The sequence below is a fragment of the Ostrea edulis genome, chromosome 3 (assembly GCF_947568905.1).
Source record: "Ostrea edulis chromosome 3, xbOstEdul1.1, whole genome shotgun sequence".
NCBI lineage: Eukaryota > Metazoa > Mollusca > Bivalvia > Ostreida > Ostreidae > Ostrea > Ostrea edulis.
Genome location: NC_079166.1, coordinates 59,710,543 through 59,854,721, shown reverse-complemented (window position 1 = coordinate 59,854,721; position 144,179 = coordinate 59,710,543). Strand labels below are relative to the sequence as shown.

General features: G+C 34.5%; 5 protein-coding genes and 1 long non-coding RNA gene across 13 annotated transcripts in view; all 6 read right to left on the bottom strand.

Annotated features, from left to right (window-relative positions):
* LOC125676360 (uncharacterized) overlaps positions 1-20,314 on the bottom strand; it is an 83,275-nt gene extending 62,961 nt beyond the window's left edge. For both annotated transcript variants that reach the window (XM_056158372.1, XM_056158373.1), the window contains exons 1-5: positions 20,184-20,314; positions 12,667-12,797; positions 2,377-2,619; positions 1,213-1,452; positions 422-559 (exon numbers count right to left, since the gene is read on the bottom strand). In XM_056158372.1, the coding sequence (XP_056014347.1) occupies positions 422-559; positions 1,213-1,452; positions 2,377-2,619; positions 12,667-12,797; positions 20,184-20,254 (823 nt within the window). In that variant the 5' untranslated portion in view covers positions 20,255-20,314. The remainder of the gene's footprint in view (positions 1-421; positions 560-1,212; positions 1,453-2,376; positions 2,620-12,666; positions 12,798-20,183) is intronic.
* On the bottom strand, positions 4,594-5,872 carry LOC130052681 (uncharacterized). The gene is made up of 3 exons (XR_008801060.1): positions 5,636-5,872; positions 5,423-5,527; positions 4,594-4,674 (listed from the first exon to the last, which is right to left on the bottom strand). It is a non-coding gene; the product is annotated as an uncharacterized LOC130052681 (long non-coding RNA).
* A 9,136-nt stretch (positions 20,315-29,450) lies between the features above and the next one.
* On the bottom strand, positions 29,451-45,779 carry LOC125673258 (multiple epidermal growth factor-like domains protein 11). Of its 2 annotated transcripts, XM_056158375.1 has the most exons (11): positions 45,674-45,779; positions 42,253-42,483; positions 41,088-41,327; positions 33,821-33,958; positions 33,556-33,696; positions 32,493-32,630; positions 32,019-32,153; positions 31,799-31,936; positions 30,588-30,731; positions 30,011-30,131; positions 29,451-29,903 (listed from the first exon to the last, which is right to left on the bottom strand). In XM_056158375.1, exons 1-11 carry the CDS (start codon positions 45,729-45,731, stop codon positions 29,744-29,746), a joined length of 1,644 nt encoding a protein of 547 aa, XP_056014350.1. In that variant the 5' UTR covers positions 45,732-45,779; the 3' UTR covers positions 29,451-29,743. The 2 variants fall into 2 exon arrangements, with proteins under 2 accessions (XP_056014350.1, XP_056014351.1); XM_056158376.1 differs by lacking the exon at positions 32,493-32,630.
* On the bottom strand, positions 33,978-41,025 carry LOC130046332 (piggyBac transposable element-derived protein 4-like). Its single transcript, XM_056158377.1, has 4 exons — positions 38,408-41,025; positions 37,452-37,634; positions 36,994-37,166; positions 33,978-36,530 (listed from the first exon to the last, which is right to left on the bottom strand). The coding sequence occupies exons 1-4, from the start codon at positions 38,635-38,637 to the stop codon at positions 35,872-35,874; spliced, it is 1,245 nt and encodes a 414-aa protein (XP_056014352.1). The 5' UTR covers positions 38,638-41,025; the 3' UTR covers positions 33,978-35,871.
* Positions 45,780-73,596: 27,817 nt separating the features above from the next.
* Positions 73,597-135,093, bottom strand: LOC125673257 (multiple epidermal growth factor-like domains protein 10). Of its 5 annotated transcripts, XM_048909748.2 has the most exons (13): positions 134,994-135,093; positions 126,843-126,980; positions 113,525-113,767; positions 112,347-112,586; positions 111,041-111,178; positions 81,939-82,079; positions 79,339-79,476; positions 78,969-79,106; positions 78,503-78,640; positions 78,112-78,249; positions 77,840-77,977; positions 74,934-75,054; positions 73,597-74,427 (listed from the first exon to the last, which is right to left on the bottom strand). In XM_048909748.2, exons 2-13 carry the CDS (start codon positions 126,898-126,900, stop codon positions 74,268-74,270), a joined length of 1,791 nt encoding a protein of 596 aa, XP_048765705.1. In that variant the 5' UTR covers positions 126,901-126,980; positions 134,994-135,093; the 3' UTR covers positions 73,597-74,267. The 5 variants fall into 5 exon arrangements, 3 of the variants coding, with proteins under 3 accessions (XP_048765705.1, XP_048765706.1, XP_048765708.1); XM_048909749.2 differs by lacking the exon at positions 134,994-135,093 and having other exon boundaries at positions 74,934-75,039; positions 126,843-127,338; XR_007369372.2 differs by lacking the exon at positions 134,994-135,093 and having other exon boundaries at positions 74,398-74,427; positions 74,934-75,039; positions 77,410-77,977; positions 126,843-127,338.
* On the bottom strand, positions 87,054-90,523 carry LOC130052680 (uncharacterized). Of its 2 annotated transcripts, XR_008801059.1 has the most exons (4): positions 90,404-90,523; positions 88,628-89,357; positions 88,204-88,304; positions 87,054-87,830 (listed from the first exon to the last, which is right to left on the bottom strand). XR_008801059.1 is itself a non-coding variant. In XM_056158378.1 (2 exons), exons 1-2 carry the CDS (start codon positions 88,327-88,329, stop codon positions 87,444-87,446), a joined length of 513 nt encoding a protein of 170 aa, XP_056014353.1. In that variant the 5' UTR covers positions 88,330-88,393; the 3' UTR covers positions 87,054-87,443. The 2 variants fall into 2 exon arrangements, 1 of the variants encoding a protein (XP_056014353.1); XM_056158378.1 differs by lacking the exons at positions 88,628-89,357; positions 90,404-90,523 and having other exon boundaries at positions 88,204-88,393.
* Positions 135,094-144,179: the final 9,086 nt, after the last annotated feature.

The window sequence follows — 144,179 nt, the reverse complement described above, 5'->3', positions numbered from 1 at the left end:
GGAATTTCTTACTGCATATGTATTACTGTTTGCATAAAGTCGACTTCATCAATGACGTCTGCATATTAATTCAAGTTAACATTTGCAGTCCTACCCTTGAACTTTTTGCTTAAAATTGACCTTCTGCATTTGTACAAAACACAATACTCACGTGATTCTATCCAATCATGTGACGAACAAAATAACAACATGGTAAACAGTTGACTATGTGTCATAGTAAACCATCACAACTGACATACATGTTATATACCATAATTATAATTATAGATAATTGTATAATCACATGCCTTGCAACGTGTCTGAGAATCATAAATTGTCTTAATTGTACTAATTTGTACTGCGTATCAGAGAAGCAAAGAGAATAAGAGAACACAACTATCTATCTACATGTATCTATCTATATTTATATATATAACGTTACTTTTGTTACAGAAATTCCCTATCCATCCGGCAATACAACCAAGGCAGGTTCCATCAACAATATGGCATCTTTGTTTCTGACAGTTAGATGGACAGATCAGGTCACATTTTTGTCCATAGCGTCCAGTTGTCATGCAGCCTTGTAAAATATAGGAGGAGAAAAATATTAAAGAGATGTAAAGCAACTACCCTTAATTTATGACAAAACCATATAAATAAATAAAACGTCAGAACAATACATAAATACCATTATACGCTTTTGGCTTCAGAAAGTTTGAACCAAAATCAACTTAAAACGTTGTATATGTACACTTCATAATTCAATACTGCAATGATTACGCCCATGAGTTTAAGACAAATGTAGAGTTTCATCAATTGACAATCTAGACAGTTTTCGTCACCTATTTTTGTGACGTCATATTAAAAATCATAAATTCATACTGGGGACTACGAGTTTTGTTGTTGAATCAACATGGCAAATGCTGAATTTTACATTAATTGAGGATTGTTCGAATGCTAGGATCGGTAATGTCTATTGTTGACAGTAATCAGTATATAAGCAATGTACGATTTCAAGGAATGTAAAGCATCAGAGAACAAGCATTTATTTGATTTATTCCTTGAAGTACATTCGTGACTCAAACTTTGGAAATGTAAAATTAGTCATATCTAGAAATGTCAGTTTATGTTGTATTTTATGAGTATTTTTTTTTTAAAATAGACACTTCAATTATTTCAAATGAGAGATATCGGATTTACGTTGATGCACATGTATGATTGTACAGTTATTACCCAGAACAGTCACTTCACATAATTCTGTAACAGACGTCAATTCGTAACCAGCGGGATACTGCACTCCTGGTTGTCTTTCGTTGTAAAATATAACATAACGGCCGTGACTGACACAGGTAGTGCTAAAGTCCAAGGGAGGTAAATCTGGTTCGTCCTTGTAACACAGATAGCCGTTCTCAATGTTAGACGTGTTTGATACATACAAAGAAAATCCCGCCATTCTTCCTCTTTGTCGCATTTCTAAAATAATATTTTGACAATGAATCGGGTTGTGTCTAAAGTTAAAGAGAATATTGTTTGATACACTGTACATATAAATATGTGTCTGCTGTGCAATACACCAAATACATGTAATATCCCTTTTTTTACCAATGACTTTCCTGTAATATTTAGTGGTTATCTAATGTCATATTGACAACTTCAATTACTATCAAATACCTTTTAAGTTCTCTAATACACAATTGAGATTGTTGTTACAATGTAGTTAGAATAATCTTGATAAAGTATAGGGTCAACAATTCCATCTTTAAACTGTTAATGCATCGAATACAAAATTTAATTTCTACCTGCAACCTTGTTCTAGTTGAGGACAGACATACGAGGGACCTTGATCCAACCGTTATAAGCACTTTAATAAACACCGAAATTTTACTGTGCACAATTTATGCATTCCTTGATTTTCAAACATGTTTTCCCACTGCACTCGCGTCAAGATTCTGATTAAATAAACTCCCAGCTTCATTTAATGCAAGTTTGAGAGTCAAGACATTTGAGAGAAAAAATACTACCCCCCCCCCCCCTTAATACAAGAAACCAACAAACGAACGAAACCCGAATCGTGCATAGAAAAACGTTTCACCGTGGATTGAATCCTGTATATAGCTCTGTTCAGAGTGTTACATTCCTGCAGCTATATTTACAACGAACATATGTACGTAAGGTCAATGTCCAAACAATATTGATACTAGCGAGAGAAAAAGCCACATAACGTAATTCATTTTGCTGCACATAAAGCGTTCACGAGTAGAATATTGATTATTACCATAATGCTGACAGTTGCCCTTGAATGAAAGTTATAATTTATAGAGCTACGTAGGATAATAATCTGTTCTGCTGCATATATTATTATAAGAAAGCTGTTCTAAGTAAATGTAAACTCCATACCATACTGCTGCTCGTAGGTCCTGAACTGTATCCTGATGTTGTATACACTCTTAATGTTCCCGAGGTTTACATACCACCATACCGTCTTGTACTGAGACATAGAACCAATCCACTCAGTCCGCATACATGTACTGATGTCTCCGTCTACTGCATTGCTTGGTAAGTAAGTTGTACAAGTTGGATCCTTAGCTGGACAGCTCCACGTTGTACTCTGTACAGCTGTAAGATCCTTTGAAAGGTTTTCTATGTAGAGAAAATATACAACAATGTATTACGAAGTAAAAGGTGATACTTTATTACAAATGGGATGACTTCAGTTCTCCATCGTCAACTTCTCGTATCTAAGTAGCAATATTCCATTATCACCAGTAGATGGTGTTCATGTTTCTCAACTGGTTCGATACATGTAGCAAAATCTTGTTCTGTTTATGATTAGTTTTTAAATCAAGACAGGCTATTGACAAACAAGTTAGTGTTACAAGGTTTTCAACAGTCTCGTTTAAAGTCAGCAATTCGCAAATTTCATGGTCGTTCTAACGATCTACAATATAACCTGTCATTGGGTCGAATGTTCCGTTCTTTACACACTGCTTTTGACTACGAATTACTCCGTTTACCTGATTAAGGTATAGGGGTCATGACAGGTGTGATAGGTCGACACTTGATGCTTATTCCTCCTCGTCACATGATTCCACCTCTCAAATGTCTAGGGGTTTACCAAACTCTTACTTTTGCATTCCTTATAGGAATTATGAGATTGATCATTTAAGAAATGATATATCATTTTTGAATGGTATTGGGATATGACGTGAAGTTGGTCACGTGATCAAATCCTAGAATTTGATTTGATCACGTATCAACTTCATGTCATATCCCAATAACGCTCAAAAATGATATTTTATTTCTTATATTTATATTTTATATTTTGATTTGTGTTCTTACCGAACTTCCATGATTATGTAGCAGATGACCGAAATGAGAATTGTACATCACAAAATATAGTTCGTTAGAGTTTTATCGAATAAATGATTAGTAACAATATCTAAGAGAACATAAGAAATAGATAGGTTAAAAAAGACGAAACATGTGTAAAATAAAGGTAATTTAGAACGTAAGTCAACTGAATTGAAAATAAGAAGAGCGGAGTAAACTACATCCGTGATGTGATTTGGTCGCGATCAGCGATGGAGAAACTGGCGTTGGCCTTGCCTACTATGTTGAAAACGCAATTCTTGAACACGGATTTCGACAAAATGTCAGAGAGAATTCATGGAGGATATGATGGGTCAAGTTAACGTTAAGCTCTTAGTCAGGTTTTTTGGAAGGAAACAACAGCATGCTCATCGTTAAGACTCGCGATTGTAACCATGTAGAAGACGCTCCGGGACATTAGGACATATTTAGACGAAGTGCAGTGACACGACACGGTATGTAACAACGTGACGGTATGTAATATTTTTTTATATACCGTAACACGAATGGCGACTCTATGCAACAACTTTATTTTTTGTTACATAGCGTCGCCATTCGTCCTATGCTTTGTAACAAATTGTTACATACCGTGCTACGGATGGCAACACTACATACCATGCGGGGATTGCAACTTTTTTGAGTGATTCCGGGGAAAACCCCCGTCTTGTAAATTGCTTTGAATCATTGTGTTTGTGAGTAGTTCTGTGTTTCGTTCATGTAAATCCACACTCAACATGTTCAGGTCGATTCTAAAACCACAGAAACACTTAGATACCTCTTGGATGTGGAGATTTTGAGGTTTATGCTTAAAACCACTAGGGTGGTGCATAACGGGCATCTCACCTATTGCACAATAATCATCGGGCTTCTCTCTTTTGCGATATCTCCAGAAATATCTCTCTTCCTTCGTTATTTTCATCTATATCACTTGGTTGCCCCGCGCTCTCTGCAGACTACACAGGCAAATGTGCCTCACGTGAATTTCACGTGAAATTCACATGAATTTCACGTGAAAATTTCTATGTGAAATTCACGTTAAAAGAGCATCAAATGTGAATTCACACGAAAAAAAATCACGTGAAATTCACATGAATTTCACGTGAATTTCACGTGAAATTTTTAACATGAATTTCACATAAAATTCACGTGAATTTCACATAAACTTTATAACGTTAAATCATACATGGATATTTTGATACTCTGAATCTCGGGTTCAGATGAACACAAAAAGGAGTACAAATCTGCTTTCAATCTGCTGATAATTTAATTGATTGAATTTGTTTTTACATGGTTGTGTTCATTGTCTTTTTTTCTTTCTTTTAATCTCTGAAAAAGAAATATTTATGCATTAGAAGGACTGTTCAATATACAAAAGGAGTCATATTAAGCCTTATGTACACATACTATACTATGAATGAAATTGCATGTAGATGTAGCAGAAACGAAGGGAAAAAAAGTTGCAAAATTATCAATAATTTGTGTTTGAAAGAAACATAACCTTTTATATATCATCATACAGAATAGAATAGAATTATTATTATACAAGATACAGAAGGAAGTCATGGGATATGTTTTCAAATTGTCATGTTCTAATCCAGAGGCGATTTGAAAATGACTTTGCATTCCTCATTATCTAGATTAAATCTATATAAATGCATTGCTTAAAATGATAGCTGCAGAACTGTAGCTCTCTGAAAAAATATTTTGACATATCTCTGTTATGTCAAAATATTTTTTCAGAGAGCTACAGTTCTGCAGCTATTAAAATGAAACGATTGACATTGATAGAGCTTTCAATCTTACGTTCTTCTCATTTAAAACTATAGTTAAAGGGGGGAGCAACCAATATATATATACATTTTATTGGCATTACGATATATATAACAATCGATGGACATTGTTACACATCACCCCCCTCCCCTTCAACGTGCCTGATCTCGATGATGCCTCTATGAAGGTAATATAGAACGTTACTTAGCACCCCTAATCAATATATAGATCAATTAAATTATAAAAATTATGTTCTGAATTACGATTACCATGTTCTCTGATGAATAAGGAAAAATTAACAAACCGTGTAGAGTTATGCGATTCTGCGACACGTCCCCGAAGTGACTTCCGTATTTTCGCTGTCGTGCCTATTCGTTGACGTACCCCGTCTAAAGTAATTCTCATCAGTCTGAAATAAGCGGTTGCATTAGGAACTTTAGATCACATAAATGTAATAAGCCTAATGACTTGAATTTACACTGAACATTTATAATTACAATGCTCAATCTCATCTTACCTGTAGAGTTTCTATGTACTTTCACATTCGCTGTCTTGCATACGTCAGACGCGTCAGACGGCTTACGCGAGTGTGACGTCACAGTCTTGTAAATATTACCGGAATCTGACTGTAGTGTAAAGCTTTATAGATATTTTTTAAAAGTTATCTAAATATACATGGACAGTAATGTTAAGGATTGTTTATGTTTTTCGCTTTCTTCCGAGTGCTAGAAATCTGTGTTTTCCTTTTGATTGACGATCTATAAATTCGGGATAGTGAATACGGCTATACGGCTGATAGAAAATTTTCATTTCTACATGCGTGTATCAGCAATTTCCAGTAGGTCTAACTTTATGCATACACCAGCTTCCAAGGTATCACACCGGTAATTATTCTCGATGTATCTAATAAGGAGGGGGGGGGGTAATTAAAATTGATGCCAAACTACCGACAGCGGAAAACAATACCATGGCATTTTTTCCCACCTGCACAATACTACCCTCAAATCACATGTATGTAAACAGCCCAAGTGCACCCCGACAAGTAGCCTGTTACTAACAACATAAAGCAGCGAGATAAAAAATTTAACTCATCTTCAGTAGTTTTACAAAACTGACCAAAACAACAATCTTTTGGAATGCATGGTTTTGAATATTCACCAGTTTCAATTTCTAAAGGCTGGGCAAATATTCTTAGCTATTTAAAACGTACTACACTCACAAATGGAAATTTCAAATGGTCTTATTAGTTTTAATTCATAGTTCTTTCTGATTTTACTGTAAAATAGTAATTTTCCATGTTTAGAAAATTTCGTGGTTTTGAAGTTGCATATTCTAACTCTATCAATATAGTGATTCTTCAAGTAGTTGGAAAATATGCTTTCATTAATATCTATGATGATGGGAGATTTAATTTATATTTTAATTCTTAAGAGAAAAAATAATGGGAAATGAGAGAAATCAGGTGTCGAAAGTACATGTAATCATACTGCGTACAGAACTACAATGCAAGTTAATAATTTCGCAAATAAACGAGGAGAGGGAGGCGCGAGCAGGATCTACTTTATTGGTCGTTTGCCTACATTTTATAAATGTACTCTAACTTTTGAATTGCCTAATCTCCATATCGTTTTATATTTTACCTTAATTTTATTTATTTTTTCGCTTGAATATATTAAGAAGTGTGAATATTTCACTTTAATCGCTTTTCTTGTGAAATTTTTAACGTGAATAGCTTTTCACGTGAAATTCGTGTGAAATTGTTCGTGTGAATTTCACATGAAGAAATTTCACGTGAAATTCACGTGAATCAACGTTCACATTATTTCCTTGCAAAAATCAAATCACATTAAAATTTTCGCGAGGAACTAATGTGAAAAGTGATATAATGCTTTTTACGTGAAATTCATGTGAAAAATTAATATGATTTATGGATTTGATGGATCAAGCTAAACAAAAACGATCAAAATGACGTATCGATTTTGAACCTTATTGGAATACATCCTGACAAAGCAACGTGTGGAATATCAAGGCTCTAGCAAAATATCTTCATTATGCCCTTGCATCACGTAAATGCTGAATTGTCGCCATAATACATGTATATATATGTGCGTGCAGGATTATTTGTATTATTGTTCAATCCATTTTGTTTGATATTACTTTCCAATCATGTATTGTGCATTGAACTATGCATAGTATCATATATATATATATATATATATATATATATATATATATATATGAGTGGCCGGTTTGTATAAATTGGCAAGTACCGCATCGTGGATCCTCGCATTTGAAGACTGCTGGTTTTTCGGGGTTTGATGTAAATTTGGCTTTAGTGAGAATTTTTTTTCAAATTTGGTGGTTGACGTCTGCTGTGGAGTATATCCGTGGGCTGAATGAGGTCATTTAATGTTTCTGATTGTTGAAGAATAGGGAATAACTGCTTGGCTGTTTTGAATATGTTGTGATTTCTCGGGTTGTGTGTAAGAACGAAAGGAATTTTGTTGTTGGCTTCTTCATGTTGTTTAATAGTTCGCAATTCTGTGATGGAAGTTTCTTTAGCCTTTTGTATAGCTGTTTCAATTAATTTTGGTGGATATTTCTGTCTGCATAAAAATATTTTAAGTTCAGATAATCTTGTATTTCTGCGATCCTCATCTATTACTATTGTGCAAATTCTCCGGGCCATGTTAAAAGGGATGTTTCGTTTGGTGTGAGATGGATGACATGAGTTAAACATCAAATATTGGTGGGAATCTGTATTCTTGTAGTAGAGATCTGTTATGATTTTCACCCCCTCCTTTACAATCAGGATGTCTAAAAAAGGTAATTCATTTTCGTTAATTTCCATTGTAAATCGTATGTTATCGTGTAGGTGATTTAGCATGTTGTGGAAGTGTTGTAGATCTTGTAAAGATTTGGTCCAAAAAATAAAGCAATGATCCAAATAGCGTTTCCAGTTATTCTCAATAAAAATCGAAGGCAGGATAGGGCAAATGAAGTCCATTTTGTGTTAGAATATAAGTTTTTAAGTGCTATTCCACGTAAAAATAATGCAAAATTGAATTTCCGCGGCACATCCAATGTTACGAAATTGGGCCAAACTTTTAGAAGAAAAAAAAATAGTTGGGTGTATAATATATGACAATCTGTTTATTTTTATTTTTTGTCGCCCGGTATAATTTTTATTTAAAAAAAACGAAAAGTTGTTACCGTGTACTGATTCATACAAAATGTCGGGAATATCAAACGGAAATACTCAAAACAGCAACACTGAAATAAAGAGCCATTTACACATATCTCAGGATGAAATCTTCAATCACCATTTTAAATCTTCAAAAGTGTGAACAATTTCCATTCCGGTTTTATCAATAATAAAATAATCGCTGAATAATTGAGAGTTCTAATTATCGTTCGTGGATGTTTCATAACCACCGCTAGATGGCACACCGTAACTATGAAAGCTGGTGCGTGAAAATGGCGGCGATCCAAAAATAAATAGAGCCTTGCAATGGAGAAGGGTAGTGTCGGTCACTACGCTGGCAGTTTATGCGCGCCATATGGTGCATACCCCAAAGAAAAGGGATTGACTTTACTTGGAGAGTGTACCAGAGATAAACACCACCTGAAGTCGCTGAAACTTGGCACTGGACACCAGACGAACGTCAAAGCAGCAGCCGACATCGAGGGGCATCTCATTGCGGGACGTATTTGGGTTATTTCGGTAAATTGATATAAAAATATATTAGAATGGAAGTCATATCATTGTTTTCTTAAAGACGGGTGAAATGTATGAAGCAATCTTGATATTTATATTTTGAACACATTGAAACACGCACACATGACATGCATACACTGATCAATGCAGTACTAGTACCCCAAGAAATAGAAACAAATGAGTACATGTACAGTATAACAGCGGATCTAAATACGGCGAGATCACATGAGTCGCCGGTTTTATCTGTAAAGATCTGCAATGTAAACAACAACCACTGAGGTTAGCGAGAATAGCAAAAGCTCAGTGATTGTTGTTTACATTGTAAAGCTTTACAGTAAAAATTGCCCACTCCTATAGCTGAATTGTAAGTAGAATTCAATTTGATTTAGATGTATTTTAAAGACTAAATAAATGTGAAATAAATGTTATTCAATTGTGCAACACACGCAGGCACTTCGCCACGTTGAATTAAGTTTTGTGTTATAAAATTGTAACTTTCCGAAGGTTTTAACAAAAACAAATTAATTTTTTAATCAAATAATTGATGAATGCATACTCATTTAGGTGCGAATGTTTAAAAATATCATATATAAAAACTCAATAGCTAATTTTATATAAATATATGCACTAGGAAGGAAAGGCAACTCAAGCTGCAAGTCAACATAAAAAGGAAAGATAACTCACGCTACAGAGAAGTTTGAAAAAAAACCTGTCTACCTCATCAAAATATGTTGTTTTTTTTATTATTAAAATTTATTTACTTTTTCTTCTTTGCTCGCTCTCTCTCTTTTTGTGTAAGAAACTATCATTTTTTCAGATTTTATTTTTGCCCATATATTAGAGTATTGCCACTATACAGGTGTGAACATTTAGAACGAAAGATTACCCATAGAATATTATACAAAATACACATAATTAAGTGACAGCTTTAAATTGGTTTATGATAATGACAGTGATAAAATAAAATCGGACAATTTTACATACAGGTCACAACTGTACAACTGCTATAAGCATACATGTATGACACCCTGTGTTTAAAATGTGTACTGTCAATTTACAAACCATTTTTTTTTATACATTCCGTAACTAAATATGGAAATCATTATATATGAATAAAATGTTTAATTTCAATCCTTTAAAAAAACCAGTGAACTGCATGAATGTTTGTTTCAAAATTACGTACACTTATCATTAAAACAATGCATTTATTACTTTAGGTTTGATCCTTCCCTCACTGTTTGCCTATACCATCGATACAGTCTAGGAATACATTGGAAACCATCACGTAGTTGTGCATTCCCATCCCATATAGGCTCCTTTTCAAACTTATTTCATTTCATATAGAACTTATTATATAAATGGTCAATGCTGAGTAATCCGTGTGATTCTTACTATCCTCTACATTAACATCAACCTAATTACCGATAACCAAAACCAGCCTTTCCGATAACAAACAAAACAATCAACCGAATTTCGGAATTAAAATCAAAACTTTTGCATGTAGATTGACACAACCTGTGTCAACGGACACTGACCATATGCTATATTGTTGACAGTAAGTAATGGTTGATAACTTGCAGAAAATGTCGGGTTGCATTTACATACAATAAAAATTGGGACCAATATGCCTAATAATTGGTAAATTTTACACTTATAAACGTCCTATTCTTGTACATCAATACTATATAGTACATCAGCGCATTTTTGTTGACTTTTGATATTTACGGTCCAACGCAAACCGGTTGTCATACCCTAATAGAACGTCAATCACAATGAACTTACCAGTCAGAACCCACTTTTAACCGAATGTCCGATAACAACCGAATAGCTGATAACGCGTTTACCCGTGTGTCAGTACTTTGATAAAACAAACTGGTGGATCCAACCAATCAATCGGCATTTCCAGGTACAATTACCGTCTTTGAATGTAAAGATAACCTAAAATGTCAAAGGTGTGGGTAGAGGAGGCCATGCCCACAGTTGCTACATTCCTGTGTGTTATGATAAATCTCTTATAACTATGCAAGCACGACCAGTTTATATTTATGTACTCTGCATTTAGTTTGAATGTAATATAGCTAATTTTTAAATGGCAGCTACAATTAATCACGGTGTCTCGGTGGTAGAATATTCGCTTCATCACCGGGAGGTCATGAGTTCGAGCCCCGTTTGTGTCATGGCGGCGTCAAACCTTGGACGGAAGTAGAGGTAGTAATTGTTCCTCAAAACGTTCAGCATTTAGAAGTCAGAACGTACATTACCTTATAATCGGGGATTGCATGTCACACCAGGAGTTGAAATCTTTATAATAGTCACTCTCCATGAAGTCATGACGTTATCACTAAGTTATCACACATACAATCAATTGACAAGGAGGATGAGAAGCAGAATAACCACATTCCAAGAGTTTGTTAATGTTATTAGTATTTCTGAAATAAACGTGTGTGTTTCAAGAGATATTTTAACTAATTGCAATTATTGATAATTTTTATTATTGCTAATGTATTATACCACCCCGGAAAAGAAGGTTTCTTTGATAAAAAGTCATAACAATTCCTATGTCTTACTGCATTTCCAGACTGTGCATATCTTTGCTTAAAGAAACGTCGAAAACTATGGCATCCGAATAGGGTCACGTAGTTCACTATCGCACCATCGCACCATTGAGGTTTGGGTCGATGGTGCGATAATGCGATGACGATGACGCGATGGTGCGATGACAGTGACGCGATGGTGCGATAGCGCGATAACGATGGTGCGATAGTGCGATGGATCGATACTACGATGACGATGATGCGATGACGCGATGCCGATGGCGCGATGACACAATAACGTATCGCGTAATCGCATCATCGCCATCGTACCATCGCGTTATCACAGTATCGCTCTATTGCACTATCGCATCATCGTTATTGCAACATTGCGCCATCGTACCATCGTCATCGCGCTATTGCACCATCACATCATCGTCATTGCACCATCACCATCGCATTATCGCGATATCGCATCATCGACCCAAATCTCGATGGTGCGATAGTGAACTATGTGGCCCTATCCGTATTTCATACAATTCTTTGCATTCTGACAATTCATTTTCACAGACGTATTCTTTCGATCAATTCAAAACACATTTCCATGTAACATAGCGAATGTATGGAATCCAGATAGGGCCACGTAGTTCACTATCGCACTATCGATGTTTGGGTCGATGGTACGATGACGCGATGACGATGGCGCGATGGTGCGGTAATGCGATAGCAATGACGATGGTACGATAATGCGACAACGAAGGTGCGATAGTGCGATGGAGCGATACTGAGATGACGCGATGGTACGATGACGATGATGCCATAACGTTACATCGTCATCCTGCCATCGCGCCAGCAGCATCGTGTTATTGCATTATCGCTACCGTGCCATCGCTTTATCGCAGTATTGCTCCATCGCACCATTGCACCATCGTCATCGCATTGTCACGTCACCGTACCGTCGTCATTGCGCTATCGCACAATTGTGTCATCGTCATCGCACCATCGCGTCATCGTCATCGCACCATCGCGCTATCGTCATCGCATTATTGCGTCATCTCACCATCGACCCAAACCTTGATGGTGTGATGGTGGGATAGTGAACTACGTGGCCCTATCCGGATTCCATACTATCCGGATTCCATACGCATGCATGTTTCTTAGAAAGAGACTAAATTCAACCTGCAGGTTTTTGCATCGCTTGCTACAAAATACCGTTGTTACATAGTGCATTTTAGAAATAATAGCGTATCAGTAGTGCGTGACTTAATTGTTTACACGTATACTTGAATAATTACTCACCATATCCACAACATAGAACAATTGGTAGAAGTAATAAAACAGTTCTCCGGAGTTCCATATTTATAGTATTGTCTTCTTTACAATGGCCAGAGAACGAGAAATAGTCGAGCTTTCTCGATGTTTGTTCGTACCTAATAAAAAGTAGAGATGTATAAATTATGATCTGTCTTCATTCCTACATACACAAATAATAATAATAATAATAATAATAATTCGAGGCCCATAGAAAGGTTCTTCGATGTGGTGGGAGGGAAAGTAGAAGAAGAAGATGACTTTACAATAGTCTAAACTTCTTACCAACTAAGAGGAATCAATAACCTACAATAAGTTATTTTTTCCTCAAGCTTGGAATGTTTTCTGTTGATGCTAGTACATGTTGAAGTACACTTAAATTGCTTGGAAAATCCAAACTATTTAAAAAAAACAAAAAACAAAAAAAAACTCGGATATACATTCTCATCAATGTGCGGCTGTCACACTTTAATGCCATTGGAGTTATTCTTTTATTTGAGTAGAAGGTACAGAAGTATTACTTCATATGGTTATACATGCATTATCGATGTGTAGTCAAGTTAGGAAAGAGACAGGGGCAACAACCAACCATATAAGCCCTACATTTATTTCATGGCTAAAACAAAAGCTAAATGTTGGTAATGTGTTTAGCATTTAAATTTGCTTTTGCGTTTTATTAATCATATTTATTAATCATATTTCTTAGCACATTGATTTTGACTACGGATAACTCCATTTACCTGAGCAGGATATAGGACTCACGGCAGGTGTGACCGGTCGACAGAGAATGCTTACTCCTCCTAAGCTCCTGACCCCACTTCTGGTGTGTCCAGGGGTCCGTGTTTGCCCAACTATCTATTTTGTATGGAACTTATGAGGTTGATCACTGTTCGTTATCTTCACCTTTCATTTATACATTTTTAACAAAATAATCAAAATCGACTTCGTTGTATTTTCCGTTTTTCTATCGTGGTATCGTAAGTCTAATCTCTCACGGTGCACCGAGTGACGAATGATATCGTTGTGAACGGATTGCATTCACATTGGGGTTTAAACATTTCCTTGAAAGTTAAGAAAACGAACGGAAGTAAACAAAAGGAATGTTTGAGTCTCTCTTGTTACACTCAGGGAAGCAATATCATTACATAAGTAGTTTGAGAAGCAAATATTGACATCAGATAAAGTTAAAATACCGTGGTCATGGCGATTGTTAGTGGTCTGCACGCATGCAATCGATAGGGTTTGAGCAGAAGGAAATGGATATCGCTTGAAAATGAAAATGTGTTTTTGTTGTTTTAATGCGAACACTGATAAATCTTTTTTTTAATGTGTACATTCCCAGGTTCAAATGTTATTCTATAAAACGAAATAATGACGTCAATGAAAAAATAAAAAAGGAAGATAACGAAACTTATACATCTCATATTTCCCATAAAGAATACAAATTTTCGAGCAGGGCAATGATATTTACAAGATAAACACCAGTGTGTTAATATTGGACCAATTAAATTTGATATCCGTCAGTTACATTTTGGTGCTCCTCAGGGATGTTTTGGGACACAAATTATACTATATTTTTGCAAGACCCATACGAACAATTTGTCATTGCTATGGTATGAAGTATAATTACTATGCTGACAATACACACGTTTACATGGTAATCAGATCAGAAGAAAACTGGGTAAACTGAGAAGAATAAACAATAGAATCAAAACGTATGACCCTTAAACACTTTGCACGACCTTTTCTCACAATAAACAAGAAATTGCAAATGATAATGTAATATCGCTAAAAAGCTATGGTAAATGGACGATTAAGGCTAATGTAATTCCCCTTGTCATAACGTTAAGGTATTAGTCTGAAATTAAGGTCTAACTTCAATAAAATATCCAGATATGAAATATAAATGGAGAACTGTTTAGTGTCTTTTTTTGGAGTTTGTGTGGTGGGATACATCAAGTTAAGATTGAAATGAAAATGAACATTGCTAATACATGTATACATCATGCTTTCGATATATCTAAATGTATAACTGAAGGCTAAATGATTGTTTTCTTTTCTTGTATGGGGATAAATTCTGTCTCCTAAGAATACAAGAACGATATGAGCTAAAACAAAGGAGCATATTTCCTGTCCCATGGGAATTCCGAAAGATTGATGGAGGACCTCACCACCAAAGATTACATATATATCAATAAAGAGGAACTCAAGCTTTGTGTTATGAACGTCAGAGTGCCAGTACGTAGAATCAGAACTGTGTTTGACAAAATAATTTTTGGAATGTTGGGTGATTTGTCAGAAGATATGAATAATTCTGTGTTCCATTTTAGGTCGCTTTAGTTGAATCATCGAGTGCACTTTACCGATCGTTTGCCTATGTTTTGTTTTTCCGTCCGTTCATCTGTTTTTATCTCCGTAAAATTTTCATTTTCGTCATCTTCGGTCCATTTCAATCAAACAATTAGCAATTCATCCCTGTACGAAGTGAATATATTGTTCAAATGAAGATCAATCCCCCTTTGGGATAATCAAGAAAAGGCAAAATAAGGTTGGGCCATCTAAAGGTCTTAATTTCAAGAACTACTGTGATATAAAAGTTGAAATGTACATGAAAACTTCCCGAGACAGCGCAGATTCAAGTTTGTACAAATCATGGTTCCTGTGTTGGACCACATTTTGAGATCAGAATTGTCTATATGATCTATAAGGATCATGTTTAAAAATCTGTTTTCTTTTCTCAAGGATCATTTTCCTAGAAAAGTGGAAAGTTATATGAAGTTTTTATGATATAGATTAAATGCAAGTTTTCGTCACATCATCGTCCCCAGGGTATGGATTGGTTACAATGAGAAATCACACATTACCATGCAGATACAAGGGGAAATTGTTTTTAGAATCTTCTCAAGAACAACAAGTTCATGATTAGTAATGTTTAATGAACAGGTGATAAATTTCATGAATATGCAACTATACGAAGGTAGTGGCTTTATTTTAGTTTGTTCACACTGTGGCCCTTGAAATAGGGTAGGGTCACAAAGGGCATAACAGTTTTACATGAGAGTGTATAGGGAAACATTTCCATCTAGGAAAAAACAGCACGACCTTGATTAGTTAAATTGATGTGAAAAAAATTCAAATAATGCAAAGTCAAGATTGCACAGGGTTATACTAGATCATACCTAAATTCAAATGTTTCCAATTTGCGTGCATTAAAATTTTGTGAGGTTTTTTTTTTCGCCCCTCGACTAACATGTGAGAGGAAGCATTGTTTTGTCTGTTTATTTGTCCACCCTTTTAACCTTTCACATACCCTTTGAATGGTGAGCGATAGGGTTATCATATTTTATACACATTTATTCTGACCTTTTATTCATGACAGGGTTTTTTCCTTTGTGACATTGATTTTTGAACTAGACCTATTTTAAGAAAAAAAATAATCTATTCAATATCGCAGTTCATATTCGCAAGCCAATGGGACTGTTCAGATTTTCAATAATATGTCATTCTATGAATGCAAGGTGAAAATAACGAACTGTGATCAATCTCATAACTCCTATAAGCAATACAAAATAGATAGTTGGGCAAACAAGGACCCCTGGACACGCCAGAGGTGGAATCAGGTGCCTATGAGGAGTAGGCATCCCCTGTTGACCGGTCACACCCGCCGTGAGCCCTATATCCTGATCAGGTAAACGGAGTTATCCGTAGTCAAAATCAGTGTGCCAAGAACGGCTTAACAATCGGTATGAAACACGTCAGACAGCATTTGACCCAATGATAGGTTGTATTGACGAACTAGATCGTTATGACGACCATAGAATTTGCGAAATGCTGACTTCAATCAAGACTGTTGAAACCCCTGTACCACCATCTTGTTTGTCAAGATTACCTTGATTTAAAAACTGACTATACGCAGAACAAGCTCTTGCATATCGAATCAGTTGAGATATATAAAAAACAAATGCATGTGATAATGGAATATTGCTACATAAATATGGGACGTTGACGATGAATAAGGTTTCATTTCTAAAAAAAAAAAAAAAAATAACCGTGTGTATAGTGTATTGATCTATAAAGAGATTCATTTTATGTTTTGATGAACATCGTTTAAAAAGTACCATATAGATAAACGAACAATAAAATAAGACCTACATCGAAGAGAAATTAAAGTCTACAAAGTATGATTAGTTGAAAAAAGGGCATAACGTTGATTCCACCTTTCAATACGAAATTGAATGATACGTGCTAACGTTTTACGTATATACCGAAAATCATTAACACATTATACGGCCTGTGTCAAAGATCTGGAACATTACAATTGGCCGAAAATTACGTTTGCACTCACACACAATGTTATTTATCAAAATCATGATCAGCTATACATTGCTACCGTGATTTGAGTTGATAGAATAATTAAAATGATGGATTTTGATATATAATTGAGCGTAATTAATTTATGATATAGAAGAGTAGTAAATTCCAGCGAGTGATAAAGAAAAACCTAATGACATGTTGTATTTTCATTTGAAAGATTTTAACGATTGAGAAATGCTGACTTGAAACAGGACTGTTCAAACCCCTGTAACATCAACATATTTTTCATTAGCCTACTTGGATTTCAAATCTTATTCAGAATATACCCTTGCCTATCGAATCAGTTGATAGTGGTTTATTGCCGCATAAATATACAGGTAGGAAGGAAATGGTGGACCTCAAGTCTTACTGTTCCTCATAAATTTCGTGTATTAGTTTGCCCTTAAAACTCATGCTCAATACCATATCCAAATACAAAACATATATGGGGAAACTCTGTGGTATATTTTATTTCGAGTTCACTTGAATATATCAAATTAACATATGAATGAAGACGAGTATTTCTTATAGACAAAACGGCGTTGATATATTGAGCTATTGAGATGAGGGCCTCGACAAGCTATTTTTACTTCTCATATAGAGGGTTTTGAATGAAAGGCAAATATAACGAAGAACAATCAATCTCATAACCTCTATCAGAAATATAAAATAGAAAGTTGGGCAAACATGGATTCCTGGATATACCAATGGTTGGACCAAGTGCCTAGGAGGAGTAAGCATCCCCTGTCGACCGTTCGCACTCGCTATGAGCCCTATAACTTGATCTTGCCTCGTAAGAATATAAACCCAGGTCAGCTAATAAAGATGCACAATTGGTACCCATGGGAATTCCAACAGACTGCTGGAAGATCCGATCACCAAAGACTAGGAATATATTGTCATCCAGGAACTCTGGTATGTTTTTGATATCGATTTCAAAGTATATGTGTATAAAATCAGTGTGGTGTTTAAGAAAATATTTTTTGTAGGACTAATGGCTAAATTTGAATATTTTCTTTGCATTTTTATTGACGAAGCCACTGAATAAGAGGCCAAAAAGCCTAGTCTTTCATTAATATTATTCATCAATACCTACATCCATCAACAACATATTTTATTTATACAAAAATGAAGACTAAAGCAATTTTTGAGAGCAAGGTTTGGTATTTCCTCTGTGTTTATAACAATTCGTATTCAGACTTTAAAAACACAAGGTCATCCTTAATAAATGCTTTTTGTCAGTAATGCGACTCATCATTTTAGATGTGAGTAGGTAGGTAGGTAATTTAATTTTGGTCCGACAAATGTGAATTTTATGAAATAAAGGTAATTATATACTATATGCATGTGATATCTCAGTTTGCACCTGGTTATTATATCCAAACACTACAATTGAAGTATCTTCAATGAATAAAAGATTTATTGATCATACGTAGATCAGACAAAGAAAATAATCCAAATTATAATCAAAACAAAGATGATAGATCAGTTCGTTTTTGGAAGTCTACAAACGTAGTTTTTGTCGTTGATTTTACACTTAATATGTATAGACAGAGTGACCCCGTGTTTCCTTTCAAGTTCATCATCTCTCTGGATGGTGTTGGTTAATGCACAGGAACAGCACTAGTCCTTTCTCGCAACATCATTTATAAAATAACTTGCCACTTCAACTGGAGTGGTACATGTACAAGTCAGCTGGAGGCAGACAAACACACTGCCTTGCAGACTATATCTTGTAAATGAAAGACAAAAACTCAAAACTAGCACAGAAAGCACTATTTCAATTAAGAACTAATCTACAAGATTAATTGTTTGCATTGTTTACATCTTTGGAATATATACTTTTAAGTACTTCATACCACCAGGTGTAAATACTTCGCCATATGCAAAGAAGTACCGCTCCAGAAGTTCCTCTCTTCTTGGGAACATGACCGATCTTTATCCTATCGTAGGGAGAAGGTAAATATTTTTCGGTACTACTTGCCTTAGAAACTTTCACTTTCGCAACTTTTTCAAATATTTCATCGATCCCCCGTGGGATTTCAGATACATATACCACAGTTTCTGTGATATTTTCATAAACATCGTTACCAAGTATCTGTTGGCTGAAATTGACGCACGTTATTTCAGACGAGATTTTATTTATCATTTTCCCTTTACGATGTACAGTTTACTGTAAAAAAAAAAATTACAGTGTTGAACCACCGTACTTGTTGTTAGACGCCATTTTACAACTGATTTGACTCGTGATAATATAGACGCTTTTATTACTTTATAGAAAGATAGTAAGCGTCTATATAGTGGAAACGTACAAAAATATCGATCGGATCAAAACGGAAAATGGATTTAAAAAATTGTTCCATAAAATCGGTAAAAGAAAATTGAGTCGGTATAATTTGGGCGGGTAAGTCGCGCTACTGCAAACAACCTCCCATTTTTTAAAGGATGACCCAAGTGGGATCGTGCGTAACTTCCGTATATTATTTCGCCCTTGCGCTGAAGGTTAAACATGATCTTTTGAAAGATCTATCGACACAGGAACACAAGGGATAAAGATAATTAATCATGTCACGAATTTCAAGTCAGTCTTTGTTTCTTATCAAGGGAAATGGATTAGCTACAAGGACTTGATTTAAAAAACATAGAATACCTAAATTTCATGAAAATTATGAAATAAAAACATCTCGATAGATATACTCCACGACGATATCTAAATAGCTAATACATAACATATCTACTGCGGCATTGACAAATATAAAATTTATAACAAACAAGAAGTTAAAAAAATGTATAAATCAATTGATATGAAAGTGGTGTTAGCAGTTCTTTGAAATGGATTGTAGAAATATGTGACCATATTTAGAAATAGTTGAAGGACATTCGGATTAATTTCTTGACTACAAATAATATATCAAATATAAAAACCAACAACTTCCGGGAACTATACAGCAAGTAAAGGACATGAAAGCAAGGTCCTATAATGTGGGATGTGATTAAAGTAGAATTGCCCGAGTTTCATTTGGAATCGACAATACCCCTTTTCTTTAAGCTATTTTTTTTCATGTACCAAGAATATGGTAATTATATGAAACATCACCGGGGTTTCAGATCAGAAGAATTCTCGTATTAGATAATATCAAAAATGCACTTACTGTGATCCGTAAAATGTATTGATCTCTACTAGTAATTTCAAATGCAGAATTCCATATTTACATTGACACATTTGAAATGCTAATAAATCAATCAGGAAGTTACCTGCAATTTTTCAAGGCCCAGATTGCACATCGAGATATGCATTCGTATTGGTCATTTAATAACAAAAAGGCGTTGCTTTATAAAGTTATTTTTAGTTTATTTTAATATTCTAGCTCTATATATAGACAAGTCAGTGTTTTTGAAGTGCATTAAACCGAGTCCTGAACATGGTACCCTAGCATGTTCTCTATCACGACACAAGCTATGTGACACATTACTTCGCCTTCTTAAGGTATTATTCAACTAATGAACAAACATGACTTGAACACCATACTTCCCCGTCTCAAGGAGAACGAAGTATGTTAAGGCAGGTCATTAGCCATTTCTGCAGGTGCATGTAAATTGCACAATCTTTAAAATATGTGCAACATAGAATGATGGAGTTACTGACTTTTTAAAACTATTTTGGGTTTTCACATGAGAACATTTTGTGTCATAACAACATGACAAAAATGCGCTTCAATATGTCGTCATTATATGGCTGTTATAACCTTAACAGCAAAAGGAAAAGTAACATGAAAGGTGAAAATAACGAACAGTGATCAATCTCATAAATCCTACAAGCAATACAAAATAGATAGTTGGGCAAACACGGATCCCTGGACATACCAGAGGTGGGACACACAAGAGGTGGGATTAGGTGTCTAGGAGGAGTAAGCATCCCCTGTCGACCGGTCACACCCGCCGTGAGCCCTATAACATAATATCCCATGATTTAAACATTGATCTAGCTGGCGATAATGACGTTGAAACAATGTTTATCAAAAGTGCTGATGAAATTCTACTGTTTTCGGTATGATATGATTATTGATCATCTAAACACAAATTAGTCTAGCTTATGTTTCAGATTTTACTCTGATTTTATACGGTTCTCTTTAAACGTTTTCATACCAGACGATTCCAGCAGTAATTACCGTTTACGCTAACTTGTTACCTTCCACGCGGTGTCTAAAAGGGTCTAGAAGTATGCGGCGAAGTGTGTTATTTCCGCAATTTTATTTGAGTTTCGGATTGACATGCTAAATGAAATGTTTCACAGTGAAACAACCGTTTTAATGAATGAAATGAACATCCCTTCATCATACCAATAGATTCTGGGTGTTTCACATCTACATTCCATACATCACAAGGCAGGTGTTTTAAATATTCGACATTTTGTCGATTTTGACAGGGCCCAGTTAACATACTCTTTACATGTGTCATCACCGCTGAATGCATAAATATGAAATCGTCAGTTTATCATACACACATTACATGATATGATGGACATTCCGTATGCTACGTCTGGAAGGCGTCTATCCGGATAATGTTACCGTTACTCAGAAACATGCACTGCAAACTCAAGTTCCCGCTCAAATGACACAATTCTTCAAAATCGCGTTTCCCATTTATATTCATTTCATGTTCCAGTCGATGGACCGTATCAATTTGAGTTACAGAACTTATAATGAAAATAATAAAATAAAAAACATCCTTGAAAAGTTACAATGTATAATAAGATAAATCCACTACCTTCATCCTCACACAGATATCAATAACTCTGAAGGAGAAACTTTAGACCCACTATGTCCCAACATATGCTAATAGTAGTGTAAATAAAAAGGGGATTACCCCCAAAAAGACAAGAAACAAAAACAAAAGCACAAAAAAGTGAGAATAAATTTGAAATCCCCAAATACTGTACAAAATTAGAAAAATCAATATAGAATATTTTTCAACACTTTACATCACCGTCCCTAACGATAACAAGCAACCTATTCCTGAATAAATACGGAGTTCGACAATATTCGTATCTTGTAATCTGTAAGAACGAATCTTTAACTCGGTTCTGATTCTATACACCCGTACGTTGTATTTCATATCATAAAGATGCAAATGTTCCCAAATGACACTACCCAGGTAGGTAGTATTAGAATATTAGGTCTTCCAATAGTATGTTGGAATTATCAGTAGCACAAATTTATTAGCTAACCCGGATTTGTTTTCTTACGAAACAACATTTATTCAAGAAGATTATATATATAAAAAATATATGTTAATGTAAAACGTATACGGTACAAATATTGATGCACCAGATGCGCATTTCGACAAATATTGTCTCTCCAGTGATGCTCAACCGAAACGTTTATGAAATTGAGATTTAGACTGTTCTATTACAGTCGATATGTAAACAATAAACAGTTTCAAATATGTCGATTATTTATATAGTAGTGAACTTGAAATAATTAAAAAAAACAACAAAAAACTGCTGCATGTCATTTTTTCATCTGCTTCATATGTCATTGATCATATATATCAACAGCAAACTAACAACTCACTAAAATATGACAAACGGGATTTTTTGTCGTATATTATCCATACGTACATATATGTATTAATCGTTAAATACACCGATACATGCTACATTTATATACATGCCAGTATGATTTACAGATAAGATGATTTCCACGTAATAATGAATTGGACAGAAATCATTACGGCGCTAAAACATCTCTGTTAAGTATTCATTAATGATCTTTGCCTAGCAAACAACTTAACATGTTCTTGAACTTGGGATCAGTTCAATATTTGTAAATGTCTAAACAATAAGATAGTATATCCATGATTAAAATTAAGGACAAATTGCTTGAATTTTACTTCAATTCGAGCAACATTTGGAAACATCCTTACATAGTTTGAATTTCTTTACATTTCCTTGTTTTTATCTCCTAATACTGAATTTATATTTTCAATTCCCTTGATTATTCCGCCTACATTACAAAGCTAGTTCCTATCATTTCACAACATTTAAGGAACCATGTGTTCTTTATCTTGGCTGGCTTGAATAGTTTCCAAAACCGATATATTTTAGATAACATTATTTTGTAGATTGAAATCTGGTTTTGTATCATTGTCACTCTTTACGTTCAAAATAGTACGTACATCAGTGTCGATATTTGGACTTTGAATATCATGTTTTGAATTTTGATCAGAGAACGAAATGTTGATCAAGGCTGATTTGGGTTTTTATTTTGTTGATAGTCAATAAACTGGAAAGTGGTGTCTAATAGTACAATAGGAAATGTTATAATTATTAACAAGTCCATCTAATATTGTTCATTATTATCACAACTGAGATAATCGTTTCAAGAGGATAAAATCTTCATATTGTCGGAGGAGAAAAAACAACTGCGGACCTCAATAAGGTTTTTCCCCCACAAAATGAACAGTATTACTTAACTGTTGTGTACATGAAACCTATGACTAACTTACAATCAATACGTTTGTATACATAACATTTGATGCATGCACTAAATTTAGGTTCGCATTCAGGAATCGGAAATATATACCATCGCATTTCAACATTCCAGTGACTTGTTCAAACACAATCCTAACGTACGCAATGTACTAAAACATGTGCTTTATTTTGTTTACGTCGATGCACGTTAATACTGCACATGATGTCAGGTTAAGAGTCAAAAGTCTCTCAAGAGGCTACACAGAGGAACAATAGTCTGGAATGACATTTGACATGTTTTAGATGACTATATGCTTTTAGATTATCTGTTGGAAAATCGATCTCTTGCCAATATTTTTATTTTGAGCCCATGCATGCATTGTGAAAAAATATTCAACATACTAAATAACTTCTAAACCCAATAATGCAATCTTAAGGAAATATCCATATCTACATGGGTATATTTACCAGTATGGTCAAAGAACGGGAAATAACCTCGCTTTGCTGAGAACTGTCTGTACCAGAGTCAAATTAAAGGTGTACAAAGCGTAAAATAAAGATTTACAGGTAAGCTATTGAAAAACTTCCTGTTTGCAGAATGCAAAAGAAGTAAAGAAAAATGGAGTGATGATAAAAGCCTACAGTACACTGATTTTGACTGCGGAAAACTCCGTTTACCTGATCAGGATATGGGGCTCACGGCGGGTGTGACCGGTCAACAGGGGATGCTTACTCCTCCTAGGCACCTGATCCCACCTCTGGTGTGTCCAGGGGTCCGTGTTTGCCCAACTATCTATTTTGTATTGCTTGTAGGAGTTATGAGATTGATCACTGTTCGTTATATTCACCTTGCATCAATGCTTGTAATAGAAGGTCCTTTGTAGATATGATAAAGAATAGTGTAGTTTACAGATCTGTCTGTAGATGCTAGAATAGACCTCTACAATAGTTCACTATTCATATCAATCCTTGTAATATATGTAGAAGGTCTTTTGTAAATATTATAAAGAATAAGTTGGTGTAGTTTAGAGGCATGTCTGTAAATGCTAGAATTGACGTAAACATGTTTGAGGGCATGTTCAATCTCAATTAGCTCGGAAACGTCCAGAAATAGAAAAAGAAACATGTCAACACTTTAAACAACCATACCTCAAGATGAATTGAGAACCAGGCATCGTAAGAGGTGCTTTTTTAATAAAACATAATACAAAATATTCGTATATTTTGCTCTGTCATCCATAAAATCACTCGCTACTCTGAATCTACGCACACAATGTAAATTCTGAAGTTGATATTAAAAAGATACTGGAGTTCCTCATTGACAATATTTACGTAGTCTTTGGTGATCAGGTCTTCCGAACGGCTGTTAGAATTCCTTTTCTTCAATATTAGCTGAAAAACTATTATATTCTTATGAGGCAAATTTTATTTAAATGTTTCTACACGAGAGAAACAAAACTCTTACTGTAACAATCAACCCAGCGTTTCCCTATATTCATGACTTTTTATCTATTAACTATACTCATATGCATTCATATGTCGACTCGATAAACACTCCAGATTCCTCAGCATGTCTTTCATATTTGGATGCTTTATTGAAAACTAGTCAGTGGCAAACTGAAAGCACGCTTTCATAACAAATGAAATGATTTCAGTTTTTTCATCGTCGATTCCATTATCAACTACATATGGTGTGCACTCGTATTTCTTCCAATTGATCCAATACGAATATGATTTACTGATAAGATGATTTTACCAATACGTTCGATGTGTGATTAATTTTCTGATGATGTGTTACCGGTAAGCATGGAAACTTACTGCATCTAAGCACCCGATCCCACATCTGGTATGTACACGGGTTCATATAGGATTGATGACATTGATCATTTCTTTTTATCTATCCTCATTTGTTTATCATGTTAACAATTAGACAGAATGAATGTGTCAATTACGTTCCATAGAGCAATATAAAGGCGAACATCACGAACAACAATCACTCGTTAAGGGATACAAAATTAAAAGTTTGAAAAAGACGGACCCCTGAACATACCATAGGTGGCATCATATACCTAATAGGAGTAAGCATCCCCTGTACACCAGTAACATCCGACGTAAGCCCTATATATTGATAAAATAAACGGAGTAATCAGTTGTCAACATAATATGTGTGTAACAGGCCTAGCAATTGGTATGAGACATGTCAGACAACAATTTACAATGTATTGGCAAACTAGATCGTTCAAACAGCCTTATAATTTATGAACTGCTGATTTTAAACGAGACTGTTCAAACCCCTGTAACAATAATATTGCTTTGTCAGAAGCCTTCCTGAATTTGTAAACTGATGATGCGTAGAACAGGTTATTGTGTATCAAATCAGTTGAGAGACAGAAACACCATATGCAAATTATAATGGATTATTACTACATAGATAAGAGAAGTAAACAATGGAGAGGATAAAATCATTCCGTTAATAATAAAGTTGAGTTATTAGTTTACCATTAACAGCTAAGTTCAATACAATATCAAAGTACGAATCAGATGTGTATGCAAGGTGAAGATAATGAACAGTGATCAATCTCATAACTCCCATAAGCAATACAAAATAGATAGTTGGGCAAACACGGACCCCTGGACACACCAGAGGTGGGGTCAGGTGTCTAGGACAGGGGTCGAAATTAACTTTTTCTACCACAGGCTAATTTTAGCCTGTGGGTAAAAAATCCACAGGCTAAAATGAAAACCTACAAGCTAAAATAAAAATAATGAAGCAGTGCTCTTTTATATATATATATATATATATATATATATATATATATATATATATATATATATATATGTATTTTAATCAATGATTTCCCCCATCATTACTGAGCCTAGTGGGTCAACAGGCAGCGTTTGGACAACACACTAAGTTACGTAAGTCATATGCTGCAATGTCTAGGTCTCTTGATTATCGCACCTCTAACAGTCTAATCCACTTGTTTACCGCAGGTCTAGATCCAGTCTTCCAATTTCATGCCACATCAGGGTTGTCACTAGTGATTTTTTAAAGCGAATACAGGACTCATGGTTTTATAAGCAGCACGATCACGAGTCCTATGACTTTTTTGATAAGCATCTACGCGGTGAGAAGTGCACCCGTGTCGTCACTACAACCCGACCTCAATATGACAATAAATTTAGATAGGACATTCTCATGATTCTGATAAAAATAACTACCGGAAGACTGGGTAAAACATAGACTCCGATATTTTTTGTAGATAAATGAATAACAAAAACATCATACTTGGAATTATTCAATTTAATCACCCCTATAGGTGAACAGGACACATGTCGATGTGCGATGTCCGACCTCTAAAGCATTTGTTTGACTCCGAGTTTCTTAAAAAATCATAAAAGAAAAATCCGGATAGAAACGGTTATTGAAATCGGTCGTTCACAGAAGCGTTTGTATGATTCAGAGTGCAAGTTTAAGAAAAGCGAATAGCGCATCACCGTTTAAAACGGATACGATACGATCATAGTTTGTAAATCACCACTCGCTAAGATTTTCGAGTGTCCATTATTTTTACTCGCTATTTTTCAGATGTACTCGCATTTTGCGAGTATTTCTCGCTAATTTCGAGCCCTGCTAGGAGTATTAAACATCCCCTGCTGACCAGTCACACCCGCCGTGAGCCCTATATCCTGATCAGGTAAACGGAGTTATTCGCAGTCAAACTCAGTGTGCCAAAAACGGCTTAACAATCGGTATGAAACACGTCAGACAGCATTTAACCCAATGCGAGGTTGTATTTACGAACTAGTTCGTTATAACGACCATAGCATTTGCGAAATGCTGACTTCAGTCGAGACTGTTGAAATCCCTGTACCATCAACTTGTTTGTCAGTAGCTTATCTCGATTTAAAAACTGACTATACGCAGAACAAGCTCTTGCATATCGAATCAGTTGAGATATATAAACACCACATGCTGGTGATAATGGAATATTGTTACATAAATATGGAAAGTTGACGATGGAGAAGCTGAAATCATCCCGTTTGTCATACAGTTGAGTTGTCAGTTTGCCGTTAATGTCTACTTTCAATAAAATATATAAGTATGAAGCAGAAGTGGACGACTCTGTGGTGTCTTTTATTTCAAGCTCACAGGGATATATCAAATCAACATATCAATGAAAGCTATGATTGTGTATGTTTTATTTCTAGTTCACCGACATATATCGATTAGGCATATGGATAAAAATACTTATTTTCATTAAATAAAATATCGATATATAAAGATGTCGAGTGTTAGGACAGTGCAAGATATTTTTTCTTCTTATGTAGAAGCTTTTAAATGAATTCTGCCTCGTAGGAATATAAAAACACATCAGCTAATAAGGGAGCATTATTCATTCCCAACGAATTCAATAAATACACTGCATTTTAATGCCAACATCCAATTTCTAACATTTTAAAGACTCAATTCCCAGCACAATGGTTTGTAATTATTAACATTTGATTATGGAAAAGTGAAAATGACGAACAATGTTTAGTCTCATAAATATTGATACGAGGAATACATATATATAAGGGAGATAATGATCCCTGGGAACACCAGATGAGAGATCACGTTGATGGGAGTAGTAATCAGTTCATTTTGATCAGACCTATCATGAGTCTTATATCCTCATAAGACAAGCAGACTAACCAATAGTCAAAATCGGTATGCGAAGAACAGCCACACAATTGGTGTGAAACACTTCAGGCAGCTATTTCCAAATAAAATCACAGTAACAGTCAGAAGATTTACAAACTATTGACTTAAAAAACGCCTCTATTGAAACACTCGTATCATCAACTTACTTGCCAGTAGCCAGTTTCATTTTAAGAATTGCAAACATATATGAGTATAAATCTAAAAAGGAAATGCAATATTTTATGTCACCATTAGATCTTTATTGCATAGTTTTCTGTTGATCATAAAGTCATTCATCTAGTGACATAATTTCCCCCGATTCTCTATCAAGAAGTAATATAGGACGGGATTTGTATCAAGGTGTCATTAAAAGGGTATTTGTTAGGTAAGAAAATCCAAAATCAAACAGTATACTATGCGCTAAATGATATTTTATCAACGAACTGGAAATTGCAAGTTTGCCAGTAATTTCAGATTGTCCAAGGTCCATGTATGTTCTTTGGAAATATTAAACCCTCACATGTTTCCATTGTATTTTGCTGACACGAAGTAGAACTGTTCTTTGGATATCCATCGTGGCTGTGATGTTTGAATATTAAATGACATGCACTGTTGATGTAGTTCCAAAATAGTCGAAGCTGTTTGGTACAACAAATTTCTTTTGACTTTTTTCCACTCTTTCTTTCTTATTAAATAACGTCAAACGTTCGATTTCGGTGATTTGATCGTTCGATAACAAATGCAATCAACACTGTTGTGAAAGATTTGGTTTCTTCAGTTAAACTCATAGGTGCTTGTGGACAGGACTTCCGATACCCCATTCTTGTATTTTTAAATGTTCAATTCCTTGGGTATTTAGGACGTATTTTTGATAAAATATGTAACTTAAGAATTTATATATTTCAATGGAATACACAAATCTCGCATAGAAACCGTTTTTAAAAATGTCATATCACCGACCAAAATATATGAACATATATTATGATCGGTGATATGACATTTTTAAAAACGGTTTCTATGCGAGAATTGTGTATTCCATTGAAATATATAAACTCGGAAGTTACATATTTTATCAAAAATACGTCCGAAATACCCAAGGAATTGAACATTTAAAAATGCAAGAAGGGGGGTACCGGAAGTCCTGTCCACAAGCACCTGTGGTTAAACTAAGAAGTATCCCTGAAAGTAATATGTTGATCTAATTGACCCGAACGTGAATGTTAGAAATGTAACTTAATTGCATTAAATATCTAATCTACATCAGTTACTTTCTTTTTTAATATACTTAAGGTTACTGAATATCCACATACAAAGTTCATATTCGAGTAGCATCTCGTAAAATGAATATAATGTTCGAATATTATCGCGAAACTAGTATTTCTATGCAACTGCTTATCTGTCTTTTCGCATAACTTAATATGCACATCATATACTTAAATCATTATACATCTGCATATCAGAAGGAAGGACATGTAATTAGAATAACTGTTTTATACTTATTTGTTTTTATCCCATTTCTACCACGCTTTCTTCATGCGGCATTGTCAAACGATGACTTAGGTAGAAGACACAAATGAAAGATTTTGGTAGGAGTTATCATTCGTTGTTGCATGCAGTTCAAGGTATGTGTTCGTTTCGTCAGTCGTTATCGTTTGCTGAATAGGGCAAGTGGTGTAAAGAGAGGGTGTTTTTTCTTCTTTCTGCATGCATCGCCTCCTACAAAATGTATAGATATGTATCTTAAGCAGAATCGTGTACACCTGTAAACGTAATGCATTGCAATATCATATCACGTACAAAGTAGCATAATGTGTTGACAATACCTTTGGAATATAAATACACCACACGTAGATATGTTGAGTGTTATCAATGCAACAATTACAGCTATGTAAGCATATTGGATACCATTGTCTGAGGAAATCGGGTTTGTCTTCAGTAACAGGACTATAAAATAGAAATAATATCAAAAGCTTGGAATGAATGAAAAGCATGAGTTGTTGCTGTTTCGGTTGATGGGTTTTATGAGTTCATGGTCGTATGAAAGAAATGGAGAGAGAGAGAGAGAGAGAGAGAGAGAGAGAGAGAGAGAGAGAGAGAGAGAGAGGAGAGAGAGAGAGAGAGAGAGAGAGAGAGAGAGAGTGTACTTAATTATTGCTCACCACTCTAATATACATCAAGCGGAATGTTTTGATATGGCTCGAGTAAGTTAATGTCATGAAGTGATATATAATAATTACAAGAAAAAACTCCCCAAGGAAGACCAAATAATTAAGATGTAAATGTCCTTATGATAGGATAAATGAATTCAAGGAAAATCAGAGATACTAACCAGTAATATTATATTGCATTGTTTGTTCATCATTAAGTATAGAATGAGAACGAGAGAGAAGCGACATATACCTTTGAAATCACAATTTGAACCCTCAAATGGGTGTTGACATCCTCTAAGACAGCTACCATTCCTGCTATCACAGGTGTCATTAAATGCGCAGTGTCGACTACACCATTGTTCACAGTTTCTTCCAAATAATCCTACAGGACATTCTGAAACATACGCACAGTGTAAAATAAACAACCCTCAAAACACAAGCTATCCTGAGTCGAGTCTCAATATGGGAAACTGAGTTTTCATAATAAAAAGCATCTCCAAGCAAACATTTTAGATGAAGCATTTGTGATATCTAAGTAGTAATGATCCTGTACAAAATTCTTTATTAATCCAAAGGCTAAAAATATTATTGTTTGACATTATCTTATCAGAAATTTGATAGTGGTTGGTATTCCCCAAAATTAGAATTTTACATAGATTGATTGATTTGTTATTGTTTAACGTCCCTCTAAAGAATTTTTCCTTCATATGAAAACGTCATCATTGCCGATGAAGGGTTGTAAATTTTAAGCTCAAGATCGGCGTTTACGACAGCGCTTGGGCGGGGGGGGGGGGCATTTTTTGGACCCCACCTACTGTAATTTGGCTCTTGGTTTTCAAAGTCTCACCCAAAGGACCAGTCTATTTGGTTGCCTCTTACGACAAACAAGGGGTGCTGAGGAACTATTGTAACCCGGATAGAAGGCAAATAAGTACACATATTTCAATAGAATACATAAAACGCATTGTGCTGGAAAGCAGTATAAATGCTGGGGTTTTTGGCGCTGATGATGTATAGCAGCATTGCAATGTTCTTCATATAAATTCATTGCACTGTACAATGCAATGAACAATAGGATGTTTTAAGAAAATATATCACCTATTTATAATGATGTATGAATTTCGCACAGCATGCTACTGAAATGAAAAGAAAGCCAATGAAAAAAATAACCACTTTTAAACTTAGAAATTGGCTTTCATTGGCTGTATTTATTAGGGTGGATGTAAAATACTACATATGGTGTATCCAGAGGTCCGTGTCTGTCCAACTCTATATATTGTGTTCCTTAAATGAATTACTAGAATGATCATTGTTCGTTATATTCAAATTTCATTTCAATCGGTAAACACACTTGTCGGTAAAACTCATCACAACAATCTAATCATTACGCATTATACATGTAGATTTTGATGAGCATTTTGAATACAGCATACCCATTTGAAAGGTTGGGATCGTTTTTACCTTTAGTGCAGTTATGCCCCATCCACCCTGTCAAACATCCACGAGTACAATTACCATATTTGTTGTCACATAACTGGTCAATGCAATTTTCACTGCATTTCTCTGAACAGTTCAATCCGAACCACCCAGATGTACACGCTTGAAAAGATAAAAAGGAGGCTGTTATATAAATATCATGCATGTATAGTAGGATGCAAATTTGAAAACCGAATTGATATACATAGAGCACATCCTTTTCCAATGTATCCTTCAGAACATCCATTAATGCAATCTTGCTTGAAACGGTTACAGGTATCATCTACACAATTGGAGCAGTTGTATGTACAGCTTGGTCCATAAAATCCAGTATTGCAAGCTAAAAATAAAATAATCTTAACTTGGCATTGATACTGACACAAAAATTAATTCTAATCTTCTGTTGCCTAAATTCTGCATAAGAATACAAAGCAAGAAATGTACTATTTCTAATTCCGTAAGTGATAACATAAGAGAAAAATGAGATTATTTTTTTAAAAAGTCCTATGATTCTACCATTGAAATTCACATCTCTATGACAACACGGAAGTCAAAGAAAAATGTCTAGTAAAGTAAACCGAAGAAGGATATTTATGAAATTGCTTATACAACAACGAAACTTTATTCAATTTCGAAGTAGTCTACATTATCATCCGTTTTGAATGCATTGATCACTCACCATTGTTGCAAAAACTTCCTGTATATCCAGGTTTACAACTCTGACAAGTTCCATTTGTCTTATCGCATGACATGTTATTCAGACAGTTGCCACTACATACATATGCACAATTAGGACCATATCTTTCGGCGTCACACTCTAATAAAAACGCAAACCGTTCGACAATATACAAATGATTAAAACAGTGTAAGCAAATTGGAATTCAAATTCTGTAGTTTTACTATCAGTTTTGATGAAAAAAGGAGCAGTGATCAATGAAAGGTGTAGATAATGAACCACAATCGATCTCATAACTCCTATAAGCAATGTAAAAAATAAAACTGGGCATACACGGATTCCTGGACACACTAGACGTTGGGTCAGTTTCCTAAGAGGAGTAAGCATCCCTTGTCGATCGGTCAAACCACCCTGAGCCCTGTACCTTGATCAGCTAAACGGAAACATCCGTTGTCAAAATCAGTGTGCCGTGATTCTAATAAATCTCAAGAAGAATACAAACTTGATGTTAAGATTAAAAATCGATAAGTACCGAGGATATGTGGCGCTGGGTTGTGGATCGTTGATTGATTGTATATCTAACTTTACCGTCTTGAAACATTATACAGTAGTAATGTCATCCTGATAACATATCGTATTGCAAAGTTATGGCATGGTTGATTGATTGTGTATTGTTTAATATTCTTCCGAAATTATTCCACTCACCATTGTCGATGAAGGGATGTAAAATCTAGGCGTACGCTCAGCGCTTACTGCTTGTGGGCTAGGGGGTATTTTTTCGTGCCACATATGTCGTAACACGTACCTTGGTCTTTGTGATCTCAACCGAAGGACTGGCTCATTTAGTCGCCTGTTATGACAGGTAATGTGTACTACGGACCTATTCTAACCTAGATTTCGACGTGGTCAATTTGTGATCTACATATTGTATGTATAGCAACTATTACAATGTACGTAGGATTAATTGATCAATTCAATGACATAACAGACCTATACATCGACTAATTTATTCACCATTTGATATAAATACTTTGAAAAAGATAAACATGTAAAAGAGAGTCCATACCTTGATCACAGTATACTCCTTGCCATCCATTTCCACATCCATTGTTACATTCTCCACTTGTGTGATTACATGAGACGCCATCCCTGCAATGTCCCAGACACCCAGATCTACATTTCATGCCGTAATATCCATCGGGACAATCTGTTTTTTTTTGGAGAAAAACTGTATATCTGTTAGCAGAACTGTTGAGTTGTCTTATTGTATTAGAAAGGAAGATGACAAGCATGGGCGAACATAATAATATATCTAAAATATCTAACCATACTTTTGTTACAGAAATTCCCTATCCAGCCAGCAGTACAACCAAGACAGGTTCCATTAACAATATGACATTGTTGTTCCTGACAGTTATATGAACAAACCAAATCACATTCTTGTCCATAGCGGCCAGGCGTTTGACAACCTTGTAAATATGATAAAACAGACGGATCTCACAAACTATAAATTGGCATAGATAAGATTATATCATATACATGTAGATTAACCGTCGTTCTGTAGGTGCATACAGCTACTAATGACTTTCTCGAAGCAGTGATCAACATTTATGGCATGTAACCTACATCTAGTAACGTCTTGATATGCGATAACAATTTCCGAAGGAATGTTCAGCAAGTAAATAATTTATGGAAACAAAACTACATGTAGGTATGACTTTGTCAATGCTTATAGTTGCCTTATTGACAGTTATTTTTTTTTTACTCAACCTTTGAAATATTAAATCATTCATATTAACCTTTTCTCTACCGGTACTTTTTAGAGGTTTTTAAAGACAAGATGACAGTGTCTTTTAAATCGATTTAAATCAATATGTGCCTTCATTTGATGTAGGCATATGATATTTAATTTTGTTCATAATTGGACGGAGAACAATTTTCTAAAAATGTCAGGATATTCCATGACCTTAAAGAGGTCTACAGGGTCAAAGGTCAAATAAGTGCAGATTTTTCAAACATTTTTTTTCCAGAAATATATATATCATGACCCCTCTCACTAAATTAGAACCAAAAATAGGAAATTCTAAATGTATGAGCTGATGTGCCTTTTAAAATACTACAACATTACAATCAAATTATTTAATTTTATTGACATATAAATATTTTTGGTTCCTAAGTAACAACACTAGCAGTGTAATTTTGACCAAAATTTGCCTTTCTGCAGCCATTTGACACAATTTAAACATAATTGCATATCATGATTATTAGTAAATGCCACATTATTTTGAAAATATAATATGTAGGCAGATCTTAGTGATTTTAAAAAGATGTTAACAAATATTATGAACACTTGGGATATAATTAAGGTCAAAGGTCATAAATTCAAAAGTTGTACGTAATGTACATTGACATCGTTTTTTAACAATGATGTTCTGTGAATATCTTCCACTAGATAGAATACTGCAACATCAAAAATAAAGATCTTTAACTTTTCATTCAAAATAATTTGATTTTTTTTTTTACATCAAATATATTTTGTTGCTAAGCAACAACACCGTAACAAATGTTATCATAAAGTACTACCCGTTTTTCCTCTCCACGTAGGAATGTTCAAGTACATGTACATGTACTTGCTTTGAATCACTATATCTAACTGCACTTGCATCATGTTTAACAAGAATGTGTTTATTATATGCAACCTTTTAAAACCTCTGGTGGTTAATTACACAAGCCATTTAACATATTGAAACAAAAATGTACATGCAGTAAAATATTCCAGATTTTAAGAACTACACACATTTTATGTGTATTGCATTACATTCACTTGTGATACCTCTGACATCAGGGAAAAAAATGCATTGATAACACAGTATATTCATAATTTTCTCTTTTTACATGACAAATTTGCACAATTTCGAACATCTTCCCCTTCTTTACTGTGCCATTTTTTAAAACAATTTCTGTCATTTGATAAACAAAGAAGAACTTGACATGATACACAAAATACAGATGTCTTATAACTTGGAACCTTCTCATTCATAAAAATTGCCTCAGCATTACAAAATGTACAGCCTTTCCTTTTATCTAAAAAGTCAGGTATACATGCAATAGGACTTTCTTTTGATGCACACTTTTCATTTAAACCCATCAGTGACATGGCAAGTGATTCTCGGAATTCAAGTTGTCCATATACAGAAGAACAATTTGTAAACTGATTGGCACGTAATTTTCTAAATTCTTCAAAAATAATATAAGAATTAACAACCATGATATCAAGCAAATGAAAAAACATAACTTTCCACCAATGATACTGTGTTCTAATATAAGACGGATATTTACTTGTAAACTGGTTTGAAAGATCTACAGCTCCCATACATTTATTTTAATCATTAGCAACTACAGGTTGTACAAGTCCTTTTTTGTTCCAAGTTAATCTAGATTTCATAGTGCGTTCACAAACAGTTGTAGCTGAGCCATGGTGTAATGGCGACATAAACGTAACTACCTTACAATCTTTCCATTGCACAAATACAAATTCATCAACTCTGTGCCATCTAAAATCACCTCTAGTGGCTACTCTTTCCCACATTTTCACATTTCTAAGTTTATCAGGTATAGACAAGCTATTAGATTTCAGTACACCAATAAGGTAAATTTTCCTAGCAAGTAATTCTTTGCTAAGAGCTATAGATGTATAAAAACAATCAGTAAACAACCTATATCCTTGATCAAAACGAGGTTTACACAATGTAATAGTGACATTAAATACAATACCCTTTGTTTTATCTGTAAAAATAGTATTATTTTTACCAAGATAGACAAAAAAGTTGTATGTATAGCCAGACATATAACATGCTACAACCCAAAGTTTTATTCCAAAGCGAACAGGTTTGTCTTTAATGAATTGACGAATACCCGAGAACTTATGCTTAGAGGCGACCATTCTCTCATCTACCGCTATTTTCCTGTAAGGCTGGTATAATTCCTTCGATTTCTCACAAACATGATCAACCAATGACTGTATGCGTGTTAACTTCTCAGCTGATGAAATAAAAAATAAAACATAGCATTGTAATACGTGCTTTACTGTACAAGAAATCATTAGAAATGATATACAATATATTAAATATAAAATGCAATAAACGTAAATGTATTTGACAAACACCGATGCCTTTTAATATCAGCAAAGTTAAAGTCACAAAGTATAAACATCTGGTAACACCGGGAAGTTCTTTCCAAATGCATACAAATGTAAAATTATTACCCATTCAAAAGCTGTGGCTTTTAGCATAGACAAACAGACAGACCAAAAACTATATGCCATATAAAGTTTTTTTGCCGATACATTTTTGAAAAGAAATGTTACCGATTTATATATTTGCCTTTTAGTTTATGCATGAATCTCATCATACATTATACAGCGAATTATTCACATAAATTCCGCACATGCAAATATTATAACTGAACATTTCATAAAATGTGCAATAAAAACAGTAGTAGAAACCTTTGTTGATATCAGCTGGTGGAGTTACTTGTAAGAAGGACAAAATAGCCTGGAATCTATTTTTAGACATAATTCCTGGTACTGGGTTGTTCCGATATAGGGCATGTGTTGACCAATACCTATCTATCGACTGGAACTTTACGACAGACATATATAAGACAATGCCCAAAAATCTGAAACAAAAAGTAGTTATCAAAAGTAAGTTTACTTAACATGAAAATAATTGAATACGCAATTGGCTGTGTAAATGTTTCCTATAATCAACTCTTTCTGAAGATTACATTTATAAACTTATGATACAATTTTATCAGAGGTAATTGCAGTACACACCATATGAATATGTAAGATGTATAGCCAGATTAATTGTGGTAGAGGGTAATTTTATTGCAATGCAAATTATAATTCATTTCAACTTGAAAATCATTGTAACAATACTGGTACTTTAGAACTATTAATACCTATACAGTTCCTCTTCAGTCAGAGGCTGCCAACTTCCTTGGGAAGCATACGACAATCTTTCCCCTCTAGATATGGCCATCTCAGCATAATGGTTGGTGGCAACACAGATGGAAAAAACCAAAGCTTCCGTCAAAAACAGCTTCAGAAAATCTACTGGTTCTCTGAACAATCTGGCCCCATATCTAAAAGAAAATTCCAATTAAAATTAGTATTAGCCATCATTCCCTATTTCATGCTAAAACAAATCAGTTATAAACATCTAAAAATTATGTGCACATGCAAGCACTTGCTGTTGAGTAATTTGACCATGTTGATGTATTTCAAGTCTAAATATACATGTATGACTACAACAGAAATTTCACAACAGTTCAATGAAAAATGAGAAATTAACAGCAACTCAAAACTACGAGGACTAAAATCAATGCATGTGCGCGTAAGTAATACACATTATTTTTGTTGATGCTATTCAATAGGTATTTGATCGATATACTTAGAGTATAAATTTCATATTGTTTCCATCATTTAATATAAAAAAGTTATGGCGATTTGAAAATCGACCAGTCAGAATTTAGCACATGTGCATGCACGTGCTGGACAGTAATTTTGACTATAGATTTGAGTTAAACACATCCAGATAAATTTTTAACCTAAGTTTCAAAAGATTCTGTTGAAAAACAAAGAAAGTTATGGTCATTCAAAGAAATGAACCTTCAAACGACAATGCACGTACATGCGCATGTGCATTTGCAATTTTTATTACACCGATCTGTAGATATTTGGCACATAGACAAAAAGTCACAAGAAGAAGGAATAATAATACTAAGAAACAGAGTAAAACCAATATGTTCCCAAACTCCGTTTGGGGAACATAATATGTTTTTGTATCTTCTATGTTTCGCATGTACATTTATGTGATATCTAGTAATGCAACAATAAACGGTAAAATGGGTTTCACCCTATACTCAGCCTCAAGAGTCGTCCCATCTGAATGCCAGGTTGTCGTTCCGGGTGAAAAGCCACAGTTCTTGGATCCGGTGCCCCTGTGTCGTCTACATTAGCATCCTTCCAATGCATGTCTGGATTTGTCAATGGATCTTCACTAGCGGAAGATAACTGGGAACTTCCCACTGAGGACTGGGATTCCAATACCCTTTTAAAGATGAAAACATAATTACAATTAAACATTCCTGATCTAAGCTTTAAAGCAATGTACGCTTCAAGGAAGCAATGGATAGCTTCGCTTGGAAGTATTGGTCAATTCATTTACAAATAGAGATGCCCAGTGGCGACTTTAAGGGGGACACAGGCGCCCCCCTCCCTTAAAATTTTCAAAATTAAGGTAAATCGTGGTATTGTGCTCAAAAAAATGTACTAAACAATGTAAGAAGCAATGATTTCTTCCACTCCCGGAGAAATAAATGGCAAAATCTATTGATTTCTTGAATTACTTTATTGGGAGAAGTTAATTTTTTTCAAAAACCATTAAAATTTGCGTCATTTTATTAATTTCACCTCATAAAAAAATGATAGAAAATAGTACAAAAGACTAAATAGGAGATATATTTAGTCAAAATTAGAGACATCTAGGCAAGATGGGGCACTTGCTCATCATCTCATAGCACACTGGTTTTGAATAATCAAACTATGTCTCAGTAAAGGCTTCGGGTCCATAGGACATAATCATTTCAACGATATGCTTAGATCATTCTAATACCAACAGCACACCTGGCACACCAGCACCAGCAGGTATGGATAACATGTGATTTATTGTCATATATGATTAACTACATAGGTATAAAATGCATGTACTTAGATACAGTGTAAAAGGGAACCATGATTTTTCTATTAGCCTTTCGAAAATCGACCCCCCCTTCCCGCATTTCGTTTTTGCTACAATATGAAAAAAATAACTCAAATTATGATAATGAATTCTATCATCACAATATGATTTTTCCTAATTATTCATGTTTGAATTTTTTTTTGAGGAAATAGAAAGAAAGGATTTTGATCAACATAGAAAATTAGCACACGAGCGCCCATGAATGCCGGGCCATGACAAATTGAACACATTAAATCATATATGTTCAGTTCTTAATAAAGAGTTGTATGTTGCATACTTGGTGTAGGTATCATACATATAGATACTTTCTTTCACGAAACGACAAATTATGGCATCATATTGTAAATTTCCATAAAACGACAAAACCACAAACACCTTTTCGCGCACTTTTTCCTAGTCCTCTGTGACTACATCAACTTACATGTCATTTATAGTGAATGCAGAGTCGCTTGGATCGTCATCAAATGTATCCTGCAAAAGGAGGTCCAATGCATCTTCTTCATCTGACGATATCAGGTCGTTTTCCATAGTGAAGGTTGTATATAAGCGTTAAAGCGTTGAAATCTTAGCGTTCGCTGTGGGTTTTTCAGTCAAACGGAAACACGTGTTACTCCTGCACACTCAGTAAACCCCGGATCCGGATCACGGAAAAAAGCGTCGGACTTGTTAATTTTTTCTTTGTTTGGCAGAAAAAAAATATAGCTATACCGAAAAATGTTACATGATATTTATATCTAAATCTGATGTATTTTTTTTTTCAATCTATACGTACTCTAACGATACATTCTCAATATGTGTTTCATGAACTTACAAATGGTTTGTGTAAAGTTCTGATATATAGATCTACTTGTATCAATAATGGTTTTATTGGGTTTTTTTTAAAGCAGAGAATACCAGGGTAATTATTTCATACATGTGTGTATATTGATTTAGTGTATCAAAAGCAAGTAACCAATAGAGGTCAATACACATATTTTACACTACTTTATTGTGCGACGCGGGTCGATCGGATTCAGCGACGTCATTTTGTCAGTAATTTTGATAAAAACCGCATCGCATGTCCCAATTTCATTTTATCGTTGTATAAAAACTACCGAGAATTATAACACGAATCAGGGCTCATCAAAAAGGAAATTCCCTCTACTTTTACAGGCTGTATTTACTTTTCCCTATTTCAATATACAAACAATTGCTATTTTCTTATTACATTGCCGGGCATTATAAATAATTTTTATATACACTGAAGGCAGGGAATATATGATTTTCAAACGTATAAAAAATATTGCATTCAGAGGGACAATAAAAAAATGGTATCGAGGGGGAAAATGACCTTGCGACAAAGCGTTGCGTCATATTTAGACGAAGCCATCTTTCACTTTAAATGCTTTTATTGATTTAATGGCTTTATTTACTCAATTAAAATTTACATAGTTACAAAATAGAGAAAATTTCCAAAAATATGATATGTAGATCATAATCTTATGGACGTAGTTTCAAAGATTTAAGGGCACTCCTTTTGCGTAGTCTTATTTTTACGCGCCACCGGTCAAATTGACCGGTACGGTAGAGATGGGGTTAAGGAATGTCAGCTTACAATTAAATTTCATAAATAAAATATTTAGAATAGACGATTCCATTATTTCACAAACATATGAGAGGCATAAGAACTACATTAGCAGATGATAGTGCAAACATTACCCAAAACGATCACTTTTTTAAAATAGACACTTCAATTATTTCAAATGAGAGATATCGGATTTACGTTGATGCACATGTATGATTGTACAGTTATTACCCAGAACAGTCACTTCACATAATTCTGTAACAGACGTCAATTCGTAACCAGCGGGATACTGTACTCCTGGTTGTCTTTCGTTGTAAAATATAACATAACGCCCGTGACTGATACAGGTAGTGCTGAAGTCCAAGGGAGGTAAATCTGATCCGTCCTTGTAACACAAATGACCGCTTCCAATGTTAGATGTATTTGATACATACAGCGAAAACCCTGCCATTCGTCCTCTTTGTCGCATTTCTGAAATAGACACATTGATACCGAATCGGGGTTCTCTCTAAAATTGAAATTGATCAATTAATGCATGTGAATAAGTATGTATCTATTGAGAATCTCAGGAAATACTAAATCTGTTTCTTTACTGAAGACTTTCCTGTAACATTTCGTGGTTATTTGATAGCATACAAACAACTTCAATGACTATCAACTATCTTTTAGATTCTTTGATATACAAATTGAGATTGTTGTTAGTTAGGATAATATTGATAAGGTATAGGGTCAGCAATTCCATCCATAAACTATTAATGCATCGAATACGAAGTTTGATTTTTGCATGAAACCTAATTGCAGAATTGTACATGTATCTCGCGGTGGGGTGAGGTAAACTGGGACCGATCACAGAACTACTAATCCAACCGTTATTACTATTTTGATTTCATGCCAAAAAATTCATATGCATTGCTCGATTTTCAAACACGTTTTCCTATTAAACGGGCGCCAAATTATTCCTTCAGATACGCTAACAAAAAAAACCTCTCGACTTAAATGAGTGAAAGTCTAAGAAACAATAATACACAACGGGAATTTAAAAAGAAATGATAATAGCCCCGTCCCTTCCTGTTTATGTGTGTAATGTGTTTTCTTAGTTGACAAACTAATTACTACATCCTACACACATTTCCTTACTATAAAAACCCAAACCCTTATTCCTTTAATAATGTTTCTTGTATATACATGTAAATATGTGTACATCTGACATACGCATCCAAATAGATACTTTTTTTTTAATTATTTCATAGTTACATATACATAACGTAATTCGTTCAAGTTTCACAGATTTCACAAGTAGAAAAAAAATGATTACTAAAGTTATAATTTGTAGCTACATCATGTTATTCGTTTATCCTGTACACAGAGCGATCAGAAATATAAAAGAAATAATTACCATACTGCAGACCATAATCCTTGAACTGTATTCTGATGTTAAATATACTCATTGTGTCCTCGAGGTCTACATACCACCATACTGTCTTGTACGGGGTGGTAGGGCCAAAAACGTTAGCCCTCATACATGTACTGATATCTCCGTCTACTGCATTGTTTGGTGAGTATGTTGTACAACCATTACATGGCCATGTTGTACTTTGTGCAGCTGTACGATCCTTTGAAAGGTGTTCTTTATAAAGAAAAACATATAGCAATTTATTCCAAAACAAAACGGTAACCATACGTTACAGTGAACACAACTACATACAGGAAATTTCCATTTTGAAGTGGGTTTTACTCCAGTGGCGGTTTCATACTTTATTATATGGGGCAATAAGCATGGTTTAGTTTTTTTTAAGATTGTATCTGTGGATATATTTTTACCTGTACATGTATTGTATGCATACTAAAATCAATATAATAACAAGTAATAGATTTGCTTATCCCAATTCACTAGTTTTAATATCAAATCTTATACTTTTGCTGTTAATCTACATTTCTGGTCACAAGGGGGAGGGACTCTCTAAACCGATACTGCACCCGATTCATTTTTAGGATTCCGACTAAATGTTACAGTGCATTACACAAGTTGATGGGTGTTCCACGCATCGCGGTGGAAACTTTTTGTCCAATACATAGTGGACATTTAAAATTGGCAGCACCTTCGATCTGAGCGAGCTAAGTCACATTCAAGACCCCCCCCCCCCCCCCGTTGATGCCACCGTGCATCTTGGTTGATGTCATTGTGTACTGTACCTCTATGGATGTCACCAAGTATATCCGTGTGTGTGATAAAACAAAGTAATAAAAGCAATAATGATATCATGAATGTATTTTTCGAAGCGAACGAACAAAAAAAGGTGTTTCGCTTGGCACTACTCCCCCCTCATCTAGAAATTAGCCAAATTACTGTGTGACGTTATCAGTATATTGTATTATCGTTATACGTTTGACTTGTTTTAAGCGAATCATAAGAAAAGATACCCACCGCCACCCCTTCAACCATCCTGCTGTATATATTTTACACGTTGTCATTTGACTATAGTTGTGGCCTATTGTTTGTTGCCACCTTATTTTTCATCATAGTGATTATAATTTTCACACTATATCTTAACATGTAATTTTGGGAGATCCTAAACCAAGTCTATGTACAATTTGATAAGAATGTAGGATCTCCCTAACTGTTTATCTTGATATCTTCTTGTCATTAATAAATGACAATTTTACAACTACAATAATTACTTGTTTGTTGAGATGAAAAATAACTAGCTGCGGGAAACATGTTTTAACTTCTAGATTTATCATATAGAAGGCATAAATAATAAATAATAGAAGTTTTGGTTTTTTTGTTGTTTTTTTTACAAAATTTCTTTTGTCGATAAAAAAGTCGTCCTTATGTCAATGCATGTACAGAGATTATTTCATGTATACATTTAGATATATGACTAACAGGTTAAAGGTGCAAGGGTTTTAACAGCCTCTTCTAAAGTCAGCATTTCGCAATATCTGTGGTCTTTATAACGATCTAGTTTTCCACTACAGCCTATCATTGTATCAAATGCTGTCTGGCGTGTTTCATACCAATTGTTAACCGTTCTCGGCACACTGATTTTGACTAGGGATAACTTCGTTTACCTAATAAAGATATAGGGCTCACGGCTTGTATGACCAGTCGACGGGAGATGATTACTCCTCCTAGGCACCTGATCTCACCTCTTGTGTGTCCAGGGTTCCGTGTTTGCCCAACTTTCTATTTTGTATTGCTCATAGGAGTTATGAGTTAATCACTGTTCGTTATCTTCACATTTCATGTAGGTATAATCGTGTTTTATTCCATCCAGATTTTGAGTTTTGTAAATAGATATTCCATACACAGGACTGTTTTATCATCATAAGTTTCTGAGAAATCGACGATTTTTTTTAACTTTACACACCAATATCTATTAAAGGAGAACGAAATCCGACCTTAATTCTGATAAACGCTTGAATTTTGACTAAATGCGATCTCTCACCACCAGAACTAAGACTTAAGAATTTGAATATCGGGCTAAACAAATATGTTTGCCACGTATTTTGATCAACTACTAATTTTCCCGAGCCACCTCTTCAATCCATACACTTTAAAATGGATGCCACATACTTGAATTCAGATAGTGCATTCCGTAGTTTACAAATGTTTAGTTACTTTGTATTCATGGACGATTGTTTTAAATGAAAGGTGAAGATAACGAACAGTGATCAATCTCATAACTCCTACAAGCAATACAAAATAGATAGTTGGGCAAACACGGAGAGTCCCATGGGCACATCAGGTACCTAGGAGGAGTAAGCATCCCATGTCGACCGGTCACACCCGCCGTGAGCCCTATATCCTGTTCAGGTAAACGGAGTTATCCGCAGTCAGATTCAGTGTACCAAGAACGGCTTAACAATCGGTATGTAACACGTCAGACAGCATTTGATCCAATGATAGGTTGTATTGACGAACTAGATCATATTACAGTCATAATAATCAGCCATCTGCACATATGGCGGATCAAAATTGATACCGTATAAGTTTTACATTCATTCGACCCATTGGCTGGGATATTAAATTTGTCAAAAACTGAAGCATTAAATAACGTTTGTACACAAACCTGCGTGAAATGATTTAATAATTAGATGATGTTTGACACTGGATCTTCGTAATCCAGCCATATTTTGTGTTCTCACATGTACCATGCAAAACTTATACGATACCCATTTTGATGCACCCGATGCGCATTTCGACAAATAATTTATCAATTTATTTCGGTAAATCAATCGAAATGTGTTGTATCTTATCTTCTATTAAATGTCTCAATATTTATTCATCCTGTTTTACTTAACGATATCATCTTTAAGCATAGAATTAAGACAAAATATGTAATTAAGCATTAGTATATATAATCTAACAAATAACTACTCTAGTGCGATTTCAAATCTCTTCGATATGAATAAATTGTCATCTTGTATTAAACTGGAAGTAAAAACAAAAACTTTCACACTCACTTTTCTGAAATTCAAAAGAATGTACACATTATATAGTTGTTGCATATAACATTTTACATCTCAACGCGTCCAATAAAAATGACAAAAATCATCCTAAATAAAGCCTAATTATTGTAATATCATAACACTGAAATGTGAAGGTTAATCATAAGTTCCTCTGTCATTACATTACTTTTAAGTGTCCTTTGATTTTTCAGAATGTGCATCGAATGACCATCAATTGTTACTTGACATTATACCTGCGCATATATCAACACAAATATATCGAACGAAAATAAGTATGTGCATCAGCATTAGATAGCAGGGAATGGAGCAATTTGACAAATTAAACGATGAAACAAATAACTTACCGTAACACAAACTTATCCCTAGTGATACATGTAATACTGCAACAGTCCAAAACCACATATTCAACAAATCAACGAGAGCAAAATTAACCAACGACCAGGAAGTAAAGCTATGTTGTTAAATGTTTTAAAGTCCTTTATTTCGTAATAGCATTCCATGTGTGTCCTATTTACAAACATGTACAGTCTTTTTATTTACATATACGTCCTGTAGATAACATGCATAATCAATGAAAAGAACTGCAATATTTAACCGATGTATTACTGATTTAACATCCCATTTCTTTGTTATACAATTACTCGATGATTATTCGTCCTTGCATCAGCAAAATTCCCAAAATAATTTTAGTACTATGGGTCTTTTCAAGACAAGAGGCGCAAATATATGCGAATAAAACACTGGAACTTTCAAGGTGTGTTTTTCTATAAAATGTAATATCATCTGTTTCATATCAGTTATGTTGTTTGGCCATGGCGTTAAAAGAAATTGTGCCTATTTTGCACTTTCTGGCTATAGTATGTCATCATATTCTTTGTATGGAACACTACTTGAATCATTACATAATGATAGTTGAAGCTTATGCATCCGGCAATGTATATAGGTAAAAATCAAAGTACTTAAAGTACTGAAAGCCTGGCTTTTATGACGACCCACTACACTGCATAGTCCAGGTGAATAATAGCAGAATTATCTACCACTTCATTGCTTGAGTTCCTTAATTCAGTAGAACAGGTTTTGAAGCAGACACCTTGAAAACTTGTTTCCGTGACTTTTACTTAAATTTACACTACCGTAAATTCCAAAGTAATTGCTAATTGATATATATAAATCCAACACAATATGCAGCAGTAATATGTTATAAAACACTGAACTGGAACATGATTTTGAACAGAGCAACAGTATCCGTAAAGAACCTAGAATCTTTGGGTAGTATTTGCACTTTGAAAATCAACGTTTTCATGTGCAACACCCGCAGTTGTGTTAAGTAGGGCCATAGAAATATGTCAGAGGAAAAAAAGCATTATAAACAGACCAATGTTTGACAAATTCTGTACACACAGCCCTTATATACAAAAAACAACTATGTATATATGATTAATAAAAGAATTGGCTTCATGACCATGACCTGACCTAGGGTATGTTAAATTTACCTAGAGAAGCTATTGTGCTAAATTAAACTTAATATACAGCACAACAAGCCACAAGACATCTGACCTACTGCCCGAATTGAATAGTGACCTTAACCTAATATAGATCAGTAGGTGTGTCTAAGCTTAACTGGCTGCCCTGTAATCCCTCAAATGCTGCTTAGCAGCTGGAATGACAAGAGCGATACAAGTTTAATATTTATTAATTGGATCAGAAGCAGGATGCAAATTTACATATATGGTGGAAAGGGTCGCATGCAAACTTTTTGTGGGGAGCTGGGGAGGCGGCCAGTGTACCAGTTTGACTACCAAAGTAGGGGCAACACAGGGGGCCCTATGTGGACATAGGTGCCCGAACCTGAACGAGTCCCCACGTCCTAAGGGAGGTAGAGATCTCTGCGCATCTAACCGGTCTCCTGCGTGCTACCTGGTTTAGTTAGCAAGTGCGGAGCAAGCTTGTAGACCCTCCTACAGTTGTCGCAACATGCACCAGCCTGTAGCATCCCCTCCCTGAGTAGGAGGTGGATATGGCCCCAGCTATGAACTAGCTAAGAGGCCCACGAATTAAACTTTAGCAAGTTATGCAAGAAATTAGTATTTTCTATGAAAATTCACTGACCCTTGACCTAGTTTAATGGTCATCTGGAGGGTACACGTGAAATACCTGCCCCCTGCTTTAGTAGTAGGTGGGAGGAGAGCCGGTTTTGGTGCATAATTAGTTATCAACTACCCCAACGCACTCCCCAGTTTGCCACAGACATTGGAACAATGTCCCCCACAAAAAATTGATATTTGTTTTTTTGTTGTTTTTTTCATGCATACTTGAAATTGGAGGCACTTAAACAGCAGGGTGGGCGACGTGCACCCTCGTCCGTCGCCCAGGGCCCGCAGGCGCGAGGGGAGAGCATTTGTCTCTAGTCTCCCCTCTTAATGCTCTCCCCTCTTCGAACCCCCTGTGCACTCTCAAGCAATGGTTACTAAGACCCAAGTTATCACCAAATTTACACATTTCGATAATCGCTCTCAACTTGAAGATTACCTGAATTTCCTGTAATTTTCGTGGTAATATCTAAAACTTTGAGGATTTCCAACCAGTAATTAGATTGCATTTGAAATTGATCATTGCAAAAAGTGTAACCTCGAAAGTAATAAATTAACAAAGTCATCTCAAATCTGCGGGGTGGGCGACGTGCACACTCATCCAGGCACAATGGGAGAGCGTGTATCTCTATGCTACCCCCTTCGAACCCATTTGCATACTCTCAAGCAATGGTGACTTAACCAAGATGTCACTGGTATCACCAAATTAACACATTTTGATATAAATTATGAAGTTGTAAATTTTCAGAATGTGTTGAATCTAAGGTTTGAGCAGAATGAAAAGTTAACTCGTTCCCCGTTAGGCGGAATTGTAAGAGGCAAGATAGTTCGAACCAGGTTTATTTCGTAAACGGTACGAACTGCATTAGACAATCTTAATTAATTGTGGACTATTTGATATGTATCAAATAATCTTGATTAAGTGCATATTGACCTCCCACACATTTTTCACCAGACCGACAGTCTCTACATCAGCTGTTTTTCACGTGATCGAATATCAAGATAAAATCGTACCGTGTATGTATAAATCCCTCCATTGGCACGATATCCAGATATCAATGCAAGTTGAAGTTAATATAACTTCAAAACATATTACTTTCTTAATTTGAAAAGTGATGAGAGCAAGTTTACTGTGACTTGTAACATGTCTAATTTTTGAATTGAATATGCAAGATGAGGCGATTTTTGCATATACGAAGTTGAATCTAGCCTGAAAAACGCGTTTTCTGTTGAAGCCACAACTTACTCCCCTAACGTTCCTTTTGCACTGAAGTTCACATGTCACATAAATTAAAGTGTCGTGCCAATGGTGAAATTTGTATGTACGGAAACCCTGTTTATTCAAATGAGGTCATTGTGAAAGTAACTATATACGTGCAGAGTAGGGGCGATATCAAGATCGCAATATAATACGGATATTACTTTAGCATGTATGTTATGTAAAGAAGAAATTGAAAATATTTCAATATCAAAGAGAATTAATATAACCCATTTGACAGAAACTTTTACACGATTGTGGTTTATTGTTTGACAGCGGTGGTAAAAAACGAAAAAATATTTTGACCTTTCCAACCGCAAAAGGAATGTAGATACGTACGTCATGACCTTCAACATGACGTATTTTTCATTGTGACGTCATGTAATGTGCCAGTGCGGTAAAGTACATGGTATTTATGAGGAAACCTTTAACTCAGCCGCGCACATTTATTCTCATATGGTGTAGAAACTTGAAAATTTGCACATAGAGCTTTGAATTTAAAATGAACTGTCATATATGTATTACAGTTATGTTGCTATGTTGCATAGATCAACTTGCATTGTAATTAGCATAATATACACGTGCTTTCGAAAATGAAGATACATGTAAACAATTAAAAACTAATATCTAAAAAAAAACTATCCTGACAATATGATTACAAGTAGTATATTTTTTTTCAGTATATGTCTTTCAACACCTGCTTAATCTAAAATGTAGTTTGCCTTAGAATTCACGTATGTGATGGAAGGTGAAGATGACGAACAGTCTCAATCTCATGATTCCTATAAGCAATACAAAATAGAGAGGAATCAACATTCCCGGTTATGTTTTAAAGACAATGAAATAAAATAATTAATTTGGCTAGTATACCGAAGAGATCATTATCAAATTATCAGAGTAACAGTCCTTGCAAGTTTGGTCTAGTTAAGGTGTTTACATTAGGAGCTACCGGGTTCGATTTCTGATGGTCAAGTCAAACTTACATGCATAAAATAATAATCATCCGTGAAGCTGTTGGTACAATAAAGACCGCTCTTAATATCTCAGATCAAAATATGTGGTATTTCAACAATGACAGATACCTTTCCAATATTAGAGAAATGTTCCTCGAATGGAACTTTAACAACCAACAAACAGATAAAAGGTGAAGATAACGAACAGTGATCAATCTCGTGAATCTCATAAGCAATACAAAATAGATAGTTGGGCAAACACGGGCCTCAGGACACACCAGAGGAGGGATCAGGTGCTTAGAAGTAGAGGAGTAAGCGTCAGCTGTCGACATGTCACACCTGACGTAATATGATTATGTATGTATACCGATATGAATATGTTTTGTCATGGATATTTGGAGTATTTGAAAATACCGGAAGAATAAATATACTCATATCAATAGATCAATGTTGGTGTTCACCATTACATAGCACACCCAGTCGTCATTAGGATGATATTGTAACACCAAAATACGAGAACGACTTCAAATCCAAATAACATGAAACATTAAAGCTTATATATATATATAGAAGCTTATATATAAAACTTATATATATATATATATATATATATATATATATATATATATTCTTTCTATTATTAAGTAAGCTTCATGTAAAACTGCATTGCAATCTGATCATCTACAGGCAGACACTATAGGCCATGAATAATATAAGGACATAATTGTTTTGTATTAACATTATTATCAAAATTGATTAAAGTTCAGCACAAAACTTATACACAATGTGCATAGACCAAAGAACATCTTTCACAACTACGTAGAGTATCGAAAATTGCACAATATATCAATGTTTATTACAAAAGGATTTCAAGGTTCGGAACTCAAAATCATTGCAATACCTAGTAGTTGGAAAAAGTAGGATTACAAAGATGTATGTCGATGTGGAGTACATTAAACAATTCAATAAATTCCTTTTTTTGAAAACTACCTAATGTATACACTGTTCAATGTGTGTGAATAGGGTTGTGTTCTATATGGATATGCCAAGTTACGGATATCTGACATTGGTGTCAGTATTTTGTTATGCTAACTTCAAAGAAAAATGGGTGTATAAAGAGGGGATAAAACTGTATGAACGTTCATGTGGAGGACTCTCCCCTTTCCCATCATATATGTCTGGATCCGAACGTTTTCATATCATCAAATAGTGAGAAAATAAAGTTTTAGATTAAAGTATAGCTAGTACATGTAATGTTAAAATTATCATCAACAACACGAGCTCAATATAAATATAATTACTATACCGATTTCATCACCTTCTTCTTCATCAAAATCTTCAAACAACCTATGATCATTTTACATTCAAATTCTAATTAATTTTACGCTGAGTTCTGATGCAATCATAATTCTAGAAAAGGGGACGATTTGTAAAATATCACCTTGAAGTTATTACAACGTAGGTCAACCCGGGAAATTCAGGTACATCGTTAAATTATGACATAGCTTTTTCAAGTGCAAATTACACAATGAAACCTTCATGTTTGGTATCAAAATTTGTGCTATCTTCCTTTGATAACCATAATAAAGAATTTGTATACATATGAATGAAAACGAAATGGCGAATGCTGATAAAACCCTGTGACAACTAATATTAAGAATGGGAACCATATCTGGAGAATGGTTGTTTTATCGCATCCGCTATCATGAGCCAAAACTGACGCAATATTATGCAGAGTAAACTATCCGAATGAAGTCACAAAATATACAAAATTAGCTCTTCTAATTTGTTTTTACCAAGAGAAGTAAGATTAATTTGTATATGGAATATACTCAGCCCATTTATCAAAGAAGAAATTTCAGCGAACTGATATATGTTCCAATGTGAGACTTTGATATCATGGACTGTAATAACACCATGTCTAGGCTAAGAATTTTTAAAACAAAAACGACATCTTTTGTCGCTTTAAAATCAAAACATTCGACATGTGTATGACCTCAATTGTCCTAGACAAACATCATGTTCCATTATCCACTGAATAGGGGCGAACCCATTCAAAATGAACAAGTAACTGGAACGAACGCACTCGGGGCGAACAGCCAATGTGATGAAACCACTCGGATACGGTAGCTAGATTATATTCATACGCATACCGCATTTTATATGCGCAAGATGATTACTTTTGTCCTTGTAATTTGAAATGAAATAAACAAGAGACCCACAGGCCTTATTGGTCACGTGAATACAAGTGAAAAAGTATCACTACTTCCATGGGCTATGAAATCTAGAAGGAATTTCCTGTTCTGAATATCTAAGCTAAATTCTAATGTTCAGCAACAGTATATAACAATATGTGTTTTTAAAACTTCACTTCCCTCAACAGTGTATACACTGATGAAATACTTTAAATGATATGTGTATTAACATTAAAACATCAAAATATATGACTAATTTGGACTAATCCTAAAGCCACAACCCTGGGTTGTGAAATTCACCATTTTTGTATATCCTTTTCGGCTATTCCTAAGTATGCATTTAGATTGTATACAGTATCAGCAAACTTACACAAAAATTTTATAAATATAAAGTTTGGCCCCACCCTGGGGTCAAAAGCCTTACTATCACACAATGCACGTTGCACGACGCACAGCGGACGACTGACAATGACGGACGAAAACCAATTGCAATAAGTCACCTGAGTTTACTCAGGTAACCTAAAGGGTATTCATATATCCACTCTCGTCTTATTTGCCATCAAAAAGTTCAATTTTATCCATGTATTTAATAAAGTGTCATATATTTGTGACTATTTTGCATACCGGAAGCCTCTGCTTTGAAAATGTTAGGTTTTTAGCTCACCTGAGCTGAAAGCTCAAGTGAGCTTTTCTGATCACCCGTATTCCGGCGTCCGTCCGTCTGTCCGTCTGTAAACTTTTCACATTTTCAACTTCTTCTCAACAACCACTGGGCCAATTTCAACCAAAGTTGGCACAAAACATCCTTAGGTAAAGGGAATTCTAAATTGTTAAAATAAAGGGCTAGGCCACCTTACAAGGGGAGATAATCAAGAAAAGGTAAAAATAGGGTAGGGTCATTAAAAAATCTTCTTCTCAAGAACCACTGGGCCAGAAAAGATGAAATTTATATGAAAGCTTCCTTATATAATGCAGATTCTAAATTGTTAAAATCATGGCCCCCGGGGGTCAGATGGGGCCACAATAGGGGATCAAAGTTTTACATACAAATATATCGGGAAAATCTTTAAAAATCTTCTTCCCAAGAACCACTGAGCCAGAAAAGCTGAGGTTTATATGAAAGCTTCCTGATATAGTACAGATTCTAAATTGTTAAAATCATGACCCCCGGGGGTTGGATGGGACCACAATAGGGGGTCGAAGTTGTTTTTTTTTTTTTTTGTTCTTTTTTTTCGTTTTTTTTTTGTTGTTGTTGTTGTTGATATAGTACAGATTCAAGTTTGTTAAAATCATGGACCCCGGGGATTGGATGGGGCCTCAAGGGGGGCATCAATGTTTTACATACAAATTTATAGGAAAAATCTTTTAAAATCTTCTTCTCAAGAACCACTGAGCCAGAAAAGCTGAGATTTATATGAAAGCTTCCTGATATAGTGCAGATTATAAGTTGTTAAGATCATTGCCCCCGGGGGTCGGATGGGGCCACAATAGGGGGTCAAAGTTTTAAATACAAATATATAGGGAAAATCTTTAAAAATCTTCTTCCCAGAACCACTAAGCCAGAAAAGCTGAGATTTATATGAAAGCTTTCTGATATAGTGCAGATTCAGGTTTGTTAAAATCATACCCCCCCCCCTGGGTTAGGATGGGGCCACAATAGGGGATCAAAGTTTTACAAATATATAGGGAACATCTTTAAAAATCTTCTTCTCAAGAACCATTGGGCGAAAGAAGTTCACATTTACATGAAAGCTTTCTGACATAGTGTAGATTCAAGTTTGCAAAAACCATGGCCTCCAGGGGTAGGTTTGGGGCCATAATAGGGACTACGGTTTTACATGCAAATAGATATGGAAAATCTTCTGATATGGACCGAGGTGACTCAGGTGAGCGATGTGGCCCATGGGCCTCTTGTTTGTTTATATTCTCTGTTTACAAGCCCGGCTAAAATGTCTTTAAGATTTTTTTAAACCAGTTTTTACAGTCATCTAGCCCAGAAAATTGATGACTTCAATAACAGTCCCAAAATCTGGCATTCCAAAAGAGAATATATAAGAAAACCTAAACTACATTTGATTTGATTCAAAATTGCTTCGTGTTGTAATGACAAGAGCGTGAAGTTGGCATAAAATTGTCAAAAAATACCAAAATCAATGAAAACATTCATAAATTCAGGGGGTTTTCCTTTCAGAAAACATTAAGCCCATGCGTCGAGCAAATTCATATTCAAATATATTTTTATCGTCTATCAATAAACAACATATATTAATTTCATTGTGCTCAACAGATGGGCACACCTTTTCCTAGGCAATAATCTGGATGGAATTTAGTTCAGTTATTAAGCTTTGTTTGAAAAAGGACGGGAAAAGTCTTATTCAAGACGTAATAATGCTATCAAATAGCAAGAACTTTGCTTTTAAGATGAGATAGTATACTTGGCATACATTTAACTTACTTAAAACACGGATCAAGCTTAATTCAAGACACATTTAAAAGAGAGAAATTTTGGGGGCCTTTTGATATACACAATCGTACCTTGTTCTTTAAACCCAACTATCTATTTTGAATTGCTTATAGGAGTTATGAGATTGATCACTGTTCGTTATCGTCACCTTTCATGAATAAATCAAAAGCACTTGTTTCTGTATACTAAGACATACGCAATGCAAGGTATTTAGCTTGAAATAACATCTCTTAGAATGTTGGCCTTTTGACCTTACGGGGAATATGCGATGTAAATGTATTTACTGCCGTTCTCTTGTAAGATAATATATCTAAAAAACATGTATGGCATGGCTGCATTCATTGCCTCATCTCCTAAATCTGCAAGAAAACATGGATGAAGAGCTCGATTTTCCGTTTTATTTCGTTGCACATCTATTCCGTGAACTGAAGAGACGTGACGTCACAAATTAAACACCAAATCAAGCCATTAGCCGTTAGACTATATTCATCAACATAAAGCTAAATTACAGTGGTTTTTTGTACTTAGAATTAGTTAGCAACGTCTTAGAACGCAATCAGCATCGCTGATACGCTCTTTCATGTCAAGCGTCCAAAATAAGCATTAGTAATATCTACACTAAAGAGGAGACACTGACTGATAATGTACATTGATGTAGTGACATAATGGTCGACAAAAGGGACATTGACAAACCGATGACAAATTTACTATTTTTAAAAAAATAAATAGACCGATGGTAAGTTGATATATCAGCTATCCCAGAGAGGCGCGTAGCTATAAAACTTGAAGTGTACGAAACTACAACAGGTAGTCTTGGGGCTGCTTTGAGGTGCCCAGTGGGTCCAAGGTGAAGCCATAGTGGGAATAAATAAACTAAAGAAAGGATATCCTAAAACCGTCTATTGCATGTGCATGATGGAGGTCCAGGGGACGAAGCCCCTGGGTTTTATTGATAAAATCACTTATTTTCCATGCGTAAAAATAGGGTTTCTTGTGAATCTCCAAAAGTAATAGAATTCACAACATTATTTTCTACGGTATTGTGTAATGCCAACCCACTATGTTTACCTACAATGTTTTTTGTTCGACTAGTACATGTATATGTGGTAAATGTTGTTCATAACAAAAAATATCCCAAATCCATCCTGTGATGTAAATCAAAGTGTTATTCAACATGAGGTTGATAATTTGGGAAAGAACCAACTAAACTTTAAATTTGATTGAATGGACAACCTGATGTTAATTGAATTACATATCGGGACTATATAGGACACACGCCTGGCAGGGCATCTACTGAATAAGTGATACCCATTCATTGATGCAAACGCATTTATCAATATGAACGCATCAATGAAAGGCAAAAGTTTAAGGATGTGATTGCAAGATATTTACCGGCTTTCCGTTATCTTTGCCCACTAGTATTGGTAATATATGGGAACATGTGATCCGTGATTTCAAGTATAGCAAACGTTCTGTACTTGTTACGTCATGAATAATTTTGATCAACAGTAATTGCACATACACGATGTTTTGACATTTTAATATTTACGTTCTTTTCTTGCTTTTAATTCTAGTTTTACTTGAGCAGGTGTGCGTGCTTTTAATTGGATAATTTATTTGTAGACTATAAAAGTATGGAATTGAATTAATTTCCACAAAATACCGTCCCAACCAGATACAACCTTAACAGGCGTAGAAAGCAAACCTGTGGTGTGTCCGGTGCAATAAGATTTTGTTCTTCTTTGCTTTGAAGTCCTTTGATTTTGGAGCAGACCGGATTTATTAGACATGCCCGTTTGCGCATTTGATAGTGATATATTACTAGGACTGCTTAACTCACCCTCCGTATATTCTAACTTTATTGTACATTTCACCATCTAGTTCTCGGACAATTTACGAGATGGTGTTGAATGTTGAATAGTTCAGAGAACGCATCCCCGACTGAAGACCGGAGATCCAAAGTGTTGATTATTTTTCCAAACTATACAATATCACTGAGTAATTCATCTTATTAAAATTAACTTATTTTAGCCCCCAGCTGGTTGAAACTATGTACTTATTCACGCATCAAAGCGATAACAATGAAAGTACATTCAACGCGTTCAGAAGACAAATATGGCCTATTGCATGGAAGCATCTATATATTCTAAAAGGTGAAATAAGGTATGAAAAGGCTTTTAAATACGTTCGCAATTCATTTTATGAAAGAAAGGAAATGGATTCAGACTCACGTTAGATTGAACGGAGCTTGTTACTGGAAGGATACATATATATGATATTGGAATGATACAAGTATTGCACTTAATGATATTTGCAATTAATATAAACATCTGAGAGGAATGCAAGTGCATCTTGTTCAACAAACTTTATTGTGAAAGTAATTAAAACTGTTGCAGTAATGTGTCTGATGAAAATACGTCGATGAGATCAAATGGAGTTTTGAAAGAGTATCCAGTAGCAATAGCACTCGTTTGAAAGCTAAGGGATATTAGTAGCAGTTTTGTGAGATCTACTTCTACTACATCATTTCACCTTCTCTCTGATCTCGTGTGGGTCCAGCTTAGAATATGTCCTCAGTACCCCTTGCTTGTCGTATAAGGCAATTAAATGGGGCGGTCCTTTGGATGACACCACAAAAAAAACGAGACCCCGTGTCACAGCAGGTGTGGCACGATAAAGATCCCTCCCTGCTCAAAGACCGTAAGCGCCGAGCATGGGCCTAAAGTTTGCAATCCTTCACCGGCAATGGTGACGTCTCCATATGAGTGAAAAATTATCAAATCAACCATCAAACCTTTTCTCGGTGGAAGAACCAACTTAAGACGACTTGTACACAGATATGCACATATAGGAATTAACATTGGTAATAAAGGTGTGAAGAACATGCGATTTGGAGTAATGTGAATTTTTCGGGAAGTGTATTTTTGATTTGTACATTGAAGGAGACTTAAGAAATTAAAAAGAAAAACCCGGGGTCAAAATGCTTGTTATTGAGCTACAGTGCTCTAAACATGACTTTCTATGCTTAAAATTGACCCAAGATTTATTGATTTGTCTAATGGTATCAGCACAACTTAAGCAATTCAAATTAATCATTGCATCAAATACATACATAATAAGTTCTTCTAGCAAAAACAAAAGGTTGATACTAGTAATGGAAATAAATAAGGACCCTTTTGTATTTCATATGCGAAAAATAATCATGCTATCAAATTTGAAAGTTTAAAATGACATATTAGCAGTTATGTTAATTTCTAAATTTTCATATAACTTTAAGGTCTTGTCTGAAAATTTAAAATGCAGGGACTAGAGATCAATTTTTAAATTCATTGGCAAAAATACTGAATTTTTATAAAAAATTTCGAGCAATTGAATTTAAAGTATATTAAGAATGGGTGTTCTGTTTGGAAAAATAAATCAACCAAATTTGATAACTTATAAGAGTTCTGAGTCTCAACTACTTGTATCATAAATCAAAAGAAACATTGGTGTAAGCACCAACTTTATGGGCTTGGGAGATTTTGGGAAATGTAAGAACTAAATATTTTAAGAAAAGACGTTCCCAAAAATAAAAATCCATTTGTTTAACAGGAGTACCGCAAACGGTATATAATACGCTCCTGAAAATGCTTACATAGGTTGTTTTTCTTAAGTCATAAATTGCAGAACTTGTCTCAGGTAGTATCAGCCATCATCGGGATGTGGTATACATATGCAAGGTGAAGATAACGAACAGTGATCAATCTCATAACTCCTACATGCAATACAAAATAAATAGTTGTAATTTATTTGCATAATAGGAATAAAGTGTCTTAACTTAAACTGTAACAAGACGCATAGAAAAACCAAGAGTTATCTGAGTAAATTATTTCCCCAGATCAAGTTCAAAAGTAAAAAAAAAAAAACAAATTGTTAAGAATCAAAATCCTTACACTGTGCATCTTCAAGTTAATCCCAAATGCCCTAGCTTCTAAACTGTGAGAGGAATTATAAGGACAGACTATGCCATTCATTAAATAGAATATTTCCTCAAAATAGACTAAGATCAAGAACCTGTAATTTTCTAAAAAGAAAAATGAATAAAATCAAAATCCTTGCCACATACACATCCTCCATACCCAAACTAATACTCTGTAAAATAAAAAGGTTTTCGCTTGAAAACTGTCGAAGAAAAAATAATAGACAAATCATGTACTTGCTATGCAATGTTTCCTAAAAATGATTAAGTTCAATAACCTGTATTTTTCTTTAAAAAATGAAGAAAATTTAAATCCCTGCCACACGCACACCTTCCATGTCCATACAAATTATCTGTAAAATAAAAAGGTCCTCACCTGAAAACAGTTGAAGGCAAAAACAAAACAAATCATGTACAATGTATGTAATATTTTCGCAAAAATGACAAGGTTCAATAACCTTTGATTTTCTCAAAACTTAAAGAAAATCAAAATCCTTGCCACATGCACACCTTCAATACCCATATAAACACTCTGTAAAATAAGAAGGTTCTCATTTGAAAAGTGTGAGGAGTTCACTGAACAAATTATGTACTCTCTATGTAATATTGTGATGTAACCACTCAGGGCCATGTCCACTTATCAAAGTGACATGTTGGGCCTGTTATTTTATTACTCTATCATTTCCGTCATGCTAAGGACACTATCCTGGTTTTTAGAGTTATCCACGTCATGATGTTCGGGATACTAGCCAAACACAGTAAAAGCTGTGACATCAAACGCACCGTCGTCAGTAGTCTGCCAAAAAAAAAAAATCAAGTTGCACTACTTAACGAACAATATTTACCACGCCAAAGAGGAAGAGCCAAAAACCTACGATTGAGGTTAGTTCGAGGAGGCGACCTAAGGGTTCTGAAAGGTCGGACAATGCTTTCATAGTTCCCGCCCAAAGTCAACTAGCAAGAGAACCAACAAACACGGTGTCATATGTCCCAACAACGCTGCTTTCCAGCTAGTAATTGCTACATGTCTCCCAAGATGCCACTATGGATCATTGGGTCGACCATAACCAAGCATGTCTTTTGTAATGCCAGAAAATCCTCATTCGGTTCCATCCTAGAGCTAGACTGCCATAATGCTACCACATCTTGCCAAATAAAGCAAAGGAGACATGAGGTTGGAAGTGATTTACCCAAAACGTATTATCCAGGGGGGGGGGGGGTGGGTGCCATTGCTCTAAAGGGCTCAGACATCTGAGTTACATTTCATATTAGAGGACGTGTTGCTAAAATTAACCGCATTACTATCATCAACAACATTGATATGGTCACAGATACTTTAATGTTTTACTGGAAGGGAATAAATCAAGATGCTAGGGAAAGAAAAAAAATCAAGTTAACAGCCACGTGGCTACTTTCTTGTTTAGGTCCGAGGGGAGGGGGGTGCATCAGGTATCCAGATTTACACCAGGTCAACACAGGTATGAAATTTAGAGATAAGGCCTACCTTTCTGACATGGGGAATATCTTGTTTTTCGTATAGATTGCACCAGCCACAGCAAACATCTTTGAAGGATAATTCTATTCAGGTGTCCCAGAGGCTTAGCGAAAATGGGTGCTATGATTGATTGATTGATTGTTCACTTATTCATAGTCTTATTTTCTCCAATTATATTGACCAACTATAGACTATTGAAGGCCAATGATTTTGTTCTGACAATTTGTCTCACCTACTCTAGTATTTTAGTGTTATCTTCTAGGTCTACTTTGACCGCGTACTTGATTGACATTGATATCCATTTGTGTTTTGAGGTTGGTAGGAAAGTTAAAATTTAAAGGCACATATTGGCTAGAGGAATTTGCTTCGTATTATTAGTGTGAAACACACTATGCTAGTTTTTCATGACGCGTGAAATCGTACTGGATGCCTTACTGGTGGCGCAGTATAGATCTAGCCTCGTGGTGGCTTCTTTGGCTCACCAGTAGTGCCCAACAGTTTGCTCTTATTTGACTTTGTGTTTAAATGAATGAATTTTTCTGGACTAGGTGATCAAGCAGGTGAGCATCGGTGCCCAGGACCCACCTGTCCATACTTGTATTGTTTATGGATGCCAGAAAGGCAATAATTGATGCCTGGCTCCTTTAGGTACTACTCCTGTTTTTAGAGTCATCCACTTCATGATTTTCGGAATATTAGCCACAGTAAAACCTGTCACGTCAAACGCAAAGTCGTCAGTCGATTACAAAACAGCAACCCTCCCTACCACACCACATTTTAATCATATTTGTTGAAACTTGTATCGAACAATTTACTGTTACTACTGCTTTCTTGGTTTTTGTGTGTTTATATTTCAGATAAGTAGTTAGACGTATCCCTTACATACCAATATCCAAATACGGCTGGAAACATACTGCGCCAGGAACAACTTGTGAACAAGTTTATGTTTAAATGAAAGATTTTTATGGACTAGGTGATTAAACAGGTGAGCATCTGGGCCCAGGACCCACATGTATATACTTGTGTTGTTTAGGGATGCCAGAAAGGCAATAATTGATGCCTGGCTCCCTTATTGTAAATAGCAGTCGTGGCCACCAATAAAGTTTCCAAGTGTTTGAGTTATTTTTCCTGTATTATTTTTCTTTCTGCACAAGGATGAGCAAGTCTATGTATGCTCAATGCATCTCTTTAGAATTCTCAAAACGGACTAAGTTCAACAACCTGGAACTTTCTCATAAAATTTGAAGAAAATAAAAATACTGATGTACATCTGTAATATCCATGCAAACACTCTGTAAAACAAAATGGTTCTCACTTAAAAAATGTGGGAGGAGTTTGCCGGATAAATTCTGTACCCTCCATCTAACTATAATTTTGAAGAAAAGGGGCAAAACTCATGTAAGAAAGATCGAAATGGATCAAGATTGAAACATGATCTATAGTGATCTACAAAGAAGCTACATAGCAAGTTTCAGCTTGATATGTGACAGAAAAATAAAATTAAAAACAGACAACCCGAACACAGGGACGGACGTACAGCCATCGCTGTACCATAATACATCTCGTCGAAAGACGGGGGTTGTAAAAAACGCGCGAAAATTACAACGCGAAGGCTGTACAAATTCAGAGGATTAAACTCGGGGATGAACGGACTAGGTGAAAGAATTATATGAAGTAACTAGTTCAATAAACCAACTAGCTTTTTATAAGATTCTAACTTAATTCGCAATTCCAGTTAACAGCAGGATATATACAGTGTTTACCTTGCCCGATCCGGCGATCGATAAAAAATTACTTTTGTCCGAACAATCGAAATATTTCCCTTTGACTATTTTTTGCGTGAAATTTCTGATTTTTGCATTTTCCGTAAAGTCACGTGGTACAAATTTTTATATTTGAAAAAAAAACCCACTCTAAATTGATTACATTTTTTGTTCACGATGCAGCGCGAGTTACATGTATTTTTCCTGAATACAGGGGGCACACAACATGTAGCGGTACTCAATTCATAGCGTCAATATAAGGATTTACTATATCTGGTTGTACATGTAATTAAGTGCCAGCTAATGGATTTTTCTGTAATTATTGAAAAATAATGTGACAGCAAAATAATTGCAGTCACTAATTTTTATTGATATGTCCATTAGGTTATGTGTTATTCGCAGGCAATGTTGGGTCATGATGTAACAAACTATGTAAATATTAGTCTTCTACCTATTCATTTAGATCAGGATCAAGATATCTTTAAAATGTCATAATTTCTTCGTTGTTAACTTTAATCAGTATTTTGGACGATCAAAACACAATTAGATGTTCAGAAATTACAACCAACCCATGTACATTACATTAGCGGATTTAGAGAGGGTATGGGGTTTGCAACACATACAACCTTTTGATTTTGGTTAAAATAAGGGAGTGCGGGGGAAAGAGAGAAAGACAGAGATATCATAGTATGGTATTTTTCCCCGGGAACATCATTACTGCATTGGTTGTTGGATAAAAATCTAAATTCAAATAGCATGTGGAGGGGGGTGTTAAGATTATGTCATCCAACATCAATTTTCATTCACGTATTTTTTTTCAACATTATTCAAATCTAGTTTTTAGGGGGATCTTGAAAAAGATGTGAATTTAGGTTTTCTTTTTTGTTCAGACATTGAACTTTTGGTCACACCCTTTAGCAATAAACGTTGTAATTTCATTGTAATTTTAGATTCTGTTTTATAGAGTGTGTTCATTTGGTATCTAACCTATAAAAATACGTATGATATCAACAATTTAATCTTCTTGTTTACCCCTCTCCTTAAAAAATTTCAAATCCGTGCCTGTATAATGTTAATTGCATGTACATGTATGTCGAATCTGTATCTAATGCAATCTTTCTGTTGAAATCGGGGTTGGTTTTTGCTTTTTCACTTGAGATTCAATATTTTGAAAATACATTTTCTATTTAAATCAACTTTGATACATTGGGCAGCTCGACCTGTGATGCAGTTACATGGCTTTGGGGGTGGATGTGGGGACTAGCACTACACTTTTTCTTGACATCGTTCTTTCTCCGCTATTATTACAAACAACGTTAACGTTGGCCATCATCAAAGTTCGATCTATAGGCATATTCCTGACATTTCATTAAATACTTAATATTAAATTGGTTACAGCTATTTTAATTGTTATTTCCGTACAAAGAAAGAAAGAAAGAAATAAATAGAGAGAAAGACATAAAGACAAAGGACACGTTTTTGCTTGAAATTTAATAGCTAAAGCCGCTCGCGCATTTAACGGGGAATTTCAAAATTCAAAGAATTTGCGTATAGATCATAAAAATATTTGTGGTTCCTTGAATATTCACCTGAATCATATCCATAAAACAGAGCTGTACTAAATTTTTGTAAAAGAAAGTTCCGCAGAGGGTAGTTTCTCCAATGGAATTGGCCATATCTGTGAAGAAATCCACCCAGAACTGCCCAACTTCCTTTCTTAGAATTTCCCAAAACCATTCTATTCTTTGATTGTGCGTGCTTTTCCTATACATAAAACCTTTTTTAACCAGAATGAGCGTCGATATGATTGCGTCTTAGAAACTTCTGTATTTGTTCGATGTAAACATTGTCCATCCCGACGTCAGCTCTTATCCTTTTGGGCACATCCCTTCCGGCGTTGCATGGCGTTTATATAGTAATCACTGTTGGTTGAATTGGCCTCCAACCAAATAATATCTCTTGAAAATCCACCAATACATCAAGTTATAGGTATGTCGTATGGCTTTAGTTTATCACATGGGTCAACATTCCATACATTATCAAGACCATTGCTGACTTATTGACGTCTATGTAGTCTTCTCTTCCGTTTTAATATTCCATCTGGATCTTAAATTATCATGAGATGATGCGCTTTGTATCGAGAAACTGTTCATCTAGAGAGTTTACACATGCTGTGCATCTATTTGAAACCATTGTTTGGCGTTGATAAGCAAATGTTACGCGTTTAGTTGCGAATGTTTCGCATTATGACGCGAAAGTTACCCTTTTCTTCACGATAAATTCAAGTTAAAGCAGGAAAGTTGCGCGTTCTTACGCCAAAGTTTTGCGTTAAATCGCGATTTGTATGCGTTATAACACGAAAGTTACGTGTTTATTCGCGACACTTTCGCGTTAATTCGCTAAATGTTCGCGTTGTAAGCAATTTTTTTCAGCTACGAAAGTGAGCGCAATGGGCTTTTGTAGGTACAGTATTAAATATATGTAAAACTGAAACTTGATTTCGAAAAATGTCATCGTCATCGTTTGGGGAAAACAACTTGGACTATAAGTAAGATTGTCAATTGTGGAATTAAAGCAAACTTGGTTTAAAATACTGTTGTGATAATGAGCCTTACAAACAAAGAATACTGTTTCAATCTTTTTCATCTAGAAACAAAATATATGCCTCATGTAATATATCGATGCTTACATCTTACAGCAACATATTTTTCTTTTAAATGCTAAATATATCATTGAGACCAAGTATGACATTTCTATAGGTTGTTATGAATCTGCGATATTTGATGTCTTAAAATAAACAACTGGGATCTTGTTCAACCTTTTGTAACGTAGTACGTCCTCACGCTGATGGCTCAGCATGATCTTGTGATTTAGGGAAAAGGGTTTATTGACAAATCGTACACGTATGCATGAGAGCTGAAATTTGTTTCCAATACAGGGACATAAAATCACTACAAGGAAAATATATAGAAAACCTTGGGTAATTTAATTTCGCCAAAAATGCTTTTTAAATAGTTTTTATACATATACCCCATAACAATATATAAATCAATGGTAAACGTTACATTTATTCTATTTTTATTAATTGTAGAATTTCCAACAAATGATTTTTTAAAGTATGAAGCAGGTATAATAAAAATGTTTTTTTTTTTTTTTTTTTTTTAGAATTGATGGTAAACGAATATGATGTTAATTAGGAATAATTGAAGGGTATTTGAAATAATATCCCGACTTCATAACATGATAAAACCCGAAATAACATTCGGGAAAAGTAAGTAGATCCAATAAAAGTAAAACCCAGTATATCAGAGATTAGTTTTGAACAAACTCAATTCAATTTTATATTTCATCCAGCATATAAGTTGTAAATAAGCGAAACATCGCTAAATATCGCAAAAGGTTTGAGGGATTATAGATTTATATAATATCGAAAATAAACTTAATGTATCCGTAAAATAGATTGCTCTCTAATAGTAATATTAACTGCAGAATGTCATGTTAACAAAGGCACCTTTAAGAAGCTATTAAATCAACCAGGAAGTTACCTGTCATTTCTTAAGACCGAGATTGCACACATCAAGATATGCATCTCTGTTGGCATTTTAAGCACAAAGAACCTTCGTATTACATTGATTTTTATCTTGGTTTCTCACTTTACGTTCGTTACGAAAATGTTTAAAAACTGCAGTGAACGTAGTCCTGCATATGGTCTCCACGGCGTTCTGTATCACCTGCTTTCACAGAAAATCTTGCTTTCATCAGCTATAATGCGACAGACTCACGATTCTCACTTTGAAGGAAGAATAATGCACCGGGTATATCTGATATTGACGGAAGGTGTAGGAAACGTACAATGATATTTAGAAATTGAAAACATTCGAATGTACCTAATTTAGTTGATAATGCAGTATTAATTAGTAGAAACTATCTTTGAAAAAAGAAATGATAAACTCATAGTCTACGGATCACCAGTTGACAGGTTAAATTACTAAGCTACCCAGTTAGGTAATTAAATTGAAAGGGAATATACTAGCATCGCTGATATTTATATTTTCATTCATGTTGTAGAAGAAAGTCAGCTAATTTTACGATGCTTTAGTAACTCCGTTTACCTGATCAGAACATAGAGCTTACGGCGGGTGTGACCGGTCGACAGGGAATGCTTACTCCTCCTAGGCACCTGATCCCACCACTGACGTATCCAAGGGTCCGTGCTTGCCCAACTATCTATTTTGTATTTCTTATAGGAGTTATGAGATTGATCACTGTTCGATATCTTCGCCTTTCATTAATCCTTCAAGGTCCCACCGTATTGACTTCGAAATAATATTTGCGCAACTAATTCTTTACATGTTAAAAACTGACTTTGATTGTGTTTTAAATGAAATGCAGCCGAAGTTGTTTTGGATAAGTGAACTCATACCCCCCTCCCCCCTCCCCCCTTTGCTAAGGGAATGCCGAATACAATAACGAAAGAAAAGAAAATTACTGGGATCTTGTTCAACTTTTTGTAACGTAGTACGTCCTCACGCTGAAGGTTCAACATGATCTTGTGATTTGGGGGAAAGGGTTTATTGACAAATCGTACACGTATGCATGAGAGCTGAAATTTGTTTCCAATACAGGGAAATAAAATCACTACAAGGAAAATATATAGAAAACCTTGGGTAATTTAATTTTGCCAAAACTGCTTTTTAAATAGTTTTTATACATATACCCCATAACAATATCTAAATCATTGGTAAACGTTACATTTATTCTATTTTTATTAATTGTAGAATTTCCAACAAATGATTTTTTTTTAAAGTATGAAGCAGGTAATATAAAAATGATTTACTTTTTAGAATTGATATTAAACGAATATGATGTTAATTAGGAATAATTGAAGATTATTTGAAATAATATCCCAACTTCATGACATAATAAAACCCGAAATAACATTCGGGGAAAGTAAGTAGATCCAATAAAAGTAAAACCCAGTATATCAGAGATTAGTTTTGAATAAACTCGATTCAATTTTATATTTCATCCAGCATATAAGTTGTAAATAAGCGAAACATCGCTAAATATCGCAAAAGGTTTGAGGGATTATAGATTTATATAATATCGAAAATAAACTTAATGTATCCGTAAAATAGATTGCTCTCTAATAGTAATATTAACTGCAGAATGTCATGTTTACAAGGGCACCTTTAAGAAGCTATTAAATCAACCAGGAAGTTACCTGTCATTTCTTAAGACTGCGATTGCACACATCAAGATATGCATCTCTATTGGCATTTTAAGCACAAAGAACCTTCGTATTACATTGATTTTTATCTTGGTTTCTCACTTTACGTTCGTTACGAAAATGTTTAAAAACTGCAGTGAACGTAGTCCTGCATACGGTCTCTACGGCGTTCTGTATCGCCTGCTTTCACAGAAAACCTCGCTTTCATCGGATATAATGCAACAGGCCCACGATTCTCACTTTGAAGGAAGAATAATGCACCGGGTATATCTTATATTGACGGAAGGTGTAGGAAACGTACAATGATATTTAGAAATTGAAAATATCCGAATGTACCTAATTTAGTTAATAATGCAGTATTAATTAGTAGAAACTATCTTTGAAAAAAAAATGATAAACTGCTGCTACACACGACCCATAGTCTACGGATCACCAGTTGACAGGTTAAATTACTAAGCTACCCAGTTAGGTAATTAAATTCAATGGGAATATACTAGCATCGCTGATATTTATATTTTCATTCATGTTGTAGAAGAAAGTCAGCTAATTTGACGATGCTTTAGTAACTCCGTTTACCTGATCAGGACATAGAGCTTACGGCGGGTGTGACCGGTCGACAGGGAATGCTTACTCCTCCTAGGCACCTGATCCCACCACTGATGTATCCAGGGGTCCGTACTTGCCCAACTATCTATTTTGTATTTCTTATAGGAGTTATGAGATTGATCACTGTTCGATATCTTCGCCTTTCATTAATCCTTCAAGGTCACACCGTATTGACTTCGAAATAATATTTGCGCAACTAATTCTTTACATGTTAAAAACTGACTTTGATTGTGTCTTAAATGAAATGCAGCCGAAGTTGTTTTGGATACGTGAACTCATACCAACACCGCCCCCCCCCCCTCCTTTGCTAAGGGAATGCCGAATACAATAACAAAAGAAAAGAAAATTGCTTCCGTTAGAAATAAAGTACATGTGCATACATTACAATTTGTATTTTGAAATGTGATTTTTAATCATTTCATTTCTATTTTATTGACTGTTTTAAATGCACCACTACCAACCATGGTACATGTGTCATAACTGTTCGGATCAAAAATAAGTATTCAATAATGTACAGATTATCATAAAAGAACGTAAATCACAGATGTTTATATCAGATACATATACGTTTACCAAACAGTGTTTAAATTCTGACTCGTGTAAATATTATTTACTTACAATTGCAAATTTCATCCTCGCGTTCCTCGCTACATTTTGGGGTATTTACATTACTTAATACGCGCACTGGAGGCTAAAACATAACAGATTAAATTTTCAGACTCACGAAGTTTAGCAACATCGAATTAAATGTTGTCCATGGTGAATGATGCGAAAGTTAAATTTTTCAAGACATCTAACATTACGTTCACAATCGGCATTTCAAAGAAATTCGCATGTGACGTCATTTCACCATATGACTCCCTAACTTAATTAACAAGATTGTTCGTACAACCAGGGCTTGGAATCAAATCCGTATTGTGCCTATTATCGAACTATTTCGACAATATAAATATTGCTGTATGATGCGTTTCATACCGATTGTTAGACCGTTCTTTGTCACACCGATTTTGACGTTAATATTCTATATAATTATAATATAGATGCCTTTATCTTAATATGAGGAAATATGTGTATTTTGGCTCGGGTTTGGCCTACCAGATCGGGTTCGGTATACCCATCCTTTTTACATGCTCTTCAAACAGAAAGGTAGCATACAATTTAAGATCTTGAAAATTTCAAAAAATAATCGCAATCCTGCTTAATTTCTTTTAAATATTGCTGAATAGAATATTTTTAGGCATATTTGTATTGTTTGTTTACATCGATGATTCACGTATTTAGCAAACAGGGCATTCAATCGCAGATTGTATGATGCCATGAGTTGTGCTTCAGAAGCCCACCATCATATAAGGTTATTGACTGAGTTCAAGGATTTATACATGTGGTCTAGGTTTTTAGAACAGTTCAATGGGATTTCATATTTTCCAGCTAAAGAGTGGATAAGTTCTGATGTTCTAAAATTATACACAGATAGGGCAGGAGTTCAGAGCTTGGTTGTGGTGCTTATTTTCAAGGTAAATGGGTGTTTTTTCAGTGGCCATCAGCTTGGCAAAGGACTGGTATCCTGAGAGATATGACATTTCTAGAGTTAGTTCCCCTGGTTTTAGCCATTAGTTTATGGGGCCATGACCTCAAATTCAAACAAAAGTTTTGTTTCATATTGACAATCTCGCTTTAGTCAGTATAGTCAATAAAACAAACTTCAAAGTCCAAAAGAGTAATGAAACTAGTTAGGCAATTGGTATTGATGCGTATGGAGTGTAATTGTATTTCTAAAGCTAAACACAATTAGTAGCAATGATATTATTGTCGATTCTATCTCTCACATGCAGTGATGGCGGTTCAGGGAATTGGCTCCAGAGGTAAGGGAAAGTCCAGAATTGATTCCAACAAATTGTCTTCAGATGATTTACAGTTGCAAGTAGAAAGACTATTGGATACCTCACTATCAAACAATGCAGAGCTAGCATATGATACTGGAATAAATGTATTTCAAAAATTTAAGGAGGAAGTTAGGTTTTCAAATTTTCGGCCTCCATCCGCAGAACATGTGCAGTTTATAGCATATTTATCTCTTAAAGGTTTCACTTCATTAGCTGCTAGATTGTATCTATCAGCAATAAGTTTTGAGTGCAAGTCCAGAGGTCTAGTTGATGGAACAAATACTTTTTTGATTTGTAAAATGTTGGAAGGCATGAAGAGATTATCAGTTAGGAAAGATTCACGACTTCCAATCACCCCTTCTATATTGCGCAAAATAATTCAAATCTTGCCATCGGTCTTTACAAATTCATACGAGTCTCGTCTCTTTCAAGCAGCATACATGCTAGCATTTTTGGGGTTCTTGAGAGTTGGGGAACTTACACTGTCAAAAGGCAATATTTTTGATACAATCATTCATAAGTCTGACATAGTATTTCCTGATGACAATTCTAATATGCATTTGATAATAAGGCATTCCAAAAACGACCAGTATGGGTAAGGGGTAACATCTGCATAGAAAAATCTGATACTCTCCAGTGTCCAATTAGGTACATATTTGAGTTTCTATCTGTAAGACCTGCAGTCAGAGAACCATTGTTCTGCCATTTTGACCATTATCCACTAACCAGATATCAGTTCCCAGCTGTTTTGCACAAAGCAATAAGTCTTCTTGGGTTTCAGAGCTGCAGCTATAAGGCCCACTCATTTAGAATAGGGGCTGCTACTACCGCTTACCAACAAGGGTGTAACCCAGATTCTATTAGGGATGCAGGCAGATGGAAGTCACAAGTTTATAAGTCTTATATTCGCTGCCCTATTAAGCAGCTGAATTGGTAAATGTATACTTTTCAGGTCGTTATATTGTTTGGTGTGTTTGATCATCCATAGTTAAGCATGCCTTTCAGTCGGCTTTGCTTAGGACAGGAGGGGTTCACTTGGGATCAGAAAGGTTGCGAATAGAAATCTGGTGGCAAGGATACTCAGGTTTAAGGTTTATTAATTTTTTTTAAAAGTGCTGTATTTGGCTAAATATGAGGAATATCCAGATTTTTTACTGATTCATTGTGGGGGGAACGATTTTGGGGAACCAGATTTACTATAGATTATTTGATTCTATATACAAATAATCCCACTTAATTGACTAGATATTTGTATATCAGTTTTGTATCCAAGTTTGAGAAACATTTGTGGTACAACTTGTCTAATCTCTTAACCGGAAGTCTCTACCGTACAAGTTAACAACCCATTACTACTTCCTGTAACATTTACCCGCCACTGCCATTTTATAGCTATTTTGCATAATTTTTTTAAGTGTATTTTCCATGAAACAGTTTTTGCGTCCAGTTTTCTTATTCCAGGAACTCCTCAACCGTCGAGGCAAGAGGTGACCAATAGGTGCCACTACCAAAGAAATCCGGCCAGGCAGTCCAGCAGCTTAATCATGGGATTTTCCGTGTAGCTATTGAAACTGAACAATTTTTTATGCCTTCTGATTGTGACTCGTCAGCCTGTTTTTCACCTCCTTTTCGTCGCATTGTGTGGAGGGTCTGGGGGGATTTTAGGGGCATTTTGGGACATTTCTGGCCTGTGTTTCCCCCCATATGTCAATCAAGACGGAGGGCATGTGTGGTTTATTGGGTGAAGAATAAACCTTCAGGTGTTTATTGGGGAAGAATAAACCCCCAGGTGTTAATATGTTTATTGGGGAAAGAATACCCCTCGGTAAATTGGGGTCCACGTGTGTCTGCCAGACCGGGGCCCCCTCCACCTTTTTTAACAGGAGGGGAGGCTTTCCTTGGAGTACTCAGTGTCAGCAGTACTATCAACCAGGAAGCAATTCTTTGGGAAACAGGGTAAACAGATATGTCAACCAATGCAACCCCTGTCCACATGTTGTTTTCTATACATGGGACTCCATTGGCACTTGTGCCAAACACAAGGCCCCCGTTTTGCCCGTTATGCACCTTGTGTGTTGGTAGCTCGGTTGTTCCCCCCAGACCTGGGTTTTAGTAAGCAATGCGGCCATTTATCTCCACTTTCCTGTTGTGTGCACAGCTTGTGTTCAGCTGGTTATGATATCAATAAATGGGTAAATCAAGTTGGTGTTATGGTTTTTTTTCCACGGTAATGGTTTGAACCCAATATGGTGGAGGAGTTTGTGTATATTCCCCATTGTTTTTGTTATCATGTGGCTAAGCCACTTCAGCCAAGAGTTTAGATGTCCCTAGGTGGGCATATCGACTGTTCAATTAACCCTTTTTAAGCTCATTGTAACAGTGTGAACAGATTTGACCAAGGTAGCTCAGCTTCTTCCCAATACAAAGCTTATTTGGTTCCAAGTTTTGCCACGTCTTCCATACAGACATTCGTTAGATATTGATGCCATGGAAAGGGCCCGTGAACGATTGAATAGGACAGCTGCATGTCAGGTACTCCATTTAGGAGAAGCTCATTAGAAACATACAGTGTTTTTGTGGCAAGTGATAAAGTGCACCTTACCCCTTTAGGTAACTCTATATTCTTAAAAAGCATACAAGGGGGTCTTGAATAATTTAACAGTGGGTATGGGCCAGTATTTCCTGACACCTGCTGTTACGATGGGTGGTTACCATTACATGTTGGTCGTGGGTCAGTTGAATGGGCTCCCCATGTGTGGGATGACCTTAAACTTTCAAATTTAGGTCATGTGGCATTTACGCCCATCCATTCAACTGATGTGTCAAGTTTGTGCTTCTGACTGTATTTTTATATTTTGAAAACATTGAACTGTGAACATTGGCTCGATATGTTATAATGTTAATAATTACATTTTATTTCATTGTTCGCGGTCAACCCGGATCAAAGAAATGCTGCTTGAATTTGAGCTGCTTATTTTGTGCTTACTTTGCTATATTTGAAAGTGTTCAAAACTTTTGTATGGAAAAACATTAATGAGCTTAAAGGTAAATAACTGTTTGCGGTAAACCCGTGACAGTAAAAATGTATGATGATTTGCTCTGTATTGTGTTGTGTTGTTGCTTGATTGTAGGGTCTGCCCAGCTTGGCGACCCATTGCTGCTTATATATTATGCCACGACTAACAACGCCAAATAATAAATGTTCAGACATATATTATTTTGTTTGTTTTTTTCATTTCCTATATATAGATAATAGCATCTATATAATTATAATATAGATGTCTTTATCTCATGAGATGTCTTGTATTTTGGCTCGGGTTTGGCCTACTCGATCATGTTTGGTATACCCATCCTTTTTTACATGATTTTCATTCAGAAAGGTATCATACAATTTAAGCTCTTGAAAATTTCAAAAAATAGTCGCAATGCTGCTTAATTTCTTTTCTACCCCAGCCCTTCCTAACCATTAAATAAGGGAAGTGTTGTACTGTATTTGAATAGGTACAGTTCTTGGTTCTTTTGCTTGTTTGTTTCAGAACATCACAACATCCCACAATTTTTGCTGCATTCCGTGTATTGTCGTGGCATCTTTAATGGAAGAAACTAAAATCCAGCGCTAGCTCGTTTGAAGGCAATTACGCCCATCCATTCAACTGGTGTGTCAAGTTTGTGCTTCTGACTGTATTCTATTTTGAAAACATTGAACTGTGAACATTGGCTCGATATGCTATAATGTTAATAATTACATTTTATTTCATTGTTCGCGGTCAACCCGGATCAAAGAAATGCTGCTTGGATTTGTGCTGCTTATTTTGTGCTTGCTTTGCTATATTTGAAAGTGTTCAAAACTTTTGTATGGTAAAAAACTGTTTGCTGTAAACCCGGGACAGTAAAAAATGTATGATGCTTTGCTCTGTATTGTGTTGTTGCTTGGTTGTTGGGTCTGCCGTGCTTGGCGACCCATTGGTGCTTATATATCATGCCACGACCAACAATGCCAAACAATAAATGTTTAGACATAATATTACTTTGTTCTTTCATTTCCTATATATAGATAATTATGCCCAACTTTCTATTTTGTATTGCTTATAGGAGTTATGAGATTGACCGCTGTTCGTTTTCTTCACCTTTCATTCATACAATATTGTCAAACGATGACTTAAGATAACTCCGTATTGCATTATTATCTGATAAAAGTATTTGAAACAATGTGTATTTATTTCCATCTAATAAATTTAAAACTAACAAATCATGAGATGAAATATAAGGGTCATCTACATTTACGTTTTGAAATGCGAGACATACATTAACAGAATGATATATCAACTTCAGAAAATGACCATTTTTCTCAAACAGCATTATCAAAAAAAAATTGTTAACGATTTAATAGTAATTATAACAATTTCATAAAACTGTCTTTTAAAGAATATACACAATGTCTGTCAAATAAAGGAAATATATCGCATAATGGACTTGGTAAAAGATTCAACAAGAAACATGGGTGCAAACACCAAATCTATGGGCCGGGAAGATTTTAGGAGGTGCAAGAACTAAATATTGTAAGAAAACGTGTTCCAAAGAATTAAAGCGCGTAATCATCACTACACGATGCGTGGAAATTTTTTAAGTAATTTCGATCAAATCTAGAGATGAATGAACTAAATGAAAAGAATAGTTTAAAATTATATGAAGTCACTAATTTTTGCTAGCTAAGATATTTAGGTAGTTTATAAAATAATTTCTATTGTAATTAAATATGTACATAAAATTATGCTGACATGTGAAAAACTCACGGAATCAATATTTGCTTCCGATATTACACGACCATGTGCTGAACTCGTCTTTCACATTGTGTAATATAACATCTATTACTTTAACTAAATGACGTAAACATTTTCTTTTCATTAACGTCTATCTCTTTAAACATGGATCATATATCACAACAAAATACACTGTCCCAACTATAAATATTCACTGTCATTCCAAGGAAGCATCTCTATTCCTTTATATCTAATCGACTTCCACCATATCATGTCCATGCAGAGTTCATATATTACTTCCGAATGACAGATTTTGGTACGAGTTAATGTTTGCTGATGTGTCGAGTTCTTGGTATGTATGGGTATCATCAGTTGTTACTGTTGTCTGATTGCCGTGGCTCATATAATGTGGGGAAGACTTTTCGCTTTTCTTCATGTAATGTCCCCTTCAAAATATTTATAAAAACACTACAAAATTTAGTAATTGTTTTTGCATTTAAAAAGTTGTGCTTGTGGTGTTGTTGTCTGTTTCATGTTTGTTGATGAATTGACTCATTTTCTAGACAAATAAGACTTTATAGTATTAAAACCATAATTACAAATGTACAGAATATATAAGTTGGGAACATGTAAACTATAATATACATGTATCTATTTTTCTACAGATTCGTGATTTTATAGTATTCAAACTACAATTAGACATGTACAGAATATATTAATTTGGAACATGTAAACTATAATATATCTACGTTTTCCACATTGTATATGTATTTTTAATCTCACTATATATGGAATCTACAAATAATCATTAAACGTTTCGATGTGGTCTATGGATAAAAAATTGCATTTATTCATAATGCATTTTTTATCATGCAACAGGTGTTGTTAAGTAATTGGGTATCATTACCTTTATTTTACGGAACAGAAAATTTTAAAATGATTGTATAGATACCTTGCAGCTATTAATGCACCACATTGAAAAACGTTGAAGATTATAGATACGACAAGTCCAGCTATATAACCGTATGGGACATCACTCGCTGATGAACCAGTGGGAGCTGTCAATGAAATAGCTACAAACAGATAGAACGGAATTATAATCTGATTTTGAGGCATTTCTATTCTAATTTCAGTTGTATCTTTAAAAAGAAAAATGCACTTGAAATCTTACTATTTTTAGTATTAACATACAGAATATTAGCTATAAAATCGCAGTTTAACCGAACCTTTAGGGACTTTTGGCATTATCTAGAAACGCTATCAACAAAGGCTCAGTTTAGATTGCGATCATAGCTCATATTTTGTTCCAATTGATACAATGTAATGACGGTCATTTTTCTTATATCTAAAAGTAAAGGTGTGTGCAACTAAACATTTCACTTATATTCAAATAATATGTCTTAGGACGACATATTTAGATATAGTTTATACACTTAAATCTATGTACAATAGTTATAACTTAATCAGTTTACTTATGTTTAAATTCCTTCATATGTGTAACAAACAGGGACTGCATGTACTGTTGGAATAAGCACAGCTATGTTGTTGTACGCGATGGTAATATTTCAAAATTTAGATTTATCTGCCGAATTCATCAACGCGTTATGATGATTCGTCTTTGGAAATAGTTCAAATGTACAGGTAAGGGTTACCATGAATGAATATAATTCCTGAGTTATGTATATGTAGAAAACGTTAGAGTTGAATATTATTTTTTTGTAAAACCACGAAAGTACAAACCGCTTTAACACTGTCATTTATCTGAAGATAATAGATAACAATATATTAGACAAGAATACTTTCTTAATTCAGCCTATTCAATAAATAACCGTACATGTTTGGTATCTTTAATCTGTGTAAAGTTTGCAGCATTCATTCATTTATGATAGTTAGAGACTTTCATATCCATGAAATTCAAATTCATTCAACGACAAAGTATCTACATCTCACCATTGATACGGGTTGTTATATATGAAACATTACTAACGAGGAAAATAATTCAAATGAAATATTATTTCTCAAAATCATAATATTTGTCGAACCCTGGACTAAAATTCATTCCAGTTCAATATTGGGTCTTAAAAGGCAAAACTGAAAATGTGAATATAAACGTGATCAGTCTCACAACCTGTAAGAAATACAGAACTAGAAGTTGGATATACACGGACCTGCGGACATACCAGAGGTAGAATAAGGTGCCTTAGAGGAGTAAGCATACCCTGTCAACCGGTAACATCAACCGTGAATCCTATACCTTGATTAAATAGACGGAGTAATCCGTAATCAAAATCAATGTGTAATGAAGGGTCCAACAAATGATATGAACCACGTCAGACAGCAATCGACCCAATGACAGATTGTATTGGCAAACTAAATCATTATAACGACCATGGAGTTTCCGAAATGTTGACTTAACACGCTACTGTTGAAACCCCTACATCAACTGTTTTGTCAGTAGCCTGACTATATCTAAAAACTGATCATATGCATAACAAACCATTGCGTATCGAATCAGGTAAGACACAAACACCATATGTAGGTGATAAGGGAATATTGCTAATTGAATATGGGAAGCCATCTCATTTATCATTTAGTTGAAATGTTAGTTCTCCGTTTTATCATAATGTAATTGGGATTTGAGCCTGCAACAGGATATCAAAATTCTGTTCATAGAAGTATTCAGATTGAAAAGCTATCATATTCTAGAAAATGAAGCATATTTACATAAGATTCTATCTTCTTTTCAATCATAAATGTATCTATGAGTAACTGTAGAAAAGGAACACTGACCAAACTCATACAAAATTAAGAGAAGGGCAAACACGGAACCCAGAACGAACTAAAGGTGAGATCATGTGCTTAACAGGAGTAAGTAGCCCTTGTTGAATGGCCACACCGCCACGGACTACATATCCTAAGCAGGGAAACAAGAACATTCACAGTCAAAATCACTGACTAAATAACGGTCTATCAGTTGGTATCAAACACGTCAGACAACCTTCGACCATATGACACTTGTACATTTGTATATGCAAATTAGATCATTATAACAACCACATAATTTGCGAAATACTGACTTTAAACAAGATTGATGCAACCACTGTAACATTATTATATTTGTAGGTAGCTTGCTATGGTATAAAAATTAATATACACAGAACATGATCTAAAATTTTGAATCAGTTGAGATCCATAAAAACCATCTTTTGGTGATAATGGAATAATGCTACAGAATTATGGTGAGTTGACGATAAAGAAGCTGAAGTCATCTCGGTTGTCGTAAAGTTGACATCTATTTTCAATAAAATATGTATGCATGAAGCTAAAAATATGCTTCATTTCCACTTTGAACACTTTATGTTTTCATAATAACCATTTCTAGAAGTAATGAGAAAACTTGAAATGATCAAAATAAATTAACAAAATACCGATATTTCTGTCACATTTCTCTCCAGTGAATGACGTTTCACATTCCCCTGAACAAGTCCCGTTAAACCTGTTACACGTTGTTTTGTTAGCACAGTTGCCACTACACGCTTTTAGGCAATCCTCTCCATGCCATCCGAATGTACATTTGTATGAAAAATTCAGTACAAATAAATACAACAACATATGTAACATCATGAAGTGAAAATGCATATCTGACAATCCTTTCTCACAAGCTATAAAAACACACATTTTGTATACACAGTACAAAAACCAAGGTAAATCCAGGATCTTCTAATAATGAAAGTATTGGATTATCATGGTTCGACTAATGATGATGAAAGACAGGTATTTCCATTTCTTACTATTGTTGATAAAAATATTCTCTGTATTTTCTAAATACGTGTGTCTTAAAGAGATATTTTGATTTACCTTGACTACAATATGATCCTATCCAACCGGGTTTACATCCGTGTTGGCATTTACCCGTGATATGATGACAGGATTCGTTGACACAGTTTGTATAACATTCCATGGAGCAGTTCTTGCCGTACCAGCTATAATCACAACCTTAGAGAAAATGAAGTAAAATTGTCAACCCAACTTTAAAATGTAATTAGAAAAGTTTTATTATTGAATATTAACATTATGGTATTCAGTATATCATTAAAAATTGTGTTTGTTTGATATTTGATTTTATTTACGTTCTCTACATAGTTGCCCTTTGTACCCATCCTCACACCCGGAGACACAGACCCCGGTTACATGATCACATGTGTCTGCTACACAATGAGAGCTACAGTTGTCTGAACAATTCACGCCGTAACGTCCGGTAGAACATACTAATAAAACACAATTTAATTGTATTAAATTCATTGTAATAGAGTAGGATTTCATTTAAATTAGAGGTATTAATAGAAATAAGACCCTTAGTCTGAACATACACTAGAAAGAGTGATGCTTGAAATTCATTTGAAAACGCTAAATACTCAGGTTGGTAATGGTAAATTGAATTGAACATGCATTTTTGAAATGAGTTATTTGCTCTTACAATAAATGATTCATTTTTCATATTTTCAGTTACATTTACAATACCTTGACTGCAGTTTGAACCTATCCATCCTGCATTACACCCACCACTGCAGTGACCCTCGACATGGTGACATAACTTATCTATGCAGTTACTACTACATTTTGCAGAACAATTCCCACCAAAGAATCCTCGATGACAACCTTTCATAACATACATTAGAATCTAAGATCATATAAGGATTATCTTTACAAATTGCAATATTATTTTCTTCCATGTGATTTTATTTAAAATACTACTAGATTACGGAACACTCTTTGACGATAGTTTCAATATACACCGTAAATATAGTTTCTTTCTAGTTGATGTTTCATATAAGAACTCCTTCGCAAGAAAGTAAAAACAGTAATTACAATATCTACAGATCCAGGTAGATGACTGAGATGCAAAACTTGTTCCAAAATATTTGTTTACACATTTGATGTTCCTTGATATTAATTTAAAAGTAGAACATAGTAAACATGAACATACTCTCGTCACAGAATGGTCCCTGGTATCCGTCCTTACATCCATTGTTACACAAACCAGTCTCATGATAGCATTCTTCATTTAGACAGTTCTCATTGCAAGCCGTGGAACAATTTTGTCCGTAAAATCCTTCAGGACAGCCTGTAAGTAATAATTCATTGTTATACGATGGGAAATATACTTTTTTATCAATCTAAACTTTATTGGAAAATTATATTTATTTTGTAAATATATCACTTTAAAACTTGAGAAATCGTATAAAATATCACTAGTTAAAAACATTTGTATTTTTTTATGGCAAGATGTCTTCATTTTGAAAAGTGTTAAGTATAATATTTGTTACACAAATTTATAACATTGAACGAACACTTACTATTGTTACAGAGGTATCCAATATACCCAGCTTTACAAATCTGACATTTCCCAGTTGTCTTATCACAAGGTACGTTATTCCGACAGTTGCTACTGCATATGTAGATACAATTAGGACCATATCTTCCGTCTTTACACGCTAATTGATTAAAACCAAACCATACACAATATCGAAATGATTAAATAACCAATATAAATATAATTCAAAGTATGTGGTTTTAAAATCAGGTTATTTGTTTCAATTGTTACTAAAGAAAGAAGGTAACGAACACTGATTACTCTCAAAAATCGTGTTCAGATTACAAAGTTAATGGTATGTTTAAAATAGATAACATAACGAGGGACATTTAATTAAACTTTGGCTTGCCACATTGTGCTCCGCCAAAAGTTTTATATCAATTCAGCAGTGAAAAAGACATATAAATTCAAACAAGAAATCTTTTCTAAGAAAACTATGTTCCTTTATAAAAAAAAAAATATTGATAAAATATGCTTCCCGACCCAATAACTACATATGTTGCTCACACATGTTTTAAAACATTTATTGATTTATTACCATCACTGCTATGTAAACTACTAAATATCTGTATACAATTGTGTAATTGTGACGAGATAAATAAATTCAGTTAAGTTCAGGCCCTATAATTCGAGGGGTTTGTATGAATATTTGACTCTAAACATTACACGGTTTAACATATGTACTGTAATTTAGATATAGATATATTAGAGAACCTGGCGGCCGTTTCACTAAACGATCGTAGATCGTAAACGTAGACTTAAATGTGAACGTAGCACGTAAGACCGTTTCACTAAAAGTTACGATTTGCGATTTACGATCAGTATTGATCGTAACCCTACGAGTGGTCTAGGGCTATCGTAAGTGCTTCTACATGCACGTAAATGAGCAACATGGCCGCCATGCTAGCCCGCCTGAGATCATTTTGTGGTAGTATTTACCTGACTGGGTTTGTTTATACTTTGTAGGAAGAAAACAATCACAATGACTTGCAGTCTGTTTTTGCACAAAAATATTGTACAGTCCGAGCCCGAATCTTAAATCAATATTAGAGTTGTCCTTCTTTGTAACGCACACCCACAGAAATGCCAGTGATACCACAGATATAGTAAATTCATTGTATCACAGAGTTCGGGTCCAAAACGGTCCTAGCCCCTGTGACCAGTCTGCTGAAGTAAATGTAATGGTAATGAATTCATATTTTAAAAAGTGAGAAGGGGGGGGGGGTAGTCCATATATCAAACTTTGCATGTAATGATAACGAGAACAGTTGCTAGAAAAGTAATATGGGGAGGGGGTGTTATTGCTACATGTGCCTGCATCACCGTTAGTTTACATGTATATTTAACATTAGGCAGAATTCAAGCAATTCGCATAGACATGTTCAGAAATTAAGTTTCTTTAGAAACAGTTCATTTAAATCCGAGACGTTGCGATTCGACGGACTCAGTTATTTTTTTCTCGTCAGATCAATACTTTTGATGCAACTGACTAACTGCATAATATATGCACATTCGAATGATAAACATTACAAATTTTAAGGAAAATATGATAATAACATGATTTGGTAATGGGAGAGGGGTTAAAATCCCAATTTTGCAAGTGGAACGTTTCTGTAGTTTTATGAAGGTCGTTAGAAATTAAACATACAAACCTAGACCTACATGTATACACATAAAATGGATGGGTCATTATCGGATCCTTGGGGTTCCGACCCCTTGTTATAAAGTACAATCCCGTGGAATATACATCATCACGTAAAGATGGAAGTTAGCATATGCTTACATGCCTAAACGGAAAAAATATATGTATATAAAATACAAACGCATGGGGAAAATAAATTTAACGTCATTTAAGGAACAAATTGAGCCCATGATTTGTTTAAAACTTATACAAATAAGTGAATAGATATGTCATTAGTGTTATAACGTATTTTACAACAATGTTTAAACGCCGGAGTTCATGTATATATATATATATATATATATATATATATATATATATATATATATATATAATTATATACCCATGATTTGATGCAGGATAAAATTTCGTATACTTGTGTGCAATTCTATTTTCATTTTATTATTATTATATTTTTTTTATTAATATCATTTCATTTTCTTATTTTTTTTTAATCCTTTGAACATAGTTTACTTGACATTTAAAATTCTAAAATGTAAATCTTTTATGTTATTTCTCATATCATTTTTTCCAAACTTTTAGTTACATGAAAGTCAATAAAAATTATCCTATCAATTGTTTAAACGTTACACTAGAGATCGGGCTCAAAATTTCCATTATTTTTGTTGACAACTTGTTCGGGTTACTGCAGACAATAAAGATATGTTTAAAACCTTTAACCATGAGGAAATAATGATTGAATATTTCTTTCCATGGTAGGATTAATTTTAAATCTACCTCCATAGAGAAAAGAGTTCTAAAAAGTCAGACGTAAATCGCAATCGTAAGTGTTACGACTACGATAGGTTTCGTGAAACGCTCGTATACGTGCGAGTCAAATGATCTTAAACGTAATCGTACGTTTACGATCTACGATCGGTTAGTGAAACGGCCGCCAGTACCTTGGTCACACTGTACTCCTTGCCATCCGTCTCCACACCCATTGTCACAATTACCACTTATGTGATTACACGATATTCCGCCCCTACAGTGTCCCTGACACTCAGATGCACATTCCATACCGTAGTATCCACTGGGGCAAGCTGTTGGCGAGAAATATTGCATATTCGTTGTCTGAATTATTTAGTTTTTATATTGTAAGCAGTACAATTAAGGTTATAAAAGAAATTGGAATGGGGATGACGTCACAATGAACGGTTGAGTCATTATATTTGCTCTGCCTTGATCAATCCATATTAGGATATGCGTACAAAAAAAGCTTTTTTATATGATTATTTAAACATACTTTGAAGCTTTGTTTATGTTATGTTTAAGATAAATCAAATCCTCGTGATTTGACATATACATGTATATAAGCATTATGACTAGAATCAACCCAGTGCAGATCAATTATCATAGGGCTGTAATCCATATCTGAAAAGCGCTTACTATGCACATATTTCAAAGACAACATGGATATTTCAGCTGTGAAACGGTGAGATTGAAAAAAAAAAATATCGAGCTTAATTTATTGGAATTATGGATAATGACGCATGAATACTTGACAAAAAAGTTATCATCAATCAATTGCAAATAGTTAGTGATCAATGTGTTTTATACATTTACAGACCCAACATATTTAGCAATGTCAATATCATATGACATACAGGAAAGGTAAACTTGGAAGATTTGTTTTACAATTAATCTAGCATCATAGTGTCCATGTTTTAAATGAATACAAAACATGCTGACAATATAAATTCCCGAAGGCATTCTCATGAATTTTTATATGAGCTTGATACCATACATTTTATGTTTGCAGTATATAGGTATTCACAATATGAGATTGTTATTAGAGATATGCACAATATCACCAAGAATATAAAGTTTCTAAAGAATGAGATACATGTATTACCAAATTTTTCACATCTTTGGAGATCCATAAATTAACGTGCAAAGGTATTTTCATCAATTTCAAACTAACCATTGAGAAACCGATTTGACAGAATATCTGAAAAATTCACATATTGTGAATATGCATGAACGGCAACCATAAAGAACAATGATCAATCTCATAACTGCTATAAGCAATACAAAAAAGAGGTTAGCAAAACACGGACCCTGGATATGTCAGATGTGAGATCAGGTGCCTAAGAGGAGTAAGCATCTCCTGTCGACCGGACATACCCGCCATGAGCCCTATATCTTGATCATAACACATGAGCATAATACATGTAAAATGTACAGTACTAAATGAAGTCAGCATGAATTTCATCGAAATTTTGAATTATATAAAAATATAGGAGTACCAGTGCACTGTGGATAATCGTGACTTTGGTGAAAAGATCAAGGAACGGACGACTACAGATTCAAATGAGGACAGATGGGAAAAGTATCGTTGAATACACAAATTTAAGCCTGTAAGTTTTACACATAACTACCCCCACGGAATGAATGCATTGTTCCTTATCCATGTGTCGCATCGAAATTAATTCATAATCTGATCAGTAATAAAAATATTTAATGATTTATTCAATACATGTCTAATTTATCTGCATCCTTTGTATATTCATTTATTACACTGTATCTACCTATACGTTTCTATCGTGTGTACATCTTTCTATCAGCTAGTGATTTATAGTGTTTTTACAGTCATATAATACATTCAATATTAAATCAATTTGTTGATGTACATATATGTATATTTACTGCTTATTAGTTTAATTTTGAATATATATATATATATATATATATATATATATATATATATATATATATATATATGACACATTCCATAAAAATTTATATTGAAAATATTGTTTTGGGGAAAATATTGAAAGTCAGTGCCAACATGAACTGTAAATCTGAGAATCTTATTTACTGTGCCACTTGCCGAACTTGTAGAGAAAACTACATAGGACAAACGAACAAACTTAATGCGCGAGTGAGGGTTCATAAACAACAAATTAAAGATCCTAATGTGCGGAACACTCCATGTAGTGAACATTTTGCGGAATGTGGGGGTGGTAAATTTAAAGTGTTCCCGTTCTTTAAAATGTGGACTGAAAATGAAATAACTTGCAAAGCCATAGAGGACTATTTCATTAAAAATTTTAATCCAAGCCTTAATAGAAAATAATTATTTGAACAATTGAACTACAATTCAGCATAATATTTTTACAAAATATGTGGGAATTATAGACAATACTCCCTTTTCGCAGAATATTCATAAACCGCGCTTCTAAATCGAAAACGAGGCTACCGTCGTATCCAAGCATAAACAAGTATGGCGTCGACCTTAGACGGAGGCAAGAACGACATGCATTGTTGCGTGCCGAACTGTAATGGAATTGGACGCCGCAACCCAGAGCTCTCTTTTCATCAAATCCCACAAAGATTGGAGCTTCGCAAGGCTTGGATACATGCTATTCGGTGGGATCCTGGTCCATTATTCAGAGTAAGTTTATGTAACTTTGTACCAAATAATACGGAGAGATGACCCCCTTATATCATAGAATTAAGTAGGCCTCTAAATAGGTTGGTCCTTGCACGTGTGTACGTCAGTGTGTGTTTAATTAAATGACTTCAAACAAGTCTTAACGGGTTATAATCTTTCTAGCAGATCTGTGATCAAACAGTTGTTTGCTCACGTCATTTTAAGAGGGACGACTTCAAATGGACCCCAGTAAGGAAGACACTCAAGAAAGAAAATGTTCCTTCCATATTCAACTGAAAATCTGACGAAAAACCTGCACGACGGGAAATTTTTAAGCATCCTGTTCCAGAGAAAATGCCTAGTTTTGACACTGATGAGAATAGCAACAACCCGGTCTCAAATGAAAATTTAAATTTGAATGTGGAGAGGTAATGGCATTTTAAAAATCTCTATAATTTTACAAGAAGCACATGTAATAATTGAAGCAATGTTTCTTTTTCTACCTTCAAATTTAATACTATTTCTATTTATAAACAGTTGAAAATACTAGGAGAATCAAGGCAAATATAATTTAGCAATAAGTATGATATAAGTTTCTTCAGTGCTGCTGCATATGATTGGGACTTTCAATGTGGAATTGGTTTTACTTATTGTTCATGAATTATTCTCAGAATGATTAATCAATTGTCAAACTAGTTTTATTCATGCTGATTTGCAATTGTATTGAACTATTTTGAATAATTCAACTCACAACAAGATCAACTGCTGCTGGACAGTAGGATGCTGGATCATCAAGATCTTTGTGAGGTATGACATTTTGTATTATTCATTCAGACTTAGAAATTGTATTGAAATATTTTCACTATAATGATGGTCTATAATAATAAAAAATACTGTATGTTATGCACTTTGTTAAAGTAACATGCTCTATATAACTTTGAAAATCACCTGTGCTTATGTATATTTCTTCTTCTCTTAATTCATAGTATGGATGCTGTTCTTTACATCACCATGTTAATTTGAAAAATGATATTCTTATGTAATGATTTAATATGCATGATAAAAATAAATACATGTAGTTTAAAATATCTACCAACTTCGAAAAGGTATAGAGCGTGCTCCTATAAATTTCACATTCATCAGAGATATGCATAATTTTGTAATATATAAATGAATACATCGGAGTACACAAATACTTATTACTGACACAACACAGAGATCCTTTATAAAAGATAGGGGGTGGGGGTGATCAGTCTGTAACTGGCTATGAAATTGTTTGACTAACTCTCCAATTATTTATACAGTATGGATGTGCATTATATATTGCAGCAGTATGTATGAAGAAGTGCGGCCTGGGACAAATAGGGTGAATGAGTTAAAGGATTTGCTGAAGAAGAAGGAAGAGGAAATTCAAAAATTACAGCAACGACTTGAGATAGAAAGATTTGGCATTCAAAGATTTTCAAATGACAATGCATTAATTTCATTTTATACAGGTTTTGCATCCATGATCATGTTTACAACTTTTTATGAATTTATCAAACCTGGAGCTAATAGAATGACCAGTTATTATTACAGATCTTCTGACAGAATCAACCAGCACGTACTGGTGGGCAATCCGAGGAACATGTTCCTCATTGACGAATTGTTCATGTTTTTATGCCGTTTGAAATGTGGTCTTATGGAGTAGGATTTGGCTGTAAGATTTAAATGTCATTTGTCTACTGTAAGGAGGAAAATTATTACATGGGCAAATCTTTTATACTTTTATACTGGTAGCATAAATATCTGGCCAAGTAGAGGGCAAATAAATGAGAACATGCCTAACCAATTCAAAAGTATGTATCCCTCTACACGGGTAATCATTGATTGTACAGAGTTAAAGACAGAGAGACCTTCATCTCTTGTTCTCAGTTCCAAGTGTTATTCGTCATACAAAAGCTCTCACACATGGAAAGGACTTGTTGGGATTGCTCCACATGCAGCTCTGACCTATGTATCAAGTTTGTACACAGGAAATATGTCAGATGTAGAAATTAGCAAGCTTTCTGGCCTGATTGATCTCCTGGATAGGGGTGATTCATTAATGGCAGACAACGGATTTGTTCTGAACAAGGTATTAGAGGGGACAGGTATTTCAGTTAACACGCCCCCATTTCTCCAAAGTCAAGGTCAATTTTCAAGGCAAGAAGTGGAGCAAACCCAGGTGATAGCAAAAATAAGGATATATATTGAGAGGCATATCCGCAGAGTCAAGGAGTGCCACCTTTTTGATAGTGTCATTTCCTTAAGTATGGTAGGAACAATAAATCAATTATGGACAGTGGCAAACATGCGAACTTTATTCAAGGGTCCTCTTGTCAAGGAATGGAAGTAAATTGAAGATGAAATCAATCAGGAAAAAGAGATAAATATATACAATTATCGGAATATTAAAATTGTACCAGAATTGTACCATAAATTAAAGTAACATAATACAAGATCTATAAATATCATGACGTGTAATTCACGACACATATTACCTGTGTGTTGGTTGTTTTATAATATAAATAATAACAATAACTCTGATTAATTACACAACCATATTTAGAAGTAACTTTCATTAGGAAAGTTTTTAAGCGCCCCCCCCCCTCCCCCTGCAACTAATGTTGGAGGAATATTAAATTTGTCCTGTCTGTCCAAAAAATTAAGCTGGCGCATAATTTTTAAATGGTAAGTGATAAAGCTCACAGTCTTCATATGTGAGAAAATTTGATTTGGTACCAAAGTGTCTGACCTCATGACCTTGGAGATTGATCTACTTTTAAGAAAATATATCCTGAATTATTTAAGGCATGCTTTCAAATTTTGTATATAGATTTCTTATGGCAAGACTTTGCATTTAATAACATGACCATTGACCTTGTTACTTTGGCATAAACATGTTGAAACTGAATGGAAATAATTAGCAAATCTTGAATAGATATAGAAAATGCTACTTTAAGTAATGAAAACATTCCTTCAAATGAAAATGATTTATATCAAATATTGATCAGCCTTTCAAGTAATGGTCAAAATAAAACATATCAAGCTTGTCTTTCATTTCTTGCCATCTACTTGAGTCAAATGTGATAAGCTCAAGATGAGATTCATCTGAAGTCCAAACAAACAAGTAACACCACCCTAGTCCTGTTACCGCAAGATGCATCATAATCTGATGAAAATAGTTATGTGTTCTCTTCAGCTTAAACCCATTTTCATCCTTGTTGAGGTAGACACATTGTGATAGGGGGTTGACAGGACACTTGATTTCCAGTAAACCATAACATGGAGTATGGGAAGGGCAATACACCTTTCTGTCTGGGCTAGCTGCTAACCAAGGTGACCATGGACTGACACATATTCCACAGGGATAAATGTTGACAATGTCATTCATCCTCTGAAAATACAGAAAGTAGTAGAACATAGTTTAAAAATATTGCTGACTCTTCTATATGTTTTATTTATTTGTATCATTTTTTTTTATATGAAATCTTTCATCAATACATTGGTGCTTTATTCAAAACACGAATCCAAAGACCTCAAATTATGACAATATTATTTATATTCAAAAGATCTTGTAAATGTTGTGTATTTATTTGTAATTTATGTATTTATCAAATTGATATATATGTATAGACTTATGCATTTAATTTTCTTTGGGTTAAATGCCTAAGGTATTTACAACTGGACATATAATAAGTGGACTAGTTATTCTAACAAATATTTGTGCCTGCATTTATTATCAAATACATGATTTGAAAAGTTCTTACTTCTACAAATGCTTCAGCTGCTGTAGACTCACATGCTATCCCATGTATCATACTGGCTGTCACCACAGATTTGAAGGTCCTTAGTCGCTCCACCAAGGGGTCTATACCAAAACAAAAAAACAGCATTGTTTGAAAATTTGTTTTTGAAAAGAAGTTGTTCAATGTCTTTAATTTATAGCTAAGCTAAGCTAAGGCACCACCGAGGGCTACAAATTTAAGACATATAAGAAAAATTTAACTTTACATTGTATTATATACATGTATACAATTGTTCTCTAGAATAATAATTCATGATCTTGTCTATTTCGTTGAATTGAACATGTTGTATTTTAAGTGTACATATCAAATTAAAAATGCAGAATCTTATTTGAAATGTAATAATGTTCATTACATGTATCAAGCCGATACATTTTCACATAATTACCTTTTCTCCTTTTGACAATGGAACCAGCAATAGATGCCGTTATCCTATCAAGCCTAATCCTGTGCTATTTGGGATCCTGTGACTGTAACTGAGTCAGAGATTCTATCTCTGAAGCCTCACCAGTAGCGACACTTAATGAGTCAGTTTTCAAGTGTTTTGTTTCAGAAAACACAGTAGATATATTGTTAATCATCACATTTTGAGATGGTAATTTAGGAAAGTCATCAGCATCCAATATATTCAGAATTAAATTACTGTTCATTTTTTGCTGCACTGCAAGTGGACTCCCCTTGGGGAATTTGCCAAACTTCGTGTCTACAACTTTCTCCTGACGTTCTAAATTTACCACGCTCAAAAGCATACAGGCGTCGTCAACTTCCTCAAGGTTATCACACAATTCCTGTAAAGGTAGTTCGGACACATTTTCAATAGGGCTGTATAATGTTGTTCGAATTCCTCCAGGTGGCACATATGGGTTCCTCATATCAAAACCTAACACTCGAACGTTGTCAATGGAGCTCCCTGCTACCTTTTCCCCTCTTGGTACATGCCATGTTTGTGGAAGTGAGGTTTTTGTTACATCTGTTGGAATAACCAGCATTCCAGTTGTTTTCATATGAGCAAGGGTATACAAAAGACCTGTAATGTGACCACATGCACCAGAGGTTCCAATTGGACAGGAGCAACTGCTGTCATCCCTCTCAAATATTGGTCCTGATATTAGATGTATCTGTAAAGACAAATTCAAAAACATTAAGTAAAGTAATGTAAATTTAAATATTTTAAAACAAGTATAGTTGAATTTAGGTAATAATTTAATAGTCAATTCATTTATTGTACAGTGTTTAACAACAAGTGGTCCATGGGCCACATTGCTCACCTTGGCCCATATTTAAAGAATTTCCCTATAAATTTGTATGTAAATCTTTGTTTCCCTATTGTGCCCCCACCCTAACTCTGGGTGCCGTATGTTAACAAACTTGAATATACACTGCCAGGAAGCTTTTATGTAAATGTTAACTTTTCTGGCCCAGTGGTTCTTGAGAAGAAGACTTTTAAAGATTTTCCCAATATCCCAACAGGAAAAAATTTGATCCCCAATTGTGACCCCACCCTACCCCCAGGAGTCATGATTTTAACAAATTTGAATTTCCACTATGTCAGAAAGCTTTCATGTAAATTTCTGCTTTATTCTGGCTCAGTGGTTCTTGAGAAGACCTTACCCTAGTTTTGCATTTTTGTGATTATCTCCCCTTTGAAGGGGGCATGGCCCTTCATTTGAACAAACTTGAATCTCCTTCACCCAATGATGATTTGTTTCAAGTTTGGTTGAAATTGGCCTATTGGTTCTGGAGAAGCAGTCGTTAGTATGAAACGTTTACAGACAGACGACAGACAACGGACAATCAGAAAAGCTCATTTGAGCTTTCAGCTCAGGTGAGCTAAAAATGAATTATACAACTTCAATGCAGTGATCAATACATTGGTACAGATGTTGATATGAATGGGTTCATCTGGAGGGAGGAACCCCCACATGCATGTATGGGTGAGTGACCACCCTATCATGTTGAACTCAATCCCAAATTTTAGAGGGGAAACCCGAGTTCTAAGCAAGCATATGCTTTAACCAATAATTTTTTATACTGGTATTTGTGACTGTAACTTACAGGTTAAGTAGTACATATTAGATGGTATCTCAAAAATGTAAATAGAATAATTAGTCATTATGATACATATGACTGATAAAACATCATAAACAATCAAATTGAATATTACCTCCATTGTGTGTGGAGACTCATTTTTCTTCTGTGATCGGTAGGATCTAGCTTTAACAACACAGCCATCATCCAATTTATACACTACAATAAGACATGTTTGATTAAAATTTTATTACAAGTATATATATATATATATATATATATATATATATATATAAATTGACGATCAGATGGAGTTCAATCACATAACATTTATTTCTCTACAGGCTGTTTCGTAAGGGGATGGTTTCCCCTCACTCGTCGGGAGAAAAATGACATCTAACGAAAAACATCCGCGTGGTTGAGAATATGTTACACAGAAACATACTGGATAGTTGCTAAGCATGATTACAGAACAGCAGAAGAAATCGTTCCCGTAACATCACATGGTTTAACCCCCCATATGATAGTAACGTAAAAACAAACTTGGGTAAACAGTTTCTCAAAATTATAGATGAGTGTTTCCCGATAGGCCATGTTCTACGCCCGATTATCAACAGAAACACTATTAAAATATCATACAGTTGTATGCCATCCATGCAAAATGTAATTGACTCGCATAACGCTTCAATCAAACAAGTGCGCCAGACCGGAGATACATGTAACAGGTGTAATTGCCGAAACAAAGACCAATGCCCGCTCAACGGTGAATGTCGCGCCCACGGAATTGTGTATTTAGCTGGAGTCAGAGCCGATAATGGACAAGAAGAAAGCTACGTGGGACTAGCAGACACCGAGTTCAAATTAAGATACGCCAACCACACTCATTCATTCCGTAATTCCACGAAAAAGAATACCACCGAGCTCAGCAAATTCATATGGACATTGAAAGACAAAAATATTGACTACAAAATCAAGTGGGAAATTTTAGGGAAAACATCATCATACTCAAACATTTCAAAAAAGTGCAACCTTTGTATTCTAGAGAAATTCTTTATAATATGTCATCCCGAAAAATCTTCATTGAATAAGCGTTCAGAACTTGTCAGCACTTGCCGTCATTCCCATAAATTTCTATTTACTCAATCCTGTGTGTAATCATGCTTAGCAACTATCCAGTATGTTTCTGTGTAACATATTCTCAGCCACGCGGATGTTTTTCGCTAGATGTCATTTTTCTCCCGACGAGTGAGGGGAAACCATCCCCTTACGAAACAGCCTGTAGAGAAATAAATGTTATGTGATTGAACTCCATCTGATCGTCAATTTATATATATATATATATATATATATATATATATATATATCAATATTCCAAATCCGTGCAAAAATGTGGTGATTCACGTTGCGGTACATGCAATCATCTAGAGGAAGGCAGAGAAAAAATTCTTAAATGCGGTAAAAAATTAACACCAAATTCTAACATGACATGCAAATCCGAAAATGTAATATATTGTATGACCTGCCCTACCTGTAATGAAAACTATACCGGACAAACCAACAAACTGAACGCCCGTGTGCGCGTCCACAAGCAGCAAATTCGCGATCCAAGTATCAGAAATTCGCCATGTTCCAAACATTTTGCCAATTGTGGTCATGGAGATTTCAACATATTTCCATTTTATAAAATGTATAATGACTGCGAAATTTCCAGAGTTACAAAGGAGGAATACTTTATAAAATTGTTTAATCCCAAACTTAGTAGAAAATAACTGTGTAAAATTGAAACTACATTGAACTGAAATCTGTAATTGATTTCCAAGTTTTGTCTAATATTGTGTGTATTATACCGCTACCAGTGTAATTTATTATGACGTCACAAAGGACAATTACTTACGTCGTGATATGTTGACGTTACTTAGCAATATTATTTCATTTTATAACTGTCTGAAGAGGCATTAAAGCCGAAAGCGCTAACAGTGAAATGTTATTCGAGTTTTGTGTTTCTTGACTTTTATTATTGGATATATATATACATATACATGTACATATATACAACATATACTATAGTTAACAATTTTAACAATTACATTATAACTACATGATAATGATACACATGTATACCTTAAATACACATGTATACCTTAAATACACATGTATACCTTAAATACACATGTTAAGGATTTCTATATTGACATTGGTCTAGAGTTGGCTCATACAATGTGACAATACTTATTGAAAATGCACTGTATAAGAAGGATGATATATGGGGAGTTGTTGTTCTGAACACAGGGGGTACCAAGGGACAGTGCCTGCATGTACGTGTCATGTCGACTAGTCGTGTACCCCAAGTATTCGAGACAGATTATCTATAGTATACAATTTTAACAATTGAACATTATAACTACATGATACAATATACACATGTATACCACATATGCATGTTATGGTTACATGTATGATGTAATGTCTCATGTGATTAACATTGTCTAAGCACATACTACTAGTAATACAGTGTATTATGTATGAACCATGAGAAACCATGTTTGCACTTATGCACTCATTATAAACATGACATGTTGACTTGGCAATGCACCATCCCGTGCTATGTGTTGCATTTTATACAGTGGAGTATTAATCATATACAGTACATGGCCATTAGTGAGTCATCATTCCATTTTTCACTATATATTTCATTGAAATGTACCTTTTTGAAAAAAAAAAAAACTTATTGCAGCGTTCATATGTAGCTCATTTTTCTGGATATAATATTAAAACATACAGAATTGTTTGTAGTTTCTTCACGTGATTTCAATATAATGTTATCTGTAGGTATTGCGGTGAAATCACACATCAAATGCAAAGTTGAAACTTTACGGCACAAGTTAATTGCATGTAATACGTTAAGTATTAATACCATGTTCAAAATGTCTCATGTTATGAACATTGTTTGTAGCTCATAATACTAAATTACAGTGCACTTTTTTTCTTCTTCTCATAAACATTACATACTGAAATCTGTCAAATGCATCATGATTTAAACATATTTTATTGAGAATATATATGTATTAATAATAATGATGTATGCCCAGGAGGGCCCTAATTTGGAATAAATAAATCATATGATATATATATATATATATATATATATATATATATATGCAGGGGCTATAAATTGATAAAATGATGCTAGTTTGCCATAAATTAACTCACTGAAACTACTAGATTATTTATCATTCAACAAAAACATATGGTTTTTCAGCAGGCTGGGAGGCTATAGGCCTAAAACTTTTTTCTGAGGGGAGGTTGGGGGGGGGGTGTACTTGGACATGTATACGATCGATCAGTTTTATCAACAATCATCGTATTTAATTCATATAACTAATTATTATGTAAGATCATCTCTTCAATAGACATCTTTGTTACATGCTGATATGGTGTATGTTACAGCCACAAAACGATTCAAGATCGATCAGTTGATAGTATCTGTCAAACTGATCAGCTGATAGACGATTTGACCTACCTCTGATATCCGAGATGTATTTCTCGCTGAAATAGTTGTATCCCTTGGAAACTTCTTTGCATCCTTCACTTTTGTTTAAAGTTTTTATTGCTTCTTCAACAAAACCGAAGGTAATGAGGGGGACAATACTGAGATCTCGCGTTGCGTAACCAACCGACTTCGTACATTCCGCTAAATCCGACATGTTTGTTGTGCGTCGATACCGACGGTAGCCTCGTTTTCGATGCGGTATGCATATTTATGAGCATCTCATTAAGAAAGGAGTATGACCAAAACGCTATACTGGTTAACATTATTATGACGTCATAAACGGCAGTAAATGATTGTTTTTTATGTAATGTGTAATTCTGATTTTCAATATTTATTTACAACTGTGCCGAATCAACTTCTAATATATATATATATATATATATATATATATATATATATATATATATATATGTGTGTGTGTGTGTGTGTGTGTGTGTGTGTGTGTGTGATCTAATGAATTTTATTTCTAATAACACAATTCCCTACTAGGAAATTATCCTTGAAAACCTAGTGGTGATTGTGTTAGAATCTTCCTTAAAATTCTCCATAGGGTAAAATATTATAAAGCTTGAAAGAGGTTTTTTTCTGTTGTTATAGTAAACCACAGGGCTTGCTCCCGTTTATAGAATATTGTAAACAATACAATTATATTTTAGTTAAATATGATATTGTTTACATTACGAGCGGCAAGCCTTTGTGAGTAAATAAACTCCATTTTTGGGAGCTAGTTGTATTCAACGCGCCCGTCCGTCCGCGCAAAAAGACATATCTGTTCTCTTACACACATGTATCTATTATATAAGAGAACAGAGTGGATAAGATGTTCCTGTGGCAGTATTTGTGAAAAAAATTTATCCCTTATTCTTAATAGCATGTTCAATGTTTTACCAGAAGTTGCACATGGTGGGGTGATAATAGAGGTAGGTTAATACATATATAAAGTCACTTTGGGCATGTACAGATGTATCATGCAACGCCCCCCCCCCCACCCCACCCCCCACCCAACCTTATGTTGATGTTTTGGGTGGATTTTTATCACATATTTACACACTTTTTCCACTTTAATTAATTTCTTTTATATGTACGTATTAGTAAAAATAAGATTTGTAGCGATTTCAAGTTAAGAAAAAGAATATAATCACTGAAAAGGACATTCTTAATAATGTGAAAAAGCTAAATACGAAAATAACATTTTTTTTTCGATAATTAGATTATTTGTTTGAAATATGTACAGTACATTTACAAATCATAAGTAAAACGAAAATAAATGTCTTGATCATGGATAAGAAAAACATGGTAGGCGTGTGTATTGGTGTTACGTGATCCATTTCCCAAGGCCTGTGGTTTAACATGGATTTATTCTAACGAACATTCTGATACAGTGCAAATGCTTGCCAGATTATCTGAAATAATATTATATCCTTTTGACATTCATTTGTAAAACCCAAAATAAGCAATAAAGCTAAAAGTAAAAAACAATTTATCTCAGTATTTAATACCACAACAGAATTCTACTGGAAAACATGATATACGCGAGGCCTTTAGACCAGAATGTATTTCACCTGTAAAAAACAAGAAACTTACCGTAATGGATTGGGGTTGCATAACATATCATGGCGTCGGCACATTAACACGTGTGGAGGGGAACATCAATTCAGATAAATATATTCAAATCATAGACAACAATCTATGGCCAGTAATAGCAAGAGACTTTCCTGACAATAATTATATATTTCAAGATGATAATCCACCAGTTCATCGTTCTAGGGCTACTAAAACATTCATGGAATATAACCATATCAACACGATGGAGTGGCCGGCACAGAGCCCAGATATAAACATTATAGAAAATTTATGGTTAAAGATTAAAAAAAAGATATAGCAATCAATGGATGAGATTACCTCTGTGGAACAAGTATATGATAAAATTTATTCAATTTGGACCTGTTTCGATTGTGAAACTGTTAAACATTTGTACCAATCCCTCCCCAAGAGAGTCACTGCAGTACGGAGAGCCAAGGGCTATATATATCACGAAATATTAAAGTAAGTTTTAATGAATAAGGTATATTTTGGACAGGGAGATACAAAATTCTCTTCTCTTTAAAATAGGGGCAATTTATTTTTAGTATTCTTTATGGAATATGGTCATTTTTAGCATCGAATCAAACGCGAGTATTTTTGCAAACTGGACAACGTCATAAATCGTTCCGATACTTTTGTCCATGCACAGTCCTATTCTTTATTCTCTCTGGGGAACTAAAATCACTATTGCGGATGTTTACTTAGGAAACCTAAATTGAAGGAAATGTTGGATCTGCTTAATGTTAGGAAATATCTACGTGCAAATAATTACATTAACAAAGTCTCAAAATTTAACAGCTTTAAACTCTTTAAAAGATACCCATTATGTATCTTTGTTTACATGGATGTATTTTCATCATCTTGGGAATTTCCTATTTTCGTTCATCAGAACTCGAGTCATATTCGATATATATTGTGATAATCTATATTGACTTTCAAAAACGACTATTTCTTAAGTTCAATCATGACAAAATGCAATAATGATATCAAATTTCGAGTTATGTCCAAGACATGGTGTTATATCGATATCGTCGATATCGATGATATCAAATCGATGTCGAATCATGATTGTCAACAAAGTATCCGTTGGGAACAGTGTTAAACAATTCTTCATGATTGTCCTAGCTACTATTTTCTTTACACTTGTGTATTAATTTCGTTATGTTGCACTAAATGAGTTCCCCTTACTGTCGATATCGACGATATCGTATCGATATCGAATCGTTACCGTTTCAAGATTTTGTTGTGACATTCTACCAACTATATTTCTTTATTGTTGTTTGTCTGTTTATAAATTTAACAATGACTGAGACTCCCTTGTTGTCGATATCGACGATATCGTGTCGATATTGAATCATGATTGTAAAACAAATGGTTGTGCATGCCCTTGCCTGCATCATTCTGATAATTGTGCAGATGTTTAGGTAATTTGCAATAACAAAATATCCCTTGCTGTCGATATCGTCGATATCGACGATATCATGTCGATATCGAACCATGATATTTATAAGTTTTTTATGACCATCCTTGCCACTGTTTTTTTTTTTTATAGATGTGCATGTGTTTAAGCATTCTAAATTGATTAAGTTTCTATTACTATTGATATCGTCGATATCATGTCGATATCGAATCAGGATTGGTAAGCAGTTTGTTGTGAAGTTTTTTGCTACTGTCCTTCTTTAAACATGTGCTTATGATTAGAAATATCGCATTGCCCAAGTTTTTCTTATTGTCGATATCGTCCATTGGGTTGTCCTCGCTAATGTTTTGCAGAACTTTCTGTGCGTTCCCGACAGCTTCAATGATCATGGCCAATCTGTGTACCTGTCCTTTTGCTTTTCCAATCAGCCCTATAAAATCATATATACATATGATTCGACATCGATTTGATGGCAGAATTCTTAATAAATTCACGAAACACGATCGATATCGATACAATATCGGAACAGTTTTGTCGATACCGACGATATCGACAAAGCACCCAGCGTCATTTATGATGATTGACTTCAACAACAAAATCCATACAACTATCCATATTGATACAATATCAAACTGATATTGCCGATATCGTCGATATCGACATGATAGTTAGTCTGTGGTAAATTTTCAATATTAATTATTTCACAAATCTCAGTCAATTACAAAAACTCCATATGGTTGATATCGAAACGATATCGACACAACATTGTCGATGTCGTCGATATCGACATTACACTCGGTCTTAGACATGTATGATCATAAAGCAACCAAAATCAAATCTATATCAAAATGGGAAGAAACAGAAGGAGGTTTTTCAGAGTTAGAATGGAAAAATATATTTGATCTTTCCTTTAAAACAACTCAAGAATGAAATGCGAAGATAACGAACAGTGATCAATCTTATACCTCCTTTAAGCAATACAAAATAAAATGTTGGGCAAACACAGACCCCTGAATATACCAGAAGTGGGACCAGGTGCCTAAGATGAGTAAGCATCCCCTGTCGATCGATCAAACCCGCTGTGAGCCCTAAACGGAGTTATCCGTAGTCAAAATCAGTGTGCCAAGAACGGTTTAACAATCGACATGAAACACGTCAGACAATATTTGACCCAATGATAGGTTAAGGTTAGTCTAAATTACAGTAGGTACAGTTTCAAATCTTACACAGGATACTTTCGTGTAACTATTATTTACGTAAACTTAGAATGGTTGATTCCCCAATCTGCACGCTTTGGAAAAGCGGTTTTGAAACTATTGATGATATATTTGTAGAATATCCATGTGTGAAAGAAATCTGGTATGGAATTGAAGAATGGCTTTACGAAAACTGGACAGTTTTGGTTTGGTAGTTTTGGTAGACAGTCACATGCAATTCTTTTTTGGAAAATTTGCTAATAAGGATATATACAAGGTGGAAATTTTGATAATTCTTATGATAGAACAATATGATGTTTACTACTCCTAGGCACCTGACCCCACCTCTGGTGTGTCCGGGGGTCTATGTTTGCCCAACTATCTTTTTTGCATTGCTCATGGGATTTATGAAATTGATTAATGTTCGTTTTGTTCACCTCTCATTTAATACCAGTAATTTCTCGAGTATAAGTAAATTAAGTATAGATACATCCAGAAAAAAATATCATTCATAGATTTACAGTCGAAAAACTTTTGTTGTTTAAAAACTGCAGGTATAGGGAGTTTGAGAGATACTCTCTCTCTCTCTCTCTCTCTCTCTCTCTCTCTCTCTCTCTCTCTCTCTCTCTATATATATATATATATATATATATATGAAAATGTCTTTCGCATATGAATATTGATGATATCACTGTGTAGTGTTAAATTACACGTATGTATATAATGTGAAAGTCAAATAAAAAAGCAATTCATTAAAAAAAGGGGAAAAAAGAAGTTTCAAAGATAATTAAGAAATCATGAAATAAAGTATGGCTTGTGAACCAACTCCAGGGGCGAATCCAGGAATTACGGTTAGGGGCTAAGGGGGGGGGGGGGGGGCAACTATATGAGACAGAGGGTCTGGAACCGCTTTGAGACTACTGGACTTTACAGATTTCATAGAGATTAAAATATGTCTCATATGTAATAATTTTTACTATTTTCTGTCATTTTCATCAGATGAAATCAATAAAATGGTGCTTTTAAGAGTTTTTGGAAAAATCTGAGTTCTCCGTGTTATTTAATAAATCAAAATATTTTGTCATTTTTTTCTCCTAGAGTGGTAAAATTATTGCTTCTTTTACCATTTACATTTTTTAAACAAGAGACGACGATTTACCCTAATTTTTGAAAATTGTAGGAGGCGGGCGCCTGCTGCGCCCACCCCCTAAATCCTCCACTGAACACAAATTTCTACAATAAAGATTTAACCGCTCATAAAAATTTGTTAAATAAAGTTCAGAATTTCTATTAAAAATTGGTATTTCTGCCATATTGCATCCGGATTTAATGCTTTTGATTACGCTCGTGCTGTTTTTTGCGCAAAACTGATTCAAAATGCATTTGTATATTATCGGTGGGATAAGACATTTTTTAAAACGTGAATAAATAAGTGTTCTTCCTTAATGTCACGTGTAGTTAAGCTTCATGAAACATAAAGAAATCAAAAAAGAAACACCATATATCGAAGAAAAAATATATATTCGTGGTTCGAAATTTATCCATTGTCTACATATACATGTAGGTTATAGTGCAATGTCCTTGAACCAGGCTCCTATGAATGTAATGATGGACGAACGCTTACACCCCCCCCCCCTACGATTTAAAAAAAATAAAAAAGGTGTTCCACGTCTCAAGTTAATTTCCCTAAACGTGTTGTATGAAAGATCGATAAATTCAAATTATTTGAATATACGATAAAACCAATTTGAATGTAAGCCTTGATTCGAACATTTTTGAAAATAAGTGTAAAAGATGTGTATTGACAAAATTTAGCCAAATATTTTGAGTTTAAACCAAGCAATAAGCAATTCATATGAATGAAGGAATATTCCCGAATTTCCGGGGAAAAAAACTGACTCCGCGAAACAAAAATAAATTTAGTATGAACATGTTCTTCGAGTTTTTCTCTAAAAATCTGTCGCTTTGAAATTTTGTTTCACGAGGGCGCTTTTTTGTAAATTTCAAACAATCGAAACGACTTCACTGATATAATTTTACACTTCCCCCGTACGTTAATTATCCATAGGAATGTATAGTCTACTGCATGGTTCAGGGGGTAAGGTCGTCGACTTATATATGTAAAGATGATATTTTCCTTTTTCAAAACGACCGGGTTCGAATCCCTCAAGAATACATTTTTTTTCATATTACGTTTTCTATCTATATTTTTTTTTAACTGAAAGACGCTTCTAGTTTTTATAATTGTTTCATATCAAATCCCTGCTTATTACTATGTGCCGAGTTTGAAATAAGCTTCCAACCTGGACACAGTATAGTGAATAGGACTGGCAACAAACATGCATGATACAGCATGCAATACCTTATTCTTTTTAGAGAAGTCGAGAGGCATAGCCTACATCGACGAAGGCTATGCCTCTCGATTTCTCTAAAGAGAATAGCAATATATGTGTTTTAATAGTCAAGCTTGCTAACGATAACTTGTATGTATTTCTGAATGAAAGTTGTTGACAAAGACATGCTGCTTTTTACGAAAAACTGTTGTGAACTTTGTAAAGCTTTGGAAGAAAAAAAGGCCAAACAAGGTACATGTAAATGACCGTTAAATAGTTTCAGGAGCGGAGATGATATGCAATCCAGTAGCAAATTGCTATGGTGAATCAATTTCTGAAGATGCATATACTTCGCATTATATTAAACTTTATTAATGCTTATTAAACTTCCCATATATTGTTTTGTGGTCAGAGTCATGTACAGTTGCCAACTGTTGGTTGTAGAAAATTTTACATACGAGTATAAGAGCTTTTAGACTGTAGTAGTATAGAATATTAAATACATGTATTTGATACATTCTTGGCACACTGATTTTGACTACGGATAACTCCGTTTACCTGATCAGGACATAGGGCTCACGGCGTGTATGACCGGTCGACAGGGGATGGTTACTCCTCCTAGACACCTGATCCAACCCCTGGTGTGTCCAGGGGTCCGTGTTTGCCCAACTATCTATTTTGCATTACTTATAGGAGTTATGAGATTGATCACTGTTTGTTTTCTTTTTTTCTGGTTCAACACATTTATTAAAATCTTGTAGTCAGGATTTTTACATGTGCCCCTACATCCCAACCTGACCAGCGGGTATGGGGACTCAATGCTATTTACACAAACACTCAGATCACTTTCACACTTATGATAGACTTTCATACAAAAGATAGAAGTAAAGAGATAGAAGATAGAGGGAAAAAATACTCTGGCTGCTGAACAAATACATAAAAAGAAGGGGGGAAAATTGCCAACATAGGCTATGTTGTTTTGTTTACCCTGTGTACAATCTAAAAGGCTTAAAATTTTGGTAACAAAATCCGTAGAAATATATATTCATGCACTAATTATGCCGATGTAGCATTTATGCCTATAATCTTCTTATACATGCACAATGTGATATGCAATCATTCATTCAGTTTTTTAAACAATATCCATTTTCCTCAAATTGTTCTGTGTAGTTCTTTCTAACAGCTATGCGTCTTTTAATATGATATACATTTATCCAGATATTCTTAAATTTTACTAGAAGCACTGTTTGTTATATTCACCTTTCATACACTCGTAACATGTAACCGTATACATCGTAACTCATATTCGGAAGAAGAAAAAAAAAGACAATTAATTTTCACGATTTGAAATATTGTTTAGCCTACATGCATAATGTATTGACACATAAAATGTAATAGGTTTGTCCTCAGTACTGGGGGATCCTACAGGTATTCAAATGGCAAATCCGCAATAAGAGTATAAATATGGATGAAGGTCAGTTCTACGCTACGAGAGCTAGCACGGAGCTCCGATCAGGGAAAGTTTCCGCTTCGGTGCAACACCTTCTTTGCGGTAGCGGATCTAGCGCCGGACGCACACCTCACACAAATATGATCCGTTGTTAATAGAAGTATCTCCCCAGAACACTGACAAATATTGTTGGGTAGTATAATGTACTGGATTCGTGTCTGTGACCTAGAAATGATTCTAAACGTTCTATTCTTAGAATGATGTTTGTCAGAGTTCAATAGAAAGATTACATTAATGATTGTTAGCTTTACCGCTCTAAGTTCTCGAAGAATTTTCATTAGAATATTACTTTAGTTTAGATAAACTGTACATTTTCTGGTAAAAAAAAAAACAATATTAGCACTCCACAGAATTACATGTACATTTCGACTTTTATATCTTGGAATTGTATTAAACTTGGTGACCGTTTACTGTATATTCTCGTGAGTGAATTCAGCTTGGCAGTAAACCAGCATTGAACACTTTTAGTAAACTTTGGTTTGACCTACTAAAAGTTTTTTTTTTCACTGCTATATTTTTCAGTAAATTATTGTAAATAAAATGTTAAATCATTGAATTATTAGTAATTGATTTTTGCTGGCAAAAGACATTATAAATTTATCAGAACTCAGCAGCACCAGATGGTTTGAAGACGTTGAAGACAGTATATAGATTTTTACTGCCACCCCTCTTGCCCAGACATGTATAGATTCATCATAATAAGCTCGATACCATTATCATGATACCCCTCCCCACGAATTAGGATTTTAATGTTTTGCGAAACTAACATATATTAGGTTTTTTAAAATTATAATCATTGTATTTTTATTTCTATATCTATTCATTTATTATTGCTTGTCCAACATTTTAAACAATTGTGAAGTTACTTTCCGCACCGGATTATCTTCCACTTAAAAACAATGATGATACGTACCTGAGTAGGTTTATTTCTAAATTAACTATGACTTCTATATACTTTATTCTTCCCCTCACCCCGCCACTCCTTAATCACTCATACTCTTATATATACGATCGTATAGTGAGTGATCAAGAAGTGGTGGGGCGTGTGGCGGAGGGGAGAAATATACAAGTGATCAAGGAGTGGTGGGGCGGAGGGGGGTGGGGCAATATACGAGTGATGAAGGAGTGGCGGGGACCAGACTATATATCATTTCATTTTCTTTGTACCAATAATGCTGACTGGTTGAAAATACTGTCACCTAAAACTGTTTCCTCCGGCAATGTCATTCATGGACTTTGTTTTACCGTCGATGTTGACGAACGGCCTACTAAGTTGATGAGTGCAGAGTTAAAAGGTGGGTTTGAGATAATATAGAACTTGTTTGTAAAATCAACCCTTTCACGATTAAAAGTCGCCCTCTGGTGACACATGCACAGACACCTCACCGAGTGGCAACGCAGCCATCGACGAGAGGGTAAAAGGTGTTGGGTATACAATTGCACAAATATGTATATAATTAATTCGAAGAAAAAAGATAGTGGTATTATTTTTTTCGATCTCCAAAGGACAGGATGCAAAGGAGAAACTGGATGAACGTTTTCTAGTGGGAGAAGTTTGTCCCAAATGAGAATAAATGCACTGGGATCTGTTTAGCTCATGCCATATATGGGTGGCATGGAAATGACCCATCACAGGATAATAATGCCCAGACCTTGTTTTTAACATACAGCTATTTCAAACGTGACCCATATTGCCTTCTTCATCAAATATGTTTCAAATTAGTCTCAGATTCTGAAACACAAAGGTGGGAATAGGATAGCGTTTCTTTAAATTTACCAGAAAACATTTTTTAAAGATTATACCAATTTCTAAAACCATTGAAACATATTTTTTGCATTGTGACACTGTAGTACTTTTAATTCATGGAAGCAGCTAAACAAAGCTGAACACATCTTAAAATTAGTGTACATATAATAAATAGTATGTTATACATATTATACTAGCAAAACAGAAATGTGCATGTCTAATTGAATACAAACACATGTCAATTAATTCAATCCATCTTGTCAACTTGTAGTTTTCATTCCTTCTTGCGTGTCAAACAGTCAAATGTAACTTCTAAAGTTTAAGAAGATATAACAATGGTTGGAACTAGTGTATTCGACACTGTTTTTGAATAATATTTTTGGCTTTATTTTTCAAAGAACCAGAGTCACAAAGTACTAAAATTGGCCCTTTCGCCAAAATAAATGAGACTTTCACAGTTGATGCTCTAGGATTTATAGGTTATAGAACAATTTATTTTATAACTATATCTTTTCTAGTTTTCGTTTTACAGTCGTTCAAACTTTGTGTTGTTTTTCAACAGAAAAACTATATAACGTCATGATGTTGACGTTATGAGAATCACAGTGTAATACACAAAAATGGACGCATAGGTTATTATATATTTTTTGGGCTTATTCTGGTTGTAAATCACAACTGTTAAAATACTAGAAACTTGTATATTTTCTATCACGATGTTTAAATTTGTGATATATCCCCCCCCCCCCTCCCCTTCCCACTACATAAAACTACAATTTTCCCCCCGCTGTATTGGACATAATTGAAAAATCGTGATCAAAAATTAAAATTCCTTGCAGTGAAAGGACCACAGCAAATAATATTGTTTTACCGTCTATCTCAAAGACGAGTTTATATTTTCAAGTTGCATATATCTATTTGTATCAACTTCCATTAAAATTGATATAATTGAGGATAAAAAAGAGAGACAACTGTATAAGTTTGGTTAAACTTGAGTAATTATAGTAACTAATTACAACAAGAGGCCCAAGGGCCTAGAATCGCTCTTGTGATAAATTGTACAACCCCACCATTTCTATTCTTAGCCTCTTAGTATTCTAAATCTTTAGTTAAATCCTAAGAATTCAAAAAAAGTAGGTCAATGTGACCTACTTTTTGGTTTACACATTTTGAGAACCCAAGAAATATCAACTGACAAAGTTTGATGATTTTAAACCAATTAGTATCTGAATATTGAAATATAGCTGTCAAATTCCAATCGTAGGTCATGGTGACCTACTTTTTGGTCAGCGAACTCCGAACATGCAAGACTCATCAACTGACAAAGTTTGATGACTGTAGGTCAAATAGTATCTGAAATATATAAATATAGCCGTCAAATTCCAAAAGTAGGTCAAGGTGACCTACTTTTTCGTCAACACCCTTCAAACATGCAAGACCCAACAACTGACAAAGTTTGATGACTGTAGGTCAAATAATATCTGAATTATATAAATATAGCTGTCCAATTCCAAAAGTAGGTCAAGGTGACCTACTTTTTGGTTGACACCCTTTGAACATGCAAGACGTATCAACTGACAAAGTTTGATGACTGTAGGTCAAATAGCCGTCCAATTCCAAAAGTAGGTCAAGTTGACCTACTTTTTGGTTGAAACCCTTCGAACATGCAAGACCCAACAACTGACAAAGTTTGATGACTGTAGGTCAAATAGTATCTGAAATATATAAATATAGCCGTCCAATTCTAAAAGTAGGTCAAGGTGACCTACTTTTTGGTCGAAACCCTTCGAACATGCAAGACCCATGAACTGACAAAGTTTGATGACTGTAGGTCAAATAGTATCTGAAATATATAAATATAGCCGTCATATTCCAAAAGTAGGTCATGGTGACCTACTTTTTGGTCGACACACCCCGTAGACTCAAGATGCATCAACTGTCAAAGTTTGATGATTGTAGGTCAATTAGTGACTGAAATATATAAATATAACTGTCAAATGCCAAAATTAGGTCACAGTGACCTACTTTTTGGTCGATACACTCCGAAGACTCAAGATGCATCAACTGACAAAGTTTGATGATTGTAGGTCAAATAGTGTCTGAAATATAGTAATTTAGCTGTCAAATACCAAAAGTAGGTCACGGTGACCTACTTTTTGGTCGACACAAACCGAAGACTGAAGACGCATCAACTGACAAAGTTTGATGATCCTAGGTTTTACAGTGCCCAAAATATGAATCTAAAATTGAAAATGTGAAATTTGAATATCTGTAAAATTCAAAAAGTAGGTCACTGTGACCTACTTTTTTTATAAATATGTTTCAAGGCCTCAAGATGCATCAACTTACAAGATTTGATGATTCTAGACCTCTCGGTATTTGAAATAACAACTTAAAATATATCTATAAATGATAAGCCATAAAATTCAGAAAGTAGGTTACAGTGACCAATTTTTTATATGACGCATTTCAAGGTCCCATGATCCACCAACTGACAAGTTTTGATGATCAAAAGCTTCAAAGTGTCCAAGATATGCATCAAAATTAATTTTAAAATAAATACCTGCAAAATTCAAAACGTAGGTCACCGTGACCTACTTTTGAGACAACTTGACACAAGGTCCTAAGATGCATCAACTGTCAAAATTTGATGATCCTAGTCCTTATAATGACTAAAATATCAAAGATTTAAGGAAATATAAATTTAGGTCAACTTTGAAGTGACCTTGAGACCACCCCCTTTGCCCCAGGGGAATGCCTTGAACAATTTTTAATCTACAACATATCCTAATCCTTAGGTGTAAGTTTGGTGATAATTTGCCCAGTGGTTCTTGAGAAGGAGATTTTTTAGCAACCACTACTTTTGTTTGTATTTTCCTGATTATCTCCCCTTGTTAAAGGGTCACATCCCTCTATTTAGTATGTATGAAAGCCTTTGGGCCAATGATACCCTGTAACAAATTTGAAAAAAAATTGGCCAAGGGGTTCTTGAGTTATAGCCCTTTTTCTAAAAAGTTTACGCACACCGCACAAATGGCGATAGCATTAGCTCTTTGAGCCTTCGGCTCAGAAGAGCTAAAAATGGATTTTTAAAACTATTTTTTTAAAAATAAAACACGGTGGACCTTTAAAATTGTCGGCACCCCTGAAGTATTAATTTCCTGAGCGAGGTAGACCTTTAAGTCCACAGAGATCTGACATCTGTGTCTCCTTTGTGCCACTGTGCACCTTCGTGTGATAAAAAAAAAAATACTAAGCGAAATATTAGTGGACGAAAATTAAAACGTATAAAACGGCGACTTGTATATATTCATATCATTTAATGATATATATTATTGTATATGTTTGAAGCAGATAAATTGTTTTTTTTAAAAGCCCAGAAATAGAGTGGACAGTGTCGCTAAATGGATTTTAATTATCTCTAAGTAGAAACCTCAACATGTTTGTAAATCGGGATTATTTCTTGTATATAGATATATCAAGATATTGATATATATCCGTATCAGACTTCCCCGCAGACGTTCACACCTTTATGAAACACCCAAATTCTCGACATCCCGCACACAAACACCTGTACGTGTTAGTCGGCACATTGTTTCACAGCACGAGCAGCACGAGTTCACCAAATAAAAGAAGGATCATTTTACTTTGAAAATGAACAAACGAATATCACATGTTATAAATTGGCATTACTTTCAATTTGATAAATAGCATGCCTTATAGCAGCTCAAAGAAATATGGACCATGAAATGACGAGTAAAAGCATTGGTTTATTTGTGCGATTATTTTAAAAGATTTACATTTATATTAGTGCACCACAAATCTTTTATTGTATAATTTTTATTGTAATTAAAAATATTAGATGATTTAGATCCGCTGTCTACATGTTTACAGGTAGTGTAGAAATATCAAAAAGTGCACAGTTGACAACACGATTGAAATAAGAATGCGGACGATTTTTTGTTTATTCAGTGACTCACGAACTTACCCGTCTTCTGAATGAAAGTTATAAAACATACTATTTTTTGGGGTCAGTTATAACACCCGAAAACGGGGGTAAAAATCACCTTCGCTTGCCATGGGTTTTGGGTCCATTCTGCTCTTTGTGGACTGAATACATTTTGCTATCGAAGATGGAAAAAATAATTTTAAAAATGCCTAGATTGTCCGCTTGCATAAACATGTATTACGGTGGTAAAAAAAATCTAGTAAATCCAATGAAGTTGTAGTAATATAGATTATATATCTATTTCATTTTTGACTGAGAGGGCGTTAGATAGCTAGGCACGTGACATCGGTTAAAAAAAGGGGGGGGGGCAGTCCTAACTCGCGCCAGCCAAATAATTTAACATGGAAAAAAGGGAAATTAAATATATCAGAATGAAGTGGAATGGTTAATTAATAAGAATAATATTGTACAAACTTCCCGTACCTGTATACACTTAGTGATACTCTCTCTCTCTCTCTCTCTCTCTCTCTCTCTCTCTCTCTCACGATCACGAAGTTATAGATTCAGTACTGTTGTATAGCGTGTATGAATAGAAGCAACTAAAATACAAATCGTCAAATAATGTTGTCTATATATTTTTTGTGTGAACTAATTGCATTTGAAACCGAGATTTTAAAACATCCTTACAGTAGACTTGGATGGGTCCATGTGGCGATCTATCCACAGCACACTTAAAGAAATTGAATTCGGGAGGGGGATTGAGACAGTTTGAGTGGATGAAGACCACCACCCACCACACACATGTACACATTTTTTAAAAGGTTTTGAAGATTGGACAATTTAAGCACAATTTTCTGTTGCTATTGTAGGCTGGATTATTAAATTAAGATATATTTATTGGCACAACACATGTCCAGTTTATTAATTGACAAAACATATATAATATACATGTAGCATTCAGTCCGTCTGTCATAATTTAATTTTACTTGTAACACGCAAATTGATTAGTTGAGGACGCTGAAAAAATATTTGTTTATATTGTATAAATGTAACTTTGGTATGGGACACACCTCCTTGACAACCAAGACGACACTAATTTTCCTTTTCTAATTTTACATTGGACAATGGAACACTGATACATTGATAGGCCTTCGAACTAGGCCATGCAATTGAACATCAACGGAATTAAACATGCACAATAAATACTGTATTGTCTTACCCCCCCCCCCCCCCGCTCCCCCTCCCCCAAACAAAAACAAAACGCACAGTCTTTGTTTAAAGTAAAGTTACATAAAAATAAAAAATAAAAAAACTCTTGACATGTACAACGATATCATATGTGAAATAAAAAAATAAAAAAAACGGTATATCGAGTATTTTCATATGGGGTTTACTTGATCCGCCTATCGAAGCATAAAATGCGTCGTAAATGTCTTACAACAGATGATGTCTCATCGATAACATGTGGATCGCTATCTATGAATTGCTTACATAATTTACTGTGTCGGATTATACTGGCGGCAATGCTGCATGCTATGGTAAGTCATATTGTAGTTTAAATCTGTTTTTTTTTTAATTCCTTTTTGCCTGACCAGGTCATGCTAATATTCAGCCCGAAACTTGGATGTACTGTAAATCAAAGAAGGACTTGCTCCCAAATGTACGTAAAGTTAGGTTAAACAAAACAGTTATTTCGAATGTTGACAGTCTAAAGCCGCGTAGTAACAATTTCGTAAAATAAATAAAGCAAAAATTATTCAATATGATATCAGTACCATACAAGAATACTTGCGTGAAGCCTGAATATTTTCCGATATCCCAAACTTTGGCCAAGGTGAAAGAAGACGCCATGTACATTTCAGTCACTAGGCCTAACAGTTTCGGTAACTGTCGTTTCGTTCAATGATAATGTTTATGATTATAATGTAAAACTACCAAAATTGTACACAGTTTTTAAGCAACGATGCAATGAAGATGCTTTATGAACGACTTTAAAAGATGAAAACAACTAGGTATTGAAAATGAACATCTATAGCCTAGTAAAAGGGCAAAACAAGCTGCAACCGAAAACTATTATTAGGTGAGGGAATTTCCCTTGCTTTAAAAATAAACACCGAACTAAAATGACTTATACATGACACGAAATAAAAAACGTAGTTTCTTTCTCCATAAGATACTTAAATCAGCAATATTATCTGTAAAATTAAAGTTTACCACCACCAGCGCATTATAACCATAATATTTTTCAGCAATCCAGAATATCGTTTTTTGAAAAATAAAAATAGTGCTCCTAGCTCGCCCTAAAATATTTTTGCATTTATGGTCAATTGAAAAGGTGTATATTATAAAATTACTTTATTTAGGGCGAGATGAAACCCGTATTGCAAAACCTTTACAAAATAACCAGATTTTGGTGAAAAATGACAAAAGTACGGTACCGTCTCCGGTTCTAGTATGTATACAGCTTTAGTTGTGCTCCTATTTTTAAAATCTAACATGCTTTTTTAAACCCCGGATTCTGATACATATTTATAACACCAATACTCCTATTCAACATTTACTTTCATTTTTATATATTTTAAGGGCCATATTTTGGGGTTTGTGAATCAGGTTTTTAAAAAAGAAATAACTGTAAACACAATTAAATTAAAAATTAATCTCTTCACGATCCAGTATGTCTATGTCAATCGTAAAAATCTCGAATGTAACTTTTCTAATTTTTCCAATTGCAAGTTTTAGTACATTTTTGCATGCAATGAAACCTTCATATTCTGACAAGGGTGAAACTACTTTCAAAAATTTGCATTTTCTTTGTCAATATAATGGCCATCACATTTTGGTTACCGATGTTTGGATGCGTTTTCTTAAAACATAACAACGCAACTATTTTTTTCTTTACATATTCATGAAAGGAGAAACATATTTTGACTATTCTGCTTTTTTTAAAAAAAGAGCATCAATAAAAAACACATTAACACGATTTTTTCTCACTTTGGCTGCCATTATCATTTACAATTAGCTGACCTTTGTACAAATATGCACTAAATTCGGAATATCCTCCGCATTATACTAGGTACGGTTACAGAATTTCTTACTAAATACGCCTTATTGTTTGCATAAAGTAGACTTTGTCAATGACGTCTATATATTGATCCAAATTAACATTTGTTCCTGAAATTTTGGCTTAAAGTTGACCTTCTGCATTTGTTCGAAACATAACGCCCACGTGATTAGTCCCGACCATTTAACGAACAAAAATAACAATAACAACATTGTAAACGTTAGACCATCATATGTCTTTTGTGAGATCTATTTTCAACGAGTCTCAGAATCATAGATTGTCTTAATTGAATTGCGTATCAGAGAGGCAAAAAGAATGAGAGAGCACAATTAAACACACACACACACACACACACACACACACACACACACAGATAGATAGATAGATAGATAGATAGATAGATAGATAGTTAAACTTTAACATTACGTTTGTTACAGAAATATCCTGTCCATCCGGCAATACAACCAAGACAGGTTCCATCAACAATATGACATCTTTGTTCCTGACAATTAGATGGACAGATCATGTCACACTTTTGTCCATAGCGTCCGGATGTCATACAGCCTTGTAAAATGTAGGAGAGAAAAATTATCTTAAAGGATGTAAAGCAATTACTTCTAAGTTATCACGGCTGAATTTACTTTGTATAACGTCAAAACCAATTAAATAAATAAAACGTGAGAAAAATACATAAACACTTATTTGGAATGGAGAAAACGCAGTACCATTTTACGTGTTTGGCTTCAGAAAGTGTGAACCACAATGAATTTAAACTGTAGTACACTTCATAAACTACTGCAATGATTACGCCCATCAATTGAAACCAAAAACAAAGTTTCATCAATTGACAATTTAGACAGTTTTCGTGAGGAATTTAAATAATCACGCGTTTTGTGACGTCATATTAAAATCATAAAATGATACTGGGGATATGACTATGGTTTTTCTTTTCGACTCAAAATGGAAAATATTGAATTAACATTAATTGAAGAATGTCCAAATGCTAGGATCGATAATGTCTATTGTCGACCGTAATCAGTATATAAATAATTTACGATTTAAAGGAATATAAAGCATTAGAGATCAAGCGTTTATGTGATGTATTCTTTGAGAGTACTTCCGTGACTCAAACTTTGGAAATATAAAATTATTCATATCCAGAAATGTCAGTTTTATGTTGCATTTTATGAGTAAAACATTTTCGAATAGACTATTCAATTATTTCATATGAGAGATATCGGAATTACCAGGGGCGGATCCAGGAATTCCAGTTACGGAGGGCGCCACTTTATGAGGCAGGGGGTCTGGGGACCGCCTTGAGGCCCCCAGTGGGCCCAGGGCCAAGTCCTGGTAGGGGTCCAGGGGGCGAAGCCCCCGAAAGCTCCGTGATTTTACAGATTTTATAGGACTTGAAATATGTTTTTCTATTTAGTCATTTGTACTACTTTCTATCATTTTTGATAAGGTGAAATTAATAAAATGACGCAAATTTTTAAGGTATTTGGAACAAATTAAGTTCTCCCAATAACGCAAAGATTTTGTCATTTATTTCTCCAAGAGTGGAAGAAATTATTCTTCTTTTATCGTTTAGTACATTTTTTAAACAAGATACCACGATTTGCCTAAAATTTGAAAGTTTTAGGCGGCTGCACTCCCCCCCCCCTACCCCTTTTAAATCCGCCACTGATTACATCAATGCACATGTATACATGTATAATTGTGCAGCTATTACCCAGAACGATCACTTCACATAATTCTGTAACAGAGAAAGATTGGTAACCAGCGGGATACTGTACTCCTGGTAATCTTTGGTTGTAAAATATAACATAACGGCCGTGACTGACACAGGTAGTGCTAAAGTCCAAGGGAGGTAAATCTGGTCCGTCCTTGTAACATAAATAACCGTTCTCAATGTTAGATGTGTTAGATACATACAGGGAAAACCCTGCCATTCTTCCTCTTTGTCGCATTTCTAAAAAAAAAAATATTTTGACAATGAATCGAGTTCTGTCTAAAGTTAAAGAGAATATTGTTTGATACATATAAAATGAGTGTTGTGCAAGTCACCAAATACATGTAATATCCCTTTCTTTACTAATGGCTTTCCTGTAATATTTAGTGGTTATCTAATGTCATATAGACAACTTTAATTACTATCAAATACCTTTTTAAGTTATCTGATACACAATTGAGATCGTTGTTAGTTAGAATAATCTTGAAAAGGTATAGGGTCAACAATTCCATCTTTAAACTATTAAAGCACCGAATACAAAATTTCATTTCTACCTGCAACCTTGTTTAGGCTGGAAACAGGTTAAAACTTGGATATACCAGAGACCATAATTCAACCGTTTTAAGCATTTTAATAAACGCCGAAATCTTACTGCACACAATTTATGCATTACTTGATTTTCAAGCATGTTTTCCCACTGCACTCGTGTCAAGATTATGATAGAAAACTCCCAGCTTCATTTAATGTAAGTTTGAGATTCAATATATTAGGAAAAATTTACTGCCACTCCATTTTAAAAAAAAAAAAAAATACAAGAAACCAACAAACGAACGAAAACCGAATCGTGCATAGAAAAAAAAATCTCGCTGTGTATTGAATCCCGTATAAGTATAGCTTCATTAAGAGAGGTACATTCCTGGAGCAATATTTACAGCGAACGTGATCACGCTGTAAGGTCAATTTCCAAACAACGTTGATACACGCGAGTCAAAAACATATATAACGTAATTCATTTTTGCTGCAAATAAAGTGTTCACGAATAGAATATTGATTATTACCATACTGCTGACAGTTGCCCTTGAATGAAAGTTATAATGTGTAGAGCTACGTAGGATAATAATCCGTTTTACTGCATATTATTAAAAGAAGGCTGTTCTAAGTAAATGTAAACTCCATACCATACTGCTGCTCGTAGGTCCTGAACTGTATCCTGATGCTGTAAATACTCTTTATGTCCATGAGGTCTACATACCACCATACTGACCGGTACAAAGAAGAAGGACCGATATACATAGACCTCATACATGTACTGATGTCTCCGTCTACTGCATTGTTTGGTAAGTAAGTTGTACATGTTGGATCATTAGCTGGACAGATCCAAGTTGTACTCTGTACAGCTGTACGGTCCTTCGAAAGGTGTTCTGTGTGAAGAAATATATACAACAATGTATCACAAAATAGAAAGTGATACTTTATTACAAACGAGTTGACTTCAGTTCGCCATCGTCAACTTCCCATGTCTAAGTACATGTAGCAATATTCCAGTATCATCAGTGTATGGTGTTCATGTGTCTCAACTGGTTCGATAGCAATATCTTGTTCTGCTGATGATCAGTTTTTAAATCAAGGCAGGCTACTGACAAACAAGTTGATGTTACAAGGTTTTCAACAGTCTCGTTTAAATTATGTCAGCATTTCGCAAATCATACAGTCGTTCTAACGATCTACAATGCAGCTTGCCAAATACAACCTGCCATTTGATCAAATGCTGTTTAACGTGTTTCATATTAATTGTTAGGCCGTTCTTTACACACTGCTTTTCACTACGGATTACTCCGTTTATCTGATTAAGGTATAGGGGTCATAGCAGGTGTGATAGGTCGACAGTTGATGCTTATTCCTTCTCGTCACATGATTCCACCTCTCAAATAGTCAGGGGTTTACCAAACTCTTAATTTTGTATCTCTTATAGGAATTATGAGATTGAGCATTTACGAAATAAGATATAATGTTTGAGTGTTATTGGAATATGGCATCAAGTTGGTCACGTGATCAAATCCTAGAAGTAGATTTGATCACATAACAACTTCATGTCATGTCCCAATAACACTAAAAAATTATATCTTATTTCTTATATTTATATATTCTATTTTGATTTGTGTTTTTACTGAATTTCCATGATTATGTAGCAGATGACCGAAGTAAGAATTGTACATCATAAAATATAGTTCGTTAGAGTTTTATCGAATTAATAATTAGGAACAATATCTAAGAGTATATAAGAAATATATATTTAATTAAGAAGGTAAAAAAGGACGAAACACGTGTAAAATAAAGGTAATTTAGAGCGTAGAGTTAACTTAATTGAAGATGAGAAGAATGGAGTAAACTATATCCGTGATGTGATTTGGTCGCGATCAGCAATGGAGAAATTGACATTGGTCTAGCCTAATAAGTTGAAAACGCAATTGTTGAACACAGATTTCGACAAAATATCAGAGAAAATTGATGTAGAATATGATGGGTCAAGTTAACGTTAAACTCTTATTCAGATTTTTGGAATGAAACAACGGCATGTTCATCGTTAAGACTCGCGATTATAACCATATAAAAGACGCTCCGGGACATTAGGACATATTTAGACGAAAGGCAGTGATACGGCACGGTATGCAACAACGAGACGGTATGTGACAATTTGTTACATACCGTAACACAAATGGCTACGCCATGTAACAACTTTATTTTTTGTTACATAGCGTCGCCATTCGTGCTATGCTTTGTAACAAATTGTTACATACCGTGCTGTGGATGGCAACATTACATACCATGCGGGGATTGCAACTTTTTTTGCGAGGAAAACTCCCGTCCTGTAAATTGCTTTGAATCATTGTGTTTGTGAGTAGTTCTGTAAGTGTGTCTTTCATGTAAATCCACACTCAACATGTTCAGGTCGATACTAAAACCACAGAAACATTAAGATATCTCTTGAATGCGAGGGTTTTGAGGTTTATTCTTAAAACCACTAGGGTGGTGCATAACGGGCATTTCACCTATTTCACGATAATCCTCAGGCTTCTCTCTTTTGCTCTCTCCAGAAATCTCTCTCTTCCTTCGTTCTTTTCATCTATAGCTCTTGGTTGCCCCGCGCTCTTTGCAGACTACCCCATCTTTCTCCCTTTATTCTCTTGACATTCCCTTCCCCTCTCTCTAAATGTCAAGGCAACTAAAGAACGTAAAATTATCTATCTATCATCTATATAACTATCTATCTATCTATCTAAGTATATCATTCAACCACATCAATCAATGAATAAATCTCACACATTCACTTTTAGTATCAGAATTATTTCTTTTTGTATTCCCATATATGCTATCAGGAAACTCGTTGACATGACCCGAAAGGGGGGTGGGGGTCATGTCAACGAGTTTCCTGATAGCATATCTGGGAATACAAAAAGAAATAATTCTGAAACTAAAAGTGAATGCCACTCACTCGTTCGTTCGTTCGTTCCATATCGGTATCGGACGCCTTTGATATTGCTAAAACGCGGAACGGAAAACAGAACAGGACGGAAAACAGAACGGAAATTTAAGAATTAGAATAATTAAGGTATCTAAGATAACATAAAAAATCGGACAAATAAGTTTTATTTTGATTAAAATCAAACTTTTAGGAGTTTGTTCACAAGTGGTAAATCAATTTTATCTTACAAGTCTACACCATGTATTGCTTAAGCTAACATGAATGTTTGCATAACAGTTTTCAAAGCGATTTACGAGTATTTTGTAATTTCAGCATCGACAGAGGTGTTACATGTAGCGAACAGAGGTTAGAGAATGGAAAGAACATACAGGGTTCATACTCCCATCGTAGTAAACCGTCTTCAATGCATTTACACATAGTGCATCGTATACTTACATGTACATTGTTCATTGACTTTATGAAAGATATATTTAGTATTCAGTAATACGGTCATGCAGGGAGTGTGATATGTATAAACAATGATAATTCGTTATCTTAATAAGTCAACAAATTGAACATCTTGTGTTTGATTAATTATTTTTAACTAACAGAGACTGAGTGACCGCAGCACTCCAATATACTAAATAGGTGAGAACTTCTAACAGCTGATTTCTAATCTAACTACCGGTATCTTATTATTCAGATTATTAATGAAATGACCTTTTATTTCAAATCAAACATAAATTATCTGTTAACCTTTTAGCAATTTCATATAAATCAGTTAATTCCTCTTACTAGGGTCATCAACTTAATCTTAGTATAAATTGATTCTTTTTCAATCGCTTTCTTTCCAGTCCGCTGTATCTCTTCAACACTAATCCGCATGTACGGACTTTCACTTTATATAGATGGAAACCAACTGAGGCAAGCCCATTTTGTTTTTCACACGTACGCTTTAAAATTTGATGTGATTCATATCATATAAATATATATCATACGAGGTGTAAAACTATCAAATTCGAGTTCAATTATCTTAAAGATGTTCGATAAACAACAAGTTCGATTTCAAAATGTTTAAGGATAATTTTTTTGAGAACATTGTATTTTACATTATGAATGTTGCTTTCGGGGAGGGGGGGGGGGGGGGGGGGGCTCTCATTCATTGGTTAGGTTCATAAAATCGTTTCTTTGGTGGTAGCCAGCAAAACGTAATAACATTTGAAAGATTATAATTCAAGTCTTTTTTCAGTATATTTGTTGTTGTATATATTTTTTTTACAACATACTGTCACAATCGGTAGGACAGGGGGAGGGGTCAGAAAATGAGAAAGTTGAGAAAGGGGATGGCACATACAGGCGCTTGTTTAATATTTTTCATAAGAAATTAAATATAATGATTTTGAAATATGTGTATATTGTGATTGTTACCTAAAATATTTTCCGTTCCGCGTTTTAGCAGCACCTGGACGCCGTAGCTAACCGATTTTAATAAAATATACAGCTGTTTTGAACGTCTTCTATTACAAAAGGATCAGAAAGAAGCCAGTTCGTACCACTTACAATTGTCATCCTATTCGCCTCTTGTATTCCACTACATGCTTAATTGCAAGTATCTGATTGATGTCAGAAAACAATGTTTATCAACGAAACAAATACGTTTCAAAAATATCATCACATTTATGCGTTTCAGCGCATAGAAACTATATGTAATTTTGAGCTTTATAAATGAATGAAATGATAATAACAATAATAATAATAATTTAAAAATATAATTAATTCAAATAAACAATCTTTTCTAAGAACATTATGTTCCTTTATAAGAAATATTAATAAACTATGCTCCCCGACCCAATGACTACTCGAATCTAAAACTGCATATGTTGCCAATCTCCATACTCACGCATCCCTTAAAACATTTAATGATTTATTACCATCACTTTTACATAGAATACTAAATATCTGTATACAATTGCGTAATTGTACGAGATAAGTAAATTAAAAATAAATGCGTAAAGGCGATTATGCCGTTCCAGAGGGGTCATCTCGTTACTCACCTGTTTCGTTACCCCCCCCCCCCTGAAATTGCCTATTCATGTCTTAAAATCGTAAATACTGTACATAGCGGGCGAACATAGATGATGATGATGATGATGATGATATGTGTGTGTGTGTGTGTGTGTGTGTGTGTGTGTGTGTGTGTGTGTGTGTGTGCGACGGTCAATGGTCAAATAACGACTACTGGTTCATAGACTCGATGTAAGGTGATTGTCATCTGCAAGCTTGAAGGTTATCTCAGAACCTCACACATACATGGATATGTTTACTTCCAATTATGCCTTGAATTATAGGCATGTTAAAAGCATTTAACACCCGCCTTTTATTTAGGGGGAGGGGCTTAGTCCTCAAGAATGGTGATAAATGAAGATATTGAGAAATTTTGCAGCGATTAAGATGGTAAGGTTTCTTAGAAACCACTGCGGAAAGGTTCGTGCATGCCAACAACAACAGCAACGATGACGACGACGAAGCCACAAAGACCCCCCCCCCCTTCATTTCAGAGTATATGCTAAAACTCTCCCAGTTTTTACTGGACTAGGAGAACAAACACCACACAAACGGGAACAAGGACAGACAGGCAGTAAGACCCATAGATACACAGAAGACAGACAGACGGACAGACTGACGGACGGACGAACGGACATAAGGTACCAAAAAGATGTGTCCTCCAGAATAATTTTGGGTTAGTGTGATGACTGCCGTTATAACTGCAGATTTATCTCCTCGTCAAATAAGGTAAGGATGAGACAGGTATTGAATGTGGATTAATATGAAAGTCACACATATATACAAACTCACAATGATTGAAAGGAATATACAATATTTTTTTCTCTTAGAATCACCCCAATAAGTTGCAGTCCAGCAAGGTATGTAACAATTTGTTACACACTGTTGCCGTCCGCATCGCTGTTGAGTGTGGCGGAAAACATCAATCAATCAATCAATCATTCCTATTGAAATTCATTCCTTTGGATTTGTAACTATTAAGACACAGATTGGTTCAATCTAGTTAGATCTGTTTTATAGTGGAGTCTGTTTTTATGGATTTAGGGTTTATCCTTCTTGGACTAATAACATCTCCCATCGTTCAAATAGATAAATCATTACCAAATGTGGAGACATGGGGCGGTCGGGTAATGTTTCAATGACTTACAGAATGATGTCGATCTTTCATGTACTTAAAAGTATCTATGATAAAACATACAGGAAAATATACATAATATAATACCTTTCTTTGTATTGTTAAACGGAAGATATAGGTCGTAAACATTTTTGAAAAAAATGTATAGCATACTAAGCCACCGCGGGTTTTTTTTTTTTTTTTTTTAATTGTCAGCGACTTTCATCTCCCGCTTAACAAACGAAAGAATACATTTCGTTAATTGAATGATATAACTCTTACATCTGTATGAAACAATGATTTTATGCGGTACGAAGTGTACCTTTTTACATATATTGCTGCTTCATAGATCATGTACTTAAAAAAGAAAAGAAAACGAGACGTGAAGCTAGCAAAAACGCACAAACTCAGGAAGATTATCCAAAAGTCTCAATTCAAGTGAAGTAAAAATAAATATCTACATGTAATAAATGGTAGAACACATGAAATACACTATGTAGTTTTATCCTGCATATTACATTCCTAATTATTGAATACATTATCGAGATTAATTACATACTATATTTACATTGCATGCACAGAAAAAAAGCAAAATCGTCACGAAAAAAGGTAGTGGTGTGTCAAGTTTGCTCAATGAAGAGATTAAACATATTACTTTTGCAAGTCAACCTCTGACACATTGGAATTAATTATATATGCTCATTTTATAATTAGGAATTTTAAAAGTAGAATTTCCCACCTCATTACCTGATTAACAAACGTTGAATTTTTTCATGCTGCATTAGTCCCTTTGTGAGTCTGAAAAACAACATGTGCATCACTTGACAAGAAAACCTCAATCAGAAATTCGCATGTTGGTTACGGAAGGATGCATTTTTGAGGGAATATCATTTAGAGAGGAAGGTAATCAGATTTTGCAGAAAATGCGTTCATTCAGAAAAGGAATTCTCTGTTATTTGAAAATCAAATGCCGATAATGACACAGGTACATTAGTTGTTTTCCATGAAAATATGATTTGAACTATCCAATGTTGTATGTTAGCTTTTCCTCTGGAAAACTAATATACTATTACACTGCCAAATTTCTCCCCCCCCCCTCCCTCACGCTTTTGGTATTGCTTTTAAAAAGAGTTGATGAAAAGTCTATCGAACTTTAAATCGACGTTTTGTGGAACAAATATCTAAGTTACATACATTTTTCATATTTCTCTGCATTTCTGATTATGTAAACATATAAAATTTTATATAGTTTTTTTCATAGGATTGCTCAACTCTGAGAAGGGGGATGGGGTAGGGTTTAAAGGAACAATAACTTCACGATAGGTCATTGATTAGTCTTTTAGTGCGCAGGTTCTGTTCATCAGTTTGCATGTAACCGTGCAGTTCATCTACCATTAACACACGGGTAAACGCGTTATCGGCTATTCGGTTGTTATCGGACATTCGGTTCGATAATGTATCATATGGTAAGTCCATATGTGGTTTTTACTGATAAAGACACATTCTATGCAGCGGTAATTGTAATACTACTTAGGTATAGAGTCATCCTTTCAACAACTGAAAGTGCACTTCAAACACTTCCCGTTTAAGAGATTAACAGCACCGAAAATAAAAATCTCGTTATGTGTTCTGTAAAAATCTATCAAAAATGTTAAATTAGAGCAGTGAAGAATTGCATTCATTCAAGCGGGGATATTGATTGGCATTTCTAGGCTTAAATAATCCTTTAGGAAATGATAGATCGAAATAAAATTACAGTGAGAGAACAGTAGATTTTATAAAAAACATCGGGTGGGATAAAAACATGCCATAAGGTACACCAATCTGATTAAAGTAAGATCCTAGAATACGCCCACAATCGCTACGGTAGGATCTGACATAACCCCATAGGAGGTCATTTCCGCATGCCATTTCGCTTGGAATATTCATGAGAACTATCAGCCAGTCAGATTTCGCCATACAGACAATGATGGCTATATATATGCGGTTCCTGGCAATTCGTAAACAAATTGTTGTAATCTCTCTCCCACGAAGTTTATTCAACACTGTAAAATAGTATATTCTAGCATAACGAATTTTATACTTTCGCAATAATGCCTAATCTATTTCGTTCATACAAACAACAAAACGTACGATATGAAATATACCCAAATTGAATTAATTGTGAATTCTGATTTATGTATGAATAGGGATGGGATACGATTTGAATAGTTTTCAAGATGGTTTACTTAAATAACGCGAGGAATATAACGCCAGTCGACGTAAACGGTGCATTGTGACGTCGCATCTAGCTTCGATATGTTTTCTTTCAAACCAAACAACTGCATCCATTTTCCTTGAATTGTGAACTCCATCGGGGTTTTTTAGCATTTGAATGAAATAAAACCCGCAGAGAATACAGACGTTGTTTAAATCGCATTTGACAGGTGTGCAGTCGTCTGTCAAACGCGCAGCCATTTTTATTGCATCTCTAACGTAATTAATGACGCAAAGGTTCATGGGAGAAAAATTATCGTTGGTATAAATCGACAGGGTCAATTTGATTGGCTGGACGAAAGGTCATGCGGACGTGACCCTATATGGGGTTAGTCAGATCCTAGTGTAGCGATCTAAGTGAGCGGATCTCAGGCTCTGGTTTTAATCAGATTGTAAGGTACACTGTACACGTAGATGTTATCGGTAAAAATTCGTTTTTTCAAAATTTATGTTATTGGAAATAAGGTTTCCTTCGTGTTACAAAATACCTTAATCAGCATTAACTAGACACTAAATTGGTGTTTTAGTGATATAAACTTCGTGAAACTCTTGTTGTTAAGTGTCCGAAAGGAAGTAATATAGACTTATGATTATAGTATTTGCGTTACGTCATCCTCATATGTTGGGTACTGAGTTGATGGATCTAATGGATACTAGATAGTTTTTCTGGTGACAATTTGTATGTGTGTAATTAACTGTCAGCCAAAATAGTAAGGTAGTACGTGAAGGTAAAAATAACGAACAGTTATCAATTTCACAACTCCTATAAGCAATACAAAATAGACAGTTTGGTAAACACGAACCCCTGGATACACCAGAGGTGGAATCAGGTGCTGAGGAGGAGTAATCATCTCCTGTCGATCGGTCACACCCGCCGTGATCCCTATATATCGATCGGTCAAACGGAGTCACCGGTAGTCAAAATCAGTGTGGCAAGAACGACCATACATATAAGGCATGGTTCATTCTATACTAGGAGGAGGGAACTTGATCTGATGTCAAGTTATAGAATGATCGAATGAAAAAACCCTCTAAAAATGTGGATACTTGCAAAATCTAAGTTCCTCGCTATAAAAATGGTTCATTACTACTATCTGATTGTTGATTGATCATTTATAAATGCGACACCGTCCGCGATCTCTGGGTTGCTTTGATATTGATCTATGCTATTGCATCTTTGTAAAATCATCAATCCTTAATAATTGAAACCCTTATAGTCATTGAATCCGAATTTCATGGTTTTGATTCAAATAGCATCGATGATTTTACGTGACAATCAGTAATTTAACCGGGAAATGCGGATATTGAACTGAAATCTGCAATGGCTTAATACCATCAGTCCCCTTTCAGGAGGGAAGGCATGTTTTGTGACCGGGAATAGGAAATAGGTGTTAAGCGAAAAAACAATCTTGACACCCCTTCCAAAGCAACACCATCTTAATATGATTTATGGATTTGATGGCGTCGATCAAGGTAAACAAAACGGTCAAAGTGACGTATCGATTTTGAACCTTATTGGAATACACCTTGACCAAGTAACGTATGGGATATTAAGGTTATTAAATGAAAAATTGACAACAATTCGCTAACTCATCAAGATACCCAAGCGAAAATACATGTATACGATACAGTAACCTACTAAGAACTTAACCTTGATGTACTATACCCACCAAAGACCAATCCAAAATATGCCATAGGGCTGCCATAGGGCTGATCATGTCTTGATTGTTGGACACATTTCTCAGTTTCATTGCATTCTTCGAATTTCACACCACATATACATACATGAACTCAAATATTCACTCTTGTTTTAATAACATCGCAATTTAAGAATGTTATGTTCGTCACCATAAGCGGAGTATTATATGTCTCTGTTAAAGGAAAAAAAGATCTAGAACTCCGCGTATTTTTGTATGTGATTGTCATTTCTAATCTACATGTAACTATATTGTAACATGCAGCGCCATAGCAAAAGTATTTGCTATTTTTAAAATGACGGCCGTAAACAAGGACGTACTTTAAAATATCCAAACAATAAAAGAGTATGAAAAACTATTCTTAATACTGTGTGAGTTGACTTTGGGATCTTACCACAGCCTGAATCCGACGGGGAATTTATAGGTATATGTTTTGTTAATACATACTCAAGGGCGATGTTTTGCCATATGTCAGGTAAAGTGTTAATAAGATCATCTCGGTTGGTGATGTCTCTGGTCGTGTTTTGAAGTGAACGTTTTATTTTCAACCAAATATTCTATTATAGATATATTATATTCCTATTGGAGACGAGTAAGTAAACAGTTGCCATTACTTCGGTTGTAGGGTTCACAACACACCTATATGTACCCTGGCTGCTCTAGGAAAATATCTTCATTATGCTCTTGCATCACGTAATGCTATATTGTCGCCTTATGCGTGTGCATGATCAATATTGTTTGATATTACTTTTCAATTATGTAATTGTGCATTTAACTTTGCATACTATCATTCATATATATATATAAAGCACAGAAAATTTCACTATACTCGGATACCCACTTCCGCCCCTCCCCGGGGTTGAACTCACGACCTGCGGAACCAAATCTCCTAGCAGCGTGTAACCAACGCGCTAGACCGCTCGACCATCTAGGCAAGTCTACTAAAACTTGCTTTCGATGACGATGGAATTCTCACCGCGCTGTCACACATTACACGGTCATTGAGAATGGAAATGGAATACAGTTATTTAACGTACATGATACACATTGCACACACACACACACACACATATATATATATATATATATATATAAAGCACTAAATAATCACAACTAGGTACCGAAAATTTTCGCCCCAGCCCGGGGTCGAACCAGCGACGTACGGCACCCACCGCCTAGCAAGATTGTCAAACCAGTGCGTAAGTCCACTCGGCCACAACGACTTCCCTAAAAAGGAAGCTTTGTTATGCTCCTAAAGCGCTACTTATACACACTGATGCAATCCCACACAGTCGCTGTGTCATTCAGTGTTTAAGATATTTTATAAGGAGAGTGGATCTCTCGATGCAATTGTATAGAATATTTAATATAAAGCACAAACAAACAATTATAACACCCAACCTTATGTTTACCCCTAGGATCTAAACGATACATGTGAAAATCAATTAATTAATATATATATATATATATATATATATATATATATATATATACATGTATATATATGATACTATGCATAGTTCAATAGCTCAATGTACAATACATAATTGGGAAGTGCTTTTGTTATGACGCTGTACATATAAAAGAAGCAAAGCCCGATGAAGAGATCATATAACTTGTTTATAAAGGCAGACTAGGGCAAATGAATTGCATTTTTCTGAGACGTTAAGTTTTTAAAGCCTTTACAAATGTATTTCATTTCATATACAACTCATTAAATGGTCAATGCTGAGTGATTCGTGTGATTCTTACTATCCTCTACATTAACATCAACCAAATTACCGATAACCAAAACCAACCTTTCCGATAAGAAACAAAACAATCAACCGAATTTCAGATAACGAATTAAAATCAAAACTATTGCTTGTAAATTGACAAAACTTGTGTCAACGGACACTGGCCATATACTATATTGTTAACAGTAAGTAATGGTTGATAACTTGCAGAAAATGCCGGGTTTCATTTACATACAATAAAAATTGGGATCAATATGCCTAACAAAATTGGTAAATTTTACACTTGTAAACGTCCTATTCTTCTACATCAACACTATAAAGTACATCAGCGCATTTTCCTGACTTTTAATATTTACAGTCTAACGCAAACCGGTTGTCATACCCCAATAGATCGTCAATCACAATGAACTTACCAGTCAGAACCCACTTTCAACCGAATGTCCGATAACAACTGAAAAGCTGATAACGCGTTTACCCGTGTGTTTCAGTACTTTGATAAAACAAATTGGGGGATCCAACCAATCAATCGAGATTTGCAGGTAAAATTACCGACTTTGCAGGTAAAGATAACTAAAATGTCAAAAGTGTGGGTAGGGGAGGCCCTCCCCCTGTTGCTATATTCTTGTGTGTTATGACAAATCTCTTATAATTATGCAAGCACGAGCATTTATATTTAAGTATTCTGAATTTGGTTTGAATATAATACAGATAAGTTGTAAATGGCAGCTACAATTAATCACGGTGTCTCAGTGGTAGAATATTCGCTTTATAACCGAGAGGTCATGAGTTTGAGCCCCGTTCGTGTCATTGCAGCTTCAAACATTAGACGGAAATAGAGGTAGTAATTGTTCCTCAAAACGCTCAGCATTTAGAAGTCAGAACGTACATTACCTTATAATCGGGGATTGCATGTCACACCAGGAGTTGAAATCTTTATAATAGTCACTCTCCATGAAGTCATGACGTTATCACTAAGTTATCACACATACAATCAATTGACAAGGAGGATCAGAAACAGAATAACCACATTCCAAGAGTTTGTTAAAGTTATTAATATTTCTGAAATAAACGTGTGTGTCTCAAGAGGTATTTTAACTAATTGCAATTATTGATAATTGTTATTATCGCTGACTGTATTATACAACCCCGGAAAAGAAGGTTTCTTTGATAAATAGTCATAACAATTCCTATGTTTTACTGCATTTCCAGACCATGCATATATTTGCTAAAAGAAACGCCGAAAACCGATATTGGCAAAAATATGTGAGACATTGTAGCACGGTCTTCAACCAGAATATTTTTCTCAGTTTTTGTTTTAGAACATAGCAATATGCTTTCATTGAATAATGATTTGTAATGATTCAGTTTGAGTGTGACAATTGAGAGTATTAGTTCCTTCTAGGACAGGTATGTGTATAATGTACAGTGTATTAAAAGAAAATTTTCACTGAAAATTAACAAATACGATAACAAACTATGATCAATCTAATAGATCCTATAAAGAATACAAAATTAAGAGAAGGGCAAAATAGGACCCCTTTGACATACCAGATGTGGAATTTGGTGCCTATCAAGAGTAAGCACTCCTATTGACTGCTGAAAAAACGTGTGAAATTTTAGGTTTTGCCTGATAATGGCCAACATCAACTGTTGGATTATTCTGTCATGGAGGCGAATGCAAATTATCAGGAAAACAAGCCTAGTACGCAGCCCTATAAACTAGTAAGCAATCTAATAAACTAGCACGTTACCCTATCAAACATACTCTTAAGCTACCGTAGAAATGAAATGAAAACTACTGAATAATCCACTAATTGATTTAGTTTTATCAGACAGAACTTAAAATCTCAAACGAAGATATTTAATGCATGTATATTTAACAACATTTCTCTGACCTAAATTTGACTCATATATTCTAAATTCTGCCTAACTTTGTATTATAACAATTCATTTTCACAGGCGTATTCTCTCGATGGTTTCAAAACACATTCCAGTGTAACATAACACATGCGTGTTCCTTAAATAGTCACTAAATCCAACATGCAGGGTTTTGCATCGTTTGCTACAAAATACCGTTGTTACATACATGTAGTGCATTTTAGAAATGATAGCGAATCAGTATAGCGTGATTTTATTGTTTACACGTATACTTCAATAAATACTCACCATATCCACAACATACAGCAATTTTTAGGAGTAATAAAACAGTTTTCCAGAGTTCCATATTTATAGTAGTACATGTATCTTTCTCACAATGTTCAGATAACGAGGAATAGTCGAGCTTTTCTTGATGGTTGTTCGTACCTAAGAAAACGTAGAGATATATAAATCATCTGTCGTCATTAATACATACACAAATGATAATAATAATTCGAGGCCCATAGAAAGGTTTTTCGAAGTGGTGGGGCGGGAAGCAGAAGAAGAAGATGACTTTACAATTGTCTAAACTTCTTATCAACTACATGTAAGAGGAATAAATAACATACAATAAGTTATTTTTTCCTCAAGCTTGGAATGTTTTCTGTTGATGCTAGTACATACGTGTTGATGTTGAAGTACACTTAAACTGCTTGGAAAATTCAAACTAAAAAAAACCCCAAAAACAAAAACAAAACAAAAACAAAAACCAAACAAAAAACCCCCCCAAAACACCCCCCCACCCCCCCCCCAAAAAACCCCTCAGATATACATTTTTATCAATGTGCGTCTGTTACACTTTAATGTCATTGAAGCTATTCTTTTATTTGAGTAGAATTCACAGACGTATTACTGCATGTGGTTATACATGCATGCATCTTATTGATGTAAAACTTATACGGCACCAATTTTGATGCACCAGATGCGCATTTCGACAAATAATGTCTCTTCAGTGATGTTCAACCGAAATGTTTGAAATCCGAAATAACTATGAAGTTTTAGAGCTAACTATAGCCAAAAACAGCGTGCCAAAAAAGTGGAGCCAAATTCGTCCAAGGATAAGAGCTATGCACAAGGGAGATAATCCTTAATTTTGAAATGAATTTCTAAATTTTATAACAGCAATTCAATATACATCCGTATTTTCAAGCTAGTAACGAAGTACTAAGCTACTGGGCTGTAGAGACCCTCGGGGACTAACAGTCCACCAGCAGAGGCCTCGACCCAGGGGTCAAAATTGATGTGTAGTCAGGTTAGGAAAGAGACAGGGGTAACAACCAACCATATAAGTCCTACATTTATTTCATGGCTAAAACAAAAGCTAAATCTTGGTAATGTGTTGTAGCATTTAAATTTGCGTTTGTGTATTATTAATCATATTTATACATTTGTAACAAAATATTCAAAATCGAATTCGTTGTATTTTCCGGAGATTGTGTTTTTCTATCGTGGTATCGTAAGTCTAATCTCTCACGGTGTGCCCAGTGACGAATGATATCGTTGTGAACAGATTGCATTCACATTGGGGGTTAAAGTTTTCCTTGAAATTTTAGAAAACGAACGGAAGTAAACAAAAGGAATTTTAGTCTCTCTTGTTACAGTCAGGGAAGCAACATCATTACATAACTAGTCTGAAGAGCAAATATTGACATAAGATAAAGTTAAAATACCGTGGTCATGGCGATTGTTAGTGGTCTGCACGCATGCAATCGATAGGGTTTGAGCAAAAGGAAATACATATCGCTTGGAAATGAAAATGTGTTTTTGTTGTTTTAAATGCGAACACTGATACAATCATTTTTTAATGTGGACATTTTCTGGTTCAAATTATATTCTATAAAACGCAATAATGACGTCAATGAAGTTAAAAAAGAAGATAACGAAACGTATCAATCCCAGACTTCCCATAGAGATTGGACCCATTAAATTTGATATTGATATCCGTCCTCGGGGATCTGTTTTGGGACACAAATAATACTATATTTTTTCAAGACCCATACGAACAATTTGTCATCGCTACGGTATGAAGTATAATTACTATTGCGGACAATGCACACGTCTGTATGGTAATCAGATCAGAAAAAACTGGATAAACTGCATATTCCGCATGTCATCCGGCATCGCAGACATGGGGCCTTGGATGGCATCGAGCCCTCTTAAATTAAATCAAGACAAGACTGAAATGATTCTATTTTTCACGAAAGAAAACATAGACAACATCCCTACGCTACATCTCAAGGCGGGAGACCATATTATCAAGAGTACAACAGATAAGAAAAAGAATGACATATTTTCGATCAACATCTTATATTGCAAAAACAACAAGTGTTATTAGTTGTCAGGTCATGTCACCATCATATTTTTAACATCGAGCGGATAAGACGCTACTTAACAAATGAAACCCCGGTAACAAAAAAAAAAAAAACAAAAAAAAAAATGTGTCATTAGTTGTCAAATCATGTCACCATCATATTTTTAACATCGAGCGGATAAGACGTTACTTAACAAAACCCTGGTAAGTGCTTCTGTAAAATCTAAACTTGATTAAGGAAACTGTCTATCTTGTGGAGTTGGAAAACATTACACAGGCTCCAACAGGTGAAGAATACCACTGTCCGTCTAAGTACGAGATCGCCAAAATGGGAAAACATGTCTTCGATTTTGGCGAAACACCATTGGCATCGTATCCATTACCGACCCCAATTCAATACTTCGACTTATAAATACTGTTTCTTCCACGGATTTGCGCTGTTATAAATTGCAAGTATCTTTATTGAATAGAAGGCAAGTCGACCATTATGGTCAGAATTGAAGTAGCAAATTGTGTAATCCGAAGTTAACATCTGTTAGTAAAAAACGGCATAACAAATGGCACGAAACACATCAATTGCAAATGAGATTATTTTATGAATATAGATTGAAAGGTGAAAATAACGAACAGTGATCAATCTCTTAACTCATATAAACAATACAAAATAGATAGTTTGGGAAACACGGACCAGGATCAGGTGCCTAGGAGGATCTGCGACCTGCTGGCTTGTATCCCTGTATCATCAACGTTTCGCCAGTAGCCTGCTTCAATTTAGAATTTGATCATACACATACTATGCTCTCGCACATCGAATCAGTTGAGAAGAATAAACAACAGAATCAACACGTATGACTCTTAAACACTTTGCACGACCTTTCCTCACTATAAACAAGAAAAAATTGCAAATGATAATGTAATATCGCTACAAAGATATGGTAAATGGACGATTAAGGCTAATGCAATTCCCCATGTCATAAAGATGAGGTATTAGTCTGCAGTTAAGGTCTAACTTCAACAAAATATCGAAAATTGAAATATAAATGGAAGACTGTTTAGTGTCTTTTATTTGGAGTTTGTGTGGTAGGATACATCAAGTTAAGATTGAAATGAAAATGAACATTGCTAATATACATCATGCTTTCGATATATCTAAATGTACAACTGAAGACAAAATGATTGTTTTCTTTTCTTGTATGGAGATAAAGTATGTCTCCTAAGAATACAAGAACGATATGAACTTTAAAAAGGAGCACATTTCCTGCCCCATGGAATTTCGGAATATTGAAGGAAGACCTCACCACCAAAGATTACATAGATATCAATAAAGAGGAACTCAAGCTTTTTGTTATGAATGCCAGAGTGTCATTGCGTAGAATCAGAACTGCGTTTGACAAAATAAATTTTTGGAATGTTGGATGATTTGTCAGAAGATATGAATAATTCTGTGTTCCATTTTAGATCGCTTTAGCTGAATGATCCAGTGCACTTGTCTGATAGTTTGTCTATTTTTTGTTTCTCCGTCCGTTCATCTATCTTTATCTCCGTAGAATTTTCATTTTCATCATCTTCTCCAGAACAAGTGGGTCCATTTCAATCAAACAGTTAACAATTCATCCTTGTACGAAGTGAATATCTTGTTCAAATGAAGGTCAATCTCCCTTTGGGATAATCAAGAAAAGGCAAAATAAGGTTGGGTCATCTAAAGATCTTCACTTCAAGAACCACTGTGACATAAACGTTGAAGTTTACATGAAAAACCGAGACAGCACAGATTCAAGTTTGTACAAATCATGGTTTCTGTGTATATGGTAGGACTACATTTTGAGATCAGAATTGTCCATATGATCTATAAGGACCATGTTTAAAAATCTTTTTTCTTTTCTCAAAGATCATTTGCCTAGAAAAGTGGAACGTTACATGAAGGTTTTCTGATATAGATTAAATGCAAGTTTTGGTCACATCATGGTCCCCAGGGTATGGATTGGCCACAATGAGAAATCACACATTAACATACAGATACATGGGGGAATTCTTTTTTGAATCTTCTCAAGAACAACAGGTTCATGATTAGTCATGTTTAATGAAAAGGTGATCAACTTCATGAATATGTAAGTATACGAAGGTAGTGATTTTATTTTAGTTTGTTCACACTGTGGCCCTAGAAATAGGGCAGGGTCACAAAGGACATACACGTTTTACACGAGAGTGTATAGGGAAACAGATCCATCTTGGAAAACAGTACGACCATGATTAGTTATAATGATGTGAAAAAATATCCAGATAATGCAAAGTCAAGGTTGCTTAGGGTTATACTAGATCATACCTAAATTCAAATGTTTCCAATTTGCGTGGATTGAAATTTTGTGAGGTTGTTTCATCGCCCCTTGACTAAAATGTGAGAGGAAGTATTGTTTTGTCTGTTTATTTATCCAATCTTTTAACCTTTCTCGTGCCTTTTGAATGGTGAGCGATAGGGTTATCATATATTATGCACATTTATTCTGGCTTTTTATCCATGACAGAGCTTTTTACTTTGTGACCTTGATTTTTTAGCTAGACATATTTTAAGAAAAACATAATGTATTTTTCAAATATCGCAGTTCATATTGGCAAGCCAATGGTACTGCTCAGATTTTCGATAATATGCCATTCTATAAATAAGGTTTCTTTTCTAAAGACAACACATAACCGTGTGTATAGTGTATTGATCTATAAAATGGTTCATTTTATGTTTTGATGAACATCGTTTAAAAGGTACCATATGAATAAAGGAACAATAAGATAAGACCTACATCGAAGAGAAAAGAAAGACTACAAAGTATGATTAGTTGAAAGAAAGGAATAAAGTTGATTTCACCTTTCAATACGAAATTGAATGGTACGTGCTAACGTTTTATGTATATAACGAAAATCATTAACACATTATACGACCTGTCTCTAAGATCTGTGACATTACAATTGGCCAAAGATTACGTTTGCACTTCCACACAAAAATGTTATTATCAAAATCATGATTAGTTATACGTTGCTACCGTGATTTGATTTGATAGAATAACCAAATCAAAATGAAGGCGGCTGATAAAGAAACACCTAATCACGTGTTGTATTTTCAAATTGGAAGATTTTAACGATCGGGAAATGCTGATTTCAAACAGGACTGTTCAAACCCCTGTAACATCAACATATTTTTCATTAGCCTACTTGGATTTCAAATCTTATTCAGAATATACCCTTGCCTATCGAATCAGTTGATGGTGGTGTATTGTTGCATAAATATACATGTAGGAAGGAAATGGTGGACCTCGAGTCTCACTGGTCCTCATAAATTTCGTGTATTAGTTTGCCCTTAAAACTCATGCTCAATTCAAAATCCAAGTACAAAACATATATGGGAGACCCTGTGGTATATTTTATTTCGAGTTCACTGGGATATATCAAATCAACATATGAATGAAGAAGAGCATTTCTTATATACAAAACGGCGTTGATACATTGGAATATTGAGATGAGGGCCTCAACAAGCTATTTTTACTTCTCATGTAGAGGGCTTTGAATGAAAGGCAAATATAACGAAGAATGATCAATCTCATAACTCCTATCAGAGATATAAAATAGAAAGTTGGGCAAACATGGATTCCTGGATATACCAATAAGAGGAGTAAGTATCCCCTGTTGACCGGTCGCAATCGCTATGAGCACTATAACTTGATTTTGCTTCGTAATAATATAAACCCAGTCAGCTAATAAACGTGCACAATTGGTACCCATGGGAATTCTAACAGACTGCTGGAAGGTCCGATCACCAAAGACTAGAAATATATCGTCATCCAGGAACTCTGGTATATTTTTGATATCGATTTCAACGTATTTGTGTATAAAATCAATGTGGTGTTTAAGATTTTTTTTTTGAATGACTAATGACTAAATTTGAATATTTTCTTTGCATTTTTATTGACGAAGCCACAGAATAAGAGGCCAAAAAGCCTAGTTTTTCATTAATATTATTCATCAATACTTACATCCATCATCAACATGTTTTTTTAATACAGAAATGAAGATTAAAGCTATTTTTGAGAGCAATGTTTGGTATTTCCTCTGTGTTTATAACAAATCGTATTCAGATTTTAAAAACACAAGGTCATTCTTAAAAAATGGGTTTTTTTCTGTAACGCGACTCATCATTTGAGATGTGAGTAGGTAGGTATGTAATTTAACTTTGGTCCGACAAATGTTGTGAATTTGATTAAATAAAGGTAATTATATGCTACATGCATATACTATCTCAGTTTGCAACTGACTATTATATTCAAACACAACAATTGAAGTATCTTCAATGAATAAAAAGATTTATTGAGCATACGTAGAACAGACAAAGAAAATAATCCAAATTATGATCAAAACAAAGATGGTAGATCAGTTCGTTTTGGAAGTCTACAAATGTAGTTTCTGTCTTTGATTTTACACTATATATACATAGACAGAGTGACCCCGTGTTTACTTTCAAGTCCATCATCTCTCTGGGTGGTGTTGGTTAATGCACAGTAACAGCACTAGTCCTTTCTTGCAACATCATTTGCAAAATAACTTGCCATTTCAACTGGAGTGGTACATGTACAAGTCAGCTGGAGGCAGACAAACACACTACCTTGCAGACTATATCCTGGAAATGAAAGACAACAACTCAAAACTAGCACAGAAAGCACTGTTTCAATTAAGAGGTATTCTACAAGATTAATTGTTTGCATTGTTTACATCTTTGAAAGATATACTTTTAAGTACTTCAAACCACCAGGTGTAAATACTTAGCCAAATGTAAAGAAGTACCGCTCCAGAAGTTCCTCTCTTCTTGGGAACATGACCGATCTTCATCCTATCGCAGGGAGAAGGTGATTTTTTTCGGTACTACTTGTCTTAAAAATATTCACATTCGCAACTTTTTCAAACATTTCATCGATCCCCCGTGGGATTTCAGATACATTTACCACAGTTTCTGTGATATTTTCATAAACACCGTACCAAGTATATGCTAGCTGAAATTGACGCACGTTATTTCGGACGAGATTTCATGTTATCATTTTCCCTTTAAGATCTGCAGTTTACTGAGAGAAAAAATCACAGTGTTGAACCACCGTACTTGTTGCTAGACGCAAATTTACAAATGATCTGTGATTTGACTCGTTATCATATAGACGCATTTATTACTTTATAGAAAGATATTAAGCGTCTATATAGTGGAAAGGTACAAAAATATCGATTGGACAAAAACGGAAAATGAATAAAAAATGTTCAATAAAATCGGTAAAAGAAAATAAAGTCGGATAATTTGAGTGGGTAAGTCGCGCTACTACAAAAAAACCTCCCATTTTTTAAAGGATGACCCAAGTGGAACTGTGCGTAACTTCCGTAAATTGGTTCGCCCTTGCGCTGAAGGTTAAACATGATCTTTTGAAAGATATATCGACACAGGTACACAAGAGATGAAGATAATTAATCATGTCACGAATATCAAGTCAGTTTTTGTTTCTTATCAAGGGAAGTGGATTAGCTACAGGGAATTGATTTAAAAAAAAACTACATAGAATACCCAAATTTCATCAAAACTATTAGATAAAAACATATCGATATATATACTCCAGGACGATATCTAAATAGCTAATAAATAGTATATTTAATGTGGCTTTAACAAATATAGAATTTATAACAAATGAGAAGTAAAAAAAAATGTATGAATCAATTAATATAAAAGTGATGTTAGCAGTTCTTTGAAATGGATTGTAGAAATATGAGACAATATCTAGAAATAGTTGAAGGGCATTCGGATCAATTTCCTGACTACAAATAATATACTAAGATATAAAAACCGACAAATTCCGGGAACTATACAGCAAGTAAAAGAAATGAAAGCAAGGCCCTATAATATGGGTTGCCATGAAAGTAGAATTACCAGCGTTTCATTTGGAATCGACAATACCTCTTTTCTTTATGCTATTTTTTTTTCATGTACCAAGAATATAGTAATTATATGAAACATCACTAAAGCTTCAGATCAGAAGAATTATTGTATTAGATAATATCAAAAATGCACTTACTGTGATCCTTAAAATAGATTGATCTCTACTAGTAATTTCAAATGCATATTTACATTGACACATTTGAAATGCTAATAAATCAACCAGGAAGTTACCTGCAATCTTTCAAGGCCCAGATTGCACATCGAGATATGCATTCGTATTGGTCACTTGAGAACAAAGAGGTTTTGCTTTGTAATGATTTTTTTAGTTTATTTTAATATTCTGCTCTATATATAGACAAGTCAGTGTTTTTGAAGTGCAGTGAACCTAGTCCAGAACATGGTACCCTGGCATGTTCTCTATCACGACACAACTTTTGTGACACATTACTTCGCCTTCTTAAGGTATTATTCAACTAATGAACAAACATGAATTGAACACCATACTTCCCGGTCTCAAGGAGAACGCAGTATGTTAAGTGCTTGTCTCAGATTAAACCATGCAAAACCATGCAAAACAGTTCAGAAGCACATGTTACCAATCCTTGTGATATTTTACATGGAGAATCACCTATGGGTTCTATCTCCATTTACAAAATATTTCAATGGAATATCCATGCATGTTCTTTTTATACAGCGCCACCTATTCCAGGCATATTGGTCTAAATTATCAAGCCAAAATACAGCTTTTTCAGCTCTTTTCGACACCCGATATATAGATAACTGAAATAGGCAGTCCAATTTTGGACACTCTTAAAAAAGTACCTCCTCTATGCTATAAATCAAACTAAAAATGAGGTGAAGATATGTTATCATAATCGAGTACCGATACCTTTATCATGGGTATCCCCAAAAATAGCTGATTCAGCATTTTTCCCTTATGTTCAGAGCCAAGGTAGGCCAAGTGTGAGGGGTTGTGTTCATTTAGTAAAAGCTCTGTCATATATGGCCAACTCATAAAAATATTGAGCTCGGCAAATGATATTGTCCATTTCGACAAGGAATGCGAAGAGACTACCATTCGGAAATCTGACAAAGTCGATAATCCACCACATAATGAATTTCACATACCATACCAACAATCATATCAATACCAAAGGAAAAGCATTCTCATTTTAAGAAAATTTTAATAAATACTAATTTTGGAATTGGTAATTCAAAGTATCTTATACAAATCATAGTAATTATAATCCACATATTGGACCACATGAATCTGATCCACTGATCGTTAAAGATATTCATGTTACTCCAACTCCTTTAACCAAGTGAGCTAAAATTGGATAGGGGTTCTGTACTAAGATACATCAGCCTGCCTTGGGAAACCTATGCAGAAGAGTATTTTCTGATACCAAGTCTGTCTATGAACCAACTGAGAGATAGATCAATGTGTGCGAAGCAATACACCGATCTTCTTTCAAGGAGAGTTAAGGTGGCTCACTACAACTTGAAAGAGTTTTTCAAATCAGCACAAAAATGATTTCCACCATGAAGGATATGATACATCATAAGAATGTATGTAAAAAAAAAAAGGCAGACAACATGCAATTTTGGATATCAAAAAAAAAAAAATTAAATTAATTTTATGAACTATGAAAAACAGCCTATGGCGGATTTGAACTCAGGATCTAAGGTTCACCAGCCTAATGCTTTATTCACTGAGCCACAATGACAGACAACCAAACCAATCGATAAAAACAATTTCACAAAACATTCAAATTGCTAACATGTGATATGAGCCTTGGTGTAGTGAGCTACCTTAAATATCTTGTAGATGAAACAATCTACAACGATTTTTTTAACAATGTACATAAGATTTAAAAATCCATAACAATTAAAGCTGTATAAATGTTTGAGGGATACTGTAGAATTACTGAAGTTGAAATAGATACAGTATAGTAATACATAAATTCAACCTCATCCCTGAACATGGACAGAATGTTTTTTTTCATGAGATTGACTTTTGTGCAAGATTTAACATGTATAACATAATAAAAACATAATTTGCATGATATGTATTTGATCTTACATGTAAATGCGACCTTGCACAGGACTTTCATTCACTGGGTTTCTATCGATATATTTGTAAAAAAGAAGTGACTTTGAATATGGCCTTTACTTTCATTAAATTTTATTTAGCTTGATTAAGTTTCAGTCCTTCACTACAAGTTTTATGTTTTGAAGGTAAAAAATAAAACTATGATATCAAATAAAAAAACCAAATGTTCATCTACTAAGTTTTAACAACCTTTAACCTATCTATATGGAACATTTTGAGAGAAAAATTCAGTTCTTTACAAAATCTTTGCATTATGTTTAATGACAATGGAGCTTAAAATGAACATTGCTGTGTTTCCACTAACTGTTTTGAAATTATACCTCCTATCATAGAATTCAAAATAAAATATATATTGTTAAAAAGATTTTTCAAGAAACATTGTTTTGAAGTTCACACTTGTTCTCATTTCAAAGTAATTAATATCAAGCATATTTAAAAGTACCATTAACTGTAAAAACTGAGCCCCTCAAATCAAATATGTTAATGTACCTGTAACTTTAAAAATATAGATTGTGATTAGATTGTCTCTTTGTGTTCTCTTGAAAACAAAAGTTAAAAATTACAATGTATATTCTACCAGCCTACTTCAGTTTTGACTTAGATGTTAACAGAAACACAAAACTTTACATTTTTAGTCTGATTCATAAAATTAAATACATGCAATGTGCATATAATAGACAAATGTAATGTAACCCCATCATGTATTATACCATAAACTATAACAATTGTACCATTAAGAAATATTGATGTACACAGCATTATACATGTGCATTGTTGACAAGGTCTCTTCTAATTCTAAACATCGCTATCAGATCCATAACTATTTGTACTTCAGATAATGTTCATCTATGTGCAGATTTTCCATTGCTTTTAACGTGACACCTTGGACACTCATTCACAGTGTCTTTGTTTTGTTTGGTTCATTCCCTGTTCTCTGTTTCAGCACCAGATAAACACTATATGTAAAAATCATACATATAATGAAAACTTTCTCAGAAAAGATAAAATACGGGAGGGGGCTATATATATATATATATATATATATATATATATATATATATATATAGCACTCTGTAAGACTTTCATTGTCAGAATAAGGACAAAAAGAGAGTCGGACAGGTTAAAAACAAATTAAATTCATTTTTACAACATTCTGAATGTAAAACTATATTTAGATTATCAAACACAAGAAGTATTTGAAAACAGGTTCATTAATAAGCAACAGACAGAGGCAAAATAAGTTATCATTTTTAGAACATACGTGTATATATGCTAGTTCGGGTTTATTTGATCAATTGGGCATCAGATTAAAAATCAATTTTATAAATGTAAAATTAGTACAGGATATGCATTTATTTTACCTACTTGTATATCATTCTCAATACTGGTAGGTACATTCAAACATGCCAAAGAATTCCTCAATTTGCTTGAGCATAATGCTGCATTGCTTTATACCCTGCAATAAAGTAGAAAAAATTCCATCAAGAGTTTTCTTACAAAAAGGGATACAGTACTGTGATAAATGGTAGGTTGTAGCAAATTTGATATATGACATAATTATATATGTTTGTAGGTTTATGTTATTATAATTTATGCCTTTAGATTTGACTACATACACTTGAATGATTCTATACCTCAGACAGTAGTGTGCAGGAGCAAAATGAATTTGATATCAGGTGTTTAGATCAGATGATATACTGGTACTGTTCCTTGATCCTGACATATTTTCAGTTAGGGAATTTACCTACTTTCCGCATCATGTTTCATGACGGGTTAATTGTTCAAACAAAAGCAAAAACAAAAGTAGTGTATTAAAAAAGGTTTACACTACACTTGTCCTTCAATGAATGTATTATTCAATGACCGAAAGCAAATTAGTCATATCTCCTGTTCAGATTTTTTTCCACCTGTGTGAGTTGGAATTTTTCCCTCTATTCTTTCTCAACTACCCCCGCCCCCAATCACTATTGAAATAATGAAATATGACTGGTTTTTAAAATTTGGAATAAATTACAGATCTTTAATCTCCTTTTCTTACTGTCCGAGTGTTAGACAAAAAAATGTCCCAGGCTCTGAAGATTTTATAGTTCCTATGGAAGGTCTCTGTAATACTGTATAACACTACATGAACATTTCCTCAGTGTAGACATAAATATCAATTTTTCCACCACCTAATTACTGCTACAAAACCCACAGATTTGGCATCACACTTTATAAAAAAAACATCAAAAAACCCAGCTAATATTTTTCGGGGAGCTGGAGCCAGGAGTGGGACAATACACACATTTATGTAAAGTTTCCTTACCAGCTTCAACCTGAATTGCCTCCCTTGACCGATACCAAAACATTGGTGATGCACCTCAATCTGCCTTCGCCTTTCTGGAAGAGCAATTGTCTAGAACACTGCATTTCTCCGTGTCCTTTTCCAATATATGCCGTGATTGTATTGTTGTTTTTGACATATTTAACTGTCCGGCAACGCATAAAGGTACAGAATCAATAAAGATATTTCGAACCGTTTGATGAACATAGGTGTGCAGAAATATCTTTCTTACAATCAATCAACGATGAAGTGTCAGAATCTTCGAAATTATGACCAAAATTTCCACAAATAAAGCTATGATCTCCAAAACATTTGCACAAATTACAAGTCAGACGATGCCAGCATTTCTCGTATACCTTTAAGATTCCTTTTTTGAAGAGTTACACGGGGAATCCCCGTTTCGATTTCTACAGAAGAAGTGTATTTATTATGTTTTTTGACCTTTTTTACTATTTCCGAGCTTAGAAATGATAATATAAATGTTTTTTCATGAGTATTATAAAAAACAAAATGTTTAGAAATCATTAGAAAAAGGTTTTACAACCAAATTAATTTTCTTCAAATAAGTCGGAATATAGCTACTATATATGACAATTTTCAGCTACTTCTCATTATTTTCCAAGCTCCATAATATAATCTTTAATATATCCTAAGTATCTAAAAATAGGGAAATACAACCAATTAAAATAGTTGTTTACCTTACACGATACAGGTGCTTAAAGTTGACTAAAAATGAACATCTCAAATAGTAAGCCATGTTTGTCGCACCCCCTTTTAATGCGTCAAACATGATATATCATCCAACAGTCGCAAATAATACATTAGACTGTATATTTCACCATATCAATAAGTTTTAATTCATAAAACTGATATTAACTAATTCAATTTATCGCAAAAATGGGTAATTTTAGACCATTTTCTATGTAGGGAAGCTAGGGAGTGACCGAAATGCAGTTTGCTCGTGTTACTATAAATATAATGAACTTGACCTATATTTTGGCCTAACGATTGACTCACTTTAGACCATACATAAAAAAATATTATCATTGTTGGAAAGTTTTGATCCCCCTTCTGGAATATTTTTCTGATTTTGCCTGTTTCTCTCTGAGACAAACACTTAAGACAGGTTATTCGCCATTTCTGTACGTGCATGTAAATTGCACAATCTTTAGGATCTGTCCAACATAGAATGATGGAGTTACTGACTTTTTAAAACTATTTTGGATTTTCACACCAGACACACCAGAGATGGGATTAGGTGCCTAGGAGGAGTAAGCATCCCATGTCGACCGGTCACGCCCGCCGTGAGCCCTATAACATAGTATCCCATGATTTAAGCATTGGTCTAGCTGGCGGTAATGACGTTATAAAAAGTGTTGATGAAATACTACAGTTGTCAGTATGATATGATTATTGATCATCTAAACACAAAATAATCTAGCTTATGTTTCACATTTTACTCTGATGTTCTACGGTTCTCATTAAACGTTTTCATACCAGAAGATTCCAGCAGTAATTACCGTTTACGCTAACTTGTTACCTTCCACGCGGTGTCTAAAAGGGTCTAGAAGTATGCGAGGAAGTGTGTTGTTTTTACAATTTGATTTGAGTTTCGGATTAACATGCTAAATGAAATGTTTCCCAATGAAACAAACGTTTTAATGAATGAAATGAACATCCCTCAGTCATATCAATAGATTCTTGGTGTTTTACATCTGCATTCCATATATAACAACGCAGGTGTTTTAAATGTTCGACCATTTTGTCGATTTTGACAAGGCCCAGTTAACGTACTGTGTCATCACCACTGGATGCATAATTATGAAATCTTCAGTTTATCATACACACATTACGTGATATTATGGACATTCCGTATACTACATCTGGAAGGATTCTATCCGGATATTGTTACCGTTATTCAGAAACATGCACTGCAAACTCAAGTTCCCGTTCAAATGACACAATTCTTCAAAATCGCTTTTCATATTTATATTCATTTCATGTTCCAGTCAATGGGTCGAATCAATTTGAGTTACAGAAATAATAATGAAAATAATAAAATAAAAAACATCCTTGAAAAGTTACATTGTATAATAAGATAAGCCCACTATCTTCATCCTCACACAGATATCAGTAACTGTGAAGGAGAAACTTTAGATCCACTATGTCCCGACATATGCTAATAGTAGTGTAGATAAAAAGGGGATTATCCCCAAAAAGACAAGAAACACAAACGAAAACACAAAAAAGTGCGAATAAATTGGAAATCCCCAAATCAGCAAAATCAATGCAGAATATGTTTCAACACTTTACATCACCATTCCTAACTATAACAAAAACAACCTATTCCTGAATAAATACGGTGTTCGATAATATTCGTATCTTGTAATCTGTAAGAACGAATCTTAAACTCAGTTCTGATTCTACACACCCGTACGCTGTATTTCATATCAAAAAGATGATAATGTTCCCAAATGACACTACCCAGGTAGGTAGTATTAGAATATTAGGTCTTCCAATAGTATGCTGGAATTATCATTAACACAAATTTATTAGCTAACCCGGATTTGTTTTCTTACGAGACAACATTTATTCAAGAAGATTATATATATATATATATATATATATATATATATATATATATATATGTGTGTGTGTGTGTGTGTGTGTGTGTGTGTGTATGATATATATATATATATATATATATATATATATATATATATCTTAATGTAAAACTTATACAGTACAAATTTTGATGCACCAGATGCGCATTTCGACAAATAATGTCTCTCCAGTGATGCTCAACCGAAATGTTTATGAAATTGAGATTTAGATTGTTCTGCTACAGTTGATATATAATTAATAAACAATATCAAATATGCCGATTAGTTATGTAGTAGTGAACTCGAAATTAAAAAAAACAACAAAAAAAACGCTGCATGTCTATTTTTCATCTGCTTCATATTTCATTGATTATATATATCAACAACAAACTAACAACTCACTAATCGTACACTATCCATACGTACATTATGTAGTAATCGTGAAATACACCGATACATGCTACATTTATATACATGCCAGTATGATTTACAGATAAGATGATTTCCATGTAATAATGAGTTGGACAGAAATCATTACGGCGTTAAAACATCTCTGTTAAGTATTTATTAATGATCTTTGCCTAGCAAACAACTTAACATGGTCTTGAACTTGGGATCATTTCAACATTTGTAAATGTCTAAACAATAAGATAATATATCCATGATTAAAATTAAGGAAAAATTGTTTGACATGATTTAAATGACTATATTCTTTTAGATTATCTGTTGGAAAATCGATATCTTGCCAATATTTTTATTTTGTGTCCATGCATGCATTGGAAAAAATATTCAACAGATTAAATAACTTCTAAAACCAATAATGCAATCTTACGTAAATGTTTTTTATCAACAACCTTTTGGAAGACCTGATCACCAAAGACTACGTAAATATTGTCAATGAGGAACTCGAGTATCTTTTTAATATCAACTTGATTTTATGGATAACAATATATCTTATGTAAATTTTACATGGGTATATTTACCAGTATGGTCAAAGAACGGGAAATAACCTCGCTTTGCTGAGAACTGTCTGTACCAGAGTCAAATTAAAGGTGTGCAAAACGTAAAATAAAGATTTACAGGTAAGCTATTGAAAAACTTCCTGTTTGCAGAATTCAAAATAAGTAAAAAAAAAATGGAGTGCTAATAAAGACCTACAGTAGTTATTCATATCAATGCTTGTAATAGAAGGTCCTTTGTAGATATGATACATAATAGCTGGTGTAGTTTACAGATCTGTCTGTAGATGCTAGAATGGACCTCTACAACAGTTACTATTCATACCAATGCTTGTAATACATGTAGGAGGTCTTTTGTAGATATCATAAAGAATAAGTTTCTGTAGTTTAGAGGTATGTCTGTCAATGCTAGAATTGACGTAAACATGTTTGAGGGCAATTAGCTATTTATAAGTTCTAGAATATGGAAACGTCTAGAAATAGAAAAAGAAACTTGTCAGCACTTTACACAACCATCCCCCACGGTGAATTAAGAACGACATCGTAAGAGGTGCTTCTTCAATAAAAAAAAAAAAACAATACGAAATATTTGTATATTGTGCTCTGTCATCCATAAAATCACTCTGTTGAACGCCACTCTGAATCTACGCACACAATGCAAACTTTGAAGTTGATATTAAAAAGATACTCGAGTTCCTCATTGACAATATTTACGTAGTCTTTGGTGATCAGGTCATCCAAAAGGTTGTCATTTCTTTTCTTCAATATTAGCTGAAAAGTTCTTATATTCTTATGAGGCAAATTTTATCTGAAAGTTTCTACATGAGAAAAACAAAACTCTTACTGTAGCAATCAACTCAGCATTTACCTATGAAAGGTGAAGATATTGAACAGTGATCAGTCTCATAACTCCTACAAGCAATATAAAATAGATAGTTGGGCAAACACGGACCCCTGGATACACCAGAGGTGGGATCAGGTGCCTAGGAGGAGTAAGCATCCCCTGTCGAATATTTCAATGACGATGTAAATTTACATGTATCTATTAACTATACTCATATGCATTCATAACGCAGCAGGGTTAAGGTGTCCCGAGTAAAGTTAAAACAAACATCATAAAATGTACCTCGGTGCACTTCATACTATGTGACGTCACAATATAAAAGTACGTCACGATGTACAGGTCTATAGTTGTATCGCAGGGAAAATGTCATAATATTTTCTCGCTATTTATTGCCGTTATCTAGTGTTCAAACTGTATGTGATTAAATATGTTTGTCAGATGGTTTTTTCCCAGTTTTCTTCGATAATATATAAGTCTCAT

What these genes read in the sequence shown, in the direction of transcription:
- LOC130052680 (XM_056158378.1), bottom strand. Translation starts at nt 88,329, where the DNA reads ATGCTGTTTTTTTGTTTTGGTATAGACCCCTTGGTGGAGCGACTAAGG. An exon ending in CAGCTGAAGCATTTGTAGAA is followed by an intron (nt 87,831 to 88,203) that starts GTAAGAACTTTT and finishes CTGTATTTTCAG; the next exon opens with AGGATGAATGACATTGTCAA.
- LOC125673258 (XM_056158375.1), bottom strand. Translation starts at nt 45,731, where the DNA reads ATGTGGTTTTGGACTGTTGCAGTATTACATGTATCACTAGGGATAAGT. An exon ending in AGGAAGTTTTTGCAACAATG is followed by an intron (nt 32,154 to 32,492) that starts GTGAGTGATCAA and finishes TTTTATTTTTAG; the next exon opens with CTTGCAATACTGGATTTTAT. An exon ending in TTCAAATTGTGATTTCAAAG is followed by an intron (nt 30,132 to 30,587) that starts GTATATGTCGCT and finishes TCTATTTTATAG; the next exon opens with TCCTGTTACTGAAGACAAAC.
- LOC130046332 (XM_056158377.1), bottom strand. Translation starts at nt 38,637, where the DNA reads ATGTTTAATTGTAATTATGTTTTCATCTTTAAAAGGGTATTGGAATCC. An exon ending in CTCTTGAGGCTGAGTATAGG is followed by an intron (nt 37,635 to 38,407) that starts GTGAAACCCATT and finishes ATTTTCTTTTAG; the next exon opens with ATATGGGGCCAGATTGTTCA. An exon ending in ACCAGCTGATATCAACAAAG is followed by an intron (nt 36,531 to 36,993) that starts GTTTCTACTACT and finishes TTATTTCATCAG; the next exon opens with CTGAGAAGTTAACACGCATA.
- LOC125673257 (XM_048909748.2), bottom strand. Translation starts at nt 126,900, where the DNA reads ATGGAACTCTGGAAAACTGTTTTATTACTCCTAAAAATTGCTGTATGT. An exon ending in TGCTGTATGTTGTGGATATG is followed by an intron (nt 113,768 to 126,842) that starts GTGAGTATTTAT and finishes TTCTTCACACAG; the next exon opens with AACACCTTTCGAAGGACCGT. An exon ending in AGGATATTTCTGTAACAAAC is followed by an intron (nt 82,080 to 111,040) that starts GTAATGTTAAAG and finishes TCTCGCCAACAG; the next exon opens with CTTGCCCCAGTGGATACTAC.